This window comes from Hemibagrus wyckioides, linkage group LG17 (assembly GCF_019097595.1).
Source record: "Hemibagrus wyckioides isolate EC202008001 linkage group LG17, SWU_Hwy_1.0, whole genome shotgun sequence".
Taxonomy (NCBI): Eukaryota; Metazoa; Chordata; class Actinopteri; order Siluriformes; family Bagridae; genus Hemibagrus; species Hemibagrus wyckioides.
The window spans coordinates 14,526,728-14,670,906 of record NC_080726.1 but is presented as its reverse complement, the minus strand read 5'-3'; the positions used below and the strand labels follow the sequence as shown (position 1 = coordinate 14,670,906).

The 144,179-nt window shown below is 38.9% G+C and overlaps 2 protein-coding genes across 4 annotated transcripts in view; one reads left to right on the top strand and one right to left on the bottom strand.

The window, feature by feature from the left end:
* Positions 1-23,487: 23,487 nt before the first annotated feature.
* Positions 23,488-113,724, bottom strand: dph1 (diphthamide biosynthesis 1). Of its 2 annotated transcripts, none has more exons than XM_058414067.1 (12): positions 113,630-113,724; positions 110,970-111,119; positions 88,540-88,603; positions 56,095-56,216; positions 49,481-49,635; positions 43,962-44,083; positions 37,896-37,964; positions 36,881-37,037; positions 33,483-33,583; positions 29,418-29,496; positions 26,136-26,267; positions 23,488-25,246 (listed from the first exon to the last, which is right to left on the bottom strand). In XM_058414067.1, the coding sequence occupies exons 1-12, from the start codon at positions 113,715-113,717 to the stop codon at positions 25,193-25,195; spliced, it is 1,293 nt and encodes a 430-aa protein (XP_058270050.1). In that variant the 5' UTR covers positions 113,718-113,724; the 3' UTR covers positions 23,488-25,192. The 2 variants fall into 2 exon arrangements, with proteins under 2 accessions (XP_058270050.1, XP_058270051.1); XM_058414068.1 differs by having other exon boundaries at positions 23,488-25,243.
* Positions 113,725-120,614: 6,890 nt separating this feature from the next.
* Positions 120,615-144,179, top strand: part of rtn4rl1b (reticulon 4 receptor-like 1b) — a 168,666-nt gene continuing 145,101 nt past the window's right edge. The window contains exon 1 of one of the 2 annotated variants that reach the window (XM_058414552.1): positions 120,615-121,437. In XM_058414552.1, coding sequence (XP_058270535.1) covers positions 121,425-121,437 — 13 coding nt within the window. In that variant the 5' untranslated portion in view covers positions 120,615-121,424. Of the gene's footprint in view, positions 121,438-132,900; positions 133,023-144,179 lie in introns of those variants that run through there. The other variant, XM_058414551.1, reaches the window with a different exon arrangement.

Genomic DNA, 144,179 nt, shown 5'->3' with positions numbered 1-144,179 from the left:
GTATTTGCTCACCTGCCTTGACTCGCATATGAACTTAAGTGACACCCCATTCCTAATCCATAGGGTTCAATATGACGTCGGTCCACCCTTTGCAGCTATAACAGCTTCAACTCTTCTGGGAAGGCTGTCCACAAGGTTTAGGAGTGTGTTTATGGGAATTTTTGACCATTCTTCCAGAAGCACATTTGTGAGGTCACACACTGATGTTGGACGAGAAGGCCTGGCTCTCAGTCTCCGCTCTAATTCATCCCAAAAGTGTTCTATCGGGTTGAGGTCAGGACTCTGTGCAGGCCAGTCAAGTTCATCCACACCAGACTCTGTCATCCATGTCTTTATGGACCTTGCTTTGGTCACTGGTGCACAGTCATGTTGGAAGAGGAAGGGGCCAGCTCCAAACTGTTCCCACAAAGTTGGGAGCATGGAATTGTCCAAAATGTCTTGGTATGCTGAAACATTCAGAGTTCCTTTCACTGGAACTAAGGGGCCAAGCCCAGCTCCTGAAAAACAACCCCACACCATAATCCCCCCTCCACCAAACTTTACACTTGGCACAATGCAGTCAGACAAGTACTGTTCTCCTGGCAACCGCCAAACCCAGACTCGTCCATCAGATTGCCAGATGGAGAAGCGCGATTCGTCACTCCAGAGAACGCGTCTCCACTGCTCTAGAGTCCAGTGGCGGCGTGCTTTACACCACTGCATCCGACGCTTTGCATTGCACTTGGTGATGTATGGCTTGGATGCAGCTGCTCGGCCATAGAAACCCATTCCATGAAGCTCTCTGCGCACTGTTCTTGAGCAAATCTGAAGGCCACATGAAGTTTGGAGGTCTGTAGCGATTGACTCTGCAGAAAGTTGGCGACCTCTTCACACTATGCGCCTCACCATCCGCTGACCCCGCTCCGTCAGTTTACGTGGCCTACCACTTCGTGGCTGAGTTGCTGTCGTTCCCAAACACTTCCACGTTCTTATAATACAGCTGACAGTTGACTGTGGAATATTTAGGAGCGAGGAAATTTCACGACTGGATTTGTTGCACAGGTGGCATCCTATCACAGTTCCACGCTGGAATTCACTGAGCTCCTGAGAGCGACCCATTCTTTCACAAATGTTTGTAAAAACAGTCTGCATGCCTAGGTGCTTGATTTTATACACCTGTGGCCATGGAAGTGATTGGAACACCTGATTCTGATTATTTGGATGGGTGAGCGAATACTTTTGGCAATATAGTGTATGTGAATGCCAATTGTTTTAAAGGAATATTTGAAAAAATATGAGACACGTTCCTGCTGATACAGAAATAGCTTTTGAGAATATTGTGAATGGCATTTTTCAGGTTCCACTGATTTAAGCCACATTGGATATCACTGTGTAAACATAATTCAAACCTAAATAAAAAAAAAATGTAATCGCAGTCATCTAAAGCACTTTTTGTTCAACATTTACTACTAGCTTGCAAAAAGCCAAGTACACTTGAGGTAAGTTTGCTGCTTCAATGGAATACTGACAGGAAATCCTGGTATTTTAGAGCCAGGATCAAATAGAAACACTATGGCCAGTCATTAGTGCTGCATGCACAAGCGTTACTGATGTAGTCTAAAGAGGGGATAAATCACATATTCACTAAGGTTTTTGTTTTTCTAAATTTTGTGTTTCATTTTCCATTAAATCTATCTAACAAAAGAAATCTATCTAAATATGTTAACTTTAAGAGCTAAAGAGATATACTTTATTATAACTGATACAAGGGATATGAAAAGTCTACACACCCTTGTTGGGTTTTTGTGTATTCAAACTGTCAATGTGAAATTACAACATATAATATTAAGTTAAAATCAGAAACCTTTTTAGGAAAGAAAAGTAAAAACTCACAATAAGTTAGCTGCATAAATAAGCACACTGCTAAACTAATACTTTGTTGAAGTACCTTTTGATTTAATAACCCACTTTTTGGGCAAGAGTCTATCAGTGTGGCACATCTAGACTTGGCAATATTTTCCTACTCTTTCTTGCAAAAACATTCTAGATCCATCAAATTGTAAGTGTATCTCCTGTGCACAGTTTGCTTCAGGTCAACCACAGATCTTTAGCTGGATTCAGGTCAGGAAGCTGGATTAGTCATTCCTTTGTATATTTGGATGTATGATTGTATTTGAATTTGTAGCTTGTATTTGCAGCTATTCATGATTCACTCCATCTTGATAAAAGCCCCAGTTCTGGCTGAAAGCGTGATCCTATGACCACGCTGCACCATGGTAAAGATGTTCATTTGGTGAGGTGTTTTTTCTTCTTCTACCAAACATACCTTTTGGAACTGGAACACATTTTGACATGTAATCTGAGATGATTTATTTGATCTTCGATGTGTTTTTGTGAGTAGGGGATTCCATCTAACCACTCTATCCCCACAGGCCGGACATGAGCAGAATAAGAGATGTGTCACATCCAGAGAGTAATCAGTACTTGTCAAATATTCCTGTAGCTCCTTTAATGGCTGATAAGTTTTTCTCTTATCCTGTTATAAATTTAGGAGGGATGTCCTGTTCTTGGTGATGTCACTGTGGTACTTGTTGATGATGGCTTTTACAGTGTTTCATGTACATCGATCAGGCATAACATTATGAGCCCTGACAGGTGAAGTGAATAACACTGGTTATCTCCTCACCATGGCACCTGTTAGTGGGTGGGATATATTAGGCAGCAAGTGAACATTTTGTCCTCAAAGTTGATGTGGTAGAAGCAGGAAAAATGGACAAGCGTAAGGATTTGAGCGAGTTTGACAAGGGCCAAATTGTGATGGCTAGACGACTGGATCAGAGCATCTCCAAAACTGCAGCTCTTGTGGGGTGTTCCCGGTCTGCAGAGGTCAGTGTCTATCAAAAGTGGTCCAAGGAAGGAACAATGGTGAATCGGTGACAGGGTCATGGGCGGCCAAGGCTCATTGATGCACGTGGGGAGCGAAGGCTGACCCGTGTGATCCGATCCATCAGACAAGCTACTGTTGCTCAAATTGCTGAAGAAGTTAATGCTGGTTCTGATAGAAAGCTGTCAGAATACACAATGCATTACAGTTTGTTGCGTTTAGGGCTGCATAGCCACAAACTAGTCAGGGTGCCCATTCTGACCCCTGTGCACCACCGAAAGTGCCAACAATGGGCATGTGAGCATCAGAACTGGACCATGGAGCAATGGATGAAGGTGGACTGGTCTGATGAATCATGTTTTCTTTTACATCATGTGGATGTCCAGGTCCATTTGCATTGCTTACTTGGGAAACACATGGCACCAGGATGCACTATGGGAAAAAGGCAAGCTGGCGGAGGCAGTGTCATGCTTTGGGCAATGTTCTGCTGGGAAACCTTGGGTCCATGCCCATGTGGATGTTACTTTGACACGTACCACCTACCAAAGCATTGTTGCAGACCATGTACATCCTTTCATGGGAATGGTATTGCCTGATGGCTGTGGCCTCTTTCAGCAGGATAATGCGTCATGCCACAAAGCAAAAATGGTTCAGGAATGATTTGATGAGCACAACAATGAGTTTGAGGTGTTGACTTGACCTCCAACTTCTCCAGCTCACAGTCCAGTTGAGCATCAGGGGGATGTGCTGGACAAACATATCTGATCCATGCACACCCCACCTCACAACTTACAGGATGTAAGGCATCTGCTGCTAACATCTGGGTGCCAGATACTGCAGAACACCTTCAGGGATCTAGTGGAGTCCATGCTTAAATGGGTCAGGGCTTTTTTGGCACCAAAATGGGGACAAACACAATATTTGGCAGGTGGTCATAATGTTCTGCCTGATTTGTGTATATGTTATGGAAATTCATTTATAATCCCTCTCCTGCTTGATACCATTCAACATGTGATATAGCATGTATGCTGTCTATAAGCTCTTTACAGACCAAGGCTTCATCAGTCGCATAAAACCAAGAAGAAGAAAATCCTACAGAAACAGATGATCTTTATTTGGGGTTAATCAGAATAATTTCACTGATGACAGCCGTATGATAATGACGTCTGAACATGAGATTGAATGTTATTCACATTTATTACGACCATAACCACATCTCCAATCACAAAAGGGTGTGCACACTTTGGTTTTCACTTAAATTTTATATATTGTAATTTCACACTAAGGGAGGTGTTCTGACATGATTTATCTTGGTTTCATTTTTATTTTATTTTCATAAACCCTGTGAGTCAGCTCAAGTGCACATACTGTCATTCAAACAAAAAGGGGACTACCAAAGACTAGGAAATTCTGAAATTTGTGTGAATATTTCAAATACTCTGTCTATCTATCTATCTATCTATCTATCTATCTATCTATCTATCTATCTATCTATCTATCTATCTATCTATCTATCTATCTATCTCTGTCTCTCTCTCTCTCTCTCTCTCTCTCTCTCTCTCTCTCTCTCTATATATATATATATATATATATATATATATATCCTTTTAACAATCCTTTTGATGGCAACATATCACTGTAACATGTCATTAGCAATATGTCCATACTGCTGTTGACGTGCAGAAGGAGTAGGAGAAAAATGACAGATATGGCCACACACAGACACGGACAGTGACGCACACACAGGAACCTATCAGGCTTCTTGTACCAGGCTGGTGTGTTCCTGAGGCTTCAGTTTGTGTTTTCTTGCACTCATACTGACATCTTGTGGTGACTTTCTAAATTCTTAGCTTCTGGATCATTCTCATGTAGTCTATAACTGTCAAGCAGCAGTGTTTGCTACATTTTCATGTATTTCTTAAAAGAAAAACAATCCGGTGCTTACCATTACTTATTTTCATATTTTAGAATTTATATGAAAAATTAATTCAATCTTTATGGTTTAATGGTACACCGAATTCACTAAACATAAGGCACAAAAGACAAACCAGTCTGTATGTTTGTGTTTTAAGGACTAAACTGATCTACAGTTGGTTAAATAACTTCAACTTGTCAGACCATAAGTGTCCAGTAGTCACTGCTTAAAACAAGCAATTTTGCTCTACTAAACTGCTTTAAGGAATTATTTTAAAGTTTTGAAATGAAGCCATTTCTCTCTAAAGCCACTGTAAACTGAATTACAACATTACTGAGCTCCTCATCTAATCTTTAGCTGTGTAACTGCATCTATACCACAGTGCTGCTGATTTTTATCTGCTTAGAGCACATTATTAATCTTGCACAGTCTTTCTTCTGTGTTCAATGTTTACACTTTCTAAGAGTATATACTTAGTAAAAATAAACTTTACGCTTGGTCAGCAGCTCTGACAAATAGTCCTGGCAAATCACAGGTTTGTATTAATGCAATTAATCAGATCATTTATAAGAACATATATAATGGACACTTCACATAATGTAAACCTAATAATAAAATATGTATTATTATTATATACTAAAGATAAACATGTAATCAAATAAAGACATCAGTGCTAACAGTCAATACGTTTACCACCTTTTTACACTTTCCTCACTACTATGAAAAGCTATGATTTAATTTGATATTAATTTAATGAGAGGAAGAAGAGGCTGTTGAGAGAACAACTGTTTATACTGTATCTACTATGATGTAAGTGATGATGTATAGATTTCACAGATGTTTCATCACATAAACTGAGAAAACACACAACATGTCCTTCTTTAATTAATTTCAGTGAAATGTAATTGTTGGCAAATTGCTGTGTTATGAGTGGAATAAAATACTTCGAGGTATGCTGCTGTTGGAAAATGCTGAACTTCAGGGTGATAAAACATGAGATTTCTTACATAATACGATATCAGATATAACGAAAAGATATAAGAAATATTGCTATGCATTGCATGCTTAGATTTGACAGGGCACTTTTACACTGAGGCCTTGAAGAATGAGTCACCTTAATTGCTTGCTGTTATTTTGGAGGTTCCTATTTAATTGTACAGATTTCCTTCACAGCTACAGACTAATAAATTAGACTTATCGGATATTCAAATAGCTGGAAGTGTTATGATATTCGTACTTTTATTCATATTACGTCAGTGTCAGTGAGCTGGAGCTCATGTAAGCACTTTGACTTTGGCCGCACTGATAATGCCAACCATCTACAACTCTGATTAATGAGCAGTAACAGGTCAAGCCTACACCTCACTGAGCCTTTTAAGGTCACATTGACGGTGAGAGAATGTTTGGTAGATAGACAAGAACTTAATTTCAATGTCAGGGGAAAATATATATTTTGGAGAGGTTATTATTTTTTTTTTTCTAATAGGGGTTTTACTACCAGGACCTTTTTCTATGCTCATAGTGTTGTATAAGGGCGGTAATGAAATTGGTTTCAGTTTCTGGCTAAAACCTATTTGGCCTCGTCACAAATTAGCATTTGTCAACAAGCTGATTTAAATCAATACCACCAGAGAGAACTATCTGAATTATACAATCTAGCTGCTAATGGAATTTTTTTTTTTTTTTAAGTCCATCTGGACATAAATTCAGTGTAAACCTGCAGCTGTTTATTCACTGATGGACGCTGTGCACTCTAGCTTCAATATATTTGTAGTTTGCATTTTTAAAAGCTTATAATACAATTTCCTAAGCAACGTTTGTTCAGAAGAAAAGATTTGCTCATGCACAATTAAAAAATATCTAAGAAATTGCTCAGACCAAATTAATACTAATATCACACTAATAAAATACTAATCTTATATCCATAGACTATTATATTAGTACTATACTAACGTATATTAGTATATAGTACTATAACAAATATAGATCATATGGATTTCATGCTTGGTGGCTGAAGAAATTGAAGCTAGGAGAAAACTATACATCATGTCAATCACTTTTCTTTCGATGGCATAGATCTAACAGAGGAATGACTCATGTGTTTGGATCAATCACAGCAAATATTAATGTGGGATTAAAAAAAAGAAATAAAATACCAAGGCTTTTTGCTTTAGTGAGCTATCTTCTCTCGTGTATAACGTCAGCAAAAAAAGCCATCTCAGGTATTGTTCCCAGTTTAATCAGCCATAACATTAATACCACCTGCCACATATTGTGTAGGGTATCCTTGCGCCACCAAAACAGCCCTGGCCTGGACTCCTCTACAGGACCTCTGAAGGTGTGCTGTGTTTATCTGGTACTAAATCATTATCAACAGATCCTGTACGTTTGCGAGGTGGGGATCGGACTTGTTTGTCCAAGACATCTCACGGATGCTCAAACAGGTTGAGATCTGGGGAATTTGGAGGCCAAATCAACACTTTGAATTCTGTGTCATGTTCCTCAAACCATTCTTGAACAAATTATTCACTGTGCACTATCCTGTAGAGAGTGGCCAATGTCATGAAGGGGTGTTACTTGGTCTACAACAATGTTTAGGTAGGTGGTATATCTCAAATTAACATCAATTGATTGTCCTTCCTTGAACCGCTTTTGGTAGATACTAACCACTGCATACCGGGAACACTCCACAAGACCTGATATTTTGGAGATGCTCAGACCCAGTCATTTAGCCATCACAATTTCGACCCCAGATCCTTATGCTTGCCCATTTTACCTGCTTCCAATGCATAATCTTCAAAAACAGACATTTCTCTTGCTGCCTAATATATCCCTCCCCTTGACAGGTGCCAGTGTAACAAGATAATCAATATTATTCCCTTCACCTGCCAGTGGTTTTAATGTTATGGCTGATCGGTGTATGATATTATTATGGGATGTAGGGTGGTCGACAAATGAACCCCTCATTATGCAAGGCTCTTGTTTCTTTTCCTTTGGCTTTGCCAAGGTTACCCATAGAGATAATACAATGATATGTGTGTGTGTAATGGGGGAGGGGAAGGGGATGAGTCATTCCTGTGAGTCATGTACTGTGTGGACAGCAACAGCAGAAAGAAAGAGAACAAGTGTGTATGCATTGTGTGTGTGTGTGTGTGTGTGTTGTTAGAAACAACAAAAGGACCTCAAAACACATTCTGTGAACCTGTGAGGCCTCTGATACAAATCAACATCGCAAAATTTTAAGTGTTCAATAAACAGTGTGAGATTTGTTTATTTATACACATCTGGATTTCTATAAACACTGTAGGTGTTAATTCACTGACTCTGTGAGCTGTGAGTTTCTCCAGATCTCAAGGCTCAATATTCTCAAGACTTTCCTCCTTGAAATAAGATTCCAGCACTCTGACTGGATTCCAAGTTAAGCTTCCAGTAACACTGCCTATGAGCACAGGGTATCTTCTTTGTTTTTGCAGCAATCACTCTGTTTTTGCCATCGACTGCCTTTTTTGGGTTTTCATTTTCAGTTGATCGTTTTAAAAAATGGTACACTGACAGCTGTGCTTATGACCAGAGCTTGTAACCTTCATCCATGTCTGCTTCACTTACAAGCTGTTCTGGATAAAAGCGTCTGCTAAATGAATACATCAAAATAAAAAATGTAAAAAAAACAAACAAACTGGTAAACAAATCTTTACATGTTGATGATTACATGCTTCCTGCCCACACTTTCGAGATCACACAGCAAAATGTGGACTCATTCACTCATTACACAAAAATACAAAGTTACTTACCGTGACTTGTGCTCAACTTCCAAGCTTTTACACCAGTGGAATGGTTTTGTAGATAATAACAAAGGATCTAAATCCACATCTGCTGTCTGTAAAGCTATGTTGTGACAATGTATTTCGCTGAAAGTGCTAGATAGGAGTAGCTCAACAGAAAAGCAATCACCCTATCATCATGAGATTATGAGTTTGAACTCTGATGATGCCATAGACATTGTAAGCTGGGAGCCAAGCGAGGTAAAAAAAAAAAAAAAAAAAGGTCTGTTCTCTCTGGGTGGGATGGACAGCACACTTTCTCAGCTCTGTCAATTATAATGACCTTAGCCAATCACCAGCGCCTGCAAGCTACATCTATGCGGAAGAGGGTAGAAAACGCTATCCCCGAAATGTGTTACTCTGCCTAGTGTTACAGAATTTGGGTGCTAGAAGTTAACTTCAAACAACAAAAATATCTAGAAACACATAATTCTCGATTATGGACATTTTGATATCTTAAATAGGATCTTAAATCGTTCCCTTTTCATCATGAAATGACATTAAATATGGCAGCAATTTGGAGGAAAATAGGACTGATACCACAAACACAACAGAGGCTTACAATACACCCATCAAAAGAGAATGTATACCTGATGACAGTGTGAACACATCATGAAATTCACAGGAGGTCTAATGCAGCAATAAACCACAGGCAGCAAGATGTGAATATGCAAAAAGACACATAGGTACATGATGGTCCGTCTTTCTCTGGAAATGGCTCAGTACTTTTTCTTACCTTCTAAAATGACAAATAATGGAAAGGTGGCAGCCGTACGATTACAAATGCGCTGAAACACTGACTGTAGAGGAAAATGCAGACTGACCGCATGGGTAGCAATTCACCACGCAGTAGATTTAATGACTCATACCAGTCTAGTAATGCAACCAGAATGTCAGTTCAAATCTAAGGCCACAGAAATAATGTTTTCGGTCCTGGGGAAGGCAACAAAAACTCGCTAGAGTGTTTTACAAGAGAAACCACATCGGGAACACAATAGCATATTAAAAAGTCTTTAAAGAAGAATTTATATTATATTTATAAATTAAATAGTGAATGATGTGTGTATGACACATGTTGCTTAAAAAAAATGATGAATCCTGGAAGAAAAATTTGCCTAATATATATAGTATGTATAAATGTGTATAGATGTAAAGATGTGTATTCAGTTCTACTATTTATTAAAAACTGATATGTAATTAGTTATATATATTTTATAAATGCAGCACAGTAGCTCACGTGGCTTGGTATGTGTAGAGCTTTGCTGAGACACACCAGATTTGAATCAGCTGAAGAGATAAAAGAGATTTTGGCAGAGGTGCGAAACCCTCTCTGCCTGCTTCTGGCCCCCAGAGAACAGGTTAGGATGAAAGAATGACGCATTTGCTTGTAGCGGTTGAGCTTCCGCTTCGCATCTGTTTCACCCTCTCCCTCACTCAGCCTCCAACAATCGAATGCTTCCTTGGACTGAAGAGCATAGCTTATGACATGTGGGACCTTTTTTTTTCCCCAATAATTTTAGTAGTTTTATATTTTAAACTGAGGAATATCGTGCTAAAACAAAGGCATTGGGTTCATTTATAATAACGCATTACATTTTGCGCTTTTCGCTAAATCAGTGACTCAGCCTAAAGGTTTACTTGTCACCCAGTGAGTCATTAGAAAAATCTCTTTTCTCCCTTCACAGTTTTTGGTCTGTCTGCCTAATGACATAAGCCGAGAACACCTACACCAGCCTGGGCTTGGCTCACTTTGCAAGATAAAAATGCTAAAAAAATAAAATTCTTTTAAAAAAAATAAAATTGTAAACTTATATAATAGTTTGGAAATGAAAACGACAGATTATTTTTATATGAGTATAATTTGTTATTATTATATTTGTAATTACAATAAATATGATTGCTTTCATAGTTCTCAGTCTGTTCGAGCAGTGATGTATTACATCTACGTTATTCACTTGGTTTCATAACAGACATTGCACATTTTACGTCATTTCCTTGCCACATTTACATTAAAAATATTACTTCACGTTGCACTGAACTCAGTATCCTGACGTGTTGTGCCAGAAGAGGAGGCGTTACTATCCGTGAACACCACAGTGGAGCTGAGCAGTGGCTCAGAATACTGATGACGGACTGATGGGGGAGGAGTAGCCGGAAGTTGCAGGTGAATCCTCAGCCCCCCCTTTCCTCTCACACTCTCTGTCTTTCCTTTTCCTATCTCTCTCTATCTCTTTCTCTCTCTCTCTCTCTCTCTCTCTCTGTCACTGCTGCATGATGGAGGACCGAACAGACTCCAGCTTTGGGTACATGAGAGCATCAAAGAGTAAAGGAAAGTTGAAAACCACTTTCAGAATTCTATGAAGAAAGGGGCTGGTGTTTAAGTAGGCCAGAGTTTGGGGGTGGTGAGTGAGTGAGTGAGTGAGTGAGTGAGCGGGGGATAAAAGAAGGGAGGAGGTAGGGTTCTGAGCTTCCAGTGACGTACTAGGATTTCATATTTAATTCACGAAGCGAATTACGCACTGCTTGAGATGGTGGGAATCAGTGGATACCTCTGGATGAGTAGGCTGGCTATGATTGCTTCAAAGTGCACATATTTTATTAATGGCTCTCTCATTAGCTTGTGCAGCTTATACCATGTTAGCTTTCTGTCTTTTTTGTAACAGAGAGATGGATGTTACAGTGTGTGTTGCCTGTGAAGAAGGCTAAGTAAATGTATAGAGAAGATGAATAAATACAGCTTTGTACTTTTATAATGACGACTTTTACACCAGATGTAGGAGAGATAATATGTATTTTTTTAAACAAATGTATTAAAATTGTGGTTGTTTCACAGCTGTCTTGTGCAGACTACCCTGCTGTACTGATCGATCTGATGAGATATAGTTTTTACATTGTGCTGACATATTAAGATTTATCAGGACTTGTTAAGAATAAGCCGGCTCATTTTAAAACTCATCGCATTCAAACAGGAATACAGCCACTCCACATTACAAGAAAACTAATACGATATACATGTAGCGCACACAATTCATAACACATTAAACATGTAAGAATGTGAGAAAGTTTTATGCAAATACTGCCTGTGAATTTAACTGATACTGAGTTCATCACCTTGCTGATGGATCAAATTCCTCGCCATTAAGATTGTGCAGGATTAATACACCTAAATCTTACTCTTTAAAGCAAACAGACATAAATGGAGACAGCTCTGAATAAAAGTTTTTAGCTAATCTCTCTTTTTCTAACCCTAACCCTAGACCAAGATATTAACTCGCAATTATCTCAATATCTATTGTTGAGACTAGGATTAGGATTGATAATATTCAGAAATGCAGCCACTGGATGTTTCACAGTAGCATAATATCTAATATACAGTAAGTTGGACTTCAGATCAAAAGACAGATAGGGAAAGCAACAGCATACAGGTTACATTTTCAAACTGTTCGGGAATATAAATGTGAGTAAATGTTTAAATATTGGTTCTCATTGAGACTTTTTTATTTCGGTCATGGTCTTGATGTATCAGGAGTCTACTCCAAAGAAACTATAAAACTTGCACACACAGACAATCACACCTAGGGGCAGTTTATAGTAGCCAATACACCTACCTGTATATTCTAGGACAGTGATAGGAAAATGGAGAACCTGGAAGAAACCCACACATACACAAGGAGAACACACAGAGATTCACTGCACAGATATTAATTTATTCTCAGAATTGAACTGTGGGCCCTGGAGCTGTGAGACAGCAACCCACTGCACCACCATACCGCTTGTAAATATGGGTATTATTCAGTATAATTTTCTAATCAACCAAACATTTGTCATGTCATTATAAGATCTATTAAGTACTACAATAGAGTATGTTAATAAGATTTGCAGTACATATTAATAGAGCTTGAGTAAAAGGATTTAAAAGCTCAGCATTTCCAAAACAACCGGTAATATGCAGAATATAAAGAAAGCGGTTCAGAATTGCTGATCCCTTTTAAATTTGCCACATTGTACTGACATGTGATATCACTGTAAACTGCCATGTGCTATCATTGTACCCTGAACTGGCATCCAAGAGAAATTAAAATATATGTAAGTAGTAGTAGTAGTAGACAACTTGCTTTGTGTAAGAGGGAAGGCTTAAGAGTAAGATAGGACAAGAGATTAAAGGAAAAAATGAAGAGACTCGGTTTGTCAAAGGTGTGATAAAATACATGTGTGTGACTCCACTCCTGTCCTGCTGAGACCATGGAGATGTGGACTGCTCTCATAGCACACTTCACTGTTCAGCACTTAATAAAAACCTTAATGGAACTTCATATAAATCAGTGGACTCATATGTTTATGACTTTAAGGCTAATGTGTTCAGATTTATCTCCTTCCTGCTCAAATGTAGCAGCAGTGGCTCGGTGGTTAAGATTATGGATAAGCTAATTGGAGGAGTTAAAATCTTAGGATTGCCAGAAACCCAGTGCTGGAGCCTTAATCAATGGCCTTAACTACTCAGATCACTTCTACACTGCTTTAGATAAAAGTGTCTATCAATTAATAAATATAAATGGCATCTGATTAGTCACAAGGTGTTTAATTGATTATTTCTATCATTTTCTAATTACAGGTTTATTTTTGAACACATATATGTTACCGTTTCTCTCTTAACAACTGATTAAACAAGGACATATGATCAATGGTAATAAGAAATGGATTAAAAATAGTGCCACCAAGAAAGATGGTTTATATGATGAGGCTTTCTTTAAGGAGCCATTTACATGTATTTAACATTTACGGAAAGAGTTTCTAGTTTCAGAGCTTTTTAATAGTCAGTAAATTTCCAGCAAGTGACAGAAGATTTCACACTATCCAGTTTCTTGGTTACATGACAAGCTGTGTTTTTGTTTCCCCTTAACTTCAAAATAGGAAAATATTCAAGAAAAAATGACAGCATGTTAGTGGAAATTAATAAACTTCCGAATGGCAGCACATCATCTCTCTGATCATAATCGTTGATTGTTTTTCCTATAATAGCACTCCCAATCGTGTTTAATTAACACTTAATTATAATTCTGTAGGGTTTAATATTCATACGATGACATTTGGTTGTTGTTTATTATAAATAAACAATCAGTGCATGATCTGCAATGTAGTTAATGTGTTGTAAAAACCCCAATATGGTCTACTCATACACAAAACTAAAAAAAAAAAGTGTTGATTTTGTTTTTTACTTCATTCATAAGAAATTGCTCTTATTTGCAAAGTCCAAGTGGGGTCATAAACTAATCTGAGCCCTGACAGCAGCCATGTTCTAATCAGAGCACATTGTGGTCACTGCTGAAAGTACAGGTGATTCATCAAGGAGGAGGGGAGCTTGAACTACGGTGAGACAAATGGGAACATGTCCAACCTAGTGTCAGGAGAGATGTGTGTGTGTAGGGGGGTGCGCGGGTGGCAGTGGGACTGAGAGGGAGTGGGCGGAAGTGACAGGAGAGGAGGGAGAATGTGAGAAAGTAAAAGAGATGCTGGCAACGCGAGCTGGAAGCCAATGAGCTGGAGAAGGTAGTGATTCATAACGAGTGAAACTGCCCAGTTACCGTGGACATCACAGCTCATCTCATTCTGTCTCTCTTTCTCTCTCTGCAGCAAATTCTTAGTTGCAAAAGGATGGAAATGTGATAACTTTGTAGCTCTAGAGTCATCATAGAGTATGACAGATTATTGCAACAATTTCTATGTAACTGAAACATGGCCATATAAATCTATACACTAAATATATATATATATATACACTGATATGAAGATTTTAATCTCTCTCTCTCTCTCTCTCTCTCTCTCTCTCTCGCACACCCACAAACCCACCCACCCACACACACACACACACACCCACACACCTACACACACACACCTCAGGACAAGCACATGCTCTGTTATATGAGCTTGCTTTCGCGCCAAAAACTTGTCTAGCAACACCAAGGACACTCGAGTACCCATCAATCCAAAGCACTCACGTGTCGGTGGTGCTTCACACCCTGGCGTTGTAGCCGTGAGCGTGTTTCACGCGTCTATCCGACCCGCTCTCCATCCACGCGAAACCCTTGGCGTCCTCCTGTGGACTAAAATTCCACAGTGACGTAAGAGCACACGTAGAACTCCTGTGTCGCTCCTGTTTTTCAATGAATGAGAGCCCCCCGCCCCTCCCCTCCCCCCCGTCCTCATCACTAGTACTATGGTGTGTCTATAAAACGCGAGCGATGGGAGAACCCGCTCAAATCACGAGCATCTACCAAGCCACGGGGACGAGTGGATACAATCAGCGCTTGAATTTCTGCAGCCTTTCTGCGTGTCAGTGACCTGCGGTTTATCTTCTTTAGGAAAATGTTGTCTAATTGACTAAAGTTCTTAGATAGATACCAAACGCGGTCACTTCGGAGCGCTGAAAGGTCGGGGCACGTTCACAAACGGTAGGTAACCTTCTTATCATGATCATTTTTATTTTTTATTTTTATCGTAAGGCTGAAACATAAGAGCTACAAATGCGAATACACACAATGTACATATGTGTGAGTGTGTGTTGTGTATAGAGTATATATATATATATATATAGTGTATATATAGTGTATATATATAGTGTATATATAGTGTATATATATAGTGTATATATACATACATATATATATATATATATATATATATATATATATATATATATATATATATATATATATATGCACGTGATAAGATGTATATGGTCTAGGATTTTTACGCATTCTAAAATATATTAAAAACGAGTTCTGCTTTATAAATTGCGGTGGCTGGAAGTTGCTGCAGTGTGACTCACTTTTGCGCACATGGGCTATGACAGATCAGAGATCATGAGAGACAGACATCTACCCACTGCTGTATTACCAGCTAAACTACAGCATTTTAGCAAAATATCTAACATACACGTTTTTTAAATTTTATTTAGATTTTTGATTTGCTAACATAATAGACACGGGAAAAAAACAGACCAGTCGTTTTTCTGTAAAGAGACGGATAATAAGCACAAGAAATGTACGATGATTAAATAAAAGTCTTAAGTATAGGATAAAAACGTTGGATGTGCTCTTAATATGTTAATAGTGGATATTAAAAATAATGCACTATGCACTGTGCTGTCTGTTATGGATGAAGGTGTGAAGCTTCACTGCTCCGGCTCTTCTATTCTCAGGCTCAACGTCAATGCCTATTTTGGTCCAGTGTCTATTTTAGTGATATGCCGTAAGACCGGAAATCGTTCCTCGTACCAGTTCAGTTTATATCCACATAGGCAACATCTCAAACAGTCCGTATCGCTCATTATCTCGTTTTTTTCCCCCGAAATTTCAATGTCGTGACGTACTGCAGATGAAGTCAGTCCTGCGTCATTCCTGCGCACATGCCGACGACTTCCAAACTGCCCTTAAAGACACAGGGCTGCGTGCGTCCGCCCACCGCATTGCGACCGCTGCAGAGCGTGGGGAAGGATGGAGGTGGGATGAGGCGGGTGATCTACGAGTAGAACCAATCAAAAATCCCTCCCACGCACACACTCCGTGCTTTCCTAGAGCCAACAAGCTCTCTCTAATCTCTGCGTGTGCAGCAGGGTACTGCTGGCGCGGGCTGAAACCGGCTTCCCCATTGTCGTTTCCTTGCTGACATCACCAAGGGGGATTACCCTACAGCAGGGGTGTCCAATTTTGATCCCTATGGACCTGATTTGATTGCATATTTTTAATTCAAACAGCAAACTATCAATTATCTGGGGTTCTTTCGCTTGGCTTGAATAAAATATGTGAGAATAACATTAAACACACCTTCGCTTCACCGTCGCGTATATTCGTTTCGTGTGGGCACTAACTAGTCGTAAATACCTTGAGAACAGGAGTGAATTCCCACTTTCAGTGTGGAAATTACAGAAGCACGAGCCCAAGCATGTGAGTCCTGGCAGGGTGCAAAGACTTGCACGCGCTATACTGAGTGTTAACGGCTACGTTCGCTGTCCATGGTGATGAAAACTAAATCACTTCACTTGCAGCACGTAATGGTTTAAATGAGTACTAAGGGTATTTAGTTAGCACCCTGGACAGCAGTCTTTATACTTCAGCACCACAACCACTATTACATACAAGCATTCCAAAACATTAAATAAAGTATTTCCCAACTTTTTAAAACATTAATGTTTAGAGTAGTAGTGGTGAGAGCATTTTTAAACAACCATTCCATTTAACACATTATTGCACTTTATTGTTTGAAAAAAACTTTCATAATTTCTTTAACTTTCTGAAGTTCTGCTTTAACCCTCTCTGATAGGAAATAAAAAATTCTGTCACAAGGTTTCATACAAAACATTTAAAGATTCATACAGATGGACAATCCAGTGAACTCTTCTCATTTCTCTAAGCATGCACCTGCTGTAGCAGCAAGTGGTACACATATGTTAATACTTTCAACTGATGTTAAACATTTTTCATAGGAAATTCATATTCACTGTTTTGCTCCTTGTAAAAACACCAGCTTCATCAGAGGATGTTTCTCAATTCAGTATGCATAACACCACCCATCTTCAGCAACAGCAAAAAAAAAGAGGCCCAGCATTGAATATCTCAAAAAATAAACTTCATTTGAATCGTGTGTATGCTACTGTTACTGTGATAATATTTCATTGTACTGTAACATAACATTTGCAGCATTGTGTTCTATAATGCAGTTTTCTTACAGACAACACACTTTCCTAACTACAATGGCTTCCATGGTCAGTGTATCAATACCTTGGCTCTAGACTGCTTACTGCTAAAAGTGCCTGAAAGTACAGTAACAGTCTACAGTCATGGCTACTGATGCCTGGCAACCCTCTACTGACTGAATGTGAGGACATCAGTAAGAAGAATCCATAATACCTTTCCTGTAAACCCTTGATCTACAAATGTAGGAGGTGTCTTAAGCAACCAACCAATCAGATCAGTGTATCTGCAGTTTCTGATGCGAATTCCATTTCTTCCCCTTGTTGTCTCCATGGTGACCGTGGCTTTAGATTGTTACTGTAGCAACAGCATTTCTGGTAACAGTCTACAGCCATGGTCGCTAGGTGGCAGAAATCACATCTGTGTTAACCAGGCAAATCTGATCTACAAAGCAACTGTTGGACAAGAATCAGATAAAGCTTACTGTTACATATTACAGTCACTTATATGTGTAATGTCTTTTGTTGAATCTGATTGCTGTAAATAAAAAAATAAAGTGATTTGAGGAAATGAAGAGCTTTACTTGGTATTGCTTCAACACAGTAGTCTAATTAGCATCTCAGTTTGCATCTGTGCACGTGTGTGTGTGTGAGAATGAGTGAGAAGTTTCAGTGACTGCAGATATTCATAGCCAGAGCTAATTGTAATGCTGTATGACGCTGTATCAACTCACACTGTGGTTTTTATTAAAGGACTAATCTATTTGCATCTCCCACCATAGCATATCTACTCTTCCCATTCTTTTATAGAAAAAAACCCAATATTTTCACATATTTAGCCAACTCTGTCATATACATTTTTAATTATTTTGAAATAAATTTGGTAAAAATGATCAGATAAAAGTGGCATTTGAAATTTTTTTGGAATAATGCTGTATTTATATGATGTGAAACTAGACATATACAATTATAGACATTTCCTGTTATGTCATTTATTCTTTTATGTTTATCATAAGATCCAATGACACATTTGGAATTAGTATATTAAACGTCATGCACTGACAGTAAAAGAGTTAGTGATAAAGGATTTCAGTGATAATGAGGACAGGAAGAGACACCAGTAACTATCAATAGATTAGGTTAATGTTGAGATTTTATCAACTGATACTGAAAAGTAATAATAATAATCTACATGCATTATTATATGAATTGAATATAATAAAAAAAAAATGAACAGATCAATATATGAAATAAATATGTATGTATATTAATCTCTTCATGGAAATCTAATAGCAGGTATGAAATTCTGTCTAAAAAACATTATGGCTATTTAATAAAAACTTTAAACCTTTAAAGCTGTTCTCATGTAGATTTATCCAACATGTAACATTGGGACAATACAGGTGCAAATCTTCGCCGGGAATCCTTTTTGCTAACCATGTACCATTGAGTCAGCTCTCAGCAACTTTGTAAATGAAGACATTTTCAAACTAGGAGATATAACACAATTTACAAGTATGCTTGAGTAAAGTATCCTAAAAACTTTCCATAAAAATTGTTTATTTGTCAATAAAGGTTTTACATAACTGCTGCAGGAACAAGCTTGCTTGCTTCCAATGCATGTAAATTAAGTAGAATTAAGTTTTCTGTTTTATTCAGTGGAGAAAAATGTCTGAGTGACTGTCTATGATAATTTGCACACATAATACAGATACAGTTTGAAAGCGTTAGAGTACTCCTTTTAAAACATGCAGGAGATTTGCAGGTAGGAAATACATTTAATTAAACTATCAACATGTGACAAACTGGAGAGACGTGTTTTAAGTATCTGCTTTCTATTGCAATAAAAGGTGAAAATAGGTAGTAGTAGTAGTAGTAGTAGTAGTAGTAGAATACTTCATTAATCCCTAAGAGGAAATTTGGTGTCAGCCTCAACACAATAGCTCAGAAGACTTAACAGTGCACAATAAACTCTCAAAAACACAAATTATAGAAATATTCATATAAATAACTCTCAGAAGACCAAGACTTCTGTACAGATTAACTGTACAAAATATATTACAGCCTGATAGGTTTAAAAAGCTGTATGTATGATGAGCAGCTGTTGATCAGATCTGTTTCTTCTGGAGCCTTAAAGGGCATTTACTCAGCCTTACTCTCCTCATAACCTGACTGACAGGCAACACAAAGACTTACTTGCCAAACAAGTGCTACCTAGTGATCTTTACTTAATGGATGGTTTGAACAAAGCCACTAAGAAAAAGAAATACAATTCCATTTCCATTAGGTGAGTGAATGTGACATTTACAGACTTACGTGAAAGTGAGCATGGACATGAGCATGGCCGAGTCATTTTTAAGAAACCGGGCTCTTAAATAAAAGGTTCCGCTGACAGGTCACGTGTAGTTTTCACCATCACAATGCTATAATCTACTTCCCTGATTACTAATAATATAGGCTGAGAGAAAAGTGTTGCATTACCATCTGCACAGATAACTTGAGCCCACAAAAAGCTCTATAATTTATGTGAAAGGGACAAAAAAGGCAAAACTAAGGCTATATGGCAAACCGCGGCTCTTGTAATGGACAAAAGCCGATTCGAAGCATTGTTAATAGCAACATGTATGACTCATCACACACTGGTGCTGTTCCTTTATTCCTGTCTTTGGGTTGGCGAGAGGAGAAAGGTGGAGAGGAAAGCAGGCAAGCAGGCAGGCAGATACACACACACACACACACACATATCACTGAAGCATGACTAAGCAGCAGAAGCACATGTGAGTGAAGCAGAGAGAGAGAGAGAGAGAGAGAGAGAGAGTTCATCGTCTTACTTCAGTTTTCAGAGATTTAATGCCATTTTTTTGCAGGGGTGTTTTTGGCTTTCCAGCACAGGGCAGACTGACCTCCCACGCATAATTAGTCATCCCATTTCACCACTTGATATTTCTCTCTTCTCCTGTCAAAGCAGCTCATTTCAGCCCAACTTTCTCATTGCACTTCTGTCCACACCTCTCTCCCCCACATCCTCATTTCACATTCATCTCACATTATCACTTACATCTTCCTTCCAAATGGCTCGCAAAATCCTATTGAGTCTGCTTGCTACCGAAATTCACTTTTACTTTTACCGATGAGTGTCATATTTATATATTCCTCGCTTTCAACCCTCATCACATTCTTTTTCAGAAGATTCTTCTCTCATCTGTAGCTCTTACACCACATTTTACTGACATCTGCTTCCTGTCCTATGAGCCATATCATTAAGCATCAATCCAGATGTAAATAAATTACAGCTTTCTTCTTCTGCTAGACCACAAAATAATATGTTTAATTTACATAGTGGCTTGCTCAAACTCAAGCGTGCATATCTGGATCTTAATATTCATCATAATCTACAACACAGGCTTGTTTAGAACTGCAGACAATTAAATTGGTCAAGTTTGAAAGCCTGGGCCCAGGAGAGAATAAAAGCAAACCTTTTTATAGTGTATATTGCTGTAAATTATGATAATAATAATAATAATAATAATAATAATAATAATAATAATAATAATAATAATAATTATTATTATTATTATGATAATACATTTTTACATAACACTTTTCAAGCATTATGCACAGAGTGCTTTCCAAACACACGTGAGACAAGCAGAAAAACTTAATTTGCAGAAAATATGTATTTTAAAAAAAGAATAAAACTGAAAACAAAATAAGACAATAAGAACATGCAAAAAAGATGACTCCATATAAATAGACAATATATTTATGAGATTTACAAAGTAAGATGATAAAAGGTTATTGTTAATATAATATAAAAAAGGACAAACCTAACAAAAAATCAAAATGAAAAAAGAACTAAATGTGGACTGCAGAAGGCAGCAGAGCTGAAGGAGCAAAGCTGAGGTGCCATAAAAGCAGATCAGAATTGACTGGGAAAGCCTTTCTATAAAGTTTTCAGATTAGATTTTAAAGTGGAGATTAAAGCAGCAGCTCTTGCACTCAGTAGGTCTACAGTACACAGTGCAGGATACATGTCCAGCACCTCAGGGTTTGATTATAAGACTTCTGAGTTTGAGCCTGATGGACTGGTGAGATGGTGAGACTGAACATGGAGTAAAATGACAGCCACTGACGCACACATTCACATCACGCACAGACTGCATTCTCATGAGTTACTGAGATTAATTAAGATGATCTTGTTTCAGGATTAGAGTTAAGCTCAGACGTAGGAATTAAAGATTTGGATTATCAGTAGCGTTTCTACTAAAATGCAAGTCTGTGTGTGAGAGAAATAAAACAGAGGAAATGACAGTGAGACAGAGGTGAGTCAGCGTTTCCTGTCTCAGGAAGATAAACAATTTGTCAGGCTCTTCACAGGAGCGGCCACTCCAGCAGCTCCGGCCTGACAGGCAACAAATACTAAAGCACAACACACAAATATTAATGCACATTAATTAGCAAATCATGTTTATAATGTATAATCCATCTATCTATCTATCTATCTATCTATCTATCTATCTATCTATCTATCTATCTATCTATCTATCTATCTATCTATCTATCTATCTATCTATCTATCTATCTATCTATCTATCTATCTATCTATCTTAATGCTAAAATCAGTTAACATACTATTACACCTGTTAGCCCATATGTACTCTTTTTTTTCCCTCTACCTGTTGCACACTTCCATAAATACTCAGTCATTTCAACTCAAGAAATTCCATTATAATATCTCACAATGGGGATAAATTTATTCACTGTTCTAACTGATGAATCGATTAACAGTATTTGAAGAAAAGGAAAAAACAAACAAAATGGAATCTCATGAGACATGCCTACAAATTTTATCTGCTCTGTTATTAATCTTAGTGTTAAAAAGGTTAATAAAGTTAATACCAATATTCTGTGACTCACACAGGAATATACTATATATCTAGGTGTGTGTGTGTGTGTGTGTGAGAGAGAGAGAGAGAGAGAGAGAGAGAGAGAGAGAGAGAGAGAGAAATTCTCAGTCCATCTGGAAGCAATCACACACAGGCACATTAAAGCTACAGAAGTACACAGGGTTCCCCATTTCTCAAACCCACTAAAGCACTACCATGAAAAAGCCATCAGCACTTCAGTGTTCTGGGCAGCATTGATCACTGCAGAGGACTCAGCTCACATTCAGCACGCAGAGAGCGCCATCTAGTGTCAATACAGCAAAACTACTAGACAAACCTCAAGAAGCAGACTGAGTTAATAAGCATAAGCACAGTGAGAACAGGTTAGCATACAGAAGACAAAATAAACTAGCAGTATTAATACCCCTCACAGCTTCACTTTTTTTTCTTACTACTTCTCTATTATTCTTCTACTATACTAATATAGTAATTCTGTTCAAGCACAGAATTAGTGTAGTGTTTTGTGTATTTTCCTTATTGTCATTTGTTTAATAGGCAGCACTTACTCCGGCTACTGAGGTAAGTAAATTTCACCCAATCAGCCCAATGGTGGCGCTATAGAACAACAGTGAACACTTTAGGCCAAGAAGTAGCCTTTTAATTTGTCATATATACATTACTGCACAGTGAAATTCTTTCTTTGCATATCCCGTTTTGGGGGTTTGGGTTCAGAGCGCAGGGTCAGCCATAATGCAGCATCCCCAGATCAGGTTTGGGGGTAAGGTGGTGGTTTCTTAGTCTGGGGGCCTTGCCCAAGGGCCCAAAGGTTGCAGCTTGGCAGTGCTGGGGCTTGAACCCCCAATCAACAACCCTGAGCCTTAACCATTTGAAGCCCCTATACTTTAAAATACAAATCTGTTTTTGACCACTTCTAACTCCAAAACATTTTGAAAGAACTGAAAGAATTTTGAAAGAATAGTAACACTAATAGAGGGTGCATTAGGGCTTTTGTGTCTCATGCTTTCTGGACAGTCTCTGAATCCACTGCAACCCTGATCAGGATAAAGCAGATTAGTATTGAAGATTAATAAATGAAGTTACATTATGACAATCGTTGCCTAAATCTATTTCCATTGATGATTTGAGCGACTTATTGACTTGTACAATACACAGTACACAACAAATTTCATTGTAGCACACTGACCTCCTTTAACACTGTGGTATGTTTTTGTGTTTTCTCAGAAGAATCTGTTCCATTTGCATTACAGTTGGTTGGTGAGTAAAAAAAGAAAGAAAGAAACATATACCCTTCATTTCTTTCACAGGTTTGATTAGCTGCAGTTTATTAGCAAGCTAAAAATTCGACACACTTTCTTTATTCGATTGTTTCTCTGTGAGCTTAAAGGAATTAAGAGATCAGAAACACAACTTTCACAAGACCCAATATTAGAAATATATAAAAAACATTAAAGTGTTTTGGGATAACATTATCAACAGTGAAAGCAATCACGTAGAAATGAGGAAACAGACCACCAAAGAGTGGAATAAAAATAAGTGGAAAAACAAAGGCAGAGACATGAACAACACCCTAAACAGCAGGAGATGTGGAAAGTCATGTGGAATGAAAGGCACCATTTATAATATCTTTTTGATTGCCGTCCTATTAATGCTTATTGTCCAGCAAAAAGCTGCTGATAAGCAAAAAAACAAACAAAAACAGAATAAGGTGAATCTATTTTCCCCCATTTTTTTATTTTAAACACAGGGATGCAACATGACAGACTTACATTTACGCCAATTGGCAGATGCCCTGATCAGATGCCCTGAGTGACTTACAATTTGTCTCTCTCTCTTTTTTTTTATAGAACTGAGAAATTGAGAGATAACGGCCTTGCTCAGGGGCCCAGCAGTGGCAGCTTGGTGGACTCAAACTCACAACCAGTAGTCCAACGCCTTAACCACTAAGCTACCAAGAACAAACATAAAAAGGTTTAAAAGCTAGTTGAACGATGATAATGTGTCAAATTATTTGCATGAGCAGAAAGGTTTATTTTAAATTTGAAAAACGCCCTTAATAATTACCAAAAGTGTCTTGTGTAAACTTTTACTGTGCAATCGTGGTATTTTGTTGGCATTTTGGTATTTTGGCCTTAAAAACAATCATAAAATTCTGCATCTGTGATAGTGAATGAATCTGTAATAAATGTCTTTTTTTAATTTTTTTATTTCATCCTTCAAAAAGAACGGGTACACAAACTTTTGCACTCAGCTGAAAAGACGCCCCATCCAATGTGTCTGGGCAAGGGTCCAGCTCTGCCGTGACCGTGACCATGATAAACTGGTTACTGAAGTTGAACAAATGAACAAATGTGGAGGACCTCCATTAATGTTTAACAGTCAGCTATTTCAGAACCTGAAAAAGTCTAGACATGGGCAGTCTGGGCAGTTATAATATTTAATTTAGCTTTGGACATGAAATTTTGTGTTTGGTAAAAATCACATAATGCAATATGGTTGGACATGTTCTGCAATTTGTGTCACAGAAGCATGGATGACAGAGCTAAAAGGGAAAAGTGTATTGTTTTGCTCAGAGCGATGCAATTTTGCTTTCAATCGAATGCATGAAGGTCAACAATGCAAAGTGTCTGGCAGGATCTTTCTAGGACAGAGACAAGAAGATTGCATTTAACAAGCCACCCACATGCTGCAATATGAAACAAACAATGTGCTCTGAGGGTCATTGCTATCTCTCTCTCTCTTGGTCTCTCTCTCTTTCTCACACACACACACACATACACACACACACACACACCCACACACACACCCACACACACACACCCAAGCACACAGAGCCACTCTCCTGCTATATTATGAGATGGGCGGATTTGGTGTAGTGCTTTGTGTGTGCCCATATCCCCACTGCTCTGACAACAGAGGCACACACAGGCCTGTGATTGGCTGACTCCTGCAGACGAAAAGGCTGTACAGTGATTGGCTGCTGCTGTGTGAGCGTGCTGTTCATTCGCGCTGGCAGCCACAGGGGACCGTGCGCTCACAGTGTGAGTCTGCCTTCTGGAGGAGAGGAGAGAACACAACAGGAGGCGCTTACACTTTATTTTTATCTGCTGATTACGGATTTATGTGATGGCTGAACATAATACAGCAGACAATTATGGAGACCTTCATTGTTCAATAATAAATCTGTAACACATCCAGCACAATTCTACCTTAATTGCCACATGACCTTCGTAATGGGCTCACCGAGAGCAGAAATATCGTCTCATAGTAACAAGATATTATTATAATACATAATATCACAATATTGTGAGCTACATTAGGGAAAAATTGGTAAGCTTTTTGAAAATATTTAGCATTTACAAAACATTTGAATTAGATAACGGGAGGAAAAGGGAATATGAAATGATTGGACACCAAAGTTGAATGAGCTCTGGTATGCAATAATCATGTTATAAAAGCAACCATGTTATAAAAGCACCTTAGCATAGCCCCAAGACTAAAAAGGTACCTCGTGAAAAGGTGCTTCATGATGTTTAATGATATCAAGGTCAGCTTTTCATATTTTATTATAAAAAAGAAGTAACCCCAGACCACAGAACCCCTGTCCTGCACATTGTGACGTTCTCTTTACACTCATTACAATTAGCCTAGCTCATTAAGATGTTAATAGTGAGCTGACTGGTTGGATCAGGAATGCCAGGAGTCAGGAAAACTTCAAACTGTGCTGAGGACTGGAGTTAAAAAACACTCATTTTGCTGATCCTATTTCACCCTGACCTCGTCTCTGGTTGAGGCCATTATGGCAGTGTGGGCCTTCATTTCTTTGCCTGGTGATATCTAAACACCATCTGACTTCTGGATCAATCATTCTAAATAAATTCCACTCCACTCACACAAACAAAAACATGCGTCTTTGGGACAACACACACACACAGACACACACCTGCTGTTTACGTGTGGGCCGTTGGGGCTGGTTGTCTGGGTGATTAGGGGTCCAAGGCCCCAGGCTCTGATTGGAGTAGAAGTCCATGGGATACACCTCCTGCCATCGTGCCTGCTGCAGAGCTACAGCCGCCTAAAGAGCAAACCGAAGTGAGAGAGAGCCTTTAAATCATTTATAAAAATCTGCCTTCTTCCAACTGCTCCAGTTTCACTCGCTTCTTTGATAACAGTTCGATTTTAAATATTCACTACTAAACAAACCATATGTCTATTATCATTAAATAGCTGATAATGTAAATTGAATACATTGCTGATAAATAACAGTGAGGCTGAGAAAACTGTACAAACATATATGCACTCAATCCCAATCCCATAAAGCTCCAGTTGGGATTTATGAAGCTGTTAAAACTGCCCTGATTGAACGCTGCATGCTTTATTGGTGTCTTTATTGTTATTTCAAAGCATCTATTTGCAGTTGCAGTGCTCAAAATGGATCTGCCAGTTGCTGTGACTCATGATTGGGGATTTAGATGCAAGCCAAGAACATTCATAGATTCTTCCAAGACTAAAATCAGAGAAGAAAGCCCCTAAGAGTAGTTTCAACACTAAAGGAAAAAAAAAAGAATCAATACATGTTTTTCTAGGCTCGTGGGCATGTCAGCCTGCCTCATGGATGAAATATTCTCGAACGCACAGCTCTAATAGCACAGAAAGGATGACACATTCTGGTTATGAACTGCTGTCCTGAGGACTCTTACAATATTACCTCAAAAAAAAAAAAAAACACACACACACACACAAACAAAAAACAAAAACAAATTCTACTCAATAAATCGGAGCACATACAGAAAACATTCATCAATCCTTAAAGTGATATTCGTTCCACTGCATCCTCTAAAAAAAAAAAAAAAAGGTTCGAACTCAGGCAGAGCATTATATTCTATAATGGAAGTTTTAAATCCTCATGCTGAGTCTGTTAACGGAGACGTGTCTCACGGCTACAAATAATAAATCAGGATTTGATGGATTTTTCTCATCGTTTTCCCAGTAAAACACAGCCGCCCCGCTATTGCTTTCAGCCCCATTCATCCACCCTCTCGCTTTTGATAAACCCAGCCTTAACTATTATGCTGTATGCTTTTTATTTTTTTTTTTATCATTCCTGCACTCTGCCTCTCCATCTCGTATCCCGGTCCGTGGCTTCCTGACTCCTGTGTGCTAGTTGTTCCTGCTAATCCCTATGCTGACAACTGTGTCTTATTGACTATAAATATAACATGAGATGCACTGAAAATAACCACTGGCTCCCTTCTATCTCTCTTAGTCTCTCTCCCATCTGCTTGCTACTGCAATAGCAAAGGCAGGAAAGCAGGCACATGGGAGGAATGTTAAAAAAAAACAAAAAAACAAGCAAACCCACTAAGATGCAGGACTGGAGTAGAGCAGCACTTGTCTTATAAATGCCATTTGTTGTACTCTGAATTTAATGCAGCCCAAGCTGTCATGGAAATTGAGATTTTTTTCATTATGGGGTGTTCTCATTTGAATTGGTCCTGTACCATATTCACTGCAGAACACATCCTGTCAGCCTTGCATATGTTTCATGAGGGGGAAAAAAAAAGAAAGAGAAAATGGAATCAGGAAAAAGCTTCATTCTAGTGCTACTTGAAATACGGGGACATTTCAGTCCCAAAGTCACATGACCACAGAAGAGCTGAACACACAGCTCAGGGGGTGAACAGTAATATTCTAGACGGCAGCTGAAATCTGTGGAGTGACGGGGCTTTATTGAGGCGCGATCTGTAAAACACTTGCCGCAGGGTGAGCCTCATGGCAGCCAGGGCCAGCTTTGTCATGAAATAAATCAGAATGTACTAGTGCACTTATCACATCTGATTAGAATGAGAGACAGGAGGAAAGCAAGTGAATATTTCTGAGGGTGAAGGAAAAGGAGAGCATACAGGTAGCCGGCCAGTGAGAGGCGCTATGGTACCACAGCAAAGAGCAAAACTCTTCTAATCTCTGAACACTTCGTCCTGCTCTCCAACAAGAAATATGCAGGATAGATCAATAGATATGCGAGTGTACACACACACACACACACACACACACACATACACACACACGAAATGAGATTTACTTTACTTAAGCACATCATTCTCCTTTTTGGGTTAAGTCCAACTGAATAAACAGTGTGGGAATGAAGTAAAATATTAATGAGACTGTAATTATGAGCTGATTTTAGCCTCTGCATTGCATAAACCATGGAAGGTGAAAATTTGGTCGAGTATCACAAGGAAGCAATAGCATCATTTTTCATGAACTTTCACGAATGTTATAGACTCATTTTTATTTACTTTGATATTTATAGAAATTTTTCATTTTCTTTCATATTTATCTTTCACATAGAATCTAGAATCGGATTCATGGGACATTTCGCTTAAAAACAACCAAACGCTTCGAGTTCACTATATATCCCGAGTATACAGTATACAAGGTTGCACCATAACGGAAATGAAGACCATATTTCCTACATCTGATAAATCACAATATAAACTTTGTGGATAACATCCACAATCCCATCATGTGGTATGGTTTTGTTTTCTCTGATGCATTTTTTATCATGTCAAAAAAAAAGAAAGAAAGAAAGAAAGAAAGAATCCGCACAGCATTCAATTTACTTCCACTGAGATAAAAGTTATGGCACTTTTGGCTGCTAAACTCTGCACCGTTACTGCAGGACAACCATCTCACTGCATCACTGCTCAATAGGAGCCTTATGAAATCAAAATGAGGTAAAAGTTCCCCAGACTCGCATTTCAACTGAAAAGATGCTAGATGCCTATTTCTCTTTATCATATCAGATATGAAAAAAATAAAACTTTGAGTAATATTTTAATAATCAGTTACATAACAGGCGGTCAATTAGTAGACTAATCGTTATCCCTCCACTAATTACAGCCCTGGTGTCCTTGCTAAAGCCAAAAGGTTAACACAAAGAGGATCAGGGCTCACACGAAATTTAACCCCTTGCCTGAAATCTTAACTAGAGCACTGTCAGTCATACACGGCAACGCTTTTTAATCACAGGGATATCACTCATGCATATAAAACTAACAAGCAATTCGATTTTCCTCTTGGGAAAGTGGAATTCTGACTTATACCGAAGCATAAATAAGTTCTGAGAGTTCTGCTGTGCCGAGCGAGGTCCAGGTGGCAGGTGTAATGAGATCTCCTCTCTCTGCTTTAATAGTGAAAGGTGGTGAATGTAAGATGCATGTACCTCATAGGGAGACAGCAGAGGCTTGGAGAATGCCGTGCCCCAATCGATTGACAGTCGAGGACATGCGATCTGAACCCATCTGCAAAGAGAAACAGCGCGAGAAAGAGAATTAACGTGATTAAAATGGGAGAGCACAAATCCATGCTCTGGTGCAAATGTACCGCGTTGGTGTGCAAGCTCAGAATCCCCTGCTGCAAATATGAAAGTACATTTGCTCAACCCTACGGAGCAGAGATGTTTGCTTTCAGCTGCTGCATCTTTATTAGGCAGTACAAAGGGACGCAACACGAGACACAGAGAGGGGAAGAGGGGAAAGGAGACAGTGGAAAGGTGAGCCAGAATAAATATGCTAGCATACTCTTGTCTATATTGAACTAGCACACACAGTAGGCAAAGTAGAGAGAAGGGAAAAAGAAATAATAAAATAGAGGGGAAACAATGCATGAAAGGAGAGGAGGTGGTGAGGCTGAGGCCAGATCGATCAGTGGTTCTCAAAGTGGGGTCTAGGTACCCCAGGGGTTAATGATGCATAGCCATATGTTTTTTTGAAAATTCACAATTCCAATTCTTAAATATTTATTATAGTTATAGTTTCTACAGCTAATGTCCTATTTAGCCAGCTATCCATGGGTTTAATCCAAATCTCAATAACTCAGACACAGGCAAGCCTATAAATAAAGTCATGTGTTCTGTTAGTGGAAAGTTCCAAAATATAAAGTCTTTAATCAATAACCAAATTAGCATTGTGCACATTTGAATAAAGAGCATCATATTTTTAAAGTTTATATACTGAGGGGTTTATTAAAGTGACTAAAGTGTTAAAAAATAAATAAATAAAAATCTGATATATACTCACTGGTCAGTTTTATAGAAACATCCTTCATGCAGTTATCCAGGCTGTCAATCACACAGATTTTATGGCATTAAGCCACGGGTCAGGGATCTCAGATAATGCTCCCATCAAACGTCAAACATCATACATTATCTCAGTATCTTTAACCGTGGTATGGTTGTAGGTGCCTGATGGGCTGGTCTCAGTATTTGAGAATCTGCTGAGCTCCTGGGATTTTCATGTACAACAATCGCGTTTTACAGAATGGTGTGAGAAACAGAAAATGCATAGTGCGTGGCATTTTTTTTGTAGAGAAAGGTCAGAGGAGCTGACGTCAAACTGATGGGTTGTCAATTAACCACTCTTTACAACCGTGGTGAGTTGAAAAGCATCTCAGAAAGCCTAACCCAGTTGAGTGGTGGGATAGACAGGCTACAACAGCAGAAGACCACATCAAGTTCCAGCCTTGTCAATAAAGACCAGGAATCTGGGGCACTGACTCACTGAAACTAAACAGATTGGCCTTTTTCCAATCTTCAACTTCCTTCACTCACTTTTAGTAACCAGGGTTGCATTGGATCTAGAGCCGATCCTGGGAACACTGGCTGTAATACACCCTGGATGGGATGCCCTGTCCATTACAGGGGACCATTCACACAACTAGAGACCTCTTATTTTAGCCAATCCATTTATTGGCTTTTTTTTTGGCACAAGTCCAAAATGATCAGAACAAAAACAAACTGATCACACTCTAAAAAAACCTCTAAAAGAACAACATTTTGTTCAGCATTATACAACGTCATCTGGAGGCGTACAAAAGTTCAAGTTGTGAAATGTGGGCAAGTTGACATCCTGACATTCTCTCTCTCCCACACTTACTTACTTTAGTCTTATATGGTTTTGTTTTGAACTGCCGAATTGATAAGGGGCTTCAACTAAAACAATCCCCTAGCCCTGCTTCCACCTTTTTTCAATCGACCAGCTAACCACTTATTGATTGAAAAACGACCAACATCCTCCTCCACAGCAGCGTATCCCCTTCCCATCAGCATATCTGATACGCTGAGCCGAACGTCTCAGAACCGGCATCGTTATTCACGTTGGACGACTAGCACATACTGAAACCGGGCTATGAGCCTTTCTCATTGTTTCAACGTGAGAGCGTCTCCAGTGGAGGCCACTGTAAGCTGGAAGGGAGGATTTGAAAGTGAAGGTGTGTGGGTGTACACAGCTCAGGATCCCACAAGCCCGCAGGCTGAGAAGAAACGGAGGAGGAGAAGGAGGAGGAGGAAGGGGGGGAAAGATGGATACCTCTGGAGAGCCATGTGGATTGAAACAGGCTACTTGGAGCAAAAAAAAAAAAAAAAAGTGTGAGCAATTTTAAGTGCTAATATTAGCTTCGTCTGTATGAGGTGCTGCAAACACTGGTGTTGTAATTAATTTTCAGACTTTTAGATGCAGCATCAGCTGTCCCTTTGCCCTCAGGCTGTAAAGGCGTGTAGAACACACACTCCTCCAGCGTGTAGGAGGTGTGTAGGAGGACTCGTACACTCCTTTCAACACCAAATTCTGAGCTGATGACAGGTCAAAGCAGTGTAATGATGCCTCGGTTTGGCTCCCACTGAATACGGCCATGATGAGAGGCCTCTTCAGCTCATCATTACACCCACCGCCACAATGAGAGACGGGCTTCCTGATGAAAGAGTCTAATGGAGGGAGGGAGTATGAGAAGTGGAGAGAGATGTGATTAGCTCTGAAAAGGGGAGGGCTTCCCTGCACTAGGAAGGCCTGGAAACTTGCCTCGCTCCTCACTTTGCTAGGAAATAATACATTTTAATTAGCCACTTCACCCTCTGCTCACAGTTTAACGTGCAGTGCAGCAGTAAATGGCCAGGCGTACACCAGAGCAGGTGAATATAAGAACCTCATGGGAGTCTGATTTATGTTAAGATGCAAATTTCAAGTGCGATGCATTCAAAATAATTATGAATCACAGATCAAGAAAGAACTCTGTGATGTGAGTATTCAAAATCAGAAGAATAATTGTCATTATTGCTTTTTCTGTACTGCTTTAGAATGAAAGCTTATATGTAATTAAAATAACCATGGGGGAGATTGCTGCAAACAACAGCTCACCACAGGAAAGTGTTGTGGTGAAAAAGTATTTGCTAACGTTGCAAGTACGTGTTCACATGGTTCGTATGGACTTCATGCTTTAACATTATCTCTGTTCTTTCTCTCGCACAGTCTAGTACTTTCAGAATTCATACCCGGGGGGATGGATCAGACTCAGCTACTGAGAAGATTATGCTATTCAGCCTTCTGTAGACAAGTCAACCGGTTAAACTCCACGTCACCGCACGTTATTGTTCAAAATGAGGCTAAAACCAGAAGCTATGTAACACACTAAATGATGTGCTACTGGTGCTGGTGGCACTTGGCAGAGGAAGAGTGAAAGCAGGCTGGAGATTGAGCTTCTATCTGTTACGTCCTGCTGGGATTATGTATGCAGCGTAGCTCCCAGAGGCGTATGAGAGTCACATGGGAGGCAAGAGTCCAAATCCACTCGCCTTAACTTCGCTACAGCTTCCAGGACTTAACTGTGGTATAGCTTCCTCATATCCCTTCATCTGCACTCCTCTTGTGTGCCTCCATGTGCAGAGGTTGGTCATGCTCTTTATTCAAAGCAGGCTCGTGCAACGGAGATGGGAAACCCTTCCAGTTTGTCTAGAAACACTGAAAAATACTTTTCCTTCAATGAAAGCACTTTTCAGAGCTGACGTGCACATAACATGCACTCCATTGTGTCGCATATTGAGAAAGAAATAAATCTGGTGTGGTCTGATGTGACGTGACTTAATGAATAACATCTGAACACACAATATGCATGACATTGCCCATCGCAATATCACAAGTCGCTAAAGAGAAAAACTCCAGGGCTAGTAGTAATTAAACTGACATCTTGAATGACACTCACAGTACCCTCTAGGTAAAAGAACAATGGTTAGTTATGAAACAAAGTTGCCATGCCATCACGACTGTTATCTTCCCTGGCTGTCAGACTAAGCCCTCCTCTATTCTTTTTGTGCTCGCAAGTCCCAAGGGAGCACTAAAGCTGAGATTAATGCACCCTGTGTTTTGGGGAAGGATGCATCTTTTGAAGGGGGATGAGAGGAGTTTTAATTGCGTAAAAATAAGAACGTGACTCTGCATGAAGATGGCATGAGACTCACGTGTCAATATCTGCCATCAGCGCCAGCTTGCTCGGGAAGATCTCTGAAAGGAGCACCCTGGTGAATGACCTGCCAAGAGCCTTCAGCTTCACTTCCAAATGCTAGACAGAAAAAAGGAAATGGGAGAGAGAGAGAGAGAGAGAGTATGAGAGAGATGTAAAGAGAGACGGAGAGAGAGAGAGTAAGAGAGAGACAGAGAGAGTGAGAGAGAGTAAGAGAGAGACAGAGAGTGAGAGAGAGAGAAATACAGAGGGAATGTGGGGTTAATACAGGTGGAAAAAAAAGAAATAAGACTATAAATTTATTCATCACAGCAAAATACCAGATGACCCGGGGCTGTCTAGCTTTCCGCACAAAAAATGGTCACACTGCTACTTTGGGCAGGACTCATCCTGCTGCCAGACATCAAACACCTCAAACCAGACAGAAAATCAAAAACAGACCTGTGTACTGAAGCTCAATTAAACTTGAGAACTAGGCCATTACGTACTGGGCTGGAATATAGACACAAACGGTTTGACAAAATATCATTATTACTTTATAACCAGTTAGATTTAGACATTATTCTCGGTAATGTCTGCTTTATTTTCTCATACTGTGGCTTTGCACAGATTTATTATGCATTTTCAGTTGAGTAGTGTTCCTCGTCTGGTGTATGCGTTTTACAGTTATAAACGTGTGTTCCTCTGGGTAACGAAATGCCCGTGCAGAGAGAAGCATTCTATTCTTCACCATATACGTACACAGACAATATATGCATCTCAATGTCATTTTAAGTTAAATGGCTTTCCAGAGACTTTCTAGTGTGCAGGCAAAGCCACTCCAACATCTTCGCTTGCTCACCCATCCTCTTTACTACATTACACTTCATGCAAGCAATATGAATACATAACTCTTGAGCAGGAGAACATTACACACAGCTCCAAACCCTTTGGGCTATACATATTTCTAGTGAAGAACATTGCAAGAGTGAACATTAGCTGTTAACGGCTTCAAAGCCCCAAGGCTCAACAAACAACAAATAAATAAAAGTGGCATATTTCACTTTCTTCTTTACCCAGTAAATGAACAGATTATAGCAGGTGGCGTTTAGAGCAAACACATCTTCATTTAACTTAGCATGAAAGTAATGACTGATATATATACTTAGAACAGTGACTTGTTCCAGAGTTCCAGAGTCTCCTCACCTGCTCACTCATAGTACTGTTGCCAGACTGCATCCAGATCCAGGAAATTCAGCCAAATCACCCATATCTGACTTACATTCCCGTCCAACTAAATTTGGCACTGATTACAAATTACTATTACTGACTTATAAATCTTTGCAAGACCTGGCTTCACATTATCTAGCTTGCTTGTACAGAAATGTCTTCCACACAGTTTATACTCTCATGGCCCTGGATTAATTTGTTTCAAGAAATTAAGAAAAACTCAGAAGATTGTTTGTCTGAATCGTTATCAGCCCGAGATTCAGTTTAAAATAAATCCAGGGTAGACCCACTAACAGAGTTTATCTTTTTTTCTTCATTAATTTTTAAAATAATAACAAATATGTTGTTATTGCTTTTTTATCTTAATGTGTGTTCATTTTCTAACTGCACTCAAAAAAAGGTTATGGAGAAGCTTATGTTAGCATGAAAGGCTGCATAACCATTAGCAGTGCAAATTATAAAATCTGACTAGGAATTTTCTTAGAAATTGGGTCCGATTAACTGAAGTTAGCTATCTACCAAGCATTAACAGTTAAAATTGGAAATGTTTCAGAGTGACTGAAACATCTTTCCTGAAGTTTTGTCTGGTTAGCGTACATTAGCAAGATTGCTAACTTTGGCAGTGAATGAATATGGCTCTCGCTGTCTGCCAGATTAGCTCATGTTAGCCATCAATTTAGAAATAGCAGTTAAGTTTCCAAATATTAGCTGTTCCTTTTGTTATTTTATTTTAGTACTTGGCTACCTTATTTTATTCAGTGTACACTTTATGCTTTTTTCTGTATTTATTCCTTCATGAAGCTGCTTTGAATAATATGAGGAGCAGCACAAGTAAAGTTGACTAGACTTATTTTTTAAAATGCATTTCTAAGTACCTAATCACCCCTAGTTCCAATTTTTGAAGTTCAACTCTTTTCACAAGTGACAGTTTGACAGCTGAAGGCTGACAATAACTAATGCCTTGCTCTCTCAGAGACTAACAGACAAGGGCTACAGATCTATTCCATCAGAATATCCATCTGAATGTCTATTTGTCTGAGATTGGAATTCATATAGATCTCATTTGGGAGACACAGTGTTATGAGAGTCAGAGAGAGATTCATGTTGGCTTAAAAATCTCATTTGACAGCAAAATGGGAGATGTTGGAAAGATCCTCGAGTCTCTCTCTTTCCCTTCGCCTATGCATACCAATTAAGACTGGATCAGTCAAAACAAAGTCAAACACAATACATGAGAGAAAAACAAAAATGAGCAGATCAAAAGAGGCAAAGGGAGCAATGGGTTGTAGAAAAAGACCTCCTCCCAATCCTGAGTACTGATTAAGACCCCACGCACATTCCAGTAAAGCAAAAGGAATAGAAGGTGTATACTTGCTAGGAGGTATCTGTATTAAGTATTTATTACATAGAAATTTGGTAGAATATATACAGTGCCTTCCAAACTAATATGAACAGCAGGACCACTTTCTGTTTTTTGGTTTGGATTTTTTATTTTTTGGCCTATACAGACGTTTGAGTTTTAGATCAAAATAATAATGAGAAGATATATCAGAATTTCAGATATTTTATTTCCTAATATTTACATCGATCAGCTTGAAACATAGTGCCACTTGTTAAAACACACTCATTTTTTAAGTTTTAAAAAATACTGGAACTTGTGACTGCTATGGGGATTGCCCAGGTATGACCTGTTAGACTGGATGCTTAAACAATTAATAGCTTACAATTTATACAACTAGTTTGAGCCCTGTGGATCACTTGTGTATACTGTATAATTGTTATTTAAAAGGGTGAACCTACATGATGTCCAGAAAGTTGTCTTGAAAAAAGCAAGCCATTTTGAAGTTGTATTAAAAGCCTGGATAAGTAACAAAAGACAAATACTACAGTTTGGTGGTGTAGAATGCAACCAAATATTACATGTTACTTACTTCAGGACTACCTAGTCCAATACTTTTAATCACCTAAAGATTGGGTGGTCTGCCACCAAAGGCAGTGCCATGTTCTAGGTAACACAGCTAGATGTAAATATCAGGAAATTGCTGAAACTCTGATCTATCATTTCATATTCATCTTTTTTTTTCTCAGACGCAAATGTCTTGGGCGTATAGCAATAACAAAACATTTGAACTTAACATTCAATACTTTCAGAGAGGAGTGCACTTTTAACAAAGTTTAATCTCTTACTTCTAAAATTTTGGGATTGCCTTGGCGACCAAGCGTGCCCAGAATCAGACCCCACCTCTGAGCAGAGCGTGCCGTCTCTATGGCCTGCATTCTGTTGGCACGCATGGCCTTGTGGTCATAATACTCCCGGGAGAAAACCTTATTGTAGGGATCATATCTGAAAGAAAAAAAAAACAACTATTCATTATGTTGCCATCACGTACAGGAAAGATGAATACATGCCATTAAGAGAAAAATCTTATCATCAATCATATTCTAATACAATCATTCTATTATTATAAATCTAATTAATTTTCCAAGATTTATTTTATAAACAGCTTCTGACTTATCTACATAATGTATACTTCATTAACATGTTGGTCTGTTTTTACTCTCTATGTTACCCACAATGCTGTTTGAATCCCTGCTGAAAGTGACTCCATTAGGATTTGCTTCATGTCCATTTACGGAGACTGATGGAGTGCTTTAGTCCTTTAGCCTGTCTATCTCTCTAATTTCCTCATCTGTGCACGCTTCCCAAACGGACTGTTCAACTTTCATGCTAATATGTTAATGTCACTGCGCTCATCAGCTCATAGATCACTAACTAGCTATCTGTATTGCGTTCTGCAGGTCTGAGAATAATATTTGTTTTTCTCTGATTCTTTTGTGTCAGATTTGCTATTACTATGACGTGGAAAACAGGTTCAAATCAAAGCTCTAGCTCTTTTTTAGCTCGTTTTAAGAGCGAACAGTGAAACCTGACTTATGTTTATCATTGAGTTCACATCAGTGAGATCACAGAATTTTCATCTCCCATTAAATGACATTGAAACTGCACTAGCAATGTCCCCTGCGATATCAGAGCAGCACATGTTCAACTTCTTACAGGAATGACAAATTTGCCTGAGAATTGCTAAGTACATCATAAATATTTCACTATAAACATATTTAATGTGTTTCAAGGTGGAGTTCTTCATTAATGAACAGAGAAAATGCAGTGATCATTTCTTTGTGCTGAGCCTCTGAGGTTTACCTGTAAGCTGGGACATCTGGATTGGCGATCATGATTGATTCTAAGTGAAACCTTCCATCCCCGAGGTATCTGTCTTGGCAAACATAAGCTATATCAGACAGTGGAAGGAAGGAATCTGATAGAAAACAAAGCCCAGTACCCTGGACAACAGTATGGACAGTGATGGGGGGGGTGTATGGGTTGTTTAAGTGAGACAACATACACACAACATGCACACAAATCCTTTCAAGTTTTGTCTAGATAGCTAATATCAGCTTGATGGAACATTCTTCAGAAATAGTACCAAAACATTTATAATTATTAGTTGAAGATACATATAGCTAACATAATACATATATAACATATTATAGCTGTAAAATTCTCTCTGAAATCCCAGCTAGTTGGTTAGCAGTGATGATTATTAACATTTAAGGATATGACTTAGCCAAACTCTCAGATATTAGCTTAACTTAGCATTAGCAGGTAAGATTGTAAATTGGACACGTTCAAGTTGGACTATAGTATGATGTCAGACGTAGACGGTGTTCGACACACTCACAGGCTCAATACATCACTCCATCCATTCACCCAGAGGTCAAAACTCGTGTTAGCTAGATGGATAGACTCCAAGACATGGTCACATTCCTATAAATGCTTTTTATAAGCTCACTGACTCAGAACTGCTCATATTTCCATAAACAGACTCACAGCCTGAATTGAACTCATAAATGTTCCTGGTATATGGCAGAAGAGTGATTATTTATAGTTATTCAAGTTAAAAACACTAGAGTATTAGCATACAGTTCTTGCTACATCAGAGATGTTCTGCACATCATAGATACTGTCTACATTAAATATGTTTTCCATGACCTATTTTTGTAGAAATTGGTTAGATGTAATTTTGATTGCTCGCTTTAAAACCTAATCTCAGGAGCCTTGGACTATTTTTAAACTAGCCCCAAAATACGAACAGACTTGATTTTTTTCCTCCACTAGTGTCCTTGCTCATAAACAATCGTGTCTCTAACACACAGACCCATGCTGAACTGCTTCCAGCTCACTATATATGGTCACTACACAATGCACTATAAGGACACAGTAGGTCCGTTATAGTGCAGAATAATTAAACACCATATGAAATTCAGCTACAGAACTGGTGTTGCAAGAAACTGTAAAATTCTATACTTTGTAATAAAGTAAAAACTGATAAAAGGCAAAAATTACATGTATTTTTTATTTTTTATTTATTGTACATGTAGCTATCACCACAGACGACCCATTTGAACATGATTTTTCCCCTTCTTTCATATGTACAATACATATTATAAAAATGCAAACAATGAACATTCTTAGAAATCACTTCTAAGAGCTTTAATGTACACTTAAGCACAATCGCTCAAACACAGAGTCCTGAAAAAGCTGACAACAGAAGATGTACCATAGGTAATAGAGGGAAATATAACCATGGAGCACCTGAATGAGGCCTAGGGGAGAAGAACATAGAGCTCTTAATTAGCCAGCCTTCGAAAAACTGGACTGGACTCACAATGAGTGGCATCCCTCTGGACCTGAAGGAGCAAAAGGCTGAGCGAAATGCACATGCATTCAAACCCTGTGCAATAAGGTCCACTACTCAGCTACGTTAATGTAATAGCTGTTACACACTGGCGTCAGAGTGGACAGAAATGGCAGCGTGCGAACCTCAGCAGTCCTGCTGTGAAATCACAAAATACTTTATTAGACCATAAGAGACTATGAGCACAAACCAGTTTAATAGACCACAGCTCCGGCCTTAATGCACAGCTGTCTACAGGGAGGCATGTTGACTTGCAATGACAAAGTGAACCACTCCAGCTCTGTTCCGGGTTTCACTAAGAAGTACATTCACGGCTGCCGGTTTAAAAACGATCTCATTCAGGATTTTAAAGCTCCTTTAAAGCATGGCGCATTCAGCGATCCTGCTGCTCATTACTGTAATGAGACAGATCTCCCCGCTCTATAAAACGCTCCTAGCAGCAAGACAAGGGTCCCAATACACACGCCCAATACACTTCCCCCTCCATCCCACAGAGGTAGCTGCATATTCTAATCAACTCTACGGAGACAAAGTGCAGGAGCTTTTCTATTATTTAGCGCTAGTCCTTCTTTCTCACGGTCATTATTCCCATCCTCCATACATACTAAAATATCTTCCGAAATACAACACTGCTTAAGATTTAATTAGCTGTTAATCTTGGTGCTATTGTAGGGAGGGTATGATATAATAATAATAGCTGTAGTAATGTAAGTGAAAAAAGGGCAGGCTGCTGAATGAGAGGTGTGCACCACTGTTTTGGGGATGTCACGTCCCAGTTTAAAGCGAGACGGTGGATGTGTGTGGTGGTGTTCAGGTAACACACTGCATACTCGTGTGTGTGTGCCACTGCCTAGTGAAGTGGTGAAAGGAAGGGAAGACTGATGAAAAGCACTTCTCATTCCCCCGTGCCTTGATACACAAAAATTCTCACTCACACACGCTTAACATTTAAAAAAAATATTTTGTTTGATGTTGAACATTAAGTGCTCCATCATGCATTAATCTAAATATGACAATACAACAAGAGTACCATTATCATTATCAGCCTTAACATCTGACTTCATCTCAAAAAAATCTGACTGATTCTGCTACAATAGAAGATTTATTCAGTCCTAACCAATTTCACTGATTTTTTTTTTTTTTTTAAATCATCTTTCTCTATACACATTCTCACACTAGGAGACTCTTCAATGCGATGCTATGAATCCTGTTAAAAAATTGTCTTGACTCTCAGACTTGGAAATTTGTCATCAACAAAACATGAGATCAAAACATATTCAGCCGATTTCAATTAAATTGCAATTAACTTACAACTGCATTTTAATAAAGCTTGTGATACAGAATTCCCATCCTCTGACTAGGGGACAAAACAAAACAAAAACAAACAAAAAAAAAATGCTTGGAAGCCCTACAAGGAAACATGGCTGTTTACAGTACAGTATCCTTAACCCCCGAGTTTAATAAGTCTAATCAGTGCAGATGCTCACAACATGAACAGTAAACATCCTAACACTGCTTTTTTTATTTACTGTACAGTTAGCTTGCTATTTTTCAATAAACAAAACATGACCATGGAGCTGTCCATAAACCCCCCCCCCAACCCCTCCTCCCAACATTGTAGCTTGCAGTAAATCTGAGCTCTGAGTTGGGAAGTCGAACACAGCATTAAGCTCATGTGTCATTAGTTATTAGTCTCAAAGTCAAAATTATGTTTTCACGCAAGGCACTTGGCACTGATGCACACTCCAGGATACTGAGTTGTAAATATTGAACATGTTTAATATTTACAACTTTAAATAACATCCACGACAGGACTGTGAATACATGCCCTACTTCTTCTTGGACCCTTTTTGCACCTTTTGCTGCTCCCACATGGTTACCCAAAAGATTTGCACTTCAGAAAAACAGTTCATGGTCAAGTCTATCCCTTGCTATGGTCAATAATCTCACCTTCATAATGTAGATTTATACATCAGAACTGCTTCTGTAATCATAAATTCCGTCTTGCGCTCATCCCAGAACTCTTATTCAAACTCTACTCATACTGAACATCCTGAACTCTTAATAATGTTTGACTTTACTCTTCCACATCTGCACACGCTACAGATTTATAATCCTACGATTTGGTGTTATCCAGACCAGGTTCCTTTCGAGGTTTCCTCCTGATGTTGTCTCAGAGTTTTTCCTTGCCACTGTTGGTTTGATCATTACATTATTGAAAGGAAAATCTACATCCAGACTTCTGCAAAGCTGCTTTGCGATAAATAATTGAATTCACTTCAATAAAGGGTTAAGACTGGATTTTAAACCACATATGTACCAACATCATGGGATCATCTTTGAAGATTATAATGAGTATAAAACCGGCTTAAAACCATAACACATTTTACAATACAAGGGACAAATCAGCTTTAAAATTGGCCCATTTAATTTCTAGTCTGGCCCAGCTACTAGCCATGGTCCCTTTAGTGGATCCAAGAAGATATATTTACCTTATATAACATAATTTTGGTTCGTGCTAGCCTTAAGACAAAAAAAAACAAACCCAGTGCCACGTCATCACATTCTGAACATCTGAGAGATTTTTTTTTTCCTTTTTGTTTTCTGACTCGTATTCCTGAGTACTGTGTTTCTTAGAAGAATAGAAAAATCTTCCACATGCTGAGCCTATAAGTAACTCTGTCTCTGCAGGGAAGTAACAAGGCTTAACTACACAGCAGCCAAAACTAAACTTGTGGATTACAAATACAGAGAAATCAGCAGGAGGCGGAACCACACTGATCATCAAAAGATGCTGATAACTGGGTACTGATGCTAGTTATGAAGTTTTAACTTTCAGCAGGAGAATCTGCTCAGAGCCATGCCACCACGGCCTACACACTCTCTACAACCCACACACACTAACATACACTCACACCTCCACATCCACTCATGCAAATGAACCCACCCATATACTGCCATACAAAAAAACACCCAAAAACAACCTCACATACATGCATAAACACAAACATACAAAATATAGCCACTGGAGGAACCAGGAATATGTTTAATGTGCCACCAAATTCCCTGTACAGTGAACTCAGGAAATCTAATGTACTGCGATGGATTCGTGTTCAAATACTGTACCCAAAATGCACTTGCTGACTGTAGAAAACAAAGAGTAAGCAACTGTTTACAGGTATACAATACAATGGCCTTCTGAGTTTCATTCCTAGGCTGTAGATCCAGAAGCACTTTAGTTCCCGTTTCAGGAGCTGGTCAATTTCTGGGAACTAAAGCCTACTGAGGTGGAGCTTGTGTTACAGAACATCACTGATCAAACACAAGCTTGGCAGTATGACTAACTCGTTTATCTGTAATGACTGGTGAAGTGGAACGTTTCTGTAATGCTTTTGTTTTTACACAGGTGGCAAGTCAGAAACGTGGGTGTGAATTGTATAAGCTTCTAGTGGCGTGCTGCAAGTGGCAAAAAAAAAAAAAAAGAGGCTAGAATGGTGAAATTGTGCTTCTCGCACACTCAGATGGTTTGAAAAGCTGTTAAAATCATAAACTCACAACAAAGCCAAAACAATAATGGATAAGAAAATTAATCTGTGGGTTCAGTGTATGGGTTCAGTTATGCTTTGGCTGCAAAAGCTGAAGTGTCAGGATGACTGCACAGTGCTTTAGATGTTTTACATTTATGGTTAAAACTCATTCAGAGGTTCATTAAGGCATTAAAAGCCCCAAGCCTTTACCGATAGGCCTTATATTGTGTGTTCTTCAGCCATGACTGTGCTAGTTTTGAAAGCAAATGTAAGTGCACTGAGATCTGCTGTAGGCAGAGTGAGAGAGCTGGTGGTAGTTAAAGCCCCAGGCAGACAGATAGAGAGATAGTGCTTGGCAAGAGAATAGAAGCTTAGGCATATAGAAAGGTAACGATTTTTTTTTCTGTGAAGCTTTGAGAAAACATTTCAATTTACCCAAGCACCTATCTACATGGTATTTTTATTAAGCCAAAAAAAAAGAAACATACATACATAATAATATACAATTTCCCATTTAGAAGATTTAGTGCTCTTTAGTTTTTCAGTGAAAACACACAGAGAAGCCCACGTGTGTTAATAAGAGCAGAAACACAAGTATGCCCTTCTGTATCTGCACTCTCTTCTCTGAGAGGATAGTGAATAGCATACTTGATGCCTCTGGTCACAGCAAAGTGATTTATACAGTTTGTGAGAGACAGAGACTCAACAGGCTTATGTGTGACTATGGTTCATGTTGATGTGTGAGAGATATAGGAGAATATATGAGTTCATACTTCATATGTGGCTCTATCATCTATACTCATACACGCCCTAGCCCTTTAAGTGCATTTCCTTTAACTGGGTTTTCAAGCGCTTCACAGACATTGACTGATGCGCTTTTCATTAAAACTGATGTATGGCCTCCAGCCTTGCTTTGCCTCCGCACACACAGACACACATACACATATGCTGCAAGAAGGAGAAATGGAGAGATTATGTTCTCACATGATGGCATTGACGTTCTTATCAAGGCGAGGGGAGGTGCAGCCCAGGATCTCTCCCGGAGACAGCGGCCGACATTGAGGCACAAGAACCTCGTAATCCGACCTCAGCTCTGCACTGACCGCCTGTGGGAACAGAGACAGACATATTGCTGTTGTTGGAAAGATGAAGAGGCATGGAGAGAGAGAGAGAGAGAGAGAGAGAGCGAGAGAGAGAGAGAGAGAGAGAGACCACGGAAAAACAAAAGGAAGGGTGCGACCCTAGTAAGCACTTCTAGTAAAGATGAACGAGACGAGCAACATTCCAAATAAACAGCAGAGCAGCAGAGGCACGTCGGAGACAGAAATCATTTGGAGGCTTTAAACCAAGCAGCTCAGACAGAATAAAACAAATTTAAGGCCGACCTACTGTGGCCACCCGGAGCGCCATACAAATGCCTAGACAGCAAGCGTTGCACAAACACAACACAGGCATTACAAACACCAACATAGCAACAACCGCAACCGCACAAGGCAACACTGCCCCAGAGAATTCTGAGCTGCCAATTAAAAAACACACACACAAACAGAAAGCCACAGTGAGAGTGTATATGCTGGTGTGTACTACTACCACTACTATCACCACTACTATTACCAGGACTACTACTCCCACTACCATCACCACCAAAACCAGCACTACTACTCCCACTACCATCACCACCAAAACCCGGACTACTACTCCCACTACCATCACCACCAAAACCAGCACTACTACACCCACTACCATCACCACCAAAACCAGGACTACTACTCCTACTACCATCACCACCAAAACCAGGACTACTACTCCCACTACCATCACCACCAAAACCAGCACTACTACTCCCACTACCATCACCACCAAAACCCGGACTACTACTCCCACTACCATCACCACCAAAACCCGGACTACTACTCCCACTACCATCACCACCAAAACCAGCACTACTACACCCACTACCATCACCACCAAAACCCGGACTACTACTCCCACTAGCATCACCACCAAAACCAGGACTACTACTCCCACTACCATCACCACCAAAACCCGGACTACTATTCCCACTACCATCACCACCAAAACCAGGACTACTACTCCCACTACCATCACCACCAAAACCAGGACTACTACTCCCACTACCATCACCACCAAAACCAGGACTACTACTCCCACTACCATCACCACCAAAACCAGGACTACTACTCCCACTACCATCACCACCAAAACCCGGACTACTACTCCCACTACCATCACCACCAAAACCCGGACTACTACTCCCACTACCATCACCACCAAAACCAGGACTAATACACCCACTACCATCACCACCAAAACCCGGACTACTACTCCCACTACCATCACCACCAAAACCAGGACTACTACTCCCACTACCATCACCACCAAAACCAGCACTACTACACCCACTACCATCACCACCAAAACCCGGACTACTACTCCCACTACCATCACCACCAAAACCCGGACTACTACTCCTACTACCATCACCACCAAAACCCGGACTACTACTCCCACTACCATCACCACCAAAACCCGGACTACTACTCCCACTATCATCACCACCAAAACCCGGACTACTACTCCCACTACCATCACCACCAAAACCAGGACTACTACTCCCACTACCATCACCACCATAACCCAGACTACTACTCCCACTATAATCACAACCAAAACCAGGACTACTACACCCACTACCATCACCACCAAAACCAGGACTACTACACCCACTACCATCACCACCAAAACCAGGACTACTACACCCACTACCATCACCACCAAAACCAGGACTACTACTCCCACTACCATCACCACCAAAACCAGGACTACTACTCCCACTACCATCACCACCAAAACCAGGACTACTACTCCCACTACCACCACCCCATCAAAACCAGCTCTACAACTACCCACACACCACTGCTACTGCTATTACCATCACCATCACCACCAGCACTATTACTACCACCACACTACAATTAGCAGCACTACTACAAATAAAAAACAAATAATAATAATAACAATAATAAATCTATAACTTATCCGATCTATCATCGGGTCACGGGGAGCCTGTGCCTATCTCAGGCGTCATGGGGCATTCAGGTAGGATACACCCTGGACAGAGTGCCAACCCATCGCAGGGCACATAGACACACACACACGCAATCACACACTACGGGCAATTTAGAGACTCCAATCAGCCTAGACTGTGGGAGGAAAGCACAGGGAGAACATGCAAACTCCACACACACAGTGAGCAGGAGTGAGACTCGAATCCAGGACGCTGGAGGTGTGAGCCGAACATGCTAACCACTAAGCCACCATGCCGCCTCTATAACAATATTAAACAATAAAATATTTAAATAGCTGCTAATACAAAATGCTTCCCACTATATGCCAGGGGGTGCTGCACTATTTAAACATAAATCGAATATTGTAACTGCATTACTAAACATTTTTTCACAGTTACAATACCTCTTGCAATATATTAAAACAAAACTGTGATGTGTAACAGCTACAGACTGCCTGGGTCTATCTGATATCTGTTAATAACACCAACACCATGATTAATCAGCTGAAAAGTTAACTGATGCCCTGAATCTTGAGTCATTATGTTCACAGAACATCACACATCAGTGCAGTGGAGTATTAGAGAGCTCACTTCCATATTGCAGTTTTCTACACCGATACTGCAATAATAAAGAACACTCTGTGCAGTCCTAAAGCCAGCCAGCCTTACAACTCAAGTTGACAAACTATAGTACAGAAGGAATAATAAAAAGACTGATAAACAGAAATAAAGTAGAAGCAAAGAGATAAAAAAATAAAGCAGGCAATAAGAATGGACTAACTAATAAAAGGCATTAAAATGATACAAGGGAGCCTAATTAAATGCAATATTGAATAACAATATTGAGCCTAGACCTATTGAGCTCTCTCTGAATAAATATAAAGCTCAGCAGTGAGCTATGATTCATTTTTCAGTTAGATATTTTTAAGGCATTTTTCTCCCCCCAATTTAGTTAAGGTGAGTTTTCTCTATTACGCAACTTCTACCAAGCTAAGCCTTTATCATCCTACTGTAATATTTAAATATTTGATAATGCTAGTAAATCTGTGTAACCTACTGACTAAAAACCAAAGGCATATTCCTCAATCTGACATTACAGACTGAGCTTACATTGCTTGACACAGCTTTTCAAATACTCAGGAGATGTATACAATGGGTGCAGCACATTTACACGCTGCAAAAAAAATAATAAAAAATAAAACATGACAGGGTGTGCTGTTAAAGGAAAATAATCCACACTGATTTGGTGTGTTAGAAAGAAGCCAGGCTTATACTTGAAGCATGACTCTGCATGCATGCGCATTGGCAGTGGCTGTGTGAGCGGGATTATTAACACACCTGCCTGCATACGTCATGTACGTCTGGAAGATTAAATGTGACATACAGTAGATGATATAAAGCGTAAAATGATTAGTGATTTCATGCACGATTTGTTACTCACGCTGATAAGCTCTGATTATTTTTTTAAAAACTTTCCACTGTCGTATTGACTGTTGTTATGATCCTTGTCTCAAACCAACATGAACTATACACTTAAAAATATTTACTCTTCTACAAAATCCAGATGCCATACACTTTCAGTAGGTTTATAGGTGAAATGAGAGGTTTTTAAAGTAGAAACGCTATCCACAAGGACATGGTGGCTTGCTGGTGAGGTTAGCATGTTTGCCTCACACCTCTAGTTTTGGAGGTTTGATTTTCGCCAATGCCATAGGTGTGTGCAGTTCATGTTCTCCATGTGCCTTGAGGGTTTCCTCCAGGTACTCTGGTTTCCTCCACATGTGTTTTAGGCTTATTGGCATCTCTAAATGGTCCGTAGTGTGTGTGTGTGTGTGTAACTGTGCCCTGTGATAGACTGGCATCCTGTCCAGAGTGTACACTGCCCTCTGCCCTGAGTCTCCTGGGATAGACTCCAAGTTCCCCATGACCCAGAAGGATAAGTGGTGTAGAGTATGGATGGATGGATGGACGAAACACTATTCATAACAGTTAGTATCACTACTTAGTAAGTAGGTCTGGAAAGTATGCATACATACTGATGCAATTTGAGTTGCAAAGCTAGTTTGTTAAGCAGAGGTAGGTTATATGAGAAATTTGTCTTTGTTTACTGCTGAACTCCTACGCTAGAGCAATATATCAGGATAGTGAAAAGACTAAAATAGCGCACACACACACACACACACTTCATTTAAATGTGGCTCGTTTAAACGTGAAGTTAGCACACACAAAATCAGTTTCATATTATTAACGATATTTCAATTTCCTCTAGATAGATTTTTAAAATAAATGAATACACAAAAGTAGAGTTCCTCTCATTACCCAGTGGGAACACCTATTGTGTAATGGTCAGCACTGCATTGGCTCTTTCTGTGCCTATTGTCCTGTTACAGTAATTATGGTACTGTCTTTTAGTGTTATTAATTACTGTACTGTCACACACTTTTGTACACGTGCACATTATGTAGTCCTGTGAATGTCTTGTTTTGTGTAATCTCATGTAGTCCTGTGTTGTTTCCTGGAGAACTATGGTCCTGGAGGAATGTTGTTTTACTTCACTGTGTAATGTAGCTGTATAATTAACTACGATGGCTGAGTGCAAAACAAATGAAGACAAAATAACAAATCCAAAAACACGACGACATTTCAGACAAACCGGAAAAGGTAGGTATATTTTGGGAATGGAATTCGGACGCTGAGTGGACGAGACATCGGTCACTCAAGATATACAAGAAGAAGAAAATTGTGTATCTAACTTTTTTTCTTATTTTTCCGATAGTGCAACTTTAAATCTTTTAAAGAAAATAAACATAAATGGAATTCATTCGATGCTACTTTGAGGAAGGACATTAATTTGCTGTGATTTTGGATATACTGATAGCGTATCATGGCATAAAGTTTAGTTTGCAATGTTTAAAAAGACACTTAAAGATCGTAGGTATGTTTCGAAGACAAAACTGTTCCACACTAAACGATGTAAGGAATGCTATAAGAACAGAGCTGCGTTCATACACACAAAAATCAACTTCCTACTGCCCCAGTCAGCTGGACTTCCTGTACATCTTTAGTGACAGATGTCTCTTCCAATCAGTGGTAAGAATTCCATTTACAAACTATACCTACCTTTTCCGCTTTGTCTAAATAGTAATTGTGTTTTCTGATTTGTTATTTTGTTTTGCATTTCTCGGCCACTGTAACTGATAGCTAAGCCACTTGATTTGCCTTGACTGTCCTTTTTCTGTGTCTACATCAGAAAAGGATGCTTTTGGTTGGTTTGATATTGTTCAGTTTCACACAGCAAAAAAAAAAAAGAAAATTTAAAAAGACATACAGAACAAGAACAGGGCAATGCAGCCAACCAACTAGTGTTACACAGCATGTCTGTTACAACTAGGAAAGTTGTGAGGTCAAAGGTCACCTGTAGTGCAGCCACAAACTGGATGGTGCTGACGAGAGCGAGGGAGTGCCCTGGGGGGAAATTGAACCGGAGTGTGTCCAGGAAGTGAGCTGTATCCATCTGGATGTCCACAAACACATAGAGCATTTTGATCCCTGCCGTGGCATCTATGGGAACTGCAAACACACACACACACACACAGAGTGAGTGAGACAGACAGAGTGACATGTAATCTAGAAGATTTACTCTCATTGTAGTAATAAAAAAACGTTAAACCCTGCTGATGAATAAAATAATTGAGGTAATTAAAAAATAAAATAATTGAGTTCATAAACTCAATAGAAACTCGTAGTTTGTACGAGGCCCTACATGAGATTCCATTTAAGGCTGACTGACATAAAAGGCACACACACTATACAAATTTCACACATTATTCAGACCTGGGAGAGACAGAGACAGAAATAGAGAAGGTGAGAAGAGTGAGCCATGCATATATTCCTCTTACATTATCATTAAGTGCTGATGATCATAATTATAGCAGCTCCTGCTGAATTCACTCAGGAGTCCCATACCATGGCCATTTCGTTGCTATTAGAAAAACACGAGCGATTTTTCAAAGATGCTGGCAATAAAACTAGTGTGGGAGGAGAGAACAAGATAATGACCTGGGATAGGGAAAAAGGGAAAGTAAAAATACAAAGGAGATGGATGAGAAAGCAGAGAGACTTTTGATAAAGAAGTTGAAAATGGTTGCATATGAAGAACCTATGAGAGCAGTGTGTGAGAAATCATGTGACAAGGTGGCAGGGGCAGGGTTGGAGGATGTCATAATACCCCCAAGTTGATTATTTCCCAATAACAGGAACTCCTCTTATACTACAGAAATATGCCAATAATTACAATCTTTCTTCCTCAAATAAGGACATGCCACGCTTTTTATTCATTTGTGTGACATTTAATGTTATTTACTACATGAATTTCTGTGTAAGTATAGAAATGATAACACAATAATCTGTGATTTGCCCTGAAGCCAGGACTACTATCAGAGCTGTCGTGAAAATTTATCAATAGGATCGAGCATTCGACAGCTCTGTGGCATAAGACAGAAAAGAACAGAGGTGATAAAGTGAAGTTAAAGATATTAAAAAAAGGATACTGTAGAGAATGAATGAGGCATGAAGAGGGAGAAAAAGGAAAAAGTTCAGAAGAGAAAAAGAAGGAGGTTATAAATATTTTAATATACATGATAAAGCAAAATCAAAATGTTTATTTAGACACAGGCCTGGGACAAAGATTTAACCTCTGACAGCAAACTTTTATAGCTACCTGGAAATCAAATAAAACTGGAAAAAAAGTAAACAAGGAAAAGAAAAACGTGAGGCTTAAGTGCAACTGACTCGTGCTTTTAGGCAATTAGGACCAGAAGCTCTTTATCAGCACCATTACAGTCTCTGTCAACAAGCGCCATGAATCTTCTTCTCCCCCTAATTCCTCCTCTCCTTTACTGTTCTTCTCTCTCTCCTCACTCACGCATAACTGCTTACAGCAGCCCTGAGTGAGAGGACTCATGAAGTCAGGGAAAATGAAGGATGACAGGACGAGATGGAAAAAGCAGTGTGTGAGAAAGACAGCAAGAGGTCGGGGGTCTCATTCAGGCCAAATGGATTTTAACGTGCTACTGGTGTTTGACAGGGTTATATTTGATGCTCATCATGCTTCATTTCCAAGGCATCTTATTGCATACGGGCTGTCAGACTGATAAAGCATACAGCATGCATTTTACACACACACACACACACAAACACACACACAGAGTAAAGGGCAAAATCAGATCTCAAAGACACACACCAGTATAACATTAGCAGAGAAAGTATGTTTTATATGGATTCACATCCCAATGATACTAAAGCACCCTATATTTTACACACACTTACACACACACACACACACAAACTTGACACAAAACATGATGTTCCTCAAAACATTTTCCTACTTAGACAGCAAACATTTGCTAACTGAAAAAAACTGTACTAAACCTTACAGGCTCGCATTGTCAGTTTTATTCAAAGAGCATAAAGTTAATGTACTGTATATAATTTTCACCCTTACAAAGTATTGCAATATCAATAAGCCAATAATTATATACTACCACAGACCAAATAAACATTTATCATTTGCATACTGCTTTATAATGCATGAAAAACATGAGGAATCAATATCAAATTTATTCATACAATACTTCAGATGTCTTTTTTTAATTCAGTAAAAATTTTGTGCCTGCTATTTACTCAACTTAAAAATTTTAAGTGAACGTGGATCCATGGAGAAATTTATCATCATTAACTAATAGTAGCTAAGGTGAATCCCCAGAAAAGTGATTTCAGTGAATCTGCCCTGGTTCGAGCATGACCAAAATCTCCTGGGATTTTAATACCTATACATAACAGTCTCCAAAATTTTACACAAAAACACCAAGAGAGCGACAGTTCTAAGGTGACAGGAAGTCTACAGTAACTCAAATCACCACTTTTTATAACTCTTGTGAGAAGAAAAGCCTCTAAGAATGCACTGCAGCTTGAAGCAGATGGGCTATAACATCACCACCACACCATTGCTGTCAGCCAAAAACAGAAAGCTGAGGGTACAGTGTGTACAGGTTCACCAAAAACACACAGTTGAAGACTGTGATGAATTCTGGTTTCTGTTCTGACTGCTCTTGTAGAGTGTAGAGTCAGAATTTGGCCTGATTCCATGAACCCAACCTGCCTTGTGTCAAAAGAACAGGCTGGTGGTGGTGGCGAGGTGTGGGTGTTTTTTTTTCTTTTGCCACATACTGTGTGCCTTAATAGGAATTGAGCACTGTTGCAATGCCACAGAGTATTGCTGCTGAACACATACATCTCTTTATGACCACAATCTTATTATGGCTACTTTCAGCATGATGTGCCAGGTCACAAAGCACAAATCGTCTTAAACTGGCTCCACGAACATGACAATGAGTTCAGTGTACTTCAGTGGCCTCCCCAGTCACCGGATCTGAATCCAATAGAGCACTTTTGGGATGTGGTAGAATGGGAGAATTGAGGCATGAATATGTAGCTAACAAATCTGCAGCAATTATGTGAAGCAATCAGGTCAGCATGGACCAGAAACTCAAAGCAATGTTTCCAACATCTTGTGGAAACTGCTACAAATGATAAATCCAACCCGAGAGCAAAGGAATCCTACGCAGTATTAGTTTAGTGTTCCTAATAATTGCAGATGACTGAATAGAGTCACTGCATAGGGTTGGGTATAGCATCACGTAGCCAGACCTTCAGACTGACAGCCGAAAATTCTAGACTCCATAGCAGCTTTTACTGCCCAAGGACCACCCAAGAGGGCATCTGACTGATATGTAAAGCAACCAATTACAGTTATTTTGACAGGCGGCATATTCAGAGGGTGTGAAAATGTAAAGTCGGTGTCTATACAAAAACAGACCGGTGATCGCTCATTTAAGAAAGCTGTGCAAATGACTGAGTCTACACCATGATCTTCACATCATTTGGAAAATCCTGCATTTAGCTGATCCTCATAAGTGCTCACAGTCACAGTTGTAAACATGACGGCTTGCTTCTTCTCTGAGAGAACACAGAGTCATAGCAGCTTTGTTTCCAGGTGGACCATTAAAAAAAACGAGATACGCACGTCTCCTGGAAATCCTGTTAAATCCCACCATGATGACTTCCTGAAGGGTTTTAAATTTTGTGTGCCGTATGCATCAGACGTTAAGCCAGTGATTTGTGAGCGTGGCGTCTGAGGCTGAAACTAGCAATAGCAAAATGCCATAGTAGTGCACTATATTTTCAATACAACAAGTCACAGAAAAAGAGCAGATCTATCAAGATGAAGTTGGAAATAATCTACATATCGTGCTAGAAATTAATATTAACCTACCTCTGGTACTAACCAGCTAACCAGATACTACAAACCTATATAATCTGGGTTCTTAAATCAACCAGGACATCAGTGACAGTGTACAAGTGATGAAGAGAGCACTGTGAGTCATGCAGACACTGCTCCCCCGGCTAGTCATTGGTTAGCGCTGCATGGCTGAGGCTGCAGAAATGTAACACTTCATGTGCAAGATAACATCATAACTCTGGGGCCTTCAACATTCACATCTATATGTAAATATTATGAACATTTGAATAAGAGGGAAATTGGTTTTGACGATCCTATCCGAAATAAATCCTGTTTTCCTATGATGGATGGAAACTGAACGTTTTAATAGAAGCAAGTTGTCCTAAGTTGCACTGTAACTACAGAATAATGTATAACGTATAGATTAATAGTATAACGTAATCTCAAACAAGATACAAAGATTTACTTTATAACCATCACACCCTGAATTGAATCTGAACCAATCGTTGTGATTCCTAGAGATTTCTTCCCCCAAGTGTTGTTTCAATGAAATGCTATCAATTTTGTCAATTTTATCTGAACTAATATTTTGAATATTAAGTCTCTATCTCCAATAAAGTCAGGATCAGACACTCAATGTAGGATAATTAGCTAATAATCTCAAGTGTCTGGTGGGTGTGTGTGTATGTGTGTGTGTGTATGCGCAGTGTGTGCTGACCCTGGGCTTTTAGCAACAAGTGTTGCATTAATATTCTGCTGGTGAGTGTTGATATTTAGGAGAGGAGGGATTGTTCTAGAGATATATTGGCCATATTGATTTAGCATTTCCTTCCTACTGTATGTGGGCCAGCAGACTGGCGGCGGGAGGCACGAACCCAGGCTCCTCCAGGCAGGCGCTTTCCAAAGGACAAGCTTAATGCACGTCCTCCATTGATCTGCTGGGTTAATGTGCAGCAGGGGCCTTAGAAAGGTCCGCTATCCCTCATGTGCCTCACGCTGAATGGATTCCTCACTGAGCTATTGAAGACAGCTTTGCTTAGCACTTACACAACTAAATCTATGACGCTCACACTTCTTGACACACTGACTCATGTGGCTGGCTTCAGCCTGAGAGCACTGGGGAAATCTCTAGACTCCTTAGAGGTGCTGTATCCCCACCCGGCCCCAAACCCCCTCTGTCACTCAGCACTCTGCTAGAACAACATCCTTATAGACACGAGTGAACGAGATCATACCATTCTACTTGTCTCATATTAGCAATGTCAGAACACATTTCACTGACTGAAAACTATTAAAATCTCCACAATACGTATGTGCTAGAAGGCAAAACTTTTATTCTTTGATGTGAGCAAAGGGACCTACAGTGATGAATGTCATTTATTAATGCAAATTAATGCATGGCATCTTTTATTAATATAAATATATAAACACAAGTCTTTCACAGAAATGAGTTAGCAACATTCAATTATTCTTGTTTGGCTCAATTTCTATTGGGTATTTATGTAGGATGTGGTCTTACTGTGCATTGCAGACCTTAGTGAGTAATAATTAGTAGTAATATTTAGTTAACAAATGCATTAAAAAAACGGCTAGGCAGCTGGTGTAAATACTTTTTTATATTTTATTTATTGAACGTTAATTAAATGCAAATGAAATTAATAAACAGCAGTGGCTTTAAGACAATCAGTGTGTTGGTGTGTCTCAGTGGATTGTAATTTTCATCTTCGGGAATAAACAGACTTTTTATTGATAAAAAATTCTTTCTGAATGTGACGCATGGGAAAGAGAAACACAGGATGTCAGGGATGTCCCAAGCTCTCAAACATACTGTATATGATCATATTTAGGCATGTGCTGTTATGCAATGATCACTTCCATAAACAATATTTTAAAAAATGTATTTAAAATCTAAAAAAATAAAAATAAAACAATTTTCAAAAATAAGAAGAAATTAAATATTCACTATAAGAAAACTCCTATTTTAACATCAGTCAGCTGCTAGTTACTGAGAGCATTAAACTGTTTTTAGTCAGGATATGTAACTACTGACTATTTGCCATTTTTCAGGAAAGGATGTGATAAGAATTTATCAGAGTATTGACGTTATAATTGACAGAATACCCAGCTGCAGCTCTACTGCTAAATCTATTCTGTCTTCCATCAATATAAAATCAAACTCTTATGAACATTCAGATTTATTCCACTATTCAGGGTGGGTAGCAGCAACAAATGATCAGGTCAACAGAGTTTACAGTTAATTAAGGATTTGCTGATCTGTAACTGATTTGAAAAAGATCTTTGCATCACAAGTTAATTTTAAAGGATTAAGAAGTCAGTGATTTGTTAAATATAACCTGTGACCTGGTCTTAATTTCAGTTGTCCACCAATGTATCTGCTACATGACTTTCAACCCACAATGATTCACTCAAGCTGAATAATTATTAGTTTCATGATTATAAAATGAAAGTTACAGCATAAAATTTCTTTCGAGGAACGATTTCAAAACTTTTTTAAACCAGATTAAAGTAAAATATTAGGAGTTTGTGAACATTACAGGGTAAAGATCTCATTTTCAATCCATTTTAACACGATTTCATACAAAGCATTTAATAAATTTCAATATTATTTAAGTATATTATTAATATTCAGAAGTTCAGGTTTTAAGTCTATTGAATTCATTCCATACAAAGGAGTGAAATATAAATGTATCATAATGTACAAGACTCACTCAGACAGCTGTGTCCGTAGTGCACCATGAAGTCAGCTCCGAGAGCACGGGCAGTGAAGTCGTCCACACAGCAGGCTCCGTACGTCACATCACCCATAACCAGTGTGTCTGCTCCTGTAAACCTGACACACACAAGTAGACCAGTCAAACAAACAATATACAATGACCAGGCATAACATTATGACCACCTGCGTAATATTGTGTTTGTCCTCCCTTTTGCTGCCAAAACAGCCCTGACCCGTCATGCACTGTGTATTCTGACACCTTTCTATCAGAACCAGCATTAACTTCTTCAGCAATTTCAGCAACAGTAGCTCGTCTGTTGGATCAGTTCACATGGGCCAGCTTTCTCTCCCCACGTGCATCAATGAGCCCTGGCCGTCCATGACCCCATCGCTGGTTCACCACTGGTCCTTCCTTGGACCTCTTTTGATAGATACTGACCACTGCAGACCGGGAACACCCCACAAGAGCTGCAGTTTTGGAGATGCCCTGATCCAGTCGTCTAGCCATCACAATTTGGCCCTTGTCAATCTCGCTCAAATCCTTACGCTTGTCCATTTTTCCTGCTTCTAACACATCAACTTTGAGGATAAAATGTTCACTTCCTGTCTAATATATCCCACCCACTAACAGGTGCCATGATGAGGAGATTAGTGTTATTAATAACATAATAAAAAGTAATAGTGTTATTCACTTCACTTGTCAGTGCTCATACTGTTATGGCTGATCGGTGTATCTGCTACTCTATATAACTCCTAGTATAAATACTGCATTGGAACAGCAAGACAATTCATTTTTGTTATACACTGAAGACCTTTGTGTTTGAGATCAAAACATGAACATCAGATGATAGATCAGAATTCCACCTTTCATTTCCTGCTATCTACAACTTGCTACCTTTGTCAAACAAGGTACCTTTGGGTGGCAGACCACTTCATTCTTAAAACTGGACTACATAAAGTAAAATTAAGTAAATAAAGCTTAATATTTTGTTGCACATCTCTTTCTTCAATTACCTTCATCATACTAGCAACCAACTGACATCACCAAACTGTTATATTTTTCTTCTGTGATGCTTTTCCAGGTTTTTTTTGCCCCATTTGTTGCCTGTTTTGCTCAATTTTGTTAAGGTCTAGTGATTGACTTGGCCAGTCAAAAACCCTTACAGTTTTCAGCTGATGAAATTCTTTTGTTGAGTTTAGATTTACATTTATAGCATTTGTTGGCACTTCAAACCTTGTGTATTCTGTTCTTTCTATTAATGTCCTTATGTCTTAGACAGCTGGAGGATTCACAGTAAGAATCTCATTATATGGTATAGCACACTGTTTACTGTACATATGACAATAAACTCTTAAATTTGGCAGATGTCCTTATCCAGAGCATTTATCTCTTTGTTTTTTTTGAGCATTTTTTTTAACTGAGTAGTTAAGGGTTAACAGCCTTGCTCAGGTGCCCAGCAGTGGCACCTGCGTGATCCTGGGGTTGAAACTCATAACCTTCTGATCAGTAGACCAATGTCTTAACTAGCTCAGTATCTTAACCCCTGAGCTAACACTTCAGTTCCTCCTAATTAGTCCGGATGCATTTCTCTGTAAATCGCTAAACAGAATGTTTGTCTTGTTTAGTTTAGTCATTTTGAGACTGGACTACTGCAACTCTCTACTGGCAGGTCTACCTCTGAATGCAATTCGTCCTCTGCAAATGATCCAAAATGCAGCTGCACGACTTGTTTTTAACCTGCCTAAGTTCTCCCACACTACTACCCCACTGCTACATTCCCTCCACTGGCTTCCAGTAGCTGTAGGCATCAGATTCCAAACACTGACACTTGCCTGCAAAGCCAAAAATGGACCAGCACCTTCTTACCACAAAGCTCTTGTCACTCCTCACACTGTACTGTGCTCCCTATGATGTACTAGCACTGCTTGACTGGTCCCATCATCTTTTAGGGTACAAGGTAGGTATACATCAAGACTCGTTTCTGTTCTGCCACTGAGGTGGCGGAATGAACTTTCCCTAGATGTCCGAACAGCCGAGTCATCTTCAAACGACTGATGAAGACCTCCCTCTTCCTGAAGCACTTAAACTAGCTCTTATTTTCCCTGTTTGTTGCTCTGGATAAGAGCATCTGCCAGAAATGTAAAAGTAAATGTCTAAAGACTTCTAAATTCATTCTGCTGCTTCCATCGATGTATTTAGAGTTACATTATCAATGAAGATTAGTGAGTCTGCTCCAGAAGCCCAAGCCATGACACTACCTCCACTGTGCTTCACTGATGAGCTTGTGTATTTTGGATCATGAGCAGATACTTTCTTCCACCACACTTTGGCCTTTCCATCACTTACGTAGAGGTTAATCTCGGCTTTAAACATTTTGTAGCTCTTCTCTGAACTTCCATGTGAATTTGATCTGCATCTTGTGGTCTATATTTCTTTTTATATTTATATCTCTTTATCTCTATATATTTATTTCTCTTTCTTCAAACAGTTGATTGTGATAGCTTGACCCCTGCCCTGTGGAGACTATTAGTGATGTCACTGACTGTTGATTTCTTTCTTTTCTAGAACAATCTGTTGGATAACTTTCAACAAGTGAGGTACCATGCATGCTTTGAAAGCTCTTTGTGGATAATGGCTACAGAAGTCACATGGCACTAAGATGACGTGAGGAAAATTCTACTGAAACAGCTGATCTTTACCTGGGGTTAATCAGATTAACTCTGTGGGGTGACCTGAAGCAGGCTGTGCACAGAAGATGCCCTTACATTTTTTTTGGATTTCTGATTATTTTTATACACAGTAATTTCATACTGAGGGATGAAAATATTTTGACATGATGTACCTAGGTTTTATTTATTTATTTATTTTTTACAACACAAAAAACATTGTAACAGGAGTGTGTTAATAATAAGTTAATAATGAGTTAATAATAAGTTAATAATTCACTGACATAATATGCTATTTTGTCTTCGGTGAAAAGTTCATAAAAGTGTATTTTTCTGCCTTTTTCAATCCATAGTTTCATCTGTGATTCTGATGAACTGGATCGGAACGTCAGAGTGTGAACGCTATAAAGAAAGAACAATAAGCAGATGCTTATTAATAGTTAATACACTAAATCCACTCAAATTAAAAGAATATCGGGGTGAAATCTTTTTTACAACTATTTTATCATTATCCTTATTTTTCCCCCTTTCCCCCCCAAATGATCTGTTATAACATTAGCCTCATAGCTCCAGTACAAAAATAATTCATAGTTTGCTAGATGTGGCTCTAAAAAACATAAGGAAAAACTTTAGAAAGCCCTGAACAATCACAGTTTTTCAGACCAATGTGAGGTCAATCAATCAAGGCAGCGTAATAAGTTGTAATAGGTGAAAGTGAACAAGGGTGGACAAATCACTATCAAGGGCACCAGGGACGAACAGACTACGTGTCCGGGATAGTAATTTCTTTATTCATAGTTGTTTATCAGGTAAGTAGGGTCCTGAAAATAGTGGGTGCAAACATTTATTTTCTCCTGTCCGATAAGATAAAGAAAATAAAACTTGATTAACGTTCAAAAAAGATATTTTACTTGATACACTGTATGTTTAAATACATAATACTCCAGTGTGTTCATGAACTTCATGGTGTGTGAATCCTGTTGCCCGCAAAAATACACATCAGCAGACACTTAATAATCATCAGTGGGAACTAGTTTTTTTCAAACTGAGGAAAATATAGAACAGTGCAGCCCAAAGCACATTCCTTGTCAAGCAAAACTAAAGACTCATAACATTTTATATTTGGGATGTGAGCAGAGATTGTAGCCAGAATTTTAAACAAGACTACTACTTCTTAGCCTAGTTACTTTATTTTTTGGATAACCAAAACATAAGACACGTAGAGAACCTTACAGCCTCCTCTTGCTAGTGGTTTTGACGTCTGTTAAAAATGGTGGTGCTTCCACTTAGATAAGTTTGTAGCCGCTTTTGCTGTGGGCTTCTCTGAGACAGATGATCATACTAAAGGGAACAGTCCCTCACAGTGAATTCATAAGAAGTTGAAATAAATGCAGCTCCAACCAACAAGAAATAAATTATTATAACTTGTTAAACTACTTTAAATTACTTAATCAAGTATAAAGTATCATTTCAATCATCTATTAAAATAAAAACAAATAAAGCATGTTAAGAAGCTAAAAGAATGAATATTTTATCTGGGTTGCTATACTTATAAAGTACTTGAATAAGTTCAGGAATAACACGTGAGTGGGAAAACAAAACGAATAGCATGAGTGGGTCTAGAAATGCTATTTTCCAAAATCACTGTAATTAAATAAACGTGTCTGATGAAAGCATGTGCCATCAGTCTCGAACCTTTTTATACTTCAGTCACTACTGGTGAGGAGGTCAGGGGCACAATTGGGCAACTGGACAATTTAGTGTTCAGAGACTTTCTTTTCCACCAAAATTTTTCTCCACCTTTTTTTTTAACCTTTAAGAAGGTGGCCTGTTCAATACCATGAACCTGACAGAAGGAAACTATGCCTGGATTTACTTGGCTGATCAGGGATTAGGAGGAAATTCCATAAATTTAATTTATTGGCAAAGTATCCCTTTGACTCAGCTTGATCAAATATGCTTGCAAATTTAATAAGATACGCTTGTCTTAAACAGCTATGTCAGCTAACAGGCATCATCAAAACCCTATCACAAGACCAATCAATTAGGGATTATGGGACATAAACCAGTTCGACCTTGAGGGTCTTGCTGCCTCAGGGAGATGACTAACGTACCAGTAGGTCAGACCCTGTGAATATGTTTGAAGAGCCAACGATCTGTTTTTGTTTGCCTCTGCGGGGGTCGTTAAATGTTAGCGCTTTATATTGAGTGCCGCGCCGCTGCCGTCCTTCCTCTGAGCACAATTAAAATGCAGGATAAACATGAGACTGGAGAGCACATAAATAATGACAGAGCGAGAAAGGGAAAGGAGGCTTCAGTAAGCGCCGCTGGGCATAGGAATCCAGACACATTTAGGACAGGTATTATTAATAGAACAGACACACACACACCCTCACACACACATACACACACACACACACACACAGTTGTACAGACAGAGGGAAAAGAAACCCCTGAACATAGGTAGCAAGTCTCTTTTCTGGTCAGACTGTTCGTCCTGCTTTCATCCTGCTCCTCTGAGCTCAGCTTTACACTCACGGTGTATGTGTACCTCACTCTTTCTGTCTACACAAAGCTCTTTCTTCTTTAGGGTACTGTAACACACACTGACAGAAACACACCTGTCTTTTCGCTGTCTGGTTGGGTGATACCTGCACCACACTGTCTCTATGCGTCTAGTCCCTCACAGAGAGTGCTCCATTTTTTCCACGCCATCCTCCCACCTTTAAGTCTTCTCTACATCGTGTGAAACTTTTCCCAGTTCCCTCCGAGTTATATTACTTACCTATATTCCCTTTCAGTCCAATATTGTGTGTGTGTGTGTTTTCTTTCTGCCTCTAGGAGTTGTTTTCACATGAAGGACATGCTGGGCCCGATGAGGCTTGTAAAGCAGAAGAAGATGGCTGAACAGAGCTCATCAGCTAAATAAATATTTGCCTTGTTAGATTTGATTCGCTTATCCTGTCTCTCACCAAGGTGTCTACCTTTTTTTTTTTTTGGCTCCACCAAATGTTTCTGAATGAGAAGTAGGTTCAGCCTCAAAAGCAGAGGAATTTCTCCACAGTGACTGAAAGTGTGAATTTCTGTTGACGCTGTGCAGTGAAATGCAGTGAAGTGGAGTAGTGCTGTTGCTTGTTTTGCAACACTAGATGCCTACTAGGCTTGTGTGATATTTTTCCCAGCTCACAAAAATTGTTATGAACGATTTATTGTGATTGTCCAGAAAAGAGGAAGTAAGCACTTTCACAATTTCAGGCTAGAGTACAGTAGCCTGTGCAGTAGAGGAGAGTGTATTCATAATAACAGATGGCAGAGCAAAACTTAGCTGGAGGGTGAAATCTGGGTTATTCCTCAGTAATTCGCAGTAAAATAGGAAACTTTACTATTAATAGTAAAATTATTCTTCAAAATCCTTTTACAAATCTGTTATCCAATGTTTACACAACCAAAAATCTTTTACTGTTGATCTACCGCAACAGTGTTCTAAAGCATCTGAAATAAACAAATCAGTTTCTAATTTTTTTTTATACATATATATTCAATTTCTTTTAAAACTGTTTCTAATTAAAGTCACCATTAACTTGTTAATTAGCAACAACATTAAGCAAATGAGGTGTAAAATTCGACATTTTATTCTCCAAAACTGTTTTTCTTTTCTTTAAGAGCCGTTATGACCGATTTTCAGCTGACGTTTTCATGGCAATACTAAAAAAAAATATCGTGATAGATTTTATTTCACATTAATGAACTTAAAACATTTCTATTTTCTTCAACCGAAAGTGAGGGTGGCGTACGAGTCTACTTGAGAGCATTTGAGGTTGTAGGAAGGGGGCGGTGCTTTCTAGGCAGTATCAGTTAATATCAGAGTTCAAAACACCTACACATGACAGATTTGTGCGTTGATTTGCTCATTTCTATTTGGGAGAAAAGGTCTGGTCTTTTGGTGTATTTTTGGTTTTGGTTAAAGCCTTGAACCCGAAAAAAATAAAATAAAATAAAATAAAATAAAATAAAATAAAATAAAATAAAATAAAATAAAAACTCCTACACAAAACATAACTGGCAAATTATAAATACAGTTTTAGAAAATCCATTTAGAAATACATTCACAATGTTCTGAGAGGAGAAATGCAAATGTATTTCAACCTCAGCCTCTGACGCGCCACTCAAGGGCACATTTCTGGCTACATTGCTGCAAGGTAGCACTTTGAATGGCTCTCCAAAGTTCGGCACCTATTTCTGAAGGGAAACACTTGTGAATACAGTAACATACTTAGCTTTTGAAGCATGCTATACAAACACAAGGCATTCCATTCATAAATGTTATTCAACAATATTTTTTTGACAAGGAGGCAAACAGACTGCATACTCGTGATAGTTTGGTGAAATGTGGTTGGTGGATTTAATGCCAGATGTGCACTTTCTGGGAAAATAGTCAGGCCTGGTCATGTTTTGTGATAAAACATACCACAGTCTTTAGGAAAAGCTAGAGTTCTTGGGTGCGAGAATAGTTTTATCCAGAGAAGACACAGAAAGGTTTGTTTTGTTTTTTTATCACAGGATGAGGAGTACAGTAGCAGCCACAGAAAAACAAGAGAAGCTCAGCTCACTGCTTGTGAATATGAATTACTAGTTAATCCTTGCCCAAGAACAGGTGCAATAGAACAAGACTTTTTTTTTTATTGGTTTAACATAGCAGCAGCAGAAGTTTAGGTTTAACCTTCTACCTAGTGTATTGATGTCCTGAGCAATTCCGTTGTCAACAATTATATTAGTCTTCCAGGGTGGGGGTGTGTCTGAAACTGAAGGCAGAGACCTTGATGACTTGCTGGTTCTTAAGTCATTGCTTTAGAAAGCAGCATTTCTATTACAAAGGAACATGTAAGGAAGGGTTAGAGACATGTTTCAAGGACAGCAAAACATCACGGCATTGCCAGGATACCAACATATGCAGACCTTTGTCTGCCATCCTCTTTAGGCGAGACGGAGACGTAGAGCTGGGGATTAATATAACATCCACATTACACCTGAGATGCTTATTTGCTAAAGATGTATTGTGCCGCTGAGAATCGGTTAGTTGAGGTAACCTCAAGTCAGAATTTTAGACATGACTTGATGCCAGACTATCTTATCTGTACAGGTTTTCTGTATGTTCTGGATGCACTTAGTCAGCAAAATGCCTCTTCTAAGCTAGCTTGGTGGTTAGCTAGCTTGATTGTCTGGGAAAAGTGTAGGTTTTTGTGAACAAGTCTGTTGATGAAGCAAGTCAGGCATGTTCGAGTTTTGTAAATGAATCTTTAATGAATCTGTTCTGATTCTGAATCAGTTTCCCTGCAGGTGCAACAGAATGGCAGGAAGTAAAAAGGGTTTAGAAATGCCTATGTGCTGGAGAGGTTTCATGAAGGATGTGAGAGCTGCAGGACATCAGACAGTGGGACGTAGTCCTCTAGTGTTTGCTTGGTCCTCTAAATTGGTCTCCTAATTGAGTTCTCTCTCTCTCTCTCATTCGCTCTCTCTATCTCTCTCTCACTCTCTCTCTTTCTTTCAAACATCAGAGCTGTGATGCCATTTAGATGCAATTAAGATGGAGAAAAGCCTGTGATCTCAGTAAAAAGGCTTATTAATCACCATGTAAGGGGCCAGATGGAAAACACTAACACGCACAAATAGCCAGAGGTTACATGTCTCTCCACTCATCAAAAGGACAGGTTACAGCTGGTTACAGGTCAGTGGCTCTCTGTCTCTGTGTGGATGTGAAAGCAAATACATTCATTTTCAGTTCTTTGCTCTGTTTCATTGCTAAGCTTTCTCAGAAGTTTCATCAAAAGCCAGCATGGGAAAAACAGCACCAGCTAAAAGCTATGTCCTCTCCAAAACTGCAGGAGTTTAAAAAAAATGGACCAATACACAATATAATCAGTGCATAATCAAAGCTTTCTGGCAGAACATGATTTAATCTGCCAGCGTATCAAGTTCTTTGTAATTTAAACAACTGTTCTCAGTGTGAGAATTAAAATGTTTTGTTCAGAAAGCAATAACTGATAGCTTTTGGAAACAGAGATGGGCTCCTAGCAGGTTTGTAGGACCTTTCGACCAGGTGGTGTAGCATAACTTATCTATGAATGCTGACATTTTGTTGCCATTTCCACAGCCACGATTTACAAGCCATACCCATATGTCTGTACTGGTTCCTGCAATTCCTGCAAGCCTGTAATGTAATGAATGGCTTTTCGGGTGGAATTAACAGGAAACATCACAGTTTTATTCTACAAATGATTGTCTTACACTTATTTTTTGGCACTTATTTCGCCTGATTAGTATTTCCAGGCCAAATCCCAAATAGCTTATGCACCCTACATCAGATATAACATAATGGCCCTAATGAGTTTATATGTACATATAGTGCCCTACATGCATAATAAAAAATCTGAGACTTGTATTTCTGTGAAAGTTTAAAAAAAATTCTGTGAGAACCTTCATTGAGTTCATTGAGAATCCTTTCTTAAATATTAGTATTGTACTTATTATTATTAATCACAACCAAACATGCTCCAAAGAAACTCCTCTTTATGTTCATAGTGCCGTGAAAACAAACAGTCTCCTGGCCAGGTAACAGCAGTACTATGCTATTTGGAGGAAGGCCACATCAAGAGGTTTCATCACTTCTATAGAATTTTAGGAAATTGTGCACTACAGGGTGTGACTGACATGACACCAGAATCTAGAGTGTGAACTAGCATGAAACCTCTGCTGTCACGATGGAGTGAAAAGCAGGTGATAATTGATGACACAGACCTCCCGCTCTGTTCAGACATGGCTGCTCCAGTTTGCTACAAGCGGCCATCCTTAAACCTTGTGCACACTACACAAATGTAAACCCCAGTTTCTCAGTAGCTGTCTAATTTTTGGGCTTGGTGACTACTCGGGGCATGCTTCCATGGTGACCGCATGAATAGTGGAAATGGTCAAGGTTTCAGTTTTCGCAGTAGTGTGAATCATGCTGAAACTAGCTGCAAATACAGTGGTGAGAAACAGCCAATGAGAGGAAATCAAATTCATTTGCTCTCATGTGCAGCAGATCCAGTTAATCGTTCAACTATTTGCATGGGAGGATGAGGGCAAAACGTAATAATATTACTTCAGTAAGAATTTTATTTGCCATGTCCAACCCACATCTTCATAGAAACAGCAAATATAAACAAGGCGAGACATGATTTTAGGCAGCACACAGTATAAAAAATAGCTGTTTTTTCCACGCACAGAAGAGGTCCGAGTTGACATTATTTAAAGCTCTGATCGTTTGCCCATTATTAAGGTTTGGATTATTCTTTTCAAGTGACCAGTCAAATAGGCTAAGAACTGGAAGTCACTTATGTATAAAACTTTAATAACGGTGGGTTATGATTATAATAATGGTCACAGTAACAAAAGAAAAATAATAACTACAGAACCCCACGGCTGTGCTTCACAAACCCTGCTTTAATAACCAATCGTGTACAGTGTGTACCTTGTCTTGTACTTTGTCTTCCAGCAGGTGTGCACACTTCAGTGTCTGCCAAAAATCTCATCGCTAGTCATGCAGTGTGAAAGGGCCAGAAGGTCTACGGTTCTGAATATGTTTCAAATCTTCTGTATTCTGTATCCAAAAAATTGCATAGATCTAAAAAGAGTGGCCTTGCTACTTCAGATGTAGGTTGATAGTGTAGGTTGATAGCTGAAGCTGAGATGAATTTGTTACAGGTGTGAATCAGACATAGTGATTATGAGGTAAAGTATGAATGGTGAAATGTCCATTTCTTTTCTAGTTAAAAAAATAAATTACCCTAAACCGTTGCTACGCAAACTGTAATTGCCTTGTAGATAAGTGTTCTGAGTGCTTTAATGCCCCCCCCCCATATTACTTCCACTTTGTCTTTGTGAATGTGCTACGTAGCATGTGATAGGATTTTGGCGTCAAGTGCTGCCTGAATGACGGTGGAAAGTGGGCGTGCAGTAGGTAGAATATCACAGGTAGAATATTTGTGCATGACTCTGTGAATGACAGCTGCTTGGTGAGAAAGCACCTAGCCGTGAAAATCTCATGTTTCCTTGCACCGTAGCATAAATTAGTGGCATCATGTTCAGCCACCTTGTTGTAAAACAGAAAGACTGTAGGTGTCTCAAACACGCATAAGCAATAAAAAAAGAAAAGAAAAAGCTGGCTATGAAATACAACAAATAATTTAAATGCTCCTCTGAACTGGTGGAGTAAAGACTGCACAGTGGCTACACTGGATTGTGGCACAGAGCCTCCTCAGTAGTTTCTAAAGTTGTCTTTTGTTCTCTGAAGAAATTTCTTTGCACAGAATTACATGTCGGTTCAAATAACGATGTGAAGAGTTACGTATAAAAGCTTGTTTGTAAAAGTAATAGTTTGATGTAATGTCAGTAGTAATTTCGAGTAGTTATTAAATTGTGATAAATAGCGTGTGATGTGAAATATAATTGATTGGAGGTACATAAAGACTCATTAGAGCAGACAGTATCTCTCTCTCTTCTCACACACACACCAAAGCCTTTCATACATTTGGTGAGGTCACAAAGCCAAAAAAGGGTTGCAGAGAACAAAAAACAAAGAATTTCTGCAGATATCGTAGACACTACAGATGCAAACACAAACTATTGTAGACGTAAACACAAACTATTGTAGACGTAAACACAAACTATTGTAGATGTAAACACAAACTATTGTAGACATAAACACAAAACATCCCTGCAGATGTAAACACAAAACATCCCTGCAAACGACCTTCCTCTTCCATATGGTCTTTGAGATGCATAATACGCATGACATCACAAGCAAAATGAGTTGATGTCTGGTTAGCTTAGCTGAAGTTACCCTAGCTGCTGCTGGATTATTATTATATATTTTTTTATATTATAAACCATGCTAAAATATAAACACGAGTTGGTTGTATTGAAATGTTTTTTGAAGGAAAAGAGAGACAAAGCTAACAGATTTTTTTTTTTAAAAAAAGAAAGAAAGAAAGAAAGAAAGAAAGAAAAAGAAAGAAAGAAAGAAAAGAAAAGAACCATGCAAGCAGGAGGAGGCAGGAAAGAAAACGAGCTATGATGTTTACGAGCTGAGCAAGAAAGAAAATTAGGTGTATATCTGCAGAAGGATGAATTATAATAGTTTGGATTTGTTAACTATCCCAATACTATTCCAACGCTAAAAAGCTACAAAAAAAATATATTGTTAGCGATAATATTGTGCCATGGTGAATTGAGGACATTGACAGAATCCAGATTAAAGGTTATTCATGGAATGGAGGCAGTGATATTGCTGTGTGTGCTGTGTTGTGGCTTCATGTGCAGTAGGCTTGACAATGCAAATTTATTGAGAATCCTCTTTGCTGCTAGATGCTGACCTGCAGGTGAATAGATATTTGAACAGCTAATCTCATACATAACTCATGGGAAGGACTAGATGTAACAAGCACCGGGGCAGACTACATGACAGGGAAAAACAGCAGTGTTATTAACAATATTAAGGGTGAAGAAGCCCAAGGCATTTTTTAAAATCACTGCTTTCTTCATCATGAAGCACCGGCATCAAGAGCAATGGCAGCTGAGAAATTGGTGATTGTCAAAATAGTCCGCGGCATCATCAGCAGATTTATACAGTGCCTGTGCGGAACATGCTTCGAGTTTTCATTCAGCCAGAAAATGTCGGGGTCAGGTGATGCCACATGCTTTTCTCTAGGAAAGTCACTTTGATCGTGGAATTACAGGTTAGGAATTACAGATATGACTTTTAAGATTTTTTTACACATTTTTGTCCTAAATGAAAGCCTAAAACCTCAAGGACAGGACTGTCCTTTCATTCACTCTGAACAATTCCAAGGTTTCTCTGAGAAATCCTTAAAGATGTGATTCAAATCCCTATCTTACTACTTTGCTTCAGACAACTATAAACACATCGGAATGAAAGAAAGTGATCGCTGGCCTGATGTGCTTCATTGATCTGGATGGACTAACACACAGTTTCACGCACTAACTTCCTCTGGGGAGGTTTGATGATTTGAATAGTGGGGGAGGGTGGAGTGTGGAAACCCCTTTGATGTTAAAACCCCAGAATCAATAGCACCATTAAATCTAAACCCATCAGAGGAATCAGAAATGCTACAGCTGACCTCTGACAGTATGCTGAAAACTTGCAGCAAAATAAAGAAGAAAATGTTCAAATTGTGTGCTGGCCTCTCCGTTGACAACACACTGTAGATCAGAATTAGTGTGTGGATGGATGGATGGATGGATGGATGGATGGATGGGTGAGTGGATGGGTGAGTGGATGGGTGAGTGGATGGGTGGGTGGATGGATGGATGGATGGGTGGGTGGGTGGATGGATGGGTAGGTGGGTGGGTGGGTGGTTGGATGGGTGGATGGGTGAGTGGATGGGTGAGTGGATGGGTGGGTGGATGGGTGAGTGGATGGGTGGGTGGATGGATGGATAGATGGATGGATGGATGGATGGATGGATGGGTGGGTGGGTGGGTGGGTGGATGGATGGGTGGGTGGATGGATGGGTGGATGGATAGATAGATAGTAGGTAGATAGATAGATAGATAGATAGATAGATAGATAGATAGATAGATAGATAGATAGATAGATAGATAGATAGATAGATAGATAGATAGATAGTAGAACCTTGGCACACACAATTAATTTGTTCTGGTGGCGAGTTCTTAAGATTTGTATTGCAAAATGAATTTTTCCCATACCAAATAATGTAAATGCAGATAATCCATTCCAGCCACCCATAAATATGACCAATATTACCAATACGAAGTGTATGTAAACTGTATGGCTGCTTACAAAGAACTGACCCAAGCCAAGCATTCTATATCAAGGGTCCTCACAGGAAGTCGTGCCACCAAGCTTGGGCTAAAAATAGAACAGACCACCCAGGCCACCAATCTGTTGACAAAAAAAAAAACGTGTGAAAAATCATGTATCTTCTGAATGCTTGCCGAAGGCAACGTTGGTATCGTGGGTTGACTCTTCCGAAACAGCTTTCACTGAATGAAAATAAATGTAAAAATTCTTTAACTTGCTTCAGTTAACTTTGCTTGGCTTTCCATGTACGCGAACAAGTTTTAATCGGCTCCCAGACGTACCCGCATGCCAGTGGTTCGGTTCGGTTCATGCGTATGCCGAAAGTGCTACGTATGCCGATGCAAATTTCAATTCTTAAGGCGAAAATTTGTACGGGAGGGATTCGTATGCCAAGGTTCCTCTGTATAAGCAAAGTATGATTCTCTGTTCTGATTCACATGAAGATGTCTCTCTGGCAAGCAGAGTGTACAGAGCACACAGGCCCAGCCCCCTCACTACATAAGTGTATTACTTGGGCTAGACTTAAATGCATAGTTTGTGTCGTCTGTGGCACATTAAAAAATATGGGTCACCAGAAAAAAAGCTGTCTCTGCAATCCCGTGTGTGTACGCTTGGGTGTGTGTGTATGTGTTTGAGTGTGTGTGTTGTTCTCAGAAACAAGTCCCTACTCTGGCTGTTTTAAATTAGTTACACGCTCCTGCCATAGAAGGCACACCATTCTTCACCACCTACAAACAATGCAGCACAAATAGACATACAGAAAGACAGATAGCTTTAAGCTGCCAAAACCACACAACAAATTAGCCCTTAAAATGCACCAACAATGCCAAAACAGCACTCAGAGGCCTGCTAAAACATCGTCCTACTGCTGTCTGTTTGATTTATGAACAGTGAAAATATTTTAATCTCATAGCTGTATGCCAGTGTGTACTGGGTGTAACACTCAGTCGCTCTAGCTCAAGGGCTGAAAGAGATGGGACTTAGCATGTGTCTGTTTGGTCTAAAAGTCTCCAAAGCAGAGCTAAAAATGATTTAGTGAGTTGACAGTCAGTTCTTTGTGGCCAGAAGTCTGCAACGCTGCCACTGTCAGCCTACTCTCCTTGTCTAATAACACCCATCAGCCTGCTGGATAAAAGAGTGGAAAGGAGACGAGAGGAGAAGAGCGAAGGCAGCGTGGTGAGAAGAAATGATGACAAAGTGAAAGATATTTAAAAGGACACGAGTTTGTACTGATAGCTCAGGGTCAAATGCCAGGTTTGATGGTAGCTGTCAGAATGTTACACTTTTCATTCTTTAATAGTTTTATAGCATGTGACACGTTATCAGGGGGGAAAAGCCAGCTTAGCGACACGCCCCGGATGTTAAAGCTAGCCGTACATCTGATTCTGATATTTTTGAGTTTTAATGAGATGAGAACTAAAACACCAAACTGATAGCAAGGCTGAAGTTTTAAATAAACTGTCAGAATCGGGCAGATTGCATAAACAGGGTGTCAGTAATTCCATTTTCATTTATCTTATTGATATTAATGTTGAATACTGACTGATCTGGAGTTGATACCTGATACTGATCTGATTCACACCGAGGCAGGCTTTAAAGCAAATTGTTGTCTATTTTATTTGCAGGCTAAGATCTGTGTCAGGGCAGTTAAAATTATAATGACATAACCTGATAAACAGTATATTTAAAAAAAAACATTTTCGAGATATATCAAGTTTTAAACTAATATCAAGTTTTAAACTAATATCAATTTCATATCTACTATGAATAATGTAGTCTTCAGCACAAATAGCAATACATTTTTAGTGCCAGCTACTTGATATGCACATACAGTAGGATCACAACCTGGCACTGGAAGTATAAACTGTCAGAGCAGAGATCAAATCAAACTCTTTATAGCTAAAGTAAGCAAAATCATAAAGTCTTACGTATGTGCACTACATGGGGTGCAACATAATGGCTTCTACACCTCATGTAGTCAGCTACATCCCGAATAGGAATCTGTTTAAGATCAGCAATCGCGGTTTAATTCCGTTAGTATTCACCTAAGTAGGGGTCTAAGATAAAACTGAAGATGCATTAACTAATATATTATAGAAAAGCAAGCGTAAGCATAACTTCTTAGAATGAAAGCTTAAATTAGAAGCTTTACAAACCCAATGAACTGCATTTAGCATCTAACCAGAAGGACAAACAGCAACATACAATGGGGGAAGAAAAAAAAAAAGACGTGGTCATTCAGATTCAGTTTACATAGAATACGATGTTTCTTACCAAGTTTATACTAAACTTAATTTAAACAAATATCTAATGACTGGATTAAATGATGTAGAGTAAGCGTGATCATTTCACGCAGTATTAACGTAAAGAGATTATACTGTGAAATCTCACGAGGATGTCGGCGCTGATGGGAGCTAGAACTATGGTATTAAATTCAGGCAATTAAAACAGGCATGGTGGAATAGTGTAGTGGTGATGTGTCGGTTACAAAACACCAGCGTCATGGGATTGAATCTCAGCTCTGTATTTGATTTTATGAAAATATGTGCTATGAAAATGTGAGATCAAATCACTTTGGATGTACGAACACTAACTGCATTAATGTTACTCAATTCAATCATGTGGAACCGAAGTATGCATTTGAATGAAGTAAATTCGATGAGCTTTTGGTTTCGAGTAAGATCGCTGGGTAAAAAACAGTCAAAATCACAAATCTGTGAAACCTGGTAAGAAGCTGAGGATTACGTTGTGCTGCCATTGTGTACAATATAAAATGTTCAGGTAGCACCACTACATATTTTTCAGGTCAGCTTTAAAGGCTGTATATAGGACCTTAGAACAGACACACCACTTTTGCACGTTGCTCTGGATAAGGATGTCTACCGAATTCAATTCAATTCATTTGTTATTTAAAGTTTAAGTTACTATTTATCCCTAACATTTATCCCTAATGAGCAAGCCTGAGATGATGGTGGCAAGGAAAAAGTCCCTGAGATGATATGAAGAAGAAACCTTGAGAGGAACCAGGCTCAGAAGGGACCTCATCCTCATTTGGGTGACACCATACAGTAAATAATATAAATGTTGAGAAAGTCCTTTCTTTAACAGTTTATAGTCACAAAGAATGGAATGCCATAAATGTAAATGTAAATCTAGCTACATCCATACCATACATGGTCTCAAGGTGAACTCCTTAAGAAGCTATGAACCCAGAACATTATTAAGAAAGCTGCAGAAATATAAGTACTACAAATGGAAGAATATGCTGGCACTGGTATCTATGCATGTCTTTATTAATACGGTAATTGGCTCTTTTCAGTGAAAGCTTCTTGTGATACAGTCTCTAAAACTCTCCTCTCCTAAACATGGCTCTGATATGTAGATATGTTGAAGTACCCTGCATATCCAAAGTTCCTAATAAGCCACATATGCCAAACAACAATTCCAAAGATGACTGAGAGTTTGTATTTACTCGTCATTTGTCATATGTGATCCAGAGCAGTGCTTTTCTAGCTCAAGGGGACAGAAACACTCTGTTCACAAGTACTACCAAATTCATGACAACCCATTAAACCACCTGGCTCTCAGAGCTGAACAACCAACAGTGATCATCCTTTCAGAACTGAATGCACAGCTTTGTTTTTTGTGAAAATACCACTGCTGAGGAGTTCATAACATGGGAGGAAAGCGCAAAGCCGCTGGAACGCTCATCATAAGCAGCTTAACGTGGGTGCAGTTAGTTCAGAGACACATGACTGGCAGCAAACCCCTTTTTGGTCTGCTGCCAGTAGCAGGTGTAGGATCTCAGCCTGGTCTGTGACACACATCAGACAATTCAGATCCATCCTTTTCTCCCTCTTGGGAGAAAGTGATGAGTCATCCTACGTGAGCTGGGAGGTGCCAGAAGAACACAATGGGATGGCAATGCTCCAGTGCACCTGCATGTGAAGAGATGTCAGTCTTCGTCTCCCACAATTCCCTTACACTCACTGCTCACGTGTGCTCTTTAAATTCCTACATACAAAAATGTTCAAACAATATCCTCGACCAGAATGACAAACATCAACAACGCTCTGGTACAAAAGTCACCCATCTTCCATCCCCCAAGCTAAAACTCACGCATGCACACTCTACTTCATGTGCATCAATATTTATACTGTGCACCTGCTGATGGCTCATATTTCATTTCATTATTTTTCAGACGTGCAGAGCGTTCGCTCTACTCCGTCTCTCTCTCCCTCTCTCTCCCTCTCTCTCTCTCTCACACACGCACTATGGCCCAGAGATCGGAGATATTACCCGTGAGGAAGAGCGTCATCCCTCGATATCAGGACAAGTCTGCCAAGAGCAAGTCTCATTATTTCCACTTTTAAAAGAACTGAGTTAGATAGAGAGAGATGGAGAGGGTGCGAGTCCTGGATGGGCAAAGAAAGCAAAATGAAATGGTGTATGCAGACATGATGGAAAACAGAGTGAAAAAAACGGGTGATGTGGGGGAAAAAAAAGGAGCCAGGGTGGCAAGGTGAGAGATGGAGAACGACACAGGCGGAGGGATGCTGAGCGGGATGTTGAGCAGATGAGCAATTTGCTTTAGGATGTCATGTTAACAAATGTGTGATCTAATCTGCTTTGCGCAAACACATGAGAGAAAACAGCGTAACTAGAGAGGCACCGGGAAGGGAGGTACGCCACAGGGGGATGAAATGCTCTCCACTTCTGTCTCTGCACACTGTGAAAAGTGCATCTGCTGCATTGCTCTGAAGGTCTTGAAGGTCTTCCCTGTCACGTCTCCTCAGGCAGCAGCAGGAGAGCAGGAAAAGTCAGAACTTTGCTCCGAGTTTATAGGCTAATGTGAAGAAATGACAGATTACTGCCACCAAGGAGCCAAGAATAGATGGCGGCATCAAGCTCTGACAGATTCTTCCGCTAAAGCCACTACATAATCCCCAACTTCTTTTTAGACAAGAGGAATCTGTGCTAACCTGGTAGCCTTTTACCATCAGTTCCAGCCTGAAAATGAAGCCTTGCATGGAGATGTGCTTATGAGGACAATCCGATCTGCCATGGTCACATAACCCCTCAAAGGTCGGATAAAGACCGCTTTCCATAGCTCTCGAGGACAAAGATGAAGTGAGCTGAACAGATTTTTCGAAGCATGCTGATGCTACAGGATGCATCCTGGCTTGGCAGGGAGCTGGCATAAAGGCAGGCTGCTGATGAGTGCCAGAGGGGCGCACTGAGCTTTGAAGGTCAGCCACTGAGCTCCAGGAGTTTACTGGGGCAGAGAGGACAGGAAGTGGACCTGGTTTGGCTCTGTGTCTTTCAACGCATTTTGCAGGACACTCTATCAGATGATGGCTCATGGCACTGACACAACAACTTTTATAAATAGTTATTGCGCACTGTACATGTATATAGATTAGAAGGAGCAAAATGTTTAGTCAATTTCAAACCAATTGTGATGAAGCATGTTAAAAATATGATGGTACTGGTCGAAAAGCATTTTTATGGGATAATCTTTCGTCACAATCTTAAAACATTCTTTGCAATGACCTACAAATACCTCAGTCTCCCAGTGGACATGGTTTTCCTTAAGGGTGTTAAAAAAAAAAAAAAAGCACACAATATTCCCTTCACTGGAACTAAGAGGCACAAACCTGTTCCAGCATGACACTGCCCCTGTGTGCAATGCAAGGTCCATGAAGACATGGTATGCCAAAGATGGAGTAGAGAATCTCAAGTGTCCTGCACAGAGCCCTGACCTCAGCTACACTGATCACCTTTAAGTTGAACTGAAACACTGAATGCACCCCAGGCCTTCTCACCCAACATCGACACCTGACCTCACTAATGCTCTTGTGTCTGAACGGGCAAATCCCCACAGCTACACTGCAAAAACAAGCGGAAAACCTTGTCAGAAAACGGAGGTTACAATAACAGCAAATAAATCTGGAACGAGAGGCTTAAAAAACATATAGTGTCCTAATGGCCTCCCAGTGATTATTATATCTTAGGCTCATTATATATTAGTCACAAAGGCTGGCAATCTCAATGAAATATTAATGTTACTGTTATTAGTGTTATTACTAGATTTAGATTATTAGACCTTTAGTCAATAGTGCTGATTAAGCTTAGAAAATGTCAACATGCTCACTTCAAATCAAAACAACAAAAAGTACAATATGATTCATAGCAGCGCTTGGCTGAATTGTCGATATGATTGGGCACAGTGTGCTTTATTGTGGTATAATTACCCGGCTCGAAAAACTATACTATTAACAATAGAGTTATATTAATGCACTTGTTCTAATGTTATTGTTTCTATAGTAACAGCTAATACACAGGGACTTGCATGCCAGACTCTACACATGGTCTAAGACTAATATTGGAAGCGCAAAAAAAAGGATGAATAAAAACATTAAAAAAAACAACAATGTGATGCTGTTTAACAAAGAAAAACGAATAATTGTTGATGAGGCCTGAGTGCCAGTGTTTTGTAACCGTCACAGCACTTTGGAAAGTGTTATTAGGATGTTGTTGGGCTGCTCGGTAAAATGATAAGCTGCATTTTCTGAGAGAGAAACAGAAAGAGATGCTAGTGAGGGAATGACTGTTTACTGTTGTAAGAGATTATAGAAACTAACTCGTCTTCCAGGCATTTCACAACATAGCCCATTAAAATTGTGTTTGCCAAATTGCTGTGGTTTAAGCGCAGAATTATACGGAAATAATTTCATTGGCATGGAATCCAGCATGGTTTATTTTCATGTAACCATTCTGTCGTACTATTCTCAACCTAAATATCCCCACACATAAAAATGACAATGTTTTTAAATTCAATCATTTACAAATCTACGGTTGCTTAACACAAAGATAACACAATCTTTTTTTGTATATTTTGTTTATCAAACCACGAAGATACACGACAGCCTATCAGGAGTGCTTCCTCACTTTCACTTGCTGTCCTCTCACTCGCTTTGATCAAAATTTGTTTACCTTTCTGCTCAATGTCGAGCGTTCCTTTTCTAAAATCACTCACTCCTTTGAATCCTTTGTAGACGCTGTGCTTGGTGTCTGCACCTCTGTTAGTGTCAATCCGTCTGAGCTCTTGTATAAAAGCGTCACATGAACCCACTTGCTTCTGCACGAACCATCCGGCCTGTGCTGAAAGTTTGCGTGAGAAGGTCTTCCCCTCAGTTGAAAGCACTTCAACTCGCTCCTGCTTTCTCTCCCACACAATCATTTTTTTGTCATTTAGCTCATGTGGACATGTGGAGAAAGGAAAAATAAAACAGACTGCAACTCAAATGCTGGGAACATGAAAGACCTGAAACAGAAAATGCACTTAAATCTCAAACAAGAGGCTAAGAATTAAGTTAATATCAGTTTAATAAGTGAGGAAAAAGTCTTATTACTGCAGCCCCAAGCATTGTGGATAGTATATACAAGGAGTATAATGCGATTAAAGAACTGCCTGGACATAATAGGCTGTATGAAAGTAAATTGCTGCTTTCCATAACACACAAATGCGTGTTATTTCTGCGTTCAAAGCACCACTGAACCATTTTAGCTCACAGCCTTGACACTAACTGCAGAGACTGCAGATGCTTGCTGCATTGTATCACAACTAGGCTTGCGTGATATGTCTTATCGTTCCTACAATCCTAGACTGCCATGAAGTCCAGTGACATTTCCTCAGATTAGATTATGCTTGCCGTTTAACTCTTATACCAACTCCTTTAAAAGATATTACTCTTATGATTGCTTATAACAGCTACTTCTAAAACCTGCATTGTGCATCATTATGAACTCATCGGTTGTAACTGACTGTGGTTAAGATGGCCGCTCTTCACAAAACCATGGTTAGATACCAAACTGGCAATCATAAAAAAAAATGGTAAAAATCCTTCAGGGTCATCTTGTTAATGTTAAAAGAAATGCTAGACTCTCTACTAAATTAAAAACGTGCTGCTGTGGTGAATGCCTCTGTTTTTTCCATGTAAACTTCTTACAACTCAAAAGCATCACTCCATGGTTTTGGGTTTTATTTTCTGTTCATCATTTTTTAAAATTAGTTGTGGAGGGTTGCGTCATTAATCAGGATTTTTATTAACGATGATTTACGACAGAGGAAAAAATCAATATCACACAAACCAAATCACGACTCGGTTAAAGGAAAAATCGTTGAGAGTAGTCTGTATAATGAACAGGTGATCTCCAATGGCATTCGAGATTTATTTTGTGCTCGAATTCTGACAAACTCTTTTAGTTCAAACTTCTTTAATCGACACGTCGTCTATTTTCTCTTTGGTAAACGGTTTCCGATATTATCCACAATGTCATTTGACTACCTCCTAATAGCGGTGCTGTCACGATTTAGGCCTCGCTGCATCTCTACACAGCCGTCTGCTCAGACAGTTAAGCTTGTAAAGCTTTTGTGCTTCTACTGCCGTCGACGCCATCGTGCTGGTCATAACGTAGATTGCTTGCCGAGTGTCTGCAAGCATGTGCATTGTGTAGCTAAGTTAACATGCGTACAGTGAAACCTGACTGCTTGAGATGGTTGTTGAGTGGGCTAGCAATGTCCCCCTGTGATGACAGCATGTCACAGAACTTTATGTAAGAATAACAAAAATACATACAGCAGCAGGCAGAAAATTAGCAGTAGAATAGCTAAGCACATTACTGTAGGAACATATTTGTGTTTCAGTGTGAAGGTTTTATTTAAACTGAATTTTTTGTGCACAAAACATTTGTGCAGCTGTGTTACTCAAACTGTTTGAATCATTGCAGGATGCTGGCAGTTTACACATCTAAATTCATCCAATTTTGATTAGTTAGAGAGGTGAAAGAAAGAAAGAAAGAAAGAAAGAAAGAAAGAAAGCCTGCTTGTTGGTCTAGCAGTGGGTGGGCGGAGGATTGTGTGTAGCTGTGTGATTATAACCTTGTCCTCAGCGCGGCTTATCTCCGAGACGCCCGGCTGTATGCAGGCCACGCAATGTTTATTATATTGTTTCATAAATAATCAGTGTTGACTCTGAGACACACCAGCGAGGGCCGGGCCAGCGAGGCGCTCAGTGCGTCTAATTAAGCGGCTCGCTATAACTTCTCATCAAGCCAACACAGTCGTAATGCGTTACTACATAAACATTCATCATTGGGAACAAGTGTGAGAGCGGAGTATTCGAGAAAAAAAAAAAAAAAATCCACAAGGAGCACGATCACTGCGGCTGCAGTTTAATGGAGGAGAAGTGCTGATGAAGCCACTGCATTCACCGGTCAGTGAAACCAGACAGCGAGTCAAACGTGGAGCCCAGAATATTAGCAGCGGTGTCAGCATTCTCAGTCATGCAAAAGTGAACAAATTTTGTGAAGCTTCACCTCCTCAATCACACCAAAATCATCTCTCTCTGGAAAGAATGTTCCAGGGTGACAGAGGCATTTCCAAGGAGGGAAAAAAGATGTCGATTTTGTAATTTGGGGCCTGTTTTTAAAGAAATTTGTCTAAGCATGAGCAGAATAAACACTGTTCCCATGTTTAACAATACCAGTAAACATGCTGGACAACCACAGACCCGGCTACATCACCACAATACCTCCTGTTCCTTCCCATCAGCCAGCTCTTCTCTATCAAGCTAACCTGTACTTCCTCAGACACATGAAGCCAACCAACCACACGTTGATGTTCATGCTGCATCACAGGGCAGCGTAAAACACTTTAGAAGAAAGCGCCATCAACCCTCTTCTGCATACAAGTACTCACAGATACCCACATGCTATGCCGCTGTCAATATTAGAACTCTCAACTGCATTCCTGTCGTGCCTTTTTGGCAGCCGTGGTTCAGCAGTACAGCTTTCAGTAAGACGCTCTTCAGCTACATACCATTGCACTGTCTTAGATTTGTTTGCAGATCAGACCTCGAGGCTGCAGCATAGCCTACAGAATTGCAGAAGAGAAGAGATCGATGCAAGACTGAAGGCTAAAATCAAGCTTGACTGTTGGCTTGTTATCACAGACAAACTGGACTCATATCTCATAACAAACTGCATGAGATCAAAGACTGCTGCAATTTTATTTTATGGAAAGCAGGCTCTATGAAAACATTCCTAATAATTCTAATATTTAGTCTGACTAGATAACACTCTAGATAGAAGCTGATATGCATGTATACAGCAATAAAGAATGGTTGAAGTACACCATAGCATTCACACATGCAGAGATTTGATGAGTGGCTACTCAACTGCGATACACTGTGTGTTCTGACACCTTCTATCATAGCCAGCATTAACTTTTCAGCTACAGAAGCTCATCTGTGGGATCGGATCGGACCAGACAGACTAGACTTCGCTCCCTATGCACATCAATAAGCCTTGGGATCCCCGTCACCCTGTCTCCAGGTCACCAGCTGTCCCTTCTTGGATCACTTTTATTTTCTATTGCATACTGGGAACCCCCTAACAAGACCTGCCTTTGTCTAGCCATCACAATGCAACTCTGAGAATCGGCTGTTCACTTGCTGCCTAATATATCCCATCCCATGACAGGTGCCTTTATAACAAGATAATCAATGTCATTCCCTTTACCCATCACTGGTTTCAATGTTATGGCTGATCTTCCTAATTTTTTTAAAAAACAAAACCTTCTCAATGATTTAAAAAAACAAGATTTGAAATGGCTCTACAATTACTAGCTGCCGTTGTGATCCCAAGACCAAACAGCAGAAAGAGCAAACAGCCGACAACATAATTGGCTTCTCTCCTTTCCACCTTCGATCTAAATCATTTACTGTAAACGCTGCATTTGTAGTGACATCAGCATTGTGGATAAGTCCTCTCACCCTTTTGCACAGACAATTTACCCCCTGTGCCATCTGTCAGAATTTACAGGAACAACCAGGTTGCTATTTCATACTCTCCAACAGTTTTTTTTTTTTTTCCACCTTTCATTGATCCCTGTGACTGTTTTATCCATTTGCTAGAAACACGCACCGAGTACTGATTCCTCATCACTATCGTAACATCCTCACAGCAGACACCATATTGGCCTTAGGGACCCTGTGTCACAGTCTGCTCTACCTGCTTCATTTAATGGACTCAATGGTGACGGTACACTGTAGCACGGCTGCATTAGTCAAGCTGTGACCTGGCGACAGTCGCAGGTGTTGCTGCTTTTCTTTTCCCTGCACATCAAAATTGGCCCAGAAGCCTAGAGGGACCGACGCTCTCAGATCTCATCTAATCCACCAAGTAAGTGCAACTGCTAACCCAATCACCTGGCTCTATAGGGCAATGTGGGAGGAGTCGTTCTTGCTTGGTGTTCACATAGATGTGTTTTTGTTGGGGAATAATATCATACCAATTTTCTTTTTATTGTCAATGTTTTTTTTTTAACAATGCTCCTTTTCATTTCCTATATTACTTCTGTGTACCTCATTAACTTGGTAATTTCCCTTGTATCTATTTGGTATCAATGCTGTTTGAGATGTTATCACTTGCTCCTGAAGTCAGAGCTCATTAGAAAAAGACAGAAAAAAAAGTATTTACTTACTAAATTGAAACACGGCAGAAATAATTATACTAAAATAATGACCCACTCCAAATTGAAATATCTCTTCTGTTTTTATAAACATGGTTTATGATTGCAACCTTAACTTGCGTCATGAGCATAAAAGAAAAAGAAAAAAAAGCACTGTCAGGCACTGCTGGTATAATAGCAAGCTCTGAAAAGTCTTACAATGCACATCACCGGCTTTATGCAAGCCTTTTATGGGCCTTGTTACATTACAAGCTCAATCTGGACACTAATTGTGTGTAACTTAATGGTTCCTCCATAAAGTGTATTCAAGCCCTGGCACTGTTATCCGATGGTCTTATTCTCATTCTTGAACTCTTGGAGCTGGCATGGATGAGACAGAGCAACACATGGCTGTGTAGGTAGGTCACTTATCACACTGAATAGTACGCACGGCTCTTAGTCAGGCAACTGTGAGAGAAAGAATGAGAGTGAGTGAGAGAGCGAGCGAGCGAGTGAGAGAGAGAGAGAGAGAGATGGATTTGGCAGCTCTTCATAGTATATGTGGGCATGATGCTGGTGCTCCTTCTGCCCAGTGTGAGCTCCTTATATAAGAACTGAGACAGACAGACAGACGCACATGCAGACACAAGCACAGACTGCTGATACCTACAGCTCAGCTGTGCAGTGTGAGCGAGGACAATGGAGTGGTGATGGCTGATCTCCATATGCTGATGTGTTTAACGAGCTGAAATTTCAAGTTCAGCCTACAAGAATAGCACGCATGCCAGAGCTCTCAAACTGGCCATGACAGGCGTTGGTGTTTCTGAATGAGTACCTAATACTCTTTCGCTCATCTGTAATATTTATGTTTCATAATTAACAAACTGGTCAAGTTTGTGCGCTAGAGCAGGGCAATATATATCCGGTACGCAGCACCAATGTATTAATAGTATAGACACTAATGACGGTGTAATTTAACTGAACTCAATCATTCATATGACGTAACTCCAAGAGCCATACATGTATTTATCATCACACAAAGTCCATAACATACAATCCTAATCAAATAACAAGCCTAGATTATACTTCCGACAGGGTGATAAATACTGTCCAACAACAAGCTTTTAGATTTCTGTGTGTTTCAGCAACTGTGCAACAATGACAGAATTAAACTAGAGTGAAAATTAAAAATAATGTTGTAGGTGTCAACCTTTGGGGCTGACTTCAGTTGCCCAACATTGTACCTCTGTGTTTTCTGTTCTAGCAGCAGTATATCTGACATGGTGAGAAATAGATTATGATTTAGGGATACAAATTTACAGGCTAATGTCTGATTTAGGTCTTTTCAGAAGTAACCCACATTTCAGGTGAATCCCAAAAGGCTTGCAATAAGAACATTTAGTGCACTACGTAGGGTGAAGAAACCGTTATTGAATTGCCTACAGTATGTGGTGTACTTATATAAGGAGTAGGAAGGTATACTTTGGAATACCAACATAACAAAAATAATGCTCAAGTATTCCCAGCACAAAATACACACATCTTTCAGCTTCATTGTGATCTTGAGACTCAGGCGTTAAGGTAAGCAATGTTTTAATCAAAGCTATTTTAATTAGACTGATGAATACATTCATGCAACATTCAGGCACACCAACAATAAGAGCTCAAGGCTAGATTTTCACCACCAGATAAACAGCCAATAGTTACACCTTCCTCAATTTTCTATTACTGCCAATTTAAACAAACACCATTAACATCTTCCAAATCACAAGACACATGCCAAAGCAACACAGCAGGAGGTATATATTTGGCAGAAAACCTCTATTTTCAGTAAGAAGATTCTGTATATCCTCGAACGCTTGCTTACTAAAACAGCAATACGGAAATCTACGTTTAAGAATCTGAAGGATTAAACACGACAAGTCAGGATCACACAAAACCCCGAGTACGTGACAGAGATTGAAAAACGGAATGGATCACAACATGGTGCACTGCTGACCCTTTTTATCAGTCTCAGACAGACACACTTTGGTGTCAGGAGACCCAGGGGAGGATTTTATTTGTGTTCTCAGACCTGTCCATCCGGTTATAGCAAAATTAATACAAGACGTGCTGTCGCAAAATGTGCCTGCCATTCAGTAAGGCCGATTTCACTGGGAAACTTTTATCTGCGCATTTTCTCTGATCTGATGTTATTACCTCTGGCAGTGCCTGGTAATGGCTCAAACTGAAGCTAGATTTATCAATTTAAAATAAGCCTGAAACTCCCCATCAATACTGCATTAAATTCTATGTGCAATGGGTATGTGTCTGTATTTTCATACTAAAAAAAATCAAAAATAAAAATAAATAAATCATTGAAGAACTGTGAGATTTTTGGACTGATGTGTTAGCTTTCCAACAGCATTATTCAAACACCAAGTGCAGGAATATCTGCTTCATCCCTCCACTGTAATGCCAGAGACGTTTAGAATCTATGGCGAGGCTCACTGAGGATATTCTGGTGACTTCTTGTGTTCGACGCCTTACTAAACGCACTTTTTTTTTTGTTTTTTTTCCTTTGTTACCAATCTGCACGGACACACTATGGGTACTGCTTTACTTTTATTCTATGAATGAAGGTCATTAACAAATATTTAAGACATTAATTTAGGAGAATATACTTGATGAAAAGAATGAAAATAAACCTCCTGGTGGTCCAGTGGCAGGATCCCGTGCTCTCATTGGTGAGGCCCTGGTTCGATTCCCAGGCTGGGAGCTAACCCAACTTCAGCAGAGTTAACTCTTGGTGCCAGTCCCAAGCCAGGATAAAATGGGAGGGTTGCATTTGGAAGGAAAAGCATTTGGCGTCAAAAAAGGGTGCCAAATTAAAACATGCGGACCATATGATCTACTGTGGCGACCCCGAGCAGGGAACAGCCAAAGAACAACAACAAAAAATCTAATTATAACAAATAATACCAAATATCCTAAAGCAAAATCTGTATCGTTCTGAACTTCTCGTTGTCTAAAATTGAAAAAAGTTGTTCCTTAAATTGATCCTTTTATACAAAAAAGTGTCAAGTCATATAGAATATACAGTAGAAATACCAATATTTTCTAATCGAGACTCCTTCTATAAGTGCTTAAAAAAAAATCCCCTCACAGAATACTTCATCGGGTCATTTAATGCGGAGCGGCCAGCATACGATTCTCAGTAAATTGCCTCATTCTATAGAAACGATAATCCATAAGAATATGAATAAGTATAATATGAATCTTGCAGGCTAGCCAATCAGAATCTAGCGTAGATCAGCGCCATGGTCTTGAGCACAAAATGTATATTCTGAGAAATTACAGTGTTTATTTGCACAACTGAGTGTGTTTATTCAACATTGTAATTAATAATTTCATGCTGTCGATTTTGCTGTGCAGTGAATGAAATAAGGATATGGAGATGTGCAGGAAGCTCTGCAGGAGGGCAGGGGAGGGCTACACAAGTCTGGTGTCAAGAGGGGACAGGGGTTTAGGCAAGTAATTAGCAGACAGTAATGACTCTCATTAGCTTTAGACTGGAGAGGTAGTAAAAGACTGAGGCTCTGCACATGGACTAGGAAAAAAAAACAGAGAGAAGGATGGCACCCGGGCTGATTCCATTCCAGCAGCATGACTAGAAAATAGTCTATCAAAACCCACATCATTTGAGACACACACACACACACAGAGTAGGAGAAGACTAGGGAGATAACCATGTGCTAACTGCTGAAATGCTTAAAGGAAGTGAGGGAGAACTGGCACTAATACACTAACTGATTGGCAGACAGAGAAACAGAGAAGACGGCAAGAGAACACAAGACAAATGCAACAGAGGACTGAAGGTGTGAATCAGAATTGACTGAACACTTGTTCACAGGTGATGCTGTGAAATCCATGTAGACTGACATATGGCCATGAGGTACTGAGATGCCATATGCACCATATGCCATATGCTCAGGCTTAAAAGCTTAAATGGCTCAGACATTTGAGTAGTTCATAGGCCATTTGCCACAATTATGATTTCATCCCAGCATGCAATCAGAGAGCATTTCTTTTCTGTAAGCTTTAAGCAGACATGCAGAAAGGATCAGCTGGAGATACAGAAGAGTAGCTAAAATCACCATTAAATCACTATTATTGAGCAGGATAATTTAGGCAATTTACTGAATGTTATTTTAAGCCTCCATGTATAAATCTAATACACATGCACAAACAATTGATAGACTTTAGAATAGCCAGGCTTGGTTTACATGCTTAATTTTGAAAACCATAAAGTTAACAATGAAATGTGGAAATGATTTGCCGGACATAGGAATGGTAGAAAACGACATGCTGGGCATGTACACCGGGTGTCTGACCCATGATCTGTACAGCATTTCGGGGATTTTTGTTTTGACAATATTAACATAAACCATGCTTCCTTGCACACCCCAGCAACCCTTGAATATTTTCCGAAGCAGTCAAACATGAAATTAAAATACGGAAAACAGTATTGCAACGAGTTCCGTCATCTTGGAGCTGTGGCTATCACATGAGAATCGTATATTAGCGTCTACAAAAAGCCATATTTTCGCTTATCCCTACTATAATTCAATAAAAAACTGATTTTTTTCTGTAGCTTCCTCCATATGTATAACAGTGGAGAAGTCATAGCATCAGGACATGATAGTTTGCATGTCTGTTGAATGCATACACATAGAACAAAGTTAAGACTTTGTATTTACATCCATGTTACACACTGCCTCCTTCAAAACAGCATCACGTATCAAGAGTATCAAGACTTTGAAAGAGCTTCTTGAAGAAAAAAAAAACATTGCTTACTTTTTAAGAAGACGCTTCTTACTTTTGGTTCATTTTGCCATAATGCTGTGGATTATTGTCTTCTTGGAGGATACATATAGTTCCCTTTGCAGCTATACTATACTGACAGGAGCTATGAGAATAACCTGAATACTTCCTGTGCAACACTTTCAACTTAAGTTAGGATACAGTATTTGCAACTGACATCACTTTTATGTAGCTATCTTTCCCTGGAAACATCTCCTGGAGTCCCCACTCGGTTGGTACTAAGGTATTCTGGTGGTCCTTAAACCCTGGATGTAATTCACCTGGATAACCTACTGTATGTCTAAGATGTCAAGAAGAACAGGAGTCTCCTTAGGACTAACCTTAGGACTAAGAAAGGTTATTAGAAATGATTACTAGTACTACTACTACTCTCTTTGTCAAAGTGATCAGAGGCAGTTTTCAAAGACATCCAATTTAGATCAGCATTTTGCAAAGGCTAATAAGCATATTCAGCATTAAAAGGACATCCCTCACCATGCTCTTAAGGCCTTTGTATATTTCTTGCTGCGACAGTGTTCATGTGGCTTTGGCAAACAATACAGTTTAATTGCAGAGAAACTAACTTCAGATGACGTGCAGAGGCTTCACATTCGAGGATTTCTATGTTATACACATGGACAAATATGCAATAAGACAAGGACTGTGATTGGGGCATTCATATACAACAGCCAAAACTAATCTGCAGAATTTGTGCACCTTCACACAACATTTCTCATAAACTGAAAGTATACCAAAGCCTTGCCTCACCGCTTTCATTCTTTTTTGGGCAATGTTGAATCCAGACTATGGAGTACAAAAGATTCGCAGAACAGCTTCCACCTAGGGCATACTGCAGTCTTCAGTTGGAGATTTATACAGAGAGAACAAATCCATAGGCATAGTCGACCTGGCTGAGGTTGTCAATTTTCTCTGTCCATTTGGGAAAACAAATCTGGACAAGCATGTAGCAGATGGAAAAGTCAGACATACACCAGTGCATTCTGTGTGGCTCTGCCAGGAAGAGCCACAATTAGCAATGTGTCAACACATTGTATTGGCATTGGTGAAAAGGTCTAGCTACACCCCAACAAATCGAGACACCACTCCCCTTTGGACATCCACTGCACCGTTATGAAGCCAAGGCACAAGATTTGCCCTCAGGGAAGCTAACCAGCGATGGCGCATCTCCAAAAAGCTAGAGCCTGGGCTCTTCTTGCTAAGACAGGGACACAGTTCATGTGTGACATATGGGATCCTCCAACAGGCTGAACAGCTATGGAAATTACTGCTGTGGCTGCTGTCATCAGCCCTAGTTTCCTCAACAGAAGGTTGTACTGCATATGGTGGCCTGTTCAATCCGACTGGTAAGCCTCATAATGTCTGCCACACAGGGTGGTAGCCTAGCACTGATGAATTGTATGGCATGCTTCTTTTCTGAATTAGCCATGAGAAGACGTGTGAGAAGGGTGAATATGTACCAAATGGCCTGCTCCTAAATTGCAAAAAGATTGTGGCTGAGCAGCAGACCTGAAGATTGTACTATAAGACTGATTTCATGTAGCTCATACCCAGTGTGCAGTGTTTTCAGTTTTAAAGTGTCCTGCCTTCCACCCTCTGCCCTTGCCCCATGTCATGGAGGTGGTGGTAACATGAAAATAACTGGCATAACTCAGTTGTGTTTATTAACAAAAGAAAACACTGGAAGCGTTTATCAGTGTTACTCCACTATCTGATTAAAAAAAAAATAGTCATAATGTTCCCTCCATGCCATGAAAACGAAGTTACATACCTCGCAGACACTACAGTTCTTACTTTAGATTGCAGATAAATATATTTAATTAATCAGTTTTGAGGAAAACCACAAACTGTGATCACAACATAAACAAAATTAATTATGCAGCCTTAGGATACGTCTCTGCTGATGAATATAAGGATTTCCTAAGAAGAATAATGAGAGAATAATAAATAAAAAAAAACACACAACATAAATCAACCTTATATACACAATGTACATGCTTATATTCTACTGGAAATATCTAATATAACTGAAACTGTAGTGTGCATGTAAACATGTTTGTGTTAATGCTCATGGGCCCTTTAAAAGAGCTAAAAAGGTGCTATAGCGATGCCTCTCTCTGGCACACGACTTCGATTTCTGTTTGGCTGCCTCTAAACATGTGTTTGCCTGTGGAAGGCAGAATGCATAAGCAATATGTTCCATGTAAGCTGCAATGAGACGTAGTTAAAAAGAAAAATAGTCTTGCACTTGTTGTGTAATTAAAAGTAAGACAGTCGAGGCAAGCTTGGGTTGGCAAACGTGTCTAAATATCTAGCTGAGACCCTGTTACAAGCTGCAGTGAGGAATTATGATGAGCTCCCTGCCTTATTGGTATTTTTTACACTGCCTGGACTTCACACTGTCCACGTCAACTTTGCCCTGCTCCACAGTACATACTCACTAGAAGGAAGACTAGCTGATCGATACGCAGCGAGGAAGGCGAGTGACTGTGTTAACGTTAGAGTGTGTGCACACCTACCTCTCGATAATGTCAGCGATCACACAGGCAAACATCTGTAGCCCCTCCGGAAGCTGCAAAGCCACTGTGAAGCAGAGAGGCAGAGTCTTGGTCAATGCAATTTGGAAATGTGAGTGACGCCAGCATGGCCTTGGGTTTCAGATGTGCTCCAATATAGCCCACTGTGACCATTAAAGCTTTCTTAAGAGCCCTGTCTTTTTTCTATTGTGGTTAATTCACCATTAGTGCCACTATCAGTGACAATATATAAGATACATAATAGGAGGGGGAAAAAAACAAATATTGCAGCGAAGGCCTTTTTTTATTTAAAGACTTTAACTGGCTACTTTCAAATCCTAATGGGGCTCTAAAATTTGTGGTCTATTAAAGGGTAGAGTAAAATCAGGTTACGGCAAAGATAAACACTTGGACCATGTTAGCATCAAATGTAAAAAAATAAAAAAGAAAAATGAACACGTTCTTAGAAGTGGTTTATGCCGATGAAACAAACGCTTCTATCAATGAACACATTGATACTGGTTCACTAGGTCATAGGACTAAAAATACCATCAGTCTAAATCTATATTGGGTCTGAAACTATGGGATAAAAAGTTACTAGTTTGAGTATTTCAGCTAGAGATAGGTCTTCCTGTCAAGTGACTCAGCTGTTTGGAAAAAGTTCGTTCCACAACCAAGGTGCCAGAACAGGAAATGATGCATACTTTCCTTGTAACCTGAGAGACTGTACATGATAATCATCCAATTACTCATCCCTGTGAGCTCATCCAATCATGTTGTAGCAGAACAACACATGAAATCATCCAAATACACTTTAAAAAAAAATTCAGTTAATGCTGACATCAGACGTCAGACCTGGAAAAACAAACACTTTGCTTTTCTCCTTAACACGACTGTAAAGAGTGGCTATTTCAGTGAATGTAAACTTCCCATCAGTTTGAACTAGTCTGGCCATTCTCCCTTGATTTCTCCCACCCGCAATGTATTTTCCCCACAGAACTGCTATACACTGGATGATTTTTGTGTTTGTTTGTCTTTCACACTATTCTGTGTGAACTCTAGAGGCTGTTGTGGATGAAAATCCCAGGAGATCAGCAGTTTCTGAAATATTCAGAACAGCCCATCCAACAGACACCAGCTACCATGCCATAGTCAACATCAATAAGACCAGAGAAAAACTTACTGAGATAATAGGAAGAAGAAACCTTGAGAGAACTCAGACTCAAAAGGGAACCGATCTTCATTTGGGTGACACTGGAAAGTGCGATTTCCTTTCTATAACTTTACAGTCTATCACTATATGGTCGATCAAAACAGTGCAATAATCCAGGAAATTAACCATTATATTCATTCTAGTTTTAATATGAAGTGTCTTTTGTTGAAGGTATGAAGTGTAGAGGAAACTAACACACACACACACAGACAAACAGGCAACTATATTTGTGGTTCTTTTTTTTTCTTTTTTTTACATTTTACATATATAATAATACCAAACATGGGAAACAGAACAATTGCCACCCTTTCATTTAAGCCAAAAAAACTGACCGTTCTGCCATGTGTCCTTTTATGTAATTTGTACTTTGAGTGGACAATATGCACTCATTATATCTACATTCAGTGTCTCCTCCAAAGGCATTTTGTTGGACAAAGTCAATAATCCCACTCGTTCACATTCATTAAACCTGCGACTGTGTTACACTTACACCTTCTAGATCAATGCTTCTGATGTGCTACGAACGGGTTAACAAATAGCAGCACAATTTTACTATAATCACGTGATATATGACCGTGTCTACAGTCTGGGCTTGAAAGAAACCAGCTCATTTGTCGTGTTTCAGCATCATTTTTATTTTTAGTACTGTTCCATAAAAGCCCATATTAATCCAGATTGAGGCATTTATTAAGCAAACAATCTGATGTTAATAATAAAACCCAAACCTTATACCGATGTCCTTTTATCTTTAATACTAGGGCTTCTTGATCTTTGTACTCAGCCGCCTGAGTAGAACAGACATTCTAATGGAAGAGATGTTTTACAGCTTTGTGCTGTAAAATTAGCCACTAAAAATGGTAATTGTGCTGCAGAGTGCTGCATTCCAGGTATATTAATAGAATGAATGCAACAAAGCAACATATATACTGATTTGTTCTGAGAGCAAGCAGAATTTAGGTGGGTGGCACTTGTACACAATGGTGAGTTACAGTGAAAAGATGACATGATTACAGGCTAGACATGCTTATACGTGTATATAATAGTAGGCTGTTATTGAGATCGGATTGCTACATAGACTGCAAAACATTGTTGAGCATTTCAAAATGAAAGCTAACATGACTAAAGACAGGGCTGCATGCTTTCCACAGAACATCCTGGCCTGTGTGATGTGAATGCCTGTCAGAACTCTCATCAGGAAGCTCCGAGACTGGTAAGCATGCCCACAGAGCACAGCACACAACTTGCTAGAAACTCTCATTTGCATGTACTGCATACCATTCTCTTTTGCTGCATCATAATGCGGAGAACAACATGGCAATAACAAACAAGAAAAGATCTATTGAGTAGCCCTCGTAAGCAGAGCAGCATCACACTGCAGCACTGCTACAGATTACTGATGCACCCTTGAGGTTATACCGACTACGTTCTGGGAAACTAGGATTCCAATTGTTTGTTACTCTAAAAATAAAAATAAAAAATCTCTCTCTCTCTGTATATATATATATATATATATATATATATATATATATATATATATATATATATATATATATATATATATATATATATATACACACACACACACACACACTGGTTCAATAAACAACAGGTTGTCTGGGAAACAGAGCAGTGATATCAAGGCAAAAATCTGTTTTACTTAAATTTTTATAGGACAAAATGAAAGTTGACAACATCTGGATGTAAAGAGCTGAAGACGGTCAGCGCAGTCAAAAAGGAAATCAGTGTGAAACAAACACGGATTAGACAAACACACTTCTATGAACGGTATGAAAGAGAAGAGAATTGGCAAGAGCGAGTCCATTAGTGTGACAGCAACCAAAGCTAATCGATAAATGATGCTTCAATTAGAACACTGACTCCTGGTTGTGTCAAGACAAAATCCATGTAATTTAATGACAACAGTTTAGCAGAAAAGCTTAAAGAAATGAAAAGACTGAAACGCCGACATGATCTTTAAAAATAATTCAAGGACTCCCGAGTGGCGCTGCTGTAGACATTCATGGCAGACAGCCAAGTAAGCAAAAATGGTCGTGCTCTCAGGGTGGGAGGGATGGGAAACTCTCTCTTTCCTGTCAATCACAGTGACACTAGCCAATCATGTGTGTCTGTGAGCTTGTGTATGAGGAAGAGCAGTTTCTATCCTTTATTATCGCCACACATAGATTACATCCCTGAGGAAGTTGGGGTCAGTGCGCAGGGACAGCTATAGCTGTCCCTAGGGTTAGGGTTAGCTAACTATATGATATAGCACCCCTGGAGCAGAGAGAGTTAAGGCTCATTTGCCCAACAGTGGTAGGTTGGCCGTGATGGGGCTTGAACAACCCAGAGCCTTAACCACTTGAGCCACCATTGCCCCAAAGACAGTGCTCTCCTCTGAGTATGTTATGCTGCACTGTGACACGGGATGAGCAGCGGTTTTTAAAAGATGTGGCTGAGTGGCTTCACATGCCTCAGGGTTGCCACCTGTGGCAGCTGTTGTATGATGGGGAGCTAGCTGTGGGTGGATAAGTGACTAAATTGGGAAGGAGAAAAAAATACTTCACAGCTATCCTTGAAGTAGGCCTTAGAGGAGCCTCAAAATTAAAATAAATAAATAAATAAATAAATAAATAAATAATAAACATTTACAAATAAAAAAAAATACAAATGAAAAATTTCTCATTTGTAAGAAAATTAATAGAAAGCAATATCAGTCCGTCTGAAAGTTCAATCACTCAGTGAAATCCTACAGATTTATTGTAATTCTGAGGTTTCAAATATAAAAAGCTATATTTGATCTGAGATTACACTATGCAAGCTGTAGCACATTACTCATTACACACTAATGTACTGCAGTATCTTTAAACAGGGATCTGTACTGAATCACGCACTCCTGGGCAAACTGTTGTGTTATTGTGTTGCAATAATGTCATGTCCTCCGGTTTCCAAATTCTTCACCAAACACTCTTTATAATTCATTTATTCGGGACCAATAGCTATTTCCAGTGTCACCTAGAAAAGGATGTGTTCCCCTTTGATGAGTCAGGATCCTCTCAAGGTTTCTATTCCCTTTCGTCTCAGGCAGGTTTTCCTCACCACTGTCACCTCTGCTGTGTTCATTAAGGATCTAAACCTACGTGTCAAGCTGCTGTGACGATTTCTACTGTTGAAAGCATTACATAAATAAATCTGAATAAAATTCTGGAAAACATTCATCAGAATCATATATCTTGCTCTTCAGACACTAGCATCATGCGTTGTCGTTAGCTGTCTCAGAAACAGGTCTGAGGCTAGAATTGTGAGAACTTGTGATGGACGTTTCCACAGAAGAGAAGCAGAATTACTCTGTTTTGAGAAAGAATATGTTTTATAAAGCTGCTTATCTTCCGCATACAGTCCAACTTGTGTAATTAGTGACTGGGTGTATCAACCTTGCCGCTTTTTTAATAATAATGAACTGACTTTAATGCATGGACTTTAACGGTGCTCTTCTTGTTAAAAGTCAAATGATTAATAGAACTACAAAATGAAAACTTATTTTGTTTTTTTTTATTACTTTTTATTACTGTACTGTGAACGTCCTTTATTCCATGCACTATTTAAACAATTCAGGCTGCTATTCAGTTTTTTGTCAGTATTTAAAGCATTTGGATAATGTCCAAATTATTTAAAGTTTGGATAAGTTGAAAAAGTTATAAAATGTGATTTGGCTGTTATTCTTTTAGAGTTTGATAATGAATGCACAATGTTAAGGGGGAAAAAAGCTTAATTTTTGCACAGGTTTCTGATATTTTCATCTCAGTTTTATGTGCTGAGACTTTCAGGAGTCCAGGGGCTATTCCTGAAAAACAGATTTTCTTCCTGAAAAACAAATCTCTGACCAACATTTCTATCATAGATTGTCAGCAAAACTTCTACTGCTTCATCTTCTGCTATGTTGTGGAAATTCTTAGAACCTTACTCTGATAACAGTATAATTCTTTACTCTGGTTATTATTGAAAAAAAAAAATAAATAAAAAAATTTTTGTGAATGTCAGAGAAATAAAATACATAGATTTATTTTGCAAACTAATGACTTTGTGATCTGATGGTCTTGCTGTTAAATCTATTTTAAGATTTCTTAGGAATTGCTTGAAAGTCATATACAGTATTACTTCTTTTTCTCTTGAAATGTGATGGAGATACAGAGTTTATATAAAGATAATATAAAGATTTTTTTCCTTGGGAAATATAGTGAATAAAACTCTGAGAGAAAAAGTAAAGTACCGATTCTTGGAACTGTAGCTGAGGTTGTGTCAAGGTTGTTCTGACTAATACACCAAAAATGCCACCAGACTTTATCTCCCTAATTAATTAGATATTCCCATTTTCTCAAACAAATTACCATCTACACACACACACACACACACACACACACACACACATACACGCACAATCAAGGTCAAACCACTGGCCTCTGTTCATTAAGGAACAAAGCTCTTGTGACCTGCATCTGGGATCTCTGGCCTGCGCTGAATCTTTAACTACAGGTTATAACCACAAACATTTTTATTTTCAAACCATGTAAATGTCATAAAACAGTTCTATTCTAAATCTTATTAATCTGTATGTGCATCCTAAATATATCCAAAATTCATTTCTGACTAGCACAAGTTTATAATCTGCTGAACATCATAGGAGTGTTTGTTTATTTATTATCACACATCATAACCAGCCTCAGTACCATAAACCCAAAAGTTCCAAAGAACATCTAATTACTGTACATTTCTACTGCGGAGTTGAATGTAGTGGAATCTGTGTGGCTGTGTAGCTTCTGAATCATTTATAGGCAAGAAAACCTAAGACTCAGGACTCCCTGGAGGCTTATAACTTAAGCACATAGAAAACTGCATGCAAGCATGATTGGCTCTGATTTGCAGTGAGAAGAATATTTCTCCCCTTCTCCCATGCTGTTTGTACTAGGCGTGATTTTTGCTCCATGTTCGAAGTTGCTCAGCGTCGGTCGCTTCTAGCTGCTAGTGGTAGTGTGTAGCTTGTTGATACGTTCATACAAACTACATTAAAGCTACAAAATCTATGCAAGGTAAATGAGCTTGTTATTTATTTTATCTGGAAAGGAATTGTGGCTAAAATTTAACTTTCCTGTTATCCTCAAATTTACAAACATGTTTTGTTCAATTTCACCCCAGCAATTTAAACCTCCAGAATATCATTTTTACCCAGGTTTTTTTTTCATGAAATGTATGTCTTTTTGTTGACCACCTGAATACCTTTTCCCACCCCATTCCCCTAAACACCCAGAATTTCTATTGCATGACTACAGAAAAAATTACAAATTTACCATAAAATCTCACTGATTGACCTCAAATTGGACAGAATTTTTTTTATTTTTAATAGATTTATGTTATTTTTAAATTCAGATTTTTGTTATTTATAACATTTGGAAAGTAGTACAATTTCTGTTATCACGGATAGTAACAAGTCTTTTCCTCTGGGTCTCTGAGAAATGATGTCCATGTCATGTGAACTCTCAGTGGTTCTCACACTACCACAGGTATGTTTATGTTAAGTTAGGGCCCTAAACCAGAGGGATGTTCATGAAGATTATAAAATTTATTGTTATAGTGATCTCAATATTATCCAAAACAGCTAACTGTATTTTTATTGCTAAAACAGCCTGGGGTGAAACTGACCCCCAAGGAACACCGATGCCACAAAATGTGTACAGGACACTGAAAACATATTTATCATGATCATTTCATGTTTATCTGGTTGTCCTCAGTAAAATAGAAAGTCATTAAATATGAAGCAAAAAACATATATTTAGAGATGTTAAACTTGACCCCAAGGATAATAGGAGGGTTAAACAGGACTGGGCTTAAATGCTAGATTTGTCCCATTCATTAAAGAGCTGCTTTCACATCCTTCAGAGCAGCTTTGGACTCGTTGCACTTTTGCTGGTATAGTTCCCTGGTAAACACAGCAGCATTGTTGTTTTGTGTATTGAGTATTGTTTTGCCTCAGTCACTTCACATTGCTCTGCAGTAGGCGCTGATATCACAGTTAGGAGCTGAATAGTAAATGAAAAATGAAGGCAGAATCTACAGAGCTAGCTCAGCCTTTATTACCACTTCTTAACTTACGCTTTAACTTGCTTCTCTTCATTTCCTGGTGAAGTTACTTGATTATTAAGCATTGTTCTGTTCTCTTTTAACTGGCAAACTAATTACTGCTCCAGTTATTAGTGAAACAACCAGAATATCTTTCGTTTCACTGAGATCAGACGAGTGTTCCTGTTCCCGGTTTCACCAGGATGAGAATGAGGACAGGCAAGTGAAACAGCATGAGGAAGAGCAGAGAGATGAGAGAGATGATAATGGAGACAAGATACAAAAGAGGGGGGAAAAAGGGTGGGTGATAGACCTGTCACAGAGACAGAAACACATTAAAAAAGCCAGGATTCCTCCTGAGATCTGTGAACATGCAAAATGATATCAGAGCGGGTTTTTTTTCCCCATTGTTTTTAATCAAGCTGTCAAAAGTGTTCAGTATGATCAACAAAAGCAGAGGTTAAATTGGGTTTTTAGAGTTGGGGTAGTACATCTATTATGGTAGTTTTACTTCTTTCCAACAATGTGAGAACATTACATGAGTGCATCTTACCATAGCAGCGAAATGTAATTTAAACTAGTTTCAAATATCTGTTTCTGTTCTGTTTTTATTTAACTCATGGTAGCTTGATGCCTCAGACCTTCAGTGTTTCCTGTTTGCCCATTCTTGAATCAAAATTATCCAAAATAACCTCAAATTATTTTATACATGGTGGTTAGCATGTTTGAAACAGATATTGGAAATAAGTTACACTTAGAGGATGTTGGGTTTGATTTAGTAATATAAAAACTAGAACAGCCCAATACTGGGGCAAACATACACCTAAAAAATTGTTTACTTCATCTTAAAATACTAGGAGATGTATCACAGGGGATGCATTAATTGGTTCAGCATAGGCGGCTCAGGGGATGGGCTTACACGGCTTAAGCTCAAATTTCCACTAACCCTGTAACGCCTATGGCGAAAACACTGGCACGCGAGAACTTAAAAAAATAAAAAATAAAAAAATCCAGTGTGGGAGAAAAAAAAAGATAGTGTCATAAGAGTCATAAGATATTTCTAACATTGCTAACTTCACTTCTCATTATATACAGGAAGTATATATGCTCACCATTTCAATGAAGACCTTTTGTTTCAGTGATCAAATAACAGGCTCCAGTTACAATTCTGCTAAATTGCTAATAATACGTTTTTATTCTCGCTTACAAGCTTGACCAAAATGTTTCAAACCACAGCGACACTCAGAAGTCTATCAGTAAAGAGAGTACTAAAGAGCTATAATAAACAACCTTGGCATTTGCTGTAAGTCGCAGTTAGTCATGCTGTGAACTTTCTTGTCATCAGAATGTTCACAGAAAAAGATGCTAACAGCAGACCGTATTAGAAGTCTGGCATTTACACTTGGGTCCGTAAGTATTTGGACAGTGACACAATTTTTGGGGTTTCGTCTTGTACACGATCACAATGAATTTGAAATGATTAAATTTTAATTATAAAAAGTGAATTTGAAAAATAATAAATTCTCCCCCCCCACAGCCCCTCCATTTTCAAAGGCTTAAAAGTAATCAAACAAAATGAATATAATTATAAACTTTATTTATTTTTAATACATGGAATCCATACACATCATCAAATACTGTAGTTTTTGTGAGTTTAACCCCTTGAGATGCTTTTTCAGGTTTGTACTGTAGCTGTCTTCAGTTGCTGCTTGTTTGTGGGACTTTCACAATTTTGTCTTCAGTAAGTGAACCACATGCTCACTTGGGTTGAGGTCAGGTGAAAGACTCATGTAAGATCATTCCATTTCATAGCTTTAAGAAGCTCTTGGGTTTTAGGTCATTTATCGTGGTAGGTTTTAGGTCATTTATTATTTCAAAATGAAGCACTGTCCTATTAGTTTTGCAGCATTTTATTGAATCTGAGCAGAAAGTATATCACTGTATCCTCCAGAATTCATCCTGCTATTTCACATCAATAAACACCAGTGACCCAGTTCCACTGGCAGCCATACATACTCAAGCCATAACACTGCCTCCACCATGTTTGTTAGATGATGCGCTTGGTACTCTTTGAATCATGAACTCTTCCTTTCCTTCTTCATATTCATCTCTTCCTATCATTCTGCAACAAGTTCATCTTGGTTTCATCTGTCCAAAGGATCTTGTTCTAGAACTGGACAGGCATTTTCTACATACAAACGGTTTGCATTTTGATGTAAACTGTCTATATTTACACTCACAAAAGCTTCTCTCGATTTTAAACTTTGACAATGATAAACCTTGGTACCTCAATAGTTTTCTTAACTTGGATAGATAGTCAGAAGGGGTTTTTCTTCAACAAGGAAATAATTCTACAATCATCCGCTTACATTTTCTCCCATGGTCTTCCAGGCATTTTGGTGTTGCTCAGCTTGCCCAATGCATTCCTTCTTCTAAAGAATATACCAAATTGTTTAGGCCATACTACTGCTACTGATCATTTTATTTCTTTTTAAATCCCTGCCTTGTTCCTTGCATGTGTTACTACGGAAAATGAATATAGTTGAACATAGCTGATATGTAAAATATTGATTAAAAAAGAATCACAAAATTTATAACAGAGTACATGATTACCCTGAGTCTCTCTCTTTCATCCGTGAAATCCAATATTCTATGAAGTAGATTCTGCTTTTTGGGCCTTTTTTTTTTTTTTTTAAAATAAATCTGGCCTAATGAACCATGCCTCCACCCTCATGCCACATTACTTTCCATTTTCTTAATACAATTTCCCAAATCCTGTGCATATCAGCCAAAGACAAAGAAGAAAAGCCATCAATGCAACCACTCACCTAGCAAAACACCCACCCAAATATGCTGGGAGATGAAACATCTCGCTAGACACCCGGAGCGAGGGCTTCACCTTTTCAAGGTCTCAGGAACACTCATCTTTCAGCCGGGGTAAAAGCAGGGCAAAGCCGATTGGATCCGATTGGAAGTGCAAGACAGCATGTCTGTAGGGACTCCCCAAAATAGCCAATGGTGTGCACAGATTAAGACTAAATCCAAGGACCTGTGACAAAGTGTCAGCACCAGCAACCTGGATGCTTTTTTTTTTTTCAAGGCCAAAACATGTGAGCAAGGACTGCTGAAGCAATACCGCATCAATTGTATGTAGGTCCATGGTCACTGTATGAATGTGTTCCAATGACAACCTTCAGGCAGACAAAACTAATGCACAAGAGTGAGATTATTAGAGCAGATTTCTTTTTGTCTTAACTCCTTTTTCCATATAGCTTTAGCTTTTAATGCACTATGATCATTATATTTTGGTTTGTTACTCATCACTTATTTTATAAATTGGTACTGTAGACTTTTTAGCACACTACATTTAACTTCTAAATGGTTAGGTAATTAATTAACCTTGATAAATCTTAGTGCTGCTTTTCCCCTTCTTTTAACCTTTGTATGCTGATTACCTGTACTTGATGTGATGACCAAAAAGTAATAATAAAAGCTTAATCTATCAGACATGGCAAACACTGTGCTTCTGTTTGTCCAACATCGTGCTGCAGTTTGTGCACCATTGTGCGTCAGTTTGTGCAATTTGGCAGCCATTTATCAAACTGACACGAACTCCTCCCTGTCTGAATCCCTGCCCTGTTTTTCAATTGTGCCCTGTGTGTGTGTGTCTGTCCCTAAGGGAAAAAAATGAACCTGCAAGGAGAAGGGATGATTCCCAAGAAGTGTTACTATGTATACTGGCTTGGCTTGCTTCATATATTTCTAACATGATAGGAAAAATCAGCTACCAAAGCTTGGGAAAATGATGAGATGTGATCTCTACAGACCAGAAGTTGCGAGTTTGTCAGTCAAGGCAAAGAAACAGTTGTGGTAAATATATCAAGTGCATTTTTGTAGATTATACTGTAGCAAGAACAGCATCTAGATTGTTTTTTTTTTTCTCAGTGAAAGAATTTCACAAATATATCAATTCTTCTGTCTCGGTTTTTTTTTTTTTTTTACATTTTAGTAAGAAAATTCATGGTTAAAAGGGGAAATACGTAGTGGAGAGAACAGAAGTATTCTAGAGATGATGAAATTTACCAGATTACAAAAAAAAACTGCATAAATGATCAACTGTAGGGAATCTGTAGTAATATTCTATTTTAGAAGCCTCGAGGTCAAGGTCAGCCTCATACAAGCAGGCCATGTAAATGTGGGATGTGCTGCTTGCTCGGTTCCAGTTAGAAAACAATGGCAGGAGAATATAATACCTAAACTATACTAAAAAAAAAAAAACCCACAATCAAACAGTCAATCAAAAACACAAAGAAAGCGTACACTTACAGTGTGCAAGCATTTCAGATAACCAACAAACAATCACAGTGTCATCCAAGTAGATAGATATCCAAATTGCCAAACAATTCAGGCAACAAAAACAGTGGACTGCTTCAGCATCTCAATGATCACCGTGCATTGTTCTAAATAAATAAATAAACCCAACGCTGCTAGTTAAATCCGAGCTCCCACTGGCTGGAAGAGATCTGTTAGGCAACAGCGTCTATGTTAATAGAAATGAAACTGTCACTTCACTTTTTTTTCCTGATAACTTGCCACCATCTACTGATCCTCTTTTAAAGAAAAACACATTTGCTGTCAAAAAAAAACAAAGAAAGAATTGTTTTCTTTGTTTCTCTCTGCATTGCATTAGAAAAATATTACATGGGAGAAACATCTCACACTTTATTTGCACCATCAAATTCTCACACCATGATATCCACCACAAACACCTCCAATCTTCCACCCAACTGCAAATCCAGCACACTTGGTCCTGTCCCTGGGTTTATATCATACCTGTGGGAAGAGCTGCAGTTTACTGCCCAGCACTAATCCTCACAATATTACAGTGCTTGGATGGCGAGGCTAAGGGGATAGGAAATATCCACAAAGTCTTTACTAGGATTGAACAGGATTCTTTAAAAAGCCTCTGGCAACACACTTTCAAATATTTAAACAGGACATATTGTGATGCTGAATGTTGGTAATGAAATAAACATTTCTCCAGTGGTAGAGTCGAGAAACGTACGGTACATACCTCAGAATTATTTAATTACGATGCCTCTTAATTATTTAATTATAACAAAAACTGCCTTTTCTGCCTGACTGTGTGGTCATGACAGATTACATACTGATTGCCAGCGACATCTCCATTACAGCGTAAATAACTCAGGAACTGACTGTGATAGAAAGTGAAAGTACTGGAAATGTGTGCTGTTATGCTTTTAAATCAGTAATGCAGTAGAAATAAAATTTTATATTTTTGATATATATATATATATATATATATATATATATATATATATATATATATATATATATATATATGTACTGTATAATCTAGTACTGTATAATATATATATATATATATATATATATATATATATATATACACACACATATATATACATATATATAAATATATATATATATATATATATATATAAATACATATATACATATATGTGTATATATATATATACCAAAAAAATATATATATATTTTATGTGTGCACATATTTCATGTGTGCACATCGAAAAGAGACAAAAAGAGTTGTTCATGGTTATAGAAAGTGTAAACAAACACACACACACACACACACACACAAGTAAACTCTCCCATCTACTCCTAAATCAGATTTAACCATATGATATAAAAATTACAATATATCTATTGACACTGTGCTCATGGAAACAGGCATATTATGCATCTCACCTAGATTTTCAAAATAAAATAATCATGATTATTTCAGTTGCAATGCAGCTCAGATATGCTGGTAATTCTCATTCCTGTACATACAATGGTAAAATTTCTAGCTGATGGTTAATCCTGAATGGCATTTTAGTAGCACTGATCACTGATCTCATTTACACCAGATAGCTGTGCTGTCCAGCGTGAATCGGCCACAGAAAATACCTGAATAAAGAAAGTCAGTGCTAGACTTAGCACAGGAGATATAATTACCAGTGAGAAGGTGATTATTATAAATGGTTGAAAGGGCTTTAAATAAAGCCTTCATCAAATGTCCAGCAAAAGGTGAGACTTGTCAAGCGTGTATGTGGGAGAGATCAGGACTGGTCAGAATTCCTTCAGGAGCAGGCGATAGAGGGATGTAAAACGGCATTGTGATGCACAACCCTACTTCAAGACATTCAGAAATTAAATACAACAGAAACAAGCTAACCGAATGGTGCAGAGGTTTATTCACAAAACGCCTGCAGTCTCATTTAATAGGCAGACACAAATAACGCAGTGTCTGTGCACAAATACAAAACTGTAAGCCTAATCAGTATCGTTCTATAAAGGCCAGGGAAAATACTTCATTTAAATTCCTTACTCGTATCAAATGTTTAGCAAACATTACACCAGTACTCCAGCAGTTACACTGGCTATAGGTTCGACAAATAATTAAATACAAATTCCTACTTCTTGCTTACAAAGCACTACATAGCCTTGTTCCTCCTTATCTTTATAAGCTCCATTAGGCTCCTGTTTAGACTCAACAACTGGCCCAATCCTGGGCTACTGGTGGTGCCCAAGACCAGACTGACATTCTGGCAGATCTTTTAGCACCATAGCTCTCAACCTTTTGGAACGGCATGTCCCACAATCACTTTCTTTTCATTTTAAGAGAAAATTTAATACATTCTTTTTCTCCCATCTTTATTTTTCCTCCTACTTTTTTTCTGCTTTGCGTACATACGTGCAGTATGAAAGAGCATTATATACACAAAAGGAATTATTTTATTTTTTTATTTATCATTAATTAACTATTAAATAGCCTGAATAATTCTAAAGGTCAGAAGGGACATTTCAGTCAGGAATCTGAAATGAACTGTCATTAAACAAGCCTGAGCTGAAGCAAAACCAACAAAAAAGATTAAAAAATTGGTGACTGATAATCTTCCAATATGGAAAGACAAACAATAAATGGATGAAAGATGGAAAAAGAGGCATGTTTGAGGAGGGAAGGAAGGAGAGCAGTTTCGTCTGCGCCTCGCTGATAAAAGGGTAAAGGACAGCCTTCCTTCAGTCTGGAAACCCTGAGGCAGGTCATTACCTGGGAAAGGGCAAGTTTATTAACAGTAAAAGGTTACACAGCTCAGCATGAGCTGACAAATCCTTCTAACCATTCATCCATCCATCCATCCATCCATCCATCCATCCAACAACTCAGAGGTGATGAGAAGGCCAGCGCTCTGCTCAATTGTAAGTGATGAACTCAGAAATACCATAAAGGCAGGAAATGCCAGGTGCTAGCAGACAAAGCTGACAAGAAGAGAAGTCAGGAGTAAGAGTATGGATGTGAAAACACAAGTGTGCTTTACCGCTGCTGTAACTGGAAACGTTGCACACGGACAAAAGAACAAATTGTTACTGTCATCCCACTGTCAAATGGACTCCTAGCTCAGCTCTAGGACACTCTATTGGCAGGATTCACAGCGCGACAGTGTGTGTGTGTGTCTGTGTGTGTGTGTGTGGACAGACAGACCCGACCATCAGTTCTGTAAATAGGCAGAATTCCACTCAGCAGGGAACACAAGCTTTACCAAAGGTGTGTTATAAACTTTAAAATTGAATGGTCAAAGGGTTCAGCATGATTTGGTCTGGCCAGCACTTACATACTGTACTTCAAATTTGCTGATACGTTAATGCTGAAATACTAATAAAGTGCAACAGGAAAAAAAAAATTACATACTCCAATTATTTATTTAATTATTTGGCTGATTATTCCAGCACAAAGACAAATTAATCCGATTAGCCTTTCTGGTGAGATCTGCTTTAATTAGCAGCTTGCTAAGCCACCGGTGAAATGAAGGTTATATACACGACCATATTCGCTGTCTTACAAAAAGGAGCTTATTAAATTATCCCTTATACACAAGATCCTGACTGTAAACTACAACCTTAATGTGCAGTGTGACACTGTTAATATATTATTAGTATAATACCGTATATTATATTTTTACATCGAATACAGTTCTTGCATTAACCTCACTGTCCTGTACCGCTTCACTCACAAGCAGACAAGCACTGTATTGTGTCTTCTTGGTGTTGCTTTTGATGATAAAATCAATATCACTAAAGCAATCTTCAGCATTCTCACTCCCGGATTCTATGAATAAGATGACCCTTGAATGTTGTAGATATAATACGTCTTGTTTTGCTGGATTACTTAAAAAGACAAACAGTGACAATATCAATATTACTAGTCAAAAACAAAAAAACAGGAATTCCCAAGGATGTAAAATCCATTAGCACAATTCCCAGAACATGTGTACTTCCCAAATTGATTTTTTCTTAATTCTCCTTTTGAAGCCATCAGTGCTTTAGCACTTTTACAGATTGCAGCTAAGGGGTTTTACTAAATAGAATTGTTTTCATGCCTTCAACAATTTGGACTTTTTATTCTTTAGAATTCATTTAACCCCTTTTTTTCCTCCACAAATAACACTTTCACTAGTTCTATTCTCAGTCATTTTTTGTCACATTTTTTGTGTCCAGTTTTCCCCCAGATCTGGGAAGTTCATGTATATGTAGAGATAAAGAACTTGGTGAGGGCCAGTGTAGCACGGCACAGTGCAGTTACTAATACAAATCCATTCTCTGTACCTTATTTTAGTGCATGTGCTTGGTTTCCATCACATGAAATTTAAAGATTGCCGCGGCCCAGGTTCAATTCCCGGGCAGGGCACTAACTCAGCCACTAAAGAGTTAAATCTCATTGCCTGTCCCAAGCCTAGATTAAATGGGAGGGTTGCGTCAGGAAGGCCGTCCGGTGTCAAACCTGTGCCAAATCAAAACGTGGGCTAAAATGATCCGCTGTGGCGACCCCAAACAGGGAAATAACAAAATATATTAAAATCCCTCACAACATTTTTATATTTGTATATCCATGTCTGTGGCATTTTCAAGTGTCTGCCTCAAAGGACCCAATACTGAGCATGAAACACAGTGAGTTTGGTGTAATGCAGTCAAGTGACCCAAAGCCAAGTGTGCCAATACTTTATTCTTGGTGAAAAGAGACACTTGGATATGTATTGAGCAAACACACTCAAAGGGGATGCAAGTAGGAATGTAAGTAATTAAAAATTACTCGAATTTAGTAAAGAGAATGAAAGAATATTGCCTCCCAAAAAAAAATGAGGATACTGTGTCAGATATTCATTACGATACTGCTGTATTACACTGTGTGATTCTAGCATGCTAGTTTCTAGTTTTTTTCCTTCTCTAAAGCTGACGTGTATTGAGTGACAGTTGTATGCGACTAATAACCGTCTGCACTAGTTACTATTTTTCAGCTTTGCCCACACGTCCTGATTCAACACCCACAGTACCTGAGCTGGAGGAATAACCAAAACTCAGCACAGATACTATGCTCACTCAGCAACGAAAAGAAAAACAAACTGTAGCATCACTGATTTGTTAGAGTCTTGCTGCACTGTCTGATAATAATGTGTGAAGGTCTTTACATGATTCTAGATAATTGCTATGTAATTGTTAATGAGCACATTTTACAAATCAACACAATCTGTTACAGAATTCGGATGTGGAGGAAAAACATATTCAAATAACAGATCTGCAATTGAGTAAGCAGCTCTCACTTTTGAGATGACTCTAATGCAAAAAAAAAAAATCTATAACATGGATTCTGAATGGAGAAGGCCCGTTTCGTGGCTCGTCTTATGTTTGGAGGCCTGGGAAAACCCTTGGGATAAAAATTTTGTCACTCTACTACATAATTCTGACAATTACAGTCTTTCCTGGACTAAAATATGTTTCTTTATTGCCAGTATCTTAACCACAATAAAGTTATACGATTGTAAAATCTAATTAGCCCAAAAGGGAAAATGAAGAAAACTGCATTGTGGTGCAGGAGCATCGATTTGACAGTCGGTATCTAATTACAAACTAAACTGATTACGCTTATGTTCATTTCTCTAAGGCATGTAGCAATCCAACCAACATGATTAAAACCTGACAGTCACTCTGTGGAGAAAACATGCTTAGCTAGCAAAGTTTTAGACGATTTTAAAACACCCCTGTCAATTTAATACAATATCTTCAAGGTTTTTAAGCATTTCACATGAAGGGAAAAAGAAACTATTTTGCCAAATCCTGATTTTCTGCCTTTTTCCCTGAATTCAGCCACAGGGACATTTAGCAGGTTTTCCCAGAGCACCACACATGTATTATTCTATCACTTCATTTGCCCAAGTCTTTCAATGCGTTCTTTTATCACGATAAGTAATACCGACTTATTTTTACCGTCAGCCGATTAAAATAATATTAGAGCTTTAATTAAACTGTTAATCACAATTATCACAAGCATTGGTACAGATTAGCCCTAATTGCCATTTATTGCTAGAATGCATTAAGCAACTTTTGAGTGTTGTCATGATTTAATTGCAGTGGATGGATATAAATTATGCTTAGTGCTCTGTTGAGAGAAGTGTCCATTTCTTTTGATATGTCTCAATCAAGATGGATATTGCCTCATTGTTTGATTAAAAAAAACAACAATATGAATGTTTAAGTATCAGTCATTAGACAATGTGTATTCAGTCTTTTATTGCAATCGGCTCTGACTGCAAGCGTTATGTCTGTTACAGTGGAACCTCGGCATGCGAATGCCCTCCCTTACAAATTTTCGCCTTAAGAATTAAGAAATTCGCATCAGCATATGACACATTTCACCCAAACTGAACACAGGCTAAGTTGCGCATATGTCCGGGAGCCGTTCAAAACTTGTTTGCGTCAGTGGAAAGCCAAGCGAAGCCAACTGAAGAGAGTTTATGAATTTTACGGGGGCTTTTTTCCAGTCAGCAAAAGCTGTTTTGAAAGAGTCAACCCACGATACCAACATTGCCTTTGGCATGCAATCAAAAGCTATGTAATATTTTGCACGTTTTTTGTAGAGAGATTGGTGGCGTGGGTGGTCTGTTCTATTTTTAGCCCAAGCTTGGTGGCACAACTACCTGTGAGGACCCTTGACATGGAATGCTTTGCTTGGGTCAGTTCTTTGTAAGCAGCCATACAGTTTACATACGCTTCACACTGGTAATATTTTTGAGTGGCTGGAAAGGATCATCTGAATATCTATGGACATCTGAAAATGACAGATTAAACCTCAACAGAAAGGTTTAAAAAGGTAGACGGTAGGTAACTTACTACAAAGCATCTTGAAAAGCCACCAATAGAAAGACAGTATACAACTGCGCAAAAGTCACACAGCTTCAAGTACAGACAAATGATAACAAACAGAAAGATTTTTCTTCATCATCCCAAGCTCAATTTGAAGTTTCTGTTTATGCATCCCCATATGTTTACTGATGACATAAAAATTTGCAAAACTGTAATTTTATTTATTCGTAGGTCTATCGTTACAGGATTTTCATTTTTCATCTCACGTGGAAAACACATTATTACACAGTCTGTTAAATACTTTGGGCAGGTTTTTACTGGGATCATCTCATATAGTAATGATTTTAAAAGAGTAAATAGGCTTCAGAGTGAAAAAGAAAAGTGCTTTGGGGAAGAAGAGAAGCCCGTTTTTGTCCTTTGTACCCGGGGAGAGAGGATTCTTTTTTATGAACAGAGCACACAACAAAACACCAAAATACATTTCCCCAGAGAGTTCCCAGAAAGGACCTGGCACATAAAACAAGCCACCCGCTAACACGCTTAGTGCATCAAACACCTATTTTCTCTGATTCATTCAGCAATGTGCTCTCAAAATTTCACCTTCACTTTCTCAATGGATTTACCGAAGTCCTTCTTTCACCTCAACCTTCTCACCATTCTTCTCTTTTTGAATGTGTGCGACTACTTAATAGCTAACACATGTGACTCATAATCTCACCTGTCTAAAAGTGACAAGAAACCATGCTGGGTTCTGGGACACGTGTTCTGGGTTCTGGAGTGTGTACCAGGAAGGGATGCAAAGCAGAAACGCTGCAAACAGATTTCCACAAGGATTCTAGAGGTTTTGTATTGTAATTGTGCAGTCAGTGACTTGGATAATGAAGTGCCAGAATTAGAAAGGAAATATGCTCTCGCCTCCCCCAATGCAAACGAGCGACGTGAATGTTTTCCTTCTCAGTGTCTTGGTGAACAGAACACGATAGCAGTTTATTCAAGCTGAAAGAATGGTAAGAAAGGTGCACACAAGAATGGTGCAGAGAATTATGCAGCCAGCAACTATTTTTATCCTGAAGTAGCAACTCAAATTGCTCGCTTTCAGCAGTTTTCTTGGGAAAGTTCATAAAAGGTTCTGCCAATGCCTGTTATACAAAACACATAATAGGTATTTTTCAAATAGCAAATAGCAACTTAATATATAAAGAGACCATATTTTTCTCCCTGTCTCCATATATATATGTATATATATATATATATATATATTTATATATATATATATACATATCTATATATATATGTATATATATATATATATATATATATATATATATATATATATATATATATATATATATATATATATATATATATATATATATATATATATATATATATATATATATATATATATATATATATATATATATATATATATATGTATATATATATATGGTAGGTGGTACATGTCAAAGGTAGGTGTAGGTAGATGTCAAAGTAACATCCACATAGATGGCAGGACCCAAGGTTTCCAAGCAGAACATTGCCCAAAGCATGACACTACCTCTACCAGCTTGCCTTCTTCCCATAGTGCATCCTGGTGCCATGTGTTCCACAGGTAAGCGACACACACGACCTCCACATGATGTAAAAGAAAATGGGATTCATCAGACCAGGCCCACTTTTTCTGTTGTACCGTGGTCCGGTTCCGATGCTCACGTGCCCATTATTGGCACTGTGTTATTGTGCACAGGGGTCAGCATGGGCACCCTGACTGGTCTGCAGCTATGCAGCCCCATACATAACAAACTGTGATGCACTGTGCATTCTTACACCTTTCTATCAGAACGATCAGCATTAACTTCTTCAGCAATTTGAGCAACAGTAGCTCGTCTGTTGGATCGACCACACGGGCCAGCCTTCGCTCCCCAAGTGTATCAATGAGCCTTAGCCGCCCATGACCCTGTCGCCGGTTCACCACTGTTCCTTCCTTGGACCAATTTTGATAGATACTGACCACTGCAGACCGGGAACACCATAATAAAAGCCATAATAGGGCTATGAGGCTATGAGGGCCTAGAGAAATGCCATCCATGATCCGACAGCATAGATGAGGACATGCCGCTCTCTAGCAGTCCCTAAAGACAAGGCAATACCTTTGGAATAGGGCAATGCATCAGAGTAATGCATCCACTTGGAATGAGGCAATGCATCCACCTAGGGATATACAAGGGGTCTACAAAGCTCAGGGGCTATGGTTGCATGTTCTAGCAGAGGCTCAAGAATGTTTCAGGACTGCAAGACCTTAGTGATTCAGTCCGAGGGGCCAGACCCATAGTTACAGATGGCTGAGGGTGCCAAATCTCTGAGCAAATTTCCTCAGGGAAGAAGCTGCTAGCATTGTGAAAACCAAGGTCTTGCCAGCAATCATGGGGCCACAAGCAGGACTTGTTGTGGCCTAGTTGCTGAGTTCTGTGCAACATGGGAAGAATCAGCAGGAGAGGAAGAAAAGTATGTGAAAAATGATGAGGTTAGTCATAGCTCAGCTCATTCACTCATACTGTTAGACCTTAATCCAAATTAGATACTTGGTATATAGGCAAATATTGGCCATTATTCAAGAAAAAACTAATCCCTTGAAGAAAAAGGTGAAGGAGATGGAACTTATCTTTGCACTCTGTTGTACAATATCTCAAAAAGGCTAATTACACATGTCAGACCTCTACCGTTTTGCTAAAGCTGGAGAAAATACAAACTAGGAAAGCACTGTGTAGATAGGAATGCCAAAGATGGCATCAGTGTATCTAAGAATTGGTGTCTGTGCTTGTCCAGTAAATTGCTGAATAAACGCATTCTCAGCAATTCAGAGAAGAAATTTGCAAAGGAAGGTTTCATTATAGTGGCCCTTATAGATCTCATTATAGCATCAGAAAGTTGGGTCTCTGCTTCCTTGATGCAGAGGTCTTTTCTCCACACAAAATCTGTCCCATCTTTATCTGCTGGCTTGATCACAATGTCATTAGTTTTGCTGAGATGTTTCAAGCCTGTGTACTCCTTCCTTAGGTAGATTGATGTTTTTGTGTTTAGAAATTCCTCCTTTATAGGCATTGATAAAAAAAAAAAAAAAACCCAGTGGTTGAAAATCTCCTGGTAGAAAAATCAGCAAGGTTTCTATTGGAAGTCTAAACTGTGTACTTTGGACATCCTTTTTAAAATTAGTGTAGCCTTTAACGGTGGAAAAAAAATCTTTACTGTCAATAATGGCTGCAAATTCACTGGAATTGGGCCTTGCAGGTATGCATTTAAGGCTGTACGGACGTTAGTTTCAGATCGTTAGGCACGATGATTGGAACGAACAGGTGGAACAGTGCTTCTGGTCCTCTTAGTCAGCAGCAAGCCTCTATTTTTTTGAGTTTACAACGAACTAGGGGGGAAAAAGTCTGAATTAAGTTTGTGGACTGTAAACTATGTTGTATAAAAAGCCAGCAATCAGCACTGTCTACATTTTTCCAATGATTTTATGATCTATGCATAATTTACACAATATTCCTTAAAAAAAAGCACTAATTGGTATGTGAATCCATAATGATAATGTAGATGCTGACATCAATACAATACTGACGGAGAGAATAAAAACAATTATACCACAGTTAGAAGAAATCTCTCTAATTGTCTCTAAATATTGGCAACATGCACAGGCAGTTTTCTTGGTCTGCCTGAGTAATCTGAGTTTCAAATGCATTGTCTAGTGTTTTCATTATTTTGTCCAAGCCCTATATAAAAGACAGCAACCTTCTTAAAAATTCATTATTTACTTCATATGCATATTGTGATTTGTCACACATACAGTGACAGGCAGACAATTCAGAACACCCTTCTTGTTGTGTGTACTGTCCTGCTGTTTACAATATCAATAACTATCCATCTGACTCACCTCTTTTAGCTTTCGCCTGCCTCACTCTCCATATTGTTTTGTGGATCTCAAAATTGTAGTTGGAAGGCAGAACACTAACTGCCTCTTGAAGCTCAGGGTCTTTGAGAATCTCATCAGGAATCTGATTCGCAACCCTCCTCGGGCCTTTCACTAAAGCACAGTAATAAAAAAAGCAATACAGATTCAGCATACATGCATTCAGACGAAGTTGTAAAAACAAAAATGTAATATGTATTTTTATTGCTTTGTTTCATGGTTTAAAAACACTTTAGGTGCCTTGTAACATGAATGATTGGCTTTGCATTTATTTTCCTGCATCCTAGAATATTCAGCTAGAACGTCAGGCCGTGAAACATAGCCAGGGGGTCAGGGGTATCCACAGTTAAACCTAATCATATGTATTATTGAGTTCTTATAGTTATTACCTATGGGGTCCTGGTTGGAAAAAGTTTTCAAACCTCTGAGCTAGAATATTGAGTTCAAGACAACACCTCAGAAAAAAAATATGTTGGTCTGAAATCTGAAATCCAACTATAACTAGAAATTCCATACTTTTCATTTGAAACAATATTCCAGCCATTCATCCACTTTCTGTTCTGATTATCCTACACAGGATTGCAGGGAACCTCGAGTCCCCGTATGCTCTGGGACTGAGGGAGGGGACAGCCTGGACCAGGGATGCCAACCCATCCCAGGGTACAATCATACACCTATTTACACACTAAGAACAATTTAGAAATGCCAATCAACTCCCAACCGCAAGACAAATGTGCTAACCGCTAAGGCAATTTACCACCCTGAACCCCACAGGATAAAATATTGCATATTTTGACACTCTAACAATAAAGAATAGACAATGATCTTTGCTTGTGTTTTTAGCCTGGAGGTTTTCCAGTCACTTTCTATCCAAGAGAATCTTAATTGGAGGGATGTTCATTCTGGGGTCTTTTTGGAGTTATTTATAGGGAACACTACTATATGGCATGCCCTCAAGCAAAGCTAGAAGCAAAACTTTTTGCAATTTCAAAAATAAACCTTCTGCTGTATTACTTAGACATGATATATAGTGAGCTCATCTATAGCTAACCACAGAAACCCAGGATGAAGCTTTATTATGAATTACAAATGAATCCCTGAAACATTAGATAACAAATAGCAGATTGCTGACACAAGATGAAGAAGAAGAAACATCCACCAAGAACTATTTACATATTGATCATTATAATTAGAACATGATAAGTTGTCTTTATTTGTCACATATACATTATAGTACATATCCCATCCTTGGGGGTTGGGGTCAGAGCGCAGGGTCAGCCATAATGCAGAACCCCTGGAGCGGGGGGGTTGAGGCCTTGCTCAAAGAGCCCAACGGTGGCAGCTTGGCCCTGCCGGGGCTTAAACCCAGATCTTCCGGTCATTGACCCAGAGCCTTAACCACTTGAGCTACCACTGCCCCATTGGTGTCCAAGATTTATATTATCATGAATTCCAAGTTTACATTTCTTTGTTTAAATATATTTAATCTTTAATCTGTAAAAAACTATAATCTTTTGGTCCGCTTTCATGGTTTCCTACCCACTGATGATGGCTTCATTGGGATTTAAACCCTTGCTTCATCTCTAACTACAGAAAGCAATGCAGAGGCACTTTAATATGTTAATCTGTCCAGCTCTCTCACCTCCTCATCTGAACACTTTGCTCAACATAGTTTTTCATGTTTTTACCCCATCAACACCATCACACTTATCATCTCATAGTTTTCTAATGAGCCAAAGCCATAAATTAATGCATCTCCATCACATAGCTGAATTGCATCTGGATCTGTAAGTCTAGAAGAGATTTTTTCCAATACTTATATTTTTTTGGATACAAAATTGAACTCCACTGCAGTGAGAAAAGCTATAAGACCCAACAGTGAAACCCAATCACTTGCGTTTCATATCGATGGAAATTCTCTCCCTCTTAAACTTCTTCGTCACAGTTTCTAGCTGCGTTGTGTTGTGACGTCACACGACGGACAGTCAATAATATCTCACAGGAATAAGGAACATACGTCTCCAAACAACAAATTAGCAACAAATCCACATGCACGTCAAAACTGTTTCAGAAGAAACATATTTAATGTGTTTCAGTTTGCAGGTTTCCTTTAATATCGCGTTGTCAGGTGTAGACACTACACACGTGTACTATATGATGCTTAAACAGTTCTGATGCACCGAAATGGTCATTTACTGACAAAATGAGATCAGATAAATGTTCCGGTTACAAGGGTGAAGACTAGGTGGAAATTATAGCAAGTAACTGAATCCGAACTGTTATTTGGACACGTGACTGATCGGAGAAAACAAGGGAAAAAAGGTTGCAGGTGCTCTTCAGCAACATGAAGCGCACGTGCCTGGTAACTCAACGCGCCAAGGGCATCGATGCGATGTATTTATTTATCTAAAAATGTATCATGTCCATGATGTCCATCTCTTCTAGACGTTCAACGTCTAGATTTCTCACAGCACCCATATGATCACAGGCAGCTCACACACTTACATTAGTACAACGTGCTTAAAGCTTCACAGACGCCTTAAATTTATAGCGAGGGCAATGACAGACTAGACTACTACATCCTGACAGTAAGAATAATCGGGATAAAATCCGTGTTTATCTACCTGTCGGCTTTTTAGTGGCGATTTCAACATCTCCACTGGGCGCCGCCATGTTTGCGCATGCTCTACGTGCGATGAATAAAGGCATCATCAGTCGAGCTCCGAGCGACTCAACGATCATCGATATCATCAGCAATCAAAGTGATTCACTGGCGTGGGTTTCTTAGTGCGCTTTTTAATATATACTTCGTTAGAACACTGAGATATTTTTATATTTAATTATATCTTTTATGTTATTTTATATATATAAAATATTAGATCCTAATCGATATTAGATCCTATATCGATTAGATTAGATCCTGATCCGATTAGATCCTAATCGATATACCAATTAGTAAGGTAAGCCAATCTTAAATGGCTTAAATGGAGTATAATTTTTCAATCATTATCAATATATTCTGCTTTCACCTAGATGAGGGACTGAGGACGTGTTCAAAACCACATCTATCTACCCTATAGAGCAATAATAGGGGGTCTTACACTTTCTAGCCATGAACTGTAAAATTAATTATACAGACTTCCTCAGCACAGACTTCATAGACATTATTTACATTTGTGCAAAGAATCATTCATTCATTTATTCACTCACTGCTCTATCCTGATCAGGATCCAAAGCCTTTCAAAGAACACTGGACACAAAGTGTGAATACACCTTGAGTTAATACCAGTGCATCACCAGGCACCACACACACACACACACACACACACACACACACAAAATTAAAACAAAAAATAGATTTCAAAAACTCACACCAAGGAGCAATTTATTTAGTCAATCCACATGAATCTGGAGAAGCCAAAGGTTCTTCACATAGGCACTAAACATTTATTTCACTAACACATTACATTCAATGTAACATTATTTACAGGCCTACTTGTTTCTGAGTTACTGAGATTTGGAATAAATCTAGTTTAAGGGACCAGTCAAATCTGTTAACAACTACAGAACTCAATAATAAAAATAATAACTTTTATAAAAATGGGTTGTGATTTGCCATTGTGAAATAAAATAAAATAAAATAAAATAAAATAAAATAAAATAAAATAAAATCCACGAAATAAATAGTGCAATAGTTTAATGTCCAAATGTTGTAGTCTATGGGTTATCTTGCAAACATTAAATAATTTACAATATGTACAGATTAGGACAAGACTCTATAACAACTTTTTCATACTAACCCTAATACTGTAGATTAAAAAAAAAGCAGAATTCAGTCTATTAAAATAGATTCAGTGACACAGTAGAGCTAACTCAATTCTATAATATGTATGTAATTGACCTATTTTAATTGGATTAGAAGTGAAATCATTCACAAAACCAATTTATTCCCAAATTGTGAATAAGATTCTTCTGTATTGACTGTGACTCCTTACCTAATTTCTGTGTCACTGCTGCTTTGATGGTACAGGTCTGGCTGTGAAAGTAGAGAGAAGTGATAAAAATGAGTCACTTGTCTGTTCTTCAGATTGCCGGCTGGTTGGCAGGCCCACAGTGTGTCACAGCATGTATTCTACTTCCAAAGCTTTTGCATTTCAGCATTTTATATACTGAAGAAAGAAGGGCATGTTAAGATAGCACTGCTGCCAATAGGAGTTTAAGTGTGTGCAGCTTGTTAAGAGAGATCGTCCCAAAATCGACACGGTATTGAACAGAGAGCATAGTGAAAATGCTTGTAGTGCATTTCTTTTATTTGAAAGCCCTTGTTAATCTTTTTATCCAAAACGAAACTGCTGTTGCTGTGATTTCTGGTTAGGATTTTAAACTCCAACCGCAGTAAAAAGGATATTATATAGTTTTACAAAAACATGCACCTAAAGTCAATTTTTAAAAATGTGCTGTTAAAAATATTACTTGTGACATGAACTAAAATGAAATCTTAAATCTAAAATAATTCATTTTACATTTCCACTGTTTTTACTGATGTAGAAATGAAGCATAAAGTCTCATTATGACTAAAAAAAAAAAGTGTTTTAAGAATGGTTAGAAATAATCTAAAAAAGCATAGAGTAGCAATGAGAACTGGCTCCGTGTGGGGAAAAATGTTCTTGTAGCATGTTTTGATTCTGCTTTTTCTGTTAAATGATGAGTTAATATGTGTTTGGGTAGCAGGCTGGACATTTTTTAACGGCTTTAGTTGTTACAAAATGTTCCCGTAATCTATATAATTGATAAAGTTAAGTGCTTAGAGATTAATAGAGAGTAAAATAAAATTGCGTAAAGCTGAAATGTTAATGGTTAATACTAGACAGGTGTGTGCTTCAAACTTTGTGGCAACAGTTTGGTATATAAGCCCACTCATGAGTGTATGGCAGTGGTAGCTCAGTGGTTAAACCAATGAGCTACTGAGCAGAAGGCTGTGAGTTCAAGCCCTAGCACCCCTATGCTGCTACTTAACCCTCAATTGCTCAGTTGTCTCCTCTCTTACTTGTCTCACTACCTAATGAGTGTTTGTGCAGCTAGAGATTACATGATGGAACAGATCCTCAGCCTTTACAAATATTTAATGCATTTTATTTATAGCCGTATAAGATTACAATTGTAGCTTAAATTGTGAATGTAATGCTTTGTGAATAATCAGTGTTCAATGGACCGTGTAAGTGTTATTATATAAGGCCTATAAGTGGTATAAGATCTATAAGTGCTATTTGAACTTAGCTTTCAGGGTGAATTACTAATGTTTTGAAGACTCTTGAATTCCTAAGGTTCCACAGAGTGTCTCATCGAAATAGCATCGAGAACGTTTCTCCAAGAAATCGTTCATTTTGTGAAAGCAGAATAACAAGGTCTTTTTCAGTAAAAAAAAAAAAAATCATGCAAGTGGTTCTTATTACTGTCAGCATCAGTACCAAGGACAAACAAATCTGAAAACACTCTTTTTCAGAGGCACACTGGACAGAATAGACTGAATGTTATGTTTATAATAAGCAGATGGAAATTTTGGGTCAAACCTGGCCTGCCAGCAAGAATGCTGTATGGATTAAAATGTCTAAATTAATTGGTCAGTTTAGAGTTGAAATCTGAAGAAAACTTATAGTAACTATAGCAGCAACACTATAGTAAGTCTGAATTTCTTTAACTCAAAATATAATTGAAATCTAAATGAACATTACTGATGTATCTCCAGGTTCTCTGTATGAATAATCCATATATTAGAGTTGCCTGAAAAGCAAAATTAAATGCATGAAAATGCAAAAGAATGTTATCTATTAGCATATTGTTAAGTGCTTTTGTGAACCCCTAGAGGAGTCCTGATAACATCAGCAAAACTTCTTCTGGAAACTAATAGGATATTTAATATAATATCTAAACTCAAAATCTTATGGGATCATCATGAGGATCAATGTCCATGAACCCTTTAATGTTCTGGAGATTAAAAAACAGACATGCCTTATTAACGTGATGTTAAAGAGGTAGTTCGAAAACCAATCTTAAATAATGTGGAATTTATTTATCTGGCTTTATCTCTATGACCGAGAAAGTTTGAAGCTAATTTTGCCTTTCTAGATGTTGGGCAGTCATGTAGCAGTGTGTCCACCACTCCACTTACAACGGATATTTAAAGGTCTACACATCCTGATAAAACTAGACTATATACTGCATTTTTGCTATTACTTTTTCACAAGATTGTAGCTAAATGTGAAAAGCCTCTTGACTTAATTTTGTTTCAGACTGTCATTGTTAATGTTATCTTGTCACAAGCCACTCTTGTCTCATGTCAACTTATTTAATAATAGAACTCATTTAATAGCCAAAAATCCATGGAAACACTTAAATTCTTCGCCATTTCACACTGCTTAGAAAAATGAAGCAAACACTTAAATCACACAATGGATCTTGAGGAACAAAATATTCAAGTTGAAAATCTGTGCCTGTATGCACTACTTCAATGAGATGGCAGATGGTGTCCTGCGGTGATCTCCTCCCAGACCTGGATCAGGGTATCAGTGAGCTCTGATACATAATGTCACAGAGATTCTCAACTGGATTCAGGAAACTATATGAAGGCCAGTGAATGCCATTAATGCCTTCATCATCCAGAAACTGCCTATACACTCTGTCCACTTGAGACTGGGCATTGTCATGAAACAGGAGGAAGCCAGGGCTCACTGCACCATTGTAAGATCTGACAGCAGCTCTGAGGATTTCATCTGACTACCTAGCAGCAGTAAGGGTACCATTGACAAGCACATGGAAGTTTGTGTGACCCTCTAAGGATATTCCTCCCAAGACCATCACTGACCCACCTGACCAAACCAGTCATACTGGATGATGTTGCAGGCAGTATAATGTTCCCCACGGCATCTACAGTCTCTTTCTCCTTTGTCACATGTGCTCAGTGTGACCTTGCTTTGATCCGTAAAGAGAACAGGACTCCAATGGCAGACCCGCCTATTCTGGTGATCTCTGGCAAATACTAATCAAGCTGCAAGGTTCTGGGCTTTGAACACAGGTCTGACAAGAGGATGCTGGGCCCTCGTCTGATCCTCGTGGAGTCTGTTTCTGACAGTTTGGCCAGAAACAGGCACACCACTAGCCTGCTGGAGGTCATTTTGTAGGGCTCTGGGAGTGCTCCTCCTGTTCCTCCTCACACAAAGGATTAGATGCCAGTCCTGCTGCTGGGTGATTGCCCTTCTATGGCCCTGTCCAGCTCTCCTCATGTCATGGCACGTGTCCCGGCATCTCCTCTATGCTCTTGAAACTGTGCTGGGAGACACACAAAACCTCCTTGCGACATCACATATGGACGTGCCATCCCGGAGGAGCTGGACTACCTGTGCAAACTGATTGGGGTACTGCCTCATGCTAGTAGTGACAAGGATCCTAACAAAACACAAAGCTAGAAACAAATCAGTAGGGAAGGGTAAGGAGAGAGCAATTGTCTGTGGCCACCAACTGCAAAAACATTCCCAGTCTTGCTGTTGCCTCTCCAGTTCACCTGTTGTCACTTTCATTTGCACCAATGCAGGTTAAAAAACTGATTCACAATCACTTATTCTTCCTAAACGGACAGATTGATATCCCTGAAGTTTAAATGACTTGGTGTTACACAGTGATGATTAAGTGTTCCCTTAATTTTTTCAGCAGTGTAATATTATCTTAATCATTTGCACAGTACTAACTATTTACTAACATACTAACTAGCTATGTACTTCCGTACTAGCTAGGATTTGAAAATATACAAGAATAACAGGCTAAAATGAACACACTGTTCTACCTAAGGAGAGTCATGTTGGAGGAACTGAATTTCATGAAAAATTCAAAGCTTTTGAAAAAGCAAGCACAATGTGTTTGGATTTCATACTGGGGAACTTGTAAAAAAAAAAAAAAGAAATTAGGGTGCAAAAAAGTGTCCCTAAACTTAGGCATTCAGAACTATTATATGAATTAAGCTGTACATCATGCAGGACAATGTAACCAAAGTGTACAAACATTCCACAGTACAACAGGACTGGCTTGAAAATCATTGTACAGAAACTCCTTAATGCAATTATCTTGATAGATACATTTTTATGAGTGATCTAAAAAAAGCAGTGCCTGCTGAAACTGAATGATCATTGATTTAAATATGGACATAAATGTATTTTATTGTCAAACTGCTTAAATACACTGATCAGCCATAACATTATGAGCAGTGACAGGTGAAGTGAATAACACCGATTATCTCTTCATCATGGTACCTGTTAGTGGGTGGGATATATTATGTAGCAAGTGAACATTTTGTCCTCAAAGTTGATGTGTTAGAAGCAGGAAAAATAGACAAGAGTAAGGATTTGAGTGAGTTTGACAAGGGACAAATTGTGATGGCTAGACAACTGGATCAGAGCATCTCCAAAACTGCAGCTCTTGTGAGGTGTTCCCGGTCTGCAGTGGTCAGTATCTATCAAAAGTGGTCCAAGGAAGGAACAGTGGTGAACCAATGACAGGGTCACGGACGGCCAAGGCTCACTGAATGCATGTGGTGAGCGAAGGCTGGCCCAACAGAGAAGCTACTGTTGCTCAAATTGCTGATGTTAATGCTGGTTCTGATAGAAAGGTGTCAGAATACACAGTGAATGACAGATCAGGGCTGTTTTGGCATCAAAAGGGGGACCAACATAATATTAGACAGGTGGTCATAATGTTATGCCTGGTCAGTGTATCACCCTGGTGAACATTATTAACTGTTTATTTTATCAATGCCAGCTGATCATCTTAGCATTTAGGAGCCTGGGCTTGTGCTGTGTGGATAGGCTGGGTTGGGCAGAAAACAATGCTAAGAGACTAGCAATTATAGGTCCTCTCTGTGATTATATAGCCACTCTTTCTAGTGAAGAGTTTTCTCTTGTCTATCATTTATAACAGTCAAGGAATTGTATAGTTTAAGTAGTACTTTATTATATTGAGCGTTAAAAGTAAATGCTAAATGCCTATATTCCTTGGTTCTTCCATGCTACAGACTGTTTTTTTGTAAACACTTGAGTTTAAAATGTCATTGCTTTTTCTCAAACATAATTACAGCTGAATAAATGCATTGTGTGTCTGTCTGTCTGTCTGTCTGTCTGTCTGTCAGTAGTCATGGGGAACAAACATCTTTCGTGGAAAAGCCAAAAATGTTTCCTTTTTACTAATCGGTGTTAAGGTTAGGGGTAAAGTTTAAATGTGGATAAAATGTGAGTTGAGCAAGAATGGGAATATCTAACAAAAAAACTGCAGGTTTTATTACAAAACAACAACAACAAACAAACCACAAAACAAATAAAAACAACAACAACAAAATATCCTAAAAGAGCATTCAGGTTTCTTGGTTTTGGGGAGATTCAGGAATTGCAATAATTAGCTGCATTATTAATTATGTCCTCATAAGAATAGGAAGACAAACGTCAAAGGTGTTTGTGTGTATGGGAGAGAGAGCGAGAGAGAGAGAGAGAGAGAGAGAGAGAGAGAGAGAGAGAGAATTTCATAAGCCTGAATATTGCACTTACAGGCAGCGCCTATAAACACAAAGACTCCATAATAAGATTTTTTTTTCTCTTTCCAGTGGCTGGGGTTCATTCACACAGCTCTGTGTGTATCTCGGATGGTCATCAGTCGGCTGGTGTGTAGCAGCATCACTCTCTTTCTTGTTTTTATCTAGTGCGCAAACACACCGGTGTCGCGCCCTAACAGCGCCCTACTGTCTCCTGTCTCCAAACCGGAAATGTGAAAGCGATGCTCTCAGAGATGTAGTGTACTGTAGCAGACATCTCCTCGCAGAGACAGCTTCTTACTGTTGTGAAACACGGGCTGGATTGTCGTCTTGCTCCAAACGGATGGATCGTGGAGACAAAGTTTAACTGGAGACGCTTCTGGCTTCACTGAGAGCAGTGCGTGATGCTCATTCAGACGCTGGGTTGTGTTGGAGTTTAACATGATCGCTCAGTTCATGGCTCATTTCTGGACCTTTCTGGATTCTGGCTCCATATAGGACGCGCCAAACAAAAACACAAAACAAAACAAAAGCATCCAACAATTTCGGACTGCAGGATGCGTCTCTGCGATGCTCTGCTCTTGAGCTTTATCCAAGACTTGACAGGAGGAGAGTAGATCCAGCATCTGTGTAGATTCCCCGAATTAAAATTCAGCCTGAACTCTCTCGCCTGCTGTGGGACTTTCATCACGGACGGAGGTGGTCGCACCGCCAATGCCTTCAGTCGACATCCAGCGAAAATTTCATTGCTTCATATCATATCGACAGTGAAAAAAATAATCACATCAGGACCGGAATGCAAGACTAAATGATCCCCAGAGGGGTTTAACGCGCACCAACACTTTTTCAACATGTTTAAACGGGGTAAGGCTCATTACTGTTTGTTTGTTTGTTTATTTATTTATTTATTTATTGGCGTGTTTATTTGTTTCGCTGCTTTGCGATCAGAAGTTGCACCTGGCAGGTGTTTTTTTTTTTTTTTTAGTTTTCTGTAGTGATGTAAATAGAGTCTGGTGTTAAGTAGAGATTATTAGTCAGTGACCAAAAATAAATAAATAAATAAATTTTATCCATAGACAAGTTTAGTGGCGCGTGCGGCTTTGAAAGTTTAATGGGCTTAGCAGCAGTGCGTTTTCTTTTCTTTTTTTTCATTTCAATTATATAGCGTTTTCTGCTTGTGCAAAGGCATCCTGAGATAAAACATGAATCTAGCTTATATCTGGAAATAATTTGCCTTTTTTCCCCCCCTATAATAACCGTGGGTGCCGCACTGCAGTTTTTATCAGTTGCTCTTCAGTTGAAAGCAGTCGCTCTGTCTGTATGGCTCGGATGGGTTTCATTGGCTATTTTCACTTGTGAATCAGAACAGTCCTTAAAATGGATAATGCACGGTTTTGGGTTTGAGTGTGTTTGCATAGACTGCTGTCTGCTGATCTTTTTTTTCTCTACATAATCAAATCCACATATGCTGACTTTTCATGAATAAAATAATAGGCTGGTGCTTTTCAGTGATTCAGTAGCTGTGCTGTTACAGTCAGTCTGCCATAACTGCGCTTCACTGACCAACAAACGGCACTCGCGCTTCAGCCTCCTGATACATTAATGCTTCGGATAAATTAATGTCCAGTTCAGGAGAATCAAATGCATGAATAGATTTCAATCCTTCTGTTTTAGACAAAAAAAATGAACTTCATACTACAGCTCTGCGCGCTATATTTACATAGTAGCCTGTGTCAGGATATGGCGCCTCTCACTTCACTCGGTCCTGAATGGATTAAACTGATTGGCTGATTTTCTCACAAAGTGATTGGCTACATCCGAAACCGCATACTTTTATACTAAATAGTAGAGTACCTGAAGTGTGCTGTAGTGCTATTCGGACATACTATTTAGTATGAAAGTATGAGTTTCACTGCTTTCTGTGCGCAAAGAGCGAGTCGTGAGAACGGAGAGAGAGAGAGAGAGACTCGTGAATTAATGATACATTCAGGAAAAAAAATATCTCGAAGCCGTTGGCAATAGATAACCTCCATTTTATTAAGAGCCGATTTATTGCTGTTTCCTAATGATTAAACCATCCTCGTTGTTATTTATTTGCAGCCACACCCAGGCACGTGGTCTTAAAGTTCCTGTACTAACGTTATTCTAACATAACTTCATTACAGATCCATACCAAGACAAGATATTTTTAGTTCTACATCTGATAGCTCACAAGTAATAAATAAGAATGAAAAATAAGTGTGATGACCATGATAATGACCATGAGGTTGAGACTGTGGTAGACTGTGGATTTAATGCTGCACTATATATCATTTACATGGAAACGTTACATTAATGAAAGATGTAAGATATTTATTACAATAGAATTTCTTTTTTATTTTTAAAGAAGTGAACTGTTCACAATAACCCAATAGAAGCGCCGTTTACGAGTCTTCAATCAAATATTCTAGCAATTTCTACTATCCTGTTATCACATATATTAGAGTGGAATGATTATCATAGTATGAATTTTTCATAGCTTTGCACTCTGATATGGATATACTGTGTTATGGGATGCACTGAACCTTGATGCTCAGATAAACAATGCATGAGAGCAGGTGAACAGAATGCATGTTTTGTTTTGTTTTGTTTCTTTGCTACTCTGCTGATGACAGTTTTTTGGGTTGCTCTTTAAAAGATTAACGTAATCTTTCAAACAAAGTGAACGTTTATGTCAAAAATTGACAGCAACCGCATTCTCTCTTTCTCTCTCTCTCTCTCTCTCTCTCTCTGTCTCTCACACACAAACACACACATATTGACACTTTCACTGTGCAGAGAAAAAGATATTTTAGCTGATATTTCAAAGGTGACATCAAATATTGTCCTAGCTGAACAGAGATGTTATATAACTGCAGTCTCTGCCATGAGTATTTTGATTCTTTTATGTAAATGGCACACTGTGTGTGTGTGTGTGTGCATATGCGTTTGATCAGTATGAGTACCCCTGACACTGTCATTGGGGCAAGGTTTATTTTAAGCCATGTGGCTATGGCCTGTGTGTCAGGTCTGGGTGAGTGACTCCGTCGCAGCTGGTAGCTCCTGATCAGCACGCAGTGAAAATGTCCCCACCCTGGCCACTCAGCCATGGGTAGATGTGTCAGTGCGATGCAGTGTGACATTGGTGTTCATCATGGCAGTAGGTGCTGGTGCATGTCCCTCTGCCTTATGCCCTTTTTTCTGTAGGAATCACAAGAAAGTGGAAGAAGAACCAAATGGCACCAATATGGCTCCATAAAACAACATCTACTCCTGCTGGACAGGAACAGTGGTGGCTTTGAAATCATGTCTTTTAATTACAAAGCACTTAGTGTTTTACTGGAGGGTACATTTATGGAGTGGAATCCCTGGGATATTAAATCCTGCAGCCTTCTTATCTAATCTATTTAATCTAACATTAGCTCATTTCCTTGGTGCATGATGCAGAAAATGAACCAGCAATCATGTGGTCATCGATGCAAAGCACCCCTGTGTCTGCTGCTTGAGTTTGATTACACTAATATTAGTCTGATGTACATGACAATGCTGTGAATGAGGGGGTCTATATTGCTAAAACCAAAATTATTCTTGGTTACAAAAATGAATGCAAATTACTTTATGGAATAGGAGAAAACAGCAAAACTCACTGCATGCTAGCATGGAAACCAACAGGAACCATTTTATTATGTAAAATAGTCAGAGTATTGATGACTGAATATTCAGCAGGTGGATCAGAGTCAATCTTCTCAACCTACTTTTTGACTAGAACTAACAAAGCTATGCAATACTTTCCATCATACCCCTTACAGGAAGTATGCACAGCTTTGTGCTCTTGCCAGAAGATTGAATTGTTGGTTAGATCTCTCTCTCTTCTCTCTCCCTCTCTCTCCCTCTCTCTCTCTCTCTCTCTCTCTCTTCTTTCAATTTAACTTCTCCGAGAACAGCTTGATTAAATTAAGGTCAGGTGACTGAGAAAGTCATTACATTATAGACAGCACTGCACACTTACTCTCCTCATATTTCCCATTCTCATTTCCCATATTTTTAAGGTAATTGAAAACCAAAAAAAAAAAAAAAATTTAGAGTTTAGGCCAAAGTTTACATGAGCAATCTCAGTTTTTCACAGCACAACACATATGGTATGGTATGTTAAAGACATTTTTTTGGCATGTCATTGAGGGCATCTACTTTTTAAAACAGATTTATTTTAGCTTTAATTCAGAATCCCAACAGGTCAAATAATTCCACATACCAAGCTGACTTTTTTTTCTGGAAGATTCCAGAATTGCTTTTAATTATATTTAAAATCTTTTGATTGGCTAATTGTCAGAATTAGGAGTTAAGTAGTAGTACACCTGTGGTTGTAAAAGGGCCTACATTTACAGACTGCCTTTTTTCTCTTAGTACAATCCAGGCAACTCTCAGCCAGTACCTCAGAAAAAATGGACTTAGACAACTAAACTCCACAGGAACTAAAGGTATGATGACAACTATATGCAAATAAAAAGAAAAGTTGGGTTCACAGACACGGCACTGTTACCAAAAATAATGAAGTTTGGTCTGAAAGTTTCATTTGAACCATAAGACAACAAGAAAGACAGCAGACATCTGATTTCATATTGCCATTGAGTCCTACATCGGCATGGTCTCTCAAAATGAAGCCCCTACTCTGAGACCAGCATAAAAAAGCCTGAAGTAACCAGGTAATCACCAGTCTTTTAGGTCAGCACTAGTTATGCTGGAAAAGGGGTGAGGCTTTTAATTTGAAGAAAACCATCCCATCTATGAAGCATGAGGGTGGGAGCATCCTGTTGTGTGGGTGTTTTGCTATAAAAGGGACTGGTGCACTTCACAAAATAGAACACGTGAGGATTACGAGGTGGGAAGATTATGATGCAATGCTGAAGCAACACCTCAAGACATCAGCGAGAAAGTTAAAACTTGGTCACAACTAGGGCAGGACAATGATCCTAAGCATGCATGCAAAATTTAACAGAATGGATTAAAGACAGCATAGTGAAAGTATTGAAGTGGCCCTGACCCGAATCTCATTTGTAGAATGAACTGGAAAAGAGTAGCCAAGCAATGAGGCCCACAACCCTGCCTGAATTACAACAGTTCTGTCAGGAGGAATGGGCAAAAATATTGTATTGTGTGTATTCTGTGAAGCTTGCGGTAGACTACCTCTATTGTTCGTTTCAACTTAAGCATTTAAAAAGCCACTAAATACTAAGAAAATGTTTACAGGTTTTGACCCACTAAGAATAGTCTGTATAGTGTTATAACAGCAAAAATAAATCTGGCTCTATGCTATTATTTTGGTATTTCTATATCGTTATTCTTTTTCTTGAAACACCCTAATTGACCTAACACAGGAAATGTATGGTAACGTAAAGTGTGAGGAGTTTGAATGTCTTTGACCTTGGTGTATGGAAACTTTTAGCCTCAGCTGTATATACAGTATAACGTTACACCATTTTACAGGGATGCACAAGGAGTCCATCAGCCCTATACTTCATAAAAGGATTACACATACTGTACCCTGAGAAAGCTAAACCGGAATTAATGCGAATAAAGAAAATAGTCTAAATAAACTATAGATTTAAATAAATAAAGCTCATACAGTAATGTTTTCTATACAAGAGCTTTATTAATGACGAACATTATATAGAGAGCTGTGTGCTTTTTCATCATACAATTTCACAGTTTTACCTCAGTGTCCTTCGGAGTAGAAAGAAGCCTGCTCCATGTTGTTCTCATTCAGAACATTGCATACATCAAGAATCCATTAGAAGCTTTTTGTACACTCATTTGCTCTCATGAAGCCCCCACTACACCCCCCCCCACACACACACACTAAAAGAGAGATGCTTCTACTATAGTAAAAGATGCATATATCTAATTAGGAAAAATGATCCATATTAATAATTAATGTAAAATAGGAAAATGGGACTATACTTCCATTAACAATAACATTTAACCACCTCAGCATTCATATTAAAACTGAAAAGACATCAAATATCCAGAGCAGGTGTTTCATAGACTGCACAGTATATTGCCATAGCTGCATTTTATTGTAGCATTGCCAAGGTTGTGGGCCAGTTGTTATTATTGTTATTATGCTTATTGATTCCAAGAAAATAATACATATAATGATCTTTAAAGGTGTTATTATCTTCAGTCAGTTAGGAAGCAATCAGTTAGCATAATAACCAAATTGATTGGCAAATCAATTTGGACAATTCTTGTAATTATAAAAAGCGTTTATTATGTTTCGCAATAATAGTTTCACGTAATAATCGTTTAACATAATAGTTCCATTGATCACAGAGATGTTACTGGCCAGTTATTATTTATAAAAGCATAGTATTTGTTTACCAGCCAGCTCAAACTTGTGGCACTGTGTAAAGTACAAACAGCATATTTAAGAAGCCTAGAATGCGGTTAGTATATTTTAGTTTCAAAAGTATATTTTATATTCAAAGGAATTTAGATAATTTGAAACACTGATCATTCCTTCGCTCAGATCTTTTCTCCTAGAAAGTCAAAACAGCCAGGTTCTACGAAGCTCCATGGAGAAATACAGCTATTTTCTTTAAATGTAGCTGGAATGAAATTTAAACAGAAATAGTAACACCCGTGTGAATCAGCCTCAATTGTCCGGCCAAGACAGATCAGAGAGGTGACTGGTGGTATGTAATAAGAAAAAGGCTAAAGAGAAAAGTCTTGTAGCTCAGCTGCTCTGTCCTTCACACTGTATTTATCTCTGTCTCCACCCAAAGAGTCATCTTTCTTACTTTCACCCCTTTAAGTACACAGTCAGATCAGCCAGAGACATTTAAACAGAGACATTTAAGACTGCTTAACACAGCTGAACAGTGCACTGGCTCAGGGATGTGCTCTAAAGGCTATAGTAAGAGGTGCAAGCGTGTTTATTTGACCATCCTGACCATACTTTGGAATGTTAAGCTAATCTTCAGTAACACTGTTTATACGGTTATGATTTCGGACCTATGAACAAATTATTCTTTATCAATTGCTTCTTAAGATGAACCAGATTAAACTGGTTGACTGTCCCAATTACAACTATGCTGGTTTTACTGGTTTTAAATTCCAGCACAGCTTTAATATTATAACAGTTTAACTTCATAGAGTTCACTTCCATGCCCTTAGCCCTGACCAGCAAAATAGAAAGGAGTCAATCTGACCAGATATTCACACATGTTCAACCCATAAATAACATGACCTTCAAATGAAATGAAATTTTAATTTAATTTTGTGTAGAATTCACATACACATGATCACAAAGCAACTGTATAGATATCAGGATATAGATTTAGAGCCTAACTGAGCAAATCTGAGATGAGAAAAAACTCCCTCAGATGACAGGAAGTCATTTTTCTTATCACATACCACCAGTCATCTCTCTGATCCGTCTTGGCTGGACAATTGGGGCTGATTAACACAAGGGTGTTACTATTTCTGTTTAAATTTCATTAGAGAAGCCAAACTCAGAAAAGAACTCATTCATCTGATCGCAGGATTATAAATCATTATGGTATATGCGTGTAAAGACTAAAGGAATGTTGAAAGTATGATCAGTAATAGCATATTTTGACTAAAGGGACAAGAACGGGACAGTCTTTTTGATTACAGTAGCAGTCCTTACAACGTATAAAATTACAACATCCAGGTGAGATTATTCACAGAGCCGAACACAAGATCCGATGGATACTTGCGGCGCCAAATGTCAATCACTTTTTTCAATCACTAGTATGACAGTTAGCATATTAAATTCCTGAATGTGAATCAAATGGGAAAAACTTGTTGTATGTGATAAAGACACAGCAGAAATGTTAATGATGTACTTTTACTGTTGGGTATTTGTTAGATTGTTGATAGATGCCTTGAAAAGTCATTAAACCAATATCATAAAAATGGTTCGAAATGTGAACACGAGTAATAAGTAAGCATATTGAACAAGCTTAACACGCATTATGTGGAGCAATTTGGAGGTTTTATATTCCCCTGAGCAAAATTGGCCAGTTCAAAAGAATCAGCTTGGTAAATTGAATCAAATTTTCCATCACTATTATAGTTGAGTGCACAGTAGATTTATTTGTGAATAGATTCCTACTGATCTCACACAGTGGCTTTTTTTTGCACTCATACAAATACATTATACAGGTCCTGTTCTTTTATGGATTTGCTTTAAATAAATCGTGCACATTAAAATCACAGTATTTCTGTACTAATTTACTTTTTTTCTGCATTTGGATTCATTCTTTTTGAGTGAAAGCTGTCTTAACTGCTAAGATTTCTTTCAAACCTTAGTGTTTCACCTCACAACTATGCTAAAATCTCATTAGTGGGACATTAAATAGAAACAAGACCTATTTCAGACAGATTTAAAGAAGAATTCACATCACCAGTTCCACTATGTCAATATCGATCGTATAGGAATGTTGAGCGATTATATAACTAACTAGCAGATTTACCTGGCATTACTCTGTCATTACATAGCTGCACTGAAACATTTGATGAATTGCTAATTTTCTCATTTGTGCAAGAGGAGCATCATTTCAAATGGGAATTTTGTACGCAAGAAAGCAGGGATGAATTGAGTGCAGCCATGTAGTTTTATGTAAAAGCCAAGTCATTCTGTGTGTGAGCAGAAAGAGTCCTTGATACTGATTAAACTATTGTTCAGATAATGATGGCAGTAAAATAGAAAAATTAGAAACAATGAACTTGGGAAGCCTTAGAAATGAAAGTCAATTTTAAAATGGCATGCATATAAAAAAAACGGTCAGAGTGTTTCCTAATTGTTGTGACTGCCTTTTAGTCCATGTACAGACATTTAATTAGATGACATGATGATTTGTGCTGAAGGCTTAACTCTTTTCCTGGATTTTGTTGATTATTAGCATTTTGTTAATTTGCCATTATTTAACTAAGCATTCAAAATTGGTTTATGTACCTAATTTCACACACTGATTAATAAAGTCTAAAGCCAGAGATAGTGTTTTTCATAAAATGATAAGTAATTTGGACTTTGGAGGTGACATTGTACAAATTAAATCTAGCTGAAAGTTGACTTGTCACACATTTGAATAGCGTTTATAAGTTATAATTCCATGAAATAAATTGATTATGAAAAACTGTTATATGGAAGCTTCTTCCCTTTGCTCAGACTTTAAGTTGTTTGTTGAAATATAGATTGTTTTATATAAATTATACATAAATTAATGCATATTTAATAATCTAGTACATCATATGCATATTTTAAGACATATTTCAAATCACATTTTCATACAGACATTTTGTGCAAAAATGTATACTGTTAACAAGTTCGGTCCAAGTTCAAATCTCAGATGAATAAAGAAAAATAAGTTTATTAGAGTGCTAAACCTGACCTTAAAATCATTTCCCATAGTACTATATTTTCCATGCATATCAATTTTGTTTTTTCCTAAATTCTGAATTTTGACCTATGCCGCTTTTTCCAAGAACAAGCAAATTGCAATGGATAACAAACTAATTAGATTTTTCTAATTTGGGCTCTGTGAGATTCCGTCTGGCCACAAGTATTTATTGTAATGAACTGAATGATGCCTCTTATCACATAGATGAGCTTCATTTACTTCTGGACTATGGAACATGCGTCAGAGCGCCCTGCATGCAGAATACCTCATTTGTGCAGACATTCTGAGAATCTCAATGGTGTTAGAGGAGGAGAGAGTTTAAGGTCATTTCTCTCCTCTCTTGGTTCTATACAGTATTTCTGTGTTTCTGTGAAGGTATACTATATGTCTAAAAATTTGTGAACACTTGGCCATATTTGCTTGTTGAAAATCCTGTTCTAGATGTAGCCCGCCTTTACGGTTATAATATCCTCTACTGTTCTGGGAAGGCTTTCTACTAGTTGAGAGGTCTTTGTGTTCATCAAGCCACAAGGGCATTAGTGAGATCAGACATTGATGTTGGGTGAGGAGGCCTGCAGTGCAGTTCATCCCAAAGGTGATCAGTGGGTTTGACGTCAGGGTTCTGTGAAGGACACTCAGGTTCTTCCACTAAAACTTTGGCAAACCATGTCTTCATGCTATAGCATAAAATGAATTGTTTGCTTCCAAATTTTGTGGCAATAGTTTAGGGAAGACTCACTGATGAGTGTGATGGTCAGGTGTCCACAAACATTTGGCCTTATAGTGCATATTCGTCTCACTGATAATTTTGAAACAGGATGTAAGGATGGTATGTCAATATGTGCAACTATTTCCTGAAGGGCTCCTCTTATCACAGTACGTCCAGCTCTAGAAAACCGGATTGGCTAAGTGATTCACTATCAAAATATAATAGAACCCTTGATATACTTGTATGTATTTTTAACCATGGGTATCTAAGACCCATGTGGTTCAAGCTGCCTCCTCCTTTGCCCTTTTTGCATCACCTGAAATTTCAGCACAAATTTCCTGGTTTTCTCTTTGGAGTGGAAATGAGATGCTGGCTTGGTCATTAGCAGATGGTAATGAGGTAAGCGAGACAAACAACCCTAAGCCCTGTTGGTTTTGCTAATATTAATAATTAATCGCCAATTAAATGGCTAATTGCGGTGGAAAGGTCAATGTCAACGTGAAGGCCGCTGATGTCGAGGAGCAGGGTATTGGAGAGAGACTGGAGATGACATACCCTGTCTGAGTTGACAGGAATCCCGAGTGTTTTCATGTCACACTGATGCACCCGCTTGCTGCAGCTACAGTATGAGCCATCAGTGCTGAGTCCGGCTTTCTTTCCTACCCCCAGGCAGGTTGTCATCTGCCTCTCTGCCCTTGCTTGCTGCTGCTAATCTGGGGTTCTGTAGGTACATACACCAATATACACATGTACATAAGCCACAGATAAGAGCAGTGATATCCCAAGGTATGTACATTACACATTCAGAAACACACACACACACACATGGTATGCAGACAAATTCATATTCATTCAGTCCTTTTCAGTGACACTCACTGCCTTCTGGAAGTGACCTTCAGTGTGGATACTCCTCATTACGATTCTTAATATCACTCTTATATTCCACTCACGCCAACCCCAGCTCTGAATTATTCAGATCAGTGTAAGCTAAGCAAGGTCCAGTCCACTGCTTGTTTTGTTTTTTTCCCCCCAGATAGAACTTCTTTTGTTTTATGCACTCAGTTTTATTAAACTCTCAGCAGGGAGCTGACGTTAGATGTTTCAAACAGTGGGACATTCTTCGTATAGAAGTGCCATGAATGGTCACACATCTTTCTTTATCTCTCTGGTGACCTACCAGTTTGCTTTTCTTGTTTACCACCACCCTGAAACCCTGAGCAAAGCTTTCTTTCTCTCTCTCTCTCTCTCTCTCTCTCCATTAATCAGACAGGATATTGTGACAGTGAGATGGGAATGAGATCTCGCTAACAGCCAGTGTTCCTTTGTGATACTGACTGTTATCTGTGTTCTTTCTTTACTTGGTGTTTCAGACCTGGTGAGAGTTCGGTTGTCCTTTGTGCCTCCTGCAACGAGATTATAGTGGCTCAGAAATGCACATGTTGAGAGGTCTTACGTTCTTCTCTACACTCCTGATGCAATCCTCACCTGGGTCTAGGCATCTCAATTAATAAACACTGATTATTTCACCCCTCCTCCCTACTAAGGTTAATATCTCCTAGCCAATCCTAGCCAGCACCTGCAACCACGCTGTGCAAATGTGTGTATGGACTTGCCTCTTTTTTTAATTACTTCAGTGCCAAACTGTTCAAAGTGTTTATTCATGAAAAACCAACACACAAGTCTTTTTCTTTGCTTGTCCACAGTGGAACTGAATCACTGTAGAAGACATTATGCTGGTTGCAATTCAGTGCACACAGGTAAATAGAACAGTTATCTTGTGAAGAATATTTGTTCAAGGACTGTTCTCTATTCCCTAAATAAGAATCTCAGAAAAAAAGCACTCATAAATGGACACACTCTTTAAAATGCAGTTTGTTTCATAGAAAGGTCAGGAACATTGTCAAATACCAGGGCTGATTAGCCTTGCATATTTGTTCTAACTATATTCACATGGCTCTATTTCAAGTATGGGGTATATGTGTGCAGAATAGTTTTATTTTTCCTATATTGTTTTCGGAATTAGAATGATATCCTTGACATTTGCTCACAGATGTGACTGTCCTCCAAATTATGCTACATTAAGACCTTGACTTGAGTTCAAACCCAGCCCATTTCCAGGATATGTGACTGTGGAGCAACAGCAATCTGCTGCTTTGTGCCACACAGATAAGTTTCCCATCAGATGCAATGCTTACATGTAGGAGGCACAGGCAGGAGTGGATTACTGTGTACTTTCTGTTTTGATGGTATGTACATGGATGGATGGACTGACAATCACTTCCTGTTTTGGGAGCTTGGTAAGTCTTCAAAGCTTGGCTGTAGTCTACAAAAAAGTTTATCTTTACTTTGAATTTTATCATTTATCTGTAAATATAAACTCAGTTGAGGAGGAGCAGTGGACAGTTGTTAGGGTTGCCAGGGTCATACTTTTTACTCCAAGCCCATTGTGCTTTTTTTCTTGTTCACTAAGATTGTGTTTTATAGCAAATAATCTAATAATATTCTAAAATGTGATATATTTTGAGAATAAAGGCATATGCATAGTGCCTGTGATGTACAGAACCGTTTCTATCGTAAGCGATACATATTGCAAATATTGGAGAAAGGCTGATTTTGGAGTGTATAATAGAGTACATTAAAAATCTGCATGTACCAATCGTCACAGCTTGACTTGTTGCATTCTATCTTAACAAGATACGATGTAGAACTATTCTTTGGCTAACATGAACACAGAAAGCTAGTTAAAGCCCAGAGGGATACTTTTTTTTACCAAAAGGTTGGAAGCAGAGGAGTGTGCAGTTGTCCCAGAGTACGGTGCAGCTCTGGTGGGTCGAGCAGGTGATTGGCAGCACCCTTGAGGGTGCTTCTTCTCTTTCTTCTTTCCCAGTGAGTGGCATTTTTATCCTCTGATGAGCCACCTGCCGGGGTTGATTGGGACGGTGTGTGGCAACCAACCGTGAACATTTAGTTCCAGCTCAACACTACACACACTGAGTTTTGCTTTTGTTGTGGCTGTTTATATGGTTATGTGGTTTTCGTTATGCAATAATTTACTCTTTAAACTTCCTGGACAAGCATTTTCACACTCTCCAGTCCTCAATATGTCCTCAGTACAGGTTTTATGTGAAACCTGATTTATTGCATAATTGCGTATGTCACAAAGTATAACAAAGTATTATATATACACACCGATCAGGCATAACATCATGAGCCCTGAGAGGTGAAGTGAATAACACTGATTATCTGCTCATCATGACACCTGTTAGTGGGTGGGATATATTAGACAGCAAGTGAACATTTTGTCCTCAGAGTTGATGTGTTAGAAGCAGGAAAAATAGACAAGCGTGAGGATTTGAGCTTTGAGTTTGACAAGGGCCGAATTGTGATGGCTGTTTTCTTTTACATCACGTGGATGGCTGGGTGCGAGTGCATTACTTACTTGGGGAACACATTGCACCAGGATGCACTATGGGAAGAAGGCAAGCCGGCGGAGGCAGTGTCATGGGCAATGTTCTGCTGGAAAACCCTGGGTCCTGCCATCCATGGATGTTACTTTGACATGTACCACCTACCTAAGCATTGTTGCAGACCATGTACACCCTTGATGGGACACACCCTTGAGTCCATGCCTTGATGGGTCAGAACTGTTTTAGCAGCAAAAGTGGCACCAAAACAATATTAGGCAGGTGGTAATGTTATGCCTGATTGGTGTATGTCACAGTTATACATTTTAAAATATTTTATATGTCATATTATACATCACAAAATCTTACATTTATGTATTTATTGATTTGGGCTTCTTCTTTAAAATCCAGATGTCTTTGCCTACTTTTGTCCCTTTTCATACATACCTTTAAACAGAGAATAAGTAAAAATACCAAACCAGTGCAGTAAGATTTATAACAATGTCTATAATTCAGATCCAAAACAACAGATCCATCTTCACTGTTAATGTGCAGACTCAGCTTTGCAGTCAGCTCTATGTCTTTATGCCAAATAATTAGTAAATTATTAACCAATATGGAAATGATTATAAATTATTAAGCAGCACTGCAGACTAACTTGGTTCTGCTTGACAGTGATGAACAATTTGAATGAAGTCTTTCTGTTAAAGCTATTATTATGTACAGAAATAACTGTAAAGTCAATAACTGTTGTAGTCGCTTTCATTTGATTCATTTTCACTGTATATCAATGTCAATACGGCATTATGGTTGTCATTTTTGGTTGGACCAGTGATGGATTTGCTGGACTGAGATCAAAAAACAGCTTTCACACTCAACCAAATCTTATGAAATTCTTAGCCCGACTGGCCCCGGGTCTGAAAAATAAGTGCAAATATTAAAAATGTCCTTACATTCCTCACTTCTATAACTACATCCTTATAGTATTAGTTTCACTGTAGTCATGGAATAATTCAAAGTAGTTTCTGAAATGAGATGAATAACTGAATAATTGGATAAAGCAGCGAAGCAATGTTACATCCCCAAAAAGTGAATGATCTTCCCTTTAAGCTGCTCTGCATTCCCACAGGGTCCTGGTACCACTGAAGAAATTTTGACAGCAGTGAAAGAAACCCTGTTCTTCAATCTGATAAGAGGAACAGCAGAGAGAATTCGCTGCGCAAGAGAGACACAGACGTACTAGCATACAGTGACGGCCTCCAATCTGCTCCCACACGCAGCCTCCATCACACACTATCACATTCCCAGGAGAACCAGCAAGTGTGCTGAGACGTCAGCTTGTGACATCTCCTACTGTGCCTTCACAACCAACAGGTTCAATGCAAGATCATGATCTCTTTCTCTTTTTCACGCACACATGCAGAGAGAGATAGAGAGAGAGAGAGAGAGAGAGATCTAGTGCAATGTTTCATCCACAACAAAAAAGATTGACCAAGGAAATTAGAATGGTAAAATATTTTTAAAAAATTAGGCTGTTGTTTAATGGGAATGCATCAAATGACACATCGCATTTAAATATAATAATAATTTACCATGCAGGAGGAGTTAGGACAATTGTTATTGCACTGTCTGCTTATGAATACTTCACTGTTACTGGATTTATGACTCTATGTCTTTTTACTGTGGGAGAGTATTCTATACCAGAACAACCTCTGGCTGAGATATTACCTCAGTCGATTTGTCTCTGTCGTCAGTAGCATAGTCCTGTCAATTATTTAAAAGAGCAAAACAACGGAGTGAAGCAGGCAAGTAGTTTGTGCCAAAGCTTCTCATTTACACCCCCTATTCCCTACTGAGTGTCCTGTGCATTTGGGCCACAAAAAAGCTGCTTTCGTTCCTCCTGTTCATTTGTCACTATATCCAGATCACTAGGGAGACTAGAGAGATGAACAGGAAGTATGCTAGAAAAAGACAAGATGAATGGAAGAGTTATTAAAAAAAAAAGTCAGAATGCCACAGCATGACATGCAGGTTCAGCTCTGGATTAGCATTTTTGTAGGGAAAAGAAAAGTGGCACAGGGGTTTAGTGGAGCGAATAAACGAGACTGAGAGTGAGAGAGCACTTGGAAGGATAGGCATTGGGTTATGTGAGTGCTCTAATGGAACAAACAGGTTTTTGTCTCACATCTGTACACACTATTGATTGATTGGGAGATTAACAGGCACTAAGGAGTCCGGAAACCATCGGACTGCCGAGCCAATCAGAGTTCTGCTCTCACAACCTCCTGAGGGTCGATAATCAAACCCATGTTTTGACTAGACCATCCAAACAGCGTCATGTTGTCATGGGAACTGCCTGGAGTTCAATGATTTTGTCTGTTCTTACATTTGATAACACACAGTAACACAGTAAGGCTATAGATACAGTTTTCTTGTGATTCAGCGGCATGCTGGGTAAAGCAAAGCAGGAGAGGGTTGCAGGCGAGTGTTCAATATGATTACACTGGAGCATAGGCTAATTATGGAGGGTCACAGATCAAAAGACGAGAAGGATAATTAGTGGCCTGTTTACTTAAGGTTCAGCCAAAGCCAGCTGACTTGCAGAAAGTGTAGTGACCCTTGAGATTACTTGCCACTGGACAAAATGACCACAATCACCCACAGCCCCCGAGCAAACACCTTCTCTCTGAATTTCCCTCTTACTCTTGGTCTCTTACCATCTCTCTCTCTCTCTCTCTCTCTCTCTCTCTCTATTTTTCCATTTCTCTCCCTCTAGTATTAAATCCCAAAAAGGTAAATAGCATCTCACGTTGTTTGAATGAAGTGAAGCTCAGCAGAACTTGGCAAAAGAAAAGACAAGCGTAAGGTGTATTTTCTTTCTCTCAAGTACTTTCCAGGCCACGGTTCTACCAAAAAAGACTTCATTATTTAAACGTCTTCTCTCTTGCTGTCTGCCTCTGGGGTTTTAGGAGATATGTGCCAAGATTTAGCCAAGAGAACAAGAGATGAATGTTTCAGTTCTTGTGGGGAAAAAAATGTAAGCAGTGTTCAAGAAAGGTCACCTGAAGAAGCTGTTGCAGTGTTTGCAGAGGAAATATGACCTTGGCTTTGTGATAAAAGTCAAGACATGCTGGCTCGAGTATCTCTCACTAAGCAAAGATGGATAGGTTTGTTACTACTCAAGATACAATCTGCAAACAGGTGGCAAATTTAAGAAAAATCCAAGATAAGCTGTCTAAGGTGTTGGTGCGTTCCAGGACTACTTCCTGAATAGTTTTGATGATTGTGGAAATTATTCAAATCGTATACTATGACCTTCACACTTACCATCTTAACTCACTTGAGCGATTTTGGATTGATGTATAAGACAATGCTCTTCACCACCATCATCAAAACACCACAGCAGCTTCAATGTGCCTTGGCATAGGAGGTATAGAGCACCCTTCTTCTAAAAGTTGTTTCCACAAAAAAAGAGATATGTTTACATTTAGACGATGATAAACATTAGCATTTGTCCTGAATATTAATGTTCCCTTCAGGACACATTGCACTCATCATGTCTCCATTGTGAGCAGACTTCACACCTTGCCGATGATCTCACTAAGACAGACGCCCAAGCTACCAGGCTCCCAATTCATCATGCACCAGATTACACAGTATGCTTGTAGGCAGGGGGTTAACACCCCAATAAAACACCCAAACTGAGAAAAAAAAACACCCTTACACAAAAGACTGACTGTGAGCTTTGTAGGAGGCCAGAGGACACCGTGGCAATTATCCGTCTGATTGGTGCGCGGGTTCTTGGCTGAGTTTGGAGGCAGCTGCACCGAGGCAGGTGCAGAGGATGCACTGGCGGCCATGTGTGTCTTTTTACTCCTCCACAGAGCGGGTCTTCCATTTTAAACATTCTCCACAGGCACATGACACGGCTGCTCCACTGCTGCTTGAGTAAAACTCCCACTTTACCAGGTGCCATGATTCACAACAAACACAAGTCATCATCTCACTCTCAGCCCATGCAGAGCCACCCATTTAGTGTCCATTACTTGCCATTTCCAGAGCTATTTACAGAGCAAGGCCCAGCTGGCTACACAGATATGCTTTTGCACTGAATTATAAATTATAAACTGGACTTTGAGGCTCTGTAAGCATGTTTGGAAGAATCTGACTGTTTTCCACTGACTGTTTTGTTGGAGTGACTTCTGGATTGAAGTAGAGTCTTAGCGACTTACTCACATTGACAAACAGCTCTCCCACTCACGAAGAAAAGGTCAACTTAGCCTTCACGTCTAATCTTTTCACCGAAGAAAGTGTGTGCTCTGATGTCACTGTGGTGGACGTCACCCTGACAGAAAGCACAAAAAAATCTGTCACTGTGGATGGCTAATTAATTTTTGATTACCGAAAAAGCATTTTGGGCTTTGAAGGTGTCTCGGGCAGCTGCTCCGAATCAGCACAATAGCGTATCGATCCCATAAGCAGAGCAGCCAGCCACTAATTCCTACCTCTGAGTCAAGAGTTCAGGAATGGGATAATAGGAGGCAGACAGTGTACCCAACAGGCCTAGAGTCTTTATGGTACTGTCAATATTACCTGTCCCTCATGCTTTTAGAAGTAATGAGACAAAAAGCCCTTTCCATCCAAGACCAATATCATTTATTATCCACAGCTAACAGGCTCCTGCTGGCTCCCCCCAGTCTGCCGTCCCTGGCTGGTTGCTATGTAGCTAGCGCAGGGGTTGAGAGAGAGCTTGAGTGAGGGTAAATGAGGCATATCTCTAGAGAGGCACACACAGCTTACAGGCTATGACTTTTGCACACAGTGACCTAATCGAATGTCGCATACAGTATATTAAAAGATTTGGCCAATATTTCCAAATACTACATACATATGTGTGCGGTGTGCCTAGTGCCTTACACAAGACACAAGCAAAATAGGCTTCAATTGTACTCCCAAGTCACTACCACTGAATTACAGAGTGTCTACTCAGAAAATAACACAGATGCCCACAGCAAACCGATATAATCTTAGCAACCCGTCTGTCCATTTAGAGCACCCACAGCCAGGTCTTGAGTAACATTAGATAGTGCGCTTCTGTCTAGTATATATATATATATATATATATATATATATATATATATATATATAAACACCTGAATGGTGTTTCAAACAGAAATGAAAACATGCTGTTGTTTGTGTTTGTTTGTGACTTCTTGATTGAAGTGGAGTTTTTGGCCTAAAATGCAGTCTTACTCACATCCGCACATAGCTCTCCCACACACTAAGAAAAGGTCAACTTAGCCTTCAGGTCTAAAAGCATTTTGCTGTGGAAAGTTTGCACCATGCCTGCATCGCATCCCTCCTACCACTCTGGTGTCACTGCGGTGGACATCAACCTGACTGAAACCACGAAAATGTCTGGCTTGCCGGATCCGGCTAATTAATTTTTGATCATTGAAAGAGCATTTTTGGCAGAATCTACATTAACCCTTGTGATCTGTGAACTACTTTGCAGTGAGTTTTCAATATTCAGCAGTTATATTGATTTTGGGCAGCTGAGACAAAAAATTAATTTTGGAAAATGATAGAATTTTGTTTTTTTGGAGAACCGTAAAGACACACAAAACCACTTTTCATGCCTGAGGTGCTCCTGAGGTGTGTGTAATCGGTTGTGAGTGCAAATGAGATGGAGGTAATTATCTATTTGTTTTATTTTCAAAGATAAGCAGTTATATTCTTGTCACGGCCGGGATCCTCGCCCTAGGCAGGGCTCGAACCCGGCCGTCCGTGGTGCGCGTGCACACACCAGCACGCGGCTGAATGCAGACCCAGACACAGGATTCAGCGAAGCGCTGCTTTTATTACATAAACACACGACATGGGGAAAACAGACGGAAAACGAGACATGGCGTGGTTGACAGGAAAATAATAAAGACTAAACTTAGGACTAACAGGAGCATAGACAGACTGGAACCACGGAACAAGTAACAGTTAAACAATCACGGACAAGGACGTGCACAGAAGGATCCCTATTTATAGGGCTAGACATTAGGGTTAACAGATTACAGGTGACAATCAGGGGAGAGAACAATAGGACAGGTATTACACGAAAGACACATGAACAAGCAGGATTCTCAGTTTCACCTGCCAGCGCCTTCCTCAGGCCAGGCAGGGAACAGTCCAGCAGTTCCTGACAATTCTCAGGTCACAGTGACCCAAACATAACCTGTCTCATAAAAAAAGTAAAAAAATAAAAAATAAAAAAAAGCTCTTTTTTTACATTCAGTAGAGAAAAATACTAAGCACAAACAACAGAAAAGGCATAAAACCTGATTCATAACATAAAGGTTTATCAGCCAAGCGCAATATTCTTTTGTCTAGTATTGTTCAGAAAGAATAAACCTGAACAATGTTATATTAATAGAAACCAACAACCGTACATTTTCAGAAAAGAACAAAATGTTGTATAAAGTTAAATCTGATGTAGAAGAGCACGTAGGAAAGTGTTATTCCAACAGCTTTATTTCCTCTTTGTTGGCTGCCTGTTATGTTAAGCGTTGAGTGTGGTGTGCTGCATATGAAGTTTAAAGTAAAATGTTCAGTTTGGTGTCAGATAAAGACAGGCTGCGAGGATGGAAGTGCAGGTATGTTAAGAAAGACAGAAAATGTTCCGAAGTGTTAAATGTTAAAAACAGGCGATGAACAAAGAGTGGTATCACGGCTAGACAAACCACAAACGTCCAGAAAAAAAAAAGAAAAGAAACAGGACATACATAAACAAAAGGATTAGTAACATAAACTACTCCTTTTGTGGTCAACACAGCATCGGTTGGTCTTGGGAATACAGATACAGTGGCCAGATGGATTTTAGATTTTAAGTCATTCCTCTTGCAGAACAGTGGTCAGGTCACTATATGATGCTAGACTTTTCCTGACACACTCCTTCAAAACACGACAAAGTGGATAAATAATATATTTAAATCTAGTGATCATGGGAGATGTTCACCGTCACTTTCATCAAACTTTCATCAAAGTTTCTCTTAAACTGTGACAGGTATGTGTGTGTGTGTGTGTTTATGGGTGTTAAAGTACGGTGTAGTCATGTTTGGAGGCTGCAGTGCATGTTTGTGGCATTGGCAGACCTGATATTGTGGCATATCTTGGTGGAAGAACTAGAGACGATCCCAATGGCTTATTGATAGTTCCTAGTTTGTGGGGCTTTATTCTTGTTAAATACATTTTTGTTTTTTATAGATCAAAGAAACTAGTAGATATAACATAAACTCATTCATGGATATAATATAAACTCATGACTGACAATAGCTTGGGGAGGTGGTGGGTTAGTGGTTACGGTGTTAGACTATTGCTCTGGAGGGTGTGAGTTCAACGCTCAAGTCCACCAAGCTACTGCCCTGAGCAAGACCTTTACCCTCAGTTGTATAAAATGTGTTAAATTGTAAGTCACTCTGGGTAAGCAACTTAGCCATACCTCAGTGAAGGACATCTGAAAATGGTCAAGGCAACAACAAATCCCTTTGTCTTCTCACTCATGCACTTTTCTCGTCTGAATTAGGGCATCTGCCAAATGCCGTAAATGTAAGATGCTGATGATGAGGATGGCAGTGATGCATAGATATCACTGGTTAAGCCATTTTGAGAGATATGTAAGCAAATTCCTTTTCATTGGGAAGACCGTTCCATTTTTCCAGTACAACGGCATGCAGCATACACACTCAGGCACCAAAACACACATGTTGCTGTAGATGAAGGGCACCTTCCCAGAGAGGAGAAAAGTGTGAAAAAAAATGAGTGAGAAGACAAAGTGTTTTGTTGTTGTCTTGACCATTTTCAGATGTCCTTCACTGAGGCATGGCCATCATAACAGGGAGGGTAAGTGGAGAGAGAGTGCAAAAACAAGTCAGAGAGGGAGGGAATGATGGAAAGACAGAGTTAGCAACATGAAGTCTAGCCACATCTTCGTTTTCAAGGCCTCTGCCTGGAATGACGTGTGTACGTGATGGAACGTGACGAGTGTGGCCTCAGAATAAATAACTGATAGAATGGGGACTTGTTAGCGAGAGCAGCATAATTACAGTGGCTTTGATTAATTGACAAATGTTTTTTTCACCTTGTCGAGAAATTAAAAACAGTAACCAGAGAAGAGCAGAAGGCCGCCGAGCACTGGGCACGCTGCTCCACCTGCAGTCATATCTAGTTAGCGTTAAAGCGATAACAAAAACATGATCTGAAACTTTACTCTCTCTTATTTTGATCACGTCTGAGTCTAGACAGAAGTTCTCTTCCTTATCCAGCATAACAGTTTTTATTTAAAAAAAAGTTGTGAGCTGACAAAAGGCTTAAGTGTTGTGATATCACCATTCAAAATGTCTACCAGACACGAACATGCTCACCAGTACAACAAAGCAGGTATGTTTTGTGGAACCTGGTAAAGGTGAACAGTATAAATAGGAAACAGTATGAAATTTACCACATACTTTCTGCCATAGGACTGTATTCAGAGTTCAGATGGTGACTTACGTCCAAAATTTACGCAGAAGAATTAAAGCATATTTAGAGATGGGCTAAGCTTTTGCTTAAGCTGATTTTCTGGGTGCATCATTCAGATTATGCAAATTACCTGCATGTAGTTCATTGCCTTTGAGGTTGCCAGATTTGTCTTGAGTGGAAGTGTCAGAGACTGGGTTTTTCAATAACACTTAAACACAAGCATTTGGCTTAAGGAAAAGAAAGAAAAAAAACAGAGATAGAAAATGCGGACTGAAGCATTTTTCTTTTAATTTGCTGTCAAATATAACACAATGTTACATAAAAGCAAGAGGCAATTTAAAGATACAATGCTTTTTGAATGAGGAGAGGGAAAGCATTGAAACCTGTGAATCTAAATCAACAAATCTACTAGGAGCTGTTAAATCCTCTGAAACTAGGAATTTAATCCATACGGAAAAGCTATAAAAGCAACCGATGTGTTTCTCTTAAAATGATGTAGGGTTAGGGTGTGTAAAACAACTGCACAGGACTAGATTTTCTTTGGCTTATGTTTTGTTTTTAATCTTTTCCTAAATGCAGTGAGCGAGATATGAAAGAATCATGCTATAGACATTGAGTGTCTGTAACAAGGTGCTCAGGTCCTCCCTCATTTCCTCTGTCAAGTACTCAGCCCATCAATATGACCATTCCTATCTTATCTCCTGAGGCCTAGAAGTGGATGATACAAATGGTTTTTAAAGAAGTCTGGTCGTGTGAGGATGAGAACAAAATTATAGATTGTCGCTTTTTAAGATTTTACCTTGATGAGAACATCACAATGAAACCAAAATACATCTAAGGTAATCCATTGAAATATCACTTTGATCTCTTTGCATTATTAGAGGTCAAACTTGCTTTTTGACCACTTACTCTTTTATTATACCTTCTCAAAAAAATGAGAATATGTTCTGTCAAATGCAGAGTGCGTAGTGTTGCACCAGTGCTGAGGTAAGCCGCATTTTAATTCAGTTGTATGAAGGGATTATGTAGGATTATGTAAAGGTGATTATGTAAAGGTGAGCTGCCGTATGTGTTTCAGAGCTGGCTGGTGAAAGTGCAGAAATCTGTGTGTTTAAAGTGTCTCTAGACTACATGAGCCAATATGTGTCTTTGGAAAACACGACCCTGTATGAGTCTCTATCTCCAAGATTTCCCTCTACTCATTTCCTTTGCCTGCTCATTTAATGCAAGATAAGATTCTCACGTTCTCTTTCACCCTCCCTCTCCTATTCATACTGAATTATTGAAAAGTGTTTTGATTCCCCCAATGATTATGAATCCAGGGCTGTAGCTCTCAGCCATGCAGTCGTGATCGTCTTCTCCATGCTGCTCCTGTGCATTTTGCCCTTGTCTGGGTAGGATGCAACACTGTGTGTGATAAAATGCTGCGTATGTGCTAAAATTTTTTTTTTTTTTTCCCAAACAGTTCACTTAGGTTTCTCTTCTCTTAGACTGCAGTGTATTTCACTCTCCGTCTGCATTCAGGTCAGTGTGTGACTTTTA

What these genes read in the sequence shown, in the direction of transcription:
- dph1 (XM_058414067.1), bottom strand. Translation starts at nt 113,717, where the DNA reads ATGATGCCTTTATTCATCGCACGTAGAGCATGCGCAAACATGGCGGCG. An exon ending in ATCGCTGACATTATCGAGAG is followed by an intron (nt 56,217 to 88,539) that starts GTAGGTGTGCAC and finishes TGTGTGTGTCAG; the next exon opens with GTTTACAGGAGCAGACACAC. An exon ending in CCAGATGTCCCAGCTTACAG is followed by an intron (nt 37,038 to 37,895) that starts GTAAACCTCAGA and finishes TTTTTCTTTCAG; the next exon opens with ATATGATCCCTACAATAAGG.